General features: G+C 50.9%; 6 protein-coding genes across 11 annotated transcripts; 2 read left to right on the forward strand and 4 right to left on the reverse strand.

Moving 5' to 3' along the window:
- Window positions 1–1309: 1309 nt before the first annotated feature.
- Window positions 1310–30828, reverse strand: KAT6A (lysine acetyltransferase 6A). 2 transcript variants are annotated; one of them, XM_065651504.1, is made up of 18 exons: window positions 30740–30828; window positions 28847–28896; window positions 27963–28733; window positions 20885–20993; window positions 20287–20402; window positions 19958–20039; window positions 19038–19173; window positions 17037–17350; window positions 15718–15836; window positions 15182–15297; window positions 14461–14602; window positions 13862–14023; window positions 12903–12963; window positions 11667–11898; window positions 10788–10998; window positions 9020–9709; window positions 8318–8633; window positions 1310–6385 (listed from the first exon to the last, which is right to left on the reverse strand). In XM_065651504.1, exons 3-18 carry the CDS (start codon window positions 28563–28565, stop codon window positions 3804–3806), a joined length of 5991 nt encoding a protein of 1996 aa, XP_065507576.1. In that variant the 5' UTR covers window positions 28566–28733; window positions 28847–28896; window positions 30740–30828; the 3' UTR covers window positions 1310–3803. The 2 variants fall into 2 exon arrangements, with proteins under 2 accessions (XP_065507576.1, XP_065507575.1); XM_065651503.1 differs by having other exon boundaries at window positions 12870–12963.
- A 3973-nt stretch (window positions 30829–34801) lies between these two features.
- AP3M2 (adaptor related protein complex 3 subunit mu 2) lies at window positions 34802–41810 on the forward strand. The gene is made up of 8 exons (XM_065651695.1): window positions 34802–35096; window positions 36326–36497; window positions 37067–37204; window positions 37715–37800; window positions 38470–38603; window positions 38835–39042; window positions 39487–39631; window positions 40032–41810. Exons 1-8 carry the CDS (start codon window positions 34824–34826, stop codon window positions 40130–40132), a joined length of 1257 nt encoding a protein of 418 aa, XP_065507767.1. The 5' UTR covers window positions 34802–34823; the 3' UTR covers window positions 40133–41810.
- Window positions 41811–42110: 300 nt separating this feature from the next.
- PLAT (plasminogen activator, tissue type) lies at window positions 42111–52559 on the reverse strand. 2 transcript variants are annotated; one of them, XM_065651811.1, is made up of 14 exons: window positions 52472–52559; window positions 51008–51101; window positions 49956–49995; window positions 49408–49539; window positions 48886–48999; window positions 48346–48520; window positions 47692–47783; window positions 47268–47442; window positions 46858–46943; window positions 46273–46468; window positions 45647–45783; window positions 45418–45558; window positions 44533–44681; window positions 42111–43663 (listed from the first exon to the last, which is right to left on the reverse strand). In XM_065651811.1, exons 2-14 carry the CDS (start codon window positions 51083–51085, stop codon window positions 43505–43507), a joined length of 1674 nt encoding a protein of 557 aa, XP_065507883.1. In that variant the 5' UTR covers window positions 51086–51101; window positions 52472–52559; the 3' UTR covers window positions 42111–43504. The 2 variants fall into 2 exon arrangements, with proteins under 2 accessions (XP_065507883.1, XP_065507884.1); XM_065651812.1 differs by lacking the exon at window positions 49408–49539.
- A 1420-nt stretch (window positions 52560–53979) lies between these two features.
- IKBKB (inhibitor of nuclear factor kappa B kinase subunit beta) lies at window positions 53980–65564 on the forward strand. The gene is made up of 21 exons (XM_065651744.1): window positions 53980–54135; window positions 54210–54304; window positions 54857–54974; window positions 55720–55789; window positions 56420–56508; window positions 56966–57055; window positions 57420–57544; window positions 57863–57970; window positions 58260–58389; window positions 58847–59041; window positions 59289–59403; window positions 59760–59883; window positions 60130–60281; window positions 60396–60457; window positions 61600–61709; window positions 61954–62003; window positions 62302–62401; window positions 62623–62770; window positions 62980–63107; window positions 63793–63883; window positions 64420–65564. The coding sequence occupies exons 1-21, from the start codon at window positions 54031–54033 to the stop codon at window positions 64486–64488; spliced, it is 2274 nt and encodes a 757-aa protein (XP_065507816.1). The 5' UTR covers window positions 53980–54030; the 3' UTR covers window positions 64489–65564.
- Window positions 65247–75052, reverse strand: VDAC3 (voltage dependent anion channel 3). 3 transcript variants are annotated; one of them, XM_065651747.1, is made up of 9 exons: window positions 74954–75052; window positions 73413–73484; window positions 72679–72728; window positions 70553–70705; window positions 69410–69462; window positions 67621–67848; window positions 66601–66751; window positions 65961–66018; window positions 65247–65728 (listed from the first exon to the last, which is right to left on the reverse strand). In XM_065651747.1, exons 2-9 carry the CDS (start codon window positions 73477–73479, stop codon window positions 65637–65639), a joined length of 852 nt encoding a protein of 283 aa, XP_065507819.1. In that variant the 5' UTR covers window positions 73480–73484; window positions 74954–75052; the 3' UTR covers window positions 65247–65636. The 3 variants fall into 3 exon arrangements, with proteins under 3 accessions (XP_065507819.1, XP_065507821.1, XP_065507820.1); XM_065651749.1 differs by lacking the exon at window positions 74954–75052 and adding an exon at window positions 73559–73889; XM_065651748.1 differs by lacking the exon at window positions 74954–75052 and adding an exon at window positions 73583–73698.
- An 835-nt stretch (window positions 75053–75887) lies between these two features.
- On the reverse strand, window positions 75888–84421 carry POLB (DNA polymerase beta). Of its 2 annotated transcripts, none has more exons than XM_065651746.1 (14): window positions 84314–84421; window positions 84169–84226; window positions 84031–84097; window positions 83502–83576; window positions 82950–83008; window positions 81872–81921; window positions 81395–81446; window positions 79821–79875; window positions 79667–79739; window positions 79107–79177; window positions 78273–78359; window positions 77771–77835; window positions 77092–77231; window positions 75888–76510 (listed from the first exon to the last, which is right to left on the reverse strand). In XM_065651746.1, exons 1-14 carry the CDS (start codon window positions 84372–84374, stop codon window positions 76416–76418), a joined length of 1008 nt encoding a protein of 335 aa, XP_065507818.1. In that variant the 5' UTR covers window positions 84375–84421; the 3' UTR covers window positions 75888–76415. The 2 variants fall into 2 exon arrangements, with proteins under 2 accessions (XP_065507818.1, XP_065507817.1); XM_065651745.1 differs by having other exon boundaries at window positions 79821–79899.
- Window positions 84422–139182: the final 54761 nt, after the last annotated feature.

Here is a 139182-nt window from a genome sequence, read left to right on the forward strand (position 1 = left end):
GTCGAAAAGGACCTTAAAGATCATCTAGCTCCACAACAATTTTTTAAGTATGGAAAAAACAGAGCACACTGGAGCAACACCCACCACCTCATAACTCTGCCACTGGATAGTGCCAAAGCTTCCTTCAATGAACAACTTAAAAAAAATAAAAGAAAGCTGTAAGCACAGCTTTCTGGCACAGAACGGTTAGTTCAGTCTGAACTCCAGCACTGACTATGGGAGCATAACACACGTACGTGCACACGCGCAGGACGCGGATCTGCCGAGATCCTGGTGACTTGAACCTGTGACACTGCTGGTGCACCCACTGTAACGCGCAAGTGATTAAAGTAGTGAAAACCGTAATCACAGCTCACCCTGTCTCTCCCTCATGCTTGAATAACCTAAAAACTGTTGTGAGATTAATTTAATCACCCAGGAGCACCCCTGTGCAATTAACTTCTATCTGTATTTTGATGTGTTTGATCTGAAAATTCAGGTGCCTCAATAAAACGAGCCCAAGGAAAAATACATCAGCTCAAAGGAAGATGCAGCATCCTCCTCACCTTACATAAACTTAAGTTCCATCTTGGTGAGGACTGGAGACACCAAAAGCATGTCAAACAATTCTATTCGTTCTCAAGGTCCTTCTTGTCTGTTTACCACGAAACACAATCACAGTTCGCTTATTTGAAGACATACTCGTGACAGCACATCTGCAGAAAAGCCCATGGAAGGTTCCCGTCATGGGGAAACACTCGCTGAGCTCTGCTTCCATCTAGCGATCTGATGAATCTGTGGTGACACGGCAGTGGGAGCACTGCAGCTCGGCATGGACCCCGGCCTGCCTGGAAGCTGCAGGGTGAACTTTGCTGGGTAAAATTTCTAGTTCTACTACTAGATGCTAATTATAAAGAGGAGAGAGCAACAGGAAGTGGTGGTGGGGGGAAGCTTCAAATACACATTGCAATTTTTAAGTGCACAAGTCAAAACTCTCAAGCGACTATACAAACAGAACCTCACAAAACCAGCTAACATGCTTTGCTTAAGCTTTGGGCAGCCCTTGCAGAGAGAAATTTAAAAGTGATGATTTCTGGAGAAGCTTTCATGGTTTTTGTTTTTCTTCTTCTTTTTAATCTTCCTCTGATTAGCAGCTGTAGATAAAAAGTAACACGGACAGAGATCTTAGAAGTAAATTGCAAGTACCGTCGCTCTTCCAGATCAAAAAGCCAACAGGGAATCATTCCCAGGACCAGGGACAGAGGTCACTGCTCACATGGAAGAAAAAACTCCACATGCACAACTGACATCCAAAATGGCTCAACATAATTTATTTTTTATGTTAAAATGTACAGAGTTCTTTTGAAAGTACTTGCTAGAAAGGGGAAAAAAAAGTGATATTACATACAGGAGAGGAAGGGAGACCATCCAGCCGGGAGCGTATGACATGGAGAATTACAAAGGCATCTAGGCACCCCTTCCCCTTAGCTTACAAGTCACCATGAACGAAGTACAAAGAGGTTACAAAACAGGAAAAGCAAATATAAACAGACAGGAATAGACTCAGCTTCATTTGTACATGCGGCTTTTAGAGGCATCTGGAGCTCCTATTCACACACTCTAGAGATCTCTTTAAAGAGAATTTTTATCTTTCTTAAAATAGTTTTTAATATTCTACAACAAAGATAAAAAATTTTAAAGATGGAATGAAATGAAAAAGCTCTTATTTTTAAAAGGCATCAAAGTCACTAACAGTGAGATTTATTTTTTTAATTTCTTTTAGAAGATTACCCAAGTTATCTTGCTAAAAATACATTTTTTTTTTTTTTTTTTTTTTAACAGAAGTGAAAAAATGGTAGGTACCAATATTACTGCGCTGGATAATTTCTTTTTATATATAGAAAAGAACATTTTTTTTCTACAATAGTTCTACAGTCACAAAGGCTTGTGGAAAAGGGAGCTGCCCAATTGATTAAAAAAACCATACAAAACCAAACCAAACGTAACGGCAAACAAACTAAATTCACGGCCCTCGTTTCAACAGCTTCTCCTCCTGTCTCAGGCCCCCACCTGGCCCCCAGCAATCAGGAAGCAGTGACGCAGCTGCAGATCTGTGAAGGAGAGGGCAGCACAGTGCGCTTTCTACACGGGGTATTGGAACCGGAATAGTATATACAGAGAAATGGGGTCTTACACAGCCTTGTACATGCTCAAAACTAAACAGAAATAAAAGGTGGAAGTCCTTTGAATTCTGCCTTGTATGGTTAGCAGTTATTGGAGGAAAGTCCATTTTAGTGCATCTGAAGAAACCCCAACTTTCTTTTAGACTCTTTTGGTTTAAAAACAAAAGACATTAGTCTTATTAATGTGTCTGTATTTCTACTTGATATACAATAAAAAAAGAACTTTACATTAAAGGGTGTCCCTTTTTGTATTGGGTGACATGCCAGCAGTGTAGCCAAAAAGAATGTAGATTGGATTATGCGGTAATAAACAGCAAAATCCTGCCGCCTGCATCCTACTAGGGTGTTTGGTCTGTTTCACTCCAGGAAAACAGGCCGATTCCCTTCTTTTCCCACACTAGATCAAAAGTGTGGCTATTCCTATAAAATGGGCCTCAAACACAGTGGAAGAATCAGGGAAAACATCACTGACCGCCCCCCGCCTCGAGAGCGGCACATTCAGCAGCCTCCTACCCCATACCAGGAATGGACGAGTGACAAGGACACCACAGGGTTCTCGTCAAATTGCTTAAAACTTACACTTGATCTTCCAAGATGATCTAAGTCAAGAGATTAAGAGGCATACCACTGGAAACAGCTGCTGTTGAGCTCAGCCTGACCCAAAGGCTCAGAACCAAGGCTCTCAGCATTTCGCGGCACGTACTAAAGCAGAGTTCGAGATCTCCCAGTTGCGGTTCACCAGAAGAGCCGCAACCATTGCCCTGTCCTAACAGACCACTGACCACCCTGTCCTCCTCACGGCTGCACCAGGACACAAACAGTTCTCTCTCGAGATGCTTCCAGTAGTTCAGTGACAGAACACGTGTGCACGCATGCATCCACACGCATGTGCACATGCATGCCTGGGTGATGAATGGGATCGTTTTAAAGTTACATTGTATTTTAAGCATGAAACATACAATTTCAATTAACTCATCTACAAAAACACCAATGTGAATAGTTTATTGTCTACATGTAACTCCAAATTTTACTGAGGGCGAGGGAGTCAGGAAAAAATTAAAGATTAAAAATTTTTCCTGACTTGCAGAAATAAGCACCTTCATTTATCCTCTGCGTCCCCTTCCAAGTCTCCCAAAAAGTGCCTCCTGCTAGAAGTAGGAAATGCTAGGTAGGGTCTACAAGGTAGGGTTGTTCTTCTTTGAGATGTCAAACATTTCACATGACTGCAGCACTAGAAACTGCATACGGAGGGGCACAGGGGAGGCAGAAGGACACACATTTGAAAAAAAAATTTAGAAAGATGATTTCACTGTTACACACATTCTGTCCACATTGTCAGCAAAGTAAGGCTCTTTTTAAATTATGAAAAGATTTTGTGCATGTTTTCCCCTCTAAAAAACATCTGTAAATGATTTTAGCTGTAAAATGTTTCAAGATAGTGAAGAAAACAAAAACACACACACAAAAAAATCCCAAAAAATAAAGACCAGGCTTCCTAAAAAATAAAATAAACCAAAGAAAATCCCTCTAAATCTACAGCAATATTTTAAATGGAAAAAGGTCCATTTTCTCTGGTTTGTCAGTATAAAAGGTTCCTTTATTTATATATATTTCAGTTTTTAGGATGCAAGTTCATCTTGCTCATCTTCTCATGTACGGTCCATTGAGAGACTGCTTGGGCACCCCAGCAGCGTTCATGTAGCTGTGATGGGAGGGGCCAGTGTACATCATGTTTCCGTGAGGATTTGGCTGCATAGGCTGCTGGGTGTAGGCCTGGCTGCCCATCATTCCCATCTGCATCTGCATAGGATACTGTGCTGTCTGGTTCATGTAGGCAGGGTTGCTATGGTAACTGCTGTTCATCATTGGCTGGGTCATCCTGTAGCTGTTCATGGCGTTCAGGGTGTTCATATTCATGGAATTAACGTTGTACGGGGTGGTTGGCATCAGGTTAACTCCCATGTTCATGCCCCGTTGAACGGCGAGCGCGCGAGGACCAGCCTGCATGGCGACGGCGGGCGGGCTGCGGCCATAGAGCTGCTGCTGGTGCGCAGTGGCAGAGGGCAGCGGAGCTGACTTGGAGCGGATGGAAATGTGCCCCTTGACTGGCATCTGCCCCTGCAGCCTCTGCGTGTGGGGGATGCCAATGTTGGTAGCGGACATGTTACACTGGAGCAGAGGCGACGTGAGGTTCATGGTGGTGGACGCCAGGTTTGGTGGAGGTGTCATAGTGGCTTGTGCTTGTGGGGTGCCTGCTAAGGGATGAGAGGGAGCGAGCTGAGCCAGTCCCGTGTTGGACAGAGAAACGCTGGTTGCATAGGAAGTCACAGCAGGAGAATGGCTATAAGGCATGGCATGGGGGTCCATAATGGTGTTTGTCAGCTGCTGCAACTTGGCTAAACTGAACGTGGCTGATGGTTGTGAATAGCTCCCAGCACCAAAATCCCCTGGAATCCTCTCGTAGATACTTATGTTACCAGTGCTTCCTGACTCTGGTATTTCCATGATCATGGGTGCTGGTGTGAAGCTGTTGTTCATGCTACACTGAGACAGCGGAGGTTGCTGCTGGGGCGGAGGCGGGGGCTGCGGCTGCTGCGACTGAGGCTGTTGCTGTTGTGGCTGTGTTGTTGGTTGCTGGTTACTTGGAGGCCTTTCTACTACACAGCTCTGAGGTGACTTGATATTGCAGTTTGCTGCAGGCTGGACGGTGTTTTGCTGCATCATGCTGCAACTGCTGCCAATGTTTGCCATTTGCTGAGTGACAACACAACTGTTCTGAGTGAGACTGCTAGAAGAGGACAGTCCACCATACGAACAGCTGCTCTGGGAAGAGTTATTTCCACAAATGCTGCCTCCCATAGTGGAGTCATAGCTGCTGGGGTTTTCATAATTCTCTGTAGTGCTCTCAATGCTGCCAAGGTCACTGAAGCCACTATCCACCACCTGCTGAGAGTGGTCCGAAACTGAAGGCACATCCATCATGGGGCTGGTCTCCATGTTCTGCATAGAGGGTGCGGACAGGGATCCTTGTTCAGGACTGATCTGGGTGTAACTGCTCTCCAGAGCAGGCACATTTGGGCTGCTGACAGAACGTACAGACTGGCTGGGGTGCGACTGAACAGAGGATATTGGACTGTTGTGTTCTGAGGCCTGGCAATCTTCAACCATTGATATCTGAGGATCCTCCTCAGTCTGGGTGTAACTCTGCAAAGTCTGACAAGCTGCCAGAGTTTCTTCACAGTCCTGGTAAGCTACATCATGCTCATTGCTTTCCTCCTGTGTCAAGGACTGGACTGCTTGAACAGTTTCGAGATCTAGTTCACTATGAGGAATCTCTTCCTCTTCCTTTAATTCAATTAACCCTTCTTTATTACTTTGCTCTTCTTCGTGATCATCTTCAGACCCAGGGATGTGCTCTGAGCCCAACGACGTCTCATTGGAAGCCTGCTCTTCCTCAGAATCTGCCTCTGTTTCGTCTTTTTCTTTTGCATCTTCTCTACTGCTTGGTATGCTTGTTTCTAAAAAACATTCTTGCACCTGAGGCTCCTCCTTCACCCCTTCTCTAACAGGCTGTTCCTCCAATTCTTTTTTCTTCACAGACTCCAGATGGCCATCATCTTCGTCATCAGCATCATGATCTTCATTTTGATTTGTCATTACTGCAACTTCCTCTTCTTCCTCATGGTCATGCTCAGGTTCGTCTAGTTCTTGCTGTTCTTCTTCTAATTGCCTTTGCTCTTCTAAAACCTGTGGCTTCTCCTCTACCTCCTCTTCTATCTCAGGCTCTTTTATTTCTGGCACCGGACTGCTGTTGCTATCCACAGGAGAAACTGCTCTTACTTCACTGCTGGCTATGTCTTCTTCTCCCTCTCCTACCTCTTCTGCTTCCATATTCACATCTTCCTCTTTCCTTTCCTCAATAAGAGGCAGCTCTTCTTTCTGCTCAACACCTTCTTCATCTGAAATTTTGGGCTTACGCCCCGTTTTCGAATTAGCTACCACTGCATCAACTCCTTCATCCTGAACTGATGGTGGTACCTTTTCCCGGTTCAGTTTAAAACCTGGTTTTCGACCAGGTCTTTTCTTCCAGTGGACTGGTTTTCGGCTTTTCCCTTTTGGCCATCCCTTCTTCTTTTTCATGGGTGTAGAAGTATCTGGCTCAAGTGAAGAATCCTTTGCTTCACATTTTCTCAGCATAGATAATGGTTTCAAAGTTGGGTTACCTGAAAACACAAATTGAAAGATACTGTTCAAACGTTTTTGTTTGACCTGAGCACTCAGGGAAGCTTTCCCAAGCATTCCCATCATGTTTATAAACTTCACGTTATCAATGTTACCTTAGGGGTTTATTGTGAAGGGTAACAAGAAGGATCAAGGTCTGCTCATTAGGAATCAAGCTGCACATTACATTTTCAAAGAACAGCAATGCTTTCAAGATTTTGCATGGTCAAAGCTCTCAGCCTTTAATACACAATTCAGGTTAAACACTAGGCTATATGATAAAGTCCTAGAGAGACTCACCACCCTTTACATATTTTATTTATACAATATGTTCACAAATGAAAATGTCCCAGTGCAGGGGGGAACACATGAAGCTGCAATAAAAGCATGTTTCCATTTAGATCTCTATTTTGTGCATCTGCTGAAGAAAGGAAGTGTTTCCACTTTTTTCATGGCTTATGCTTTTAAATGCCAATAGAAATACACAGATGACTGAAATTGACTAGATTTTTTTAAAAATCTGAGAAATCATTAAAAGGAAGCTGAACTTCTCTCTCATCTGACTTTTATTTGATGAAGCAAGTTTTGCATTTTAGTGACTTTCCAAACACTAGAATAGGCTCAGAGCTTATACAGCCAGAAAGGAATGTGATCACTCGCTGAATTTACTGAATACTGTAAGGCATTCCCTGAATTAATTTCGTTTTGAACCTGCCAATTAGGACAGTCAGTGACATCTTACACAACTGTTGGTAAACTACTGCAACAGTTAATCGTACTTTACCACCTGAATATCTGTCTTCAGACAATGGATTTACTTAATTTGCTTTTGTATTAGTTTTCCTTTTATCTGCTAGGCAGAAAATCTCTCTTACCAAGTAACAGTTCTCATCCAAGTGATTAGTAAATTTAAATAGTAATTTTTTTTTTTTTAAATCGCTATTTCTCTTCCCCTTCTTTCACATTTCCTATCTGCTACAAAAGATTCGATTTATCACCTCTTAGGTAAAGACTCTTTGCTTTCATTATCTGTACTGTCATGGATTTAATATTTTTAGGAATTAAAAAAAAAATCTATTATTTTTACCACACGCACTTGTCATAATCTTCGCAAAAGAACATGGATTTGATGACCACTCAAGATTTCACGTGCATCGTTTTTTTAGGATACTGAGAAACACATGTATGTGCTTATTCAGTTGCACTTAATTAAACGACAGTGTGCAGGCAAACTTGAACAGAAGATTCTTAACAGTATTCGCGTTCGCAGTAGAACTTACAGGTAGAACCAGGAAAAGCAAAATAATAAAGCCGAGCCTATTACAGAGCTCCATCTTCCCTCACGCAATGCTAATCAAGTTGCACAGAATTGGTAGAATATAGAGAAACAAGCTTTATTTGTTTTCTACACCACAGAACACATTCTTGTCTTCCAGAATGCCTAATGCTTATTAAATACTGGCCTCGAATCACCACACCACATTATCCATTCTCACTGTAGCCCTGACAGCAATCAAGACCGACTCAAATTCTCATCAGACACCAAATTTAAGAGACTGCAAAGTTACATTTCAGGGGAATCATAAGACACTTTGTTACGGAAAACTGAGGGCTCTCCAATCAATTTCTGTTTTATTTCTGTAAGCAACCCTGCTGCATAAGTTTTTCCACAATCACAGATACCAATTCCACCAGAAAAGCTGAATCCAAAGGACACCCTACGATTGGTCACTGCTCAGCAGATAGTTAAAAGCATGCACCACATTTTCTTAAGACTTGGGAATGTTTGAGGCCGGTTTGACTGGTAGTTTATGCCTAACCCTACATTTTGGCTAGAAGTTACAAGGCAAGGTAAGCAGCTTGTTCCATCATGAGCTAGTATCACCTGCCACTCACTGACACACTATCTATATCAAACTTTCAACCAAACATACCATTAGTGTCATCAGACTCCTCCTCATCTTTGGACTTCCTCTTAGAAGAGGGCGTATGCCTGAGTGTGTCCGGTGGGGCTAAGTGCCGAAAGTATCCACTGGGCAAAAGTTCATTCTCCTCCTCTTCATCCTCCTCTTCCTCTTCCTCCTCCTCAATCTCGAATGTAGGCTCTAATCGGGGCATTGGTCGTTCAGAGTCTGAGTCCTCAAATGGTTCATCCAGCACTTCTGTGGTCTCTGAGATTGTTTCAGTGACAACGCTGCTGTTGTGGTGCTTACGCTTGCGGACTCGCCTCTTCCGATGAAGAATTGATTTCTGGAAGCGGAAGGTGGGAGAACACATTTTATCATGTGTAGTAGAAATAAACCACTGACAAATAGAAAACGTGAACAGCATAGTTCAACAGGCTAGGCAGGACCAGAGAGCTCCCTTCGGCAATCCAGTCTTCACTAGAAATACTGACCGGCACCTGCCTTTGATTAGATGTCAAATGCAAGATGACTGACTTCCCATGAAGATTGCTGACTTGACATTTGTGTAATAGCACAAACATTTAAATAACTGAAGCTAACAGCCCATCTGTAACAGCTGAAAGCTCAGAGACACTACAATGTAGATGTGAATAGTTTAGAATAAGCAATACATACTGCCAAAGTAGTCTGCAAGACAGAGTCAGAGACAAGAAGAAATAACGCACACACCTTTCGTTTTAATGTTGGCTTGGTGAGAACAGGTGGGGAGTTTGACCGAGGACTCACAGGCTCATCATCTTCCTCTTCACTGCTCTCACTGAAACACCTCAGCAGTGCCCTATCACTGTCACTGTAGCGGCGGGACAATCTGTCGCTGTCCTCCGGGAACCTGCACTTCAGTGGCTCCGTATTCTTCAGCTGCCCTCTCCACCTTTCCATACTTTCACTGTACCGCCGACAGGGAATTGCAGGTTTTTCACCTTTGCCATACTGTCCTTGGGAAACTGCAGATTTTTCCTCATCTTCGGCATACCGGCCTCTTGGGGCCGGAGACTTCTCCGCACATTCACCACATCTTCCTTGCAAGGCCACCGACTTCTCCTCACAGTCACTGCACCGACCTCGCGAGGCTGCTGATTTCTCCTCACATTCGCTGCATCGCCCACTGGGAGCTGCTGTTTTGTCCTCAATGGGCAATATTGGCTCCTCCTCACAAAAGGGTTCACGAAGTTTTTTGCCCTTACGGTTCCATCGACCTCTTCGTGACGGCTGACTGTTTGCAGGAAGACTATCCAGGGGAAAAATGTGCTTGTTTGGCCGTGCAGAATTGGCTGGAGCAACAATGTCTGGCTTTTTTTCACTCTCTGTAGGTGAGTAAGGCTCTTGCTCTTTCTTCTCCCATGACACAGATTTTACCATCTGATTTAAATAAAAACAGATTTCACACTTCATATTTAAGCATGCATATCTATCCTGAATTCGATTCCACAAAAGCTTTTGAGCAAGGAAGTCAGAAAAGTTTCACAAGAATGACATTTAAGAATCTGAGAATAACAAAAGAATGGGTGTTGTGACACTCTAATGGTGCTAACTGCTACTCCTTTCTACCCAGGTGACCATGTATCCCAATTAGCTTCCTGAACAATGACTTCAGTCAGCAGCAGCCATCCAGTGGCCTGCTGGGATGCAAACATCTTGCTACATTCAAACATAGTATTTGTGTAATTTTCAAGAAAAAAGGTGAGAAAAACTTGAAGCTATTTTTCCATTAAAATGCACAATTAGTTTAATGTAAATGCAGGAAGAGAGCATCACTCGCCTCTCAGCATTCCAGCTAGTGCTTATCGCCTGATGTGAGAGTGCTAACCTTCTAGGACAGCAGCCTAGATTTCAGAGAGCTTCACTGCTCTGTGGGCAGTAATTCCTAAGCTATTAGTGGTTTTGCAAAAGTACACAGCAAAAACCTTCGGTGAAAAATGTTAAAAGTTTTTGTTGATTCATTTCCATTTATGCTATTTGTCACTTACAGGAATATTGGGTCCTTCAAACCAAAATCCATTTCAAGTTTGATGAACGATCAGGTTGCTTGAGAGTGGAAAGCAAAGTGTGGCTGGTTGGTTTGTTTGCTTTTGGGGGGGTGTGTGTGTTTTGTTTGGTTTTTTTGTTTGCCTGGTTTTTGTTTTGTTTTAGGTGTGGTTTTGGCTTGGTTTGAACACCCTCTGCCCAACACATATGGCAAAAATCGTTACGGGTAGAAACAGCCTTTTCACTGTTTTCAGAGGTAGTCTTTAACCTCCCTCTTGACTATACCTCAGTGTTTGCCCTATTTTTAGTTTCTAATTTGAAACTAGAAAGCTACACAAACTAATCATGGCCACACTGCTTTTTACAATTATGCCAAATGCCCACGCTTGGCATTTGAAATCTCGTTAGCGTTGCCTACAAAAGCATCGAGTGTAAATTATATGCCATGCAGAAGTAACAGGTTCACTCTTACACTGGTCTCTGGATCCTTTTCTTTCTGCTGTTCTTGCTCTTCATTTTCTCCATCCTCGGTCTCATCTTCTTCATCTTCAGAGACAACTGAGTTGGAAACTATAACAGGTGTCCAACGCAGACATTCTGCGTCCACATCTATAGGTCGGACATTAGTTCTAAGCTTTGCCATATGTTCCTGGATAAGTTTCTCCCGACGAATGATCACAAATCTAAACGGTAATAATATTCTGATCAACAACAGGCTACATACTGTATGTGTTATCATGTGAAACAGATACAAGGTATTACAGAAAAATCTGTGTACTCTCAATCAGTGCTACCACGAATACCTTCAGAGAGGACACAGAGCTCATTAAAACTGTATAATTTGAAGTACTGTCAGACTACCAGTGAAAACACCTTAAAACTGAGAAAATGTTGTTAAATTATTTCAGCTTCTTGTTAATGGTGACACCATTATCCTTCCATGGGTAACACTGAGCTGCAGAGTACCACTTTTATTATGTGTTAAATGGACAAGGGGTATGCCATTTGGGGAACAGGCAATATAAGGCTCTTCTTTGCTGTTTTGCAAGTATGTTGAGACTGATTATGCTGAGGGACCCCAAAAGAACACGACCAAGGGTCCAACTTGCTTTCTCGCACGGCTGCAAATTACTCAGAAATTCCACAGCTGCAGAGCTACACAGCTAGAAATCTGATCTTTGGCACGGAACAATTCTTGCATCGCACACTAGCACCATAAATCTCTACAGCCAGTATTTAGATACTTAAGTCTTGAATAAAATCAAGCTTATTAGATGTCTCCAAGCATCATTAAATTTCATTCAAATATATGTGAAGCTATTTGGAAATACAACAGGACTCCTGTACTCACTGATCACTGCGGAAGTCAAGCATTCGTAGGTGATGTAGAGTGGAAGTGATATCTTGAGGGCAGATTCCAGTCAGCTTACTCAATTTTTTGATGCTTAATTGCTTGTCACGTTGATGATAAAGGCACTCCAATATTACACTTTTCCAATAAGCCATATATGAGAGGCGCCCCAGGTCTGACAGGGGCTTCTCTGGTGATCCTGCTTGACCCTCACGCTTTGAAAGCAAATAGCCTAAAGATATACAAGAAGAAAAATTCAAAAAATTAGCATATATAGCTTCTGTTTCCACCCCAACTTCTACAAAGGCATTTTCCCATAAAGTACCTGAATGCTGCCTACAAGATATAGATTACAATTTTGAATGATACACTGAGTAGTCTGGCCTTTTTTTTTTTTTTTTTTAAACTCGTGTTACTCAATGATAGAGTATAAGATTTCTGAACTACATTGCCATCAGACATTGGCTACGGGCAATGCCACGAGATGGCAGCAGTTGCCTACCTAGAAACTACACTAAGTCTGAAATAGAGTCTGCTGATTATCTTCCAATTGCAATAGTAATTTTGAAGGTGACAGGGGGAAACACATTTTAGCCATTTAAAAATAATATGGCAAACAATTTTCTTGAGAATTCTCCACTGTCAAACTTCAGGGCCATACTGGAGAGTACCAAGCTCTGTCTGCAGAGACTTAATTAAGACTGTGACACACTGCACAGGTTCACTGAGGACCAAGAGGCTGCACCTGCCTCAGTATGACAAGGAGGGGAGGGGGGAACCAGCTGACAAATGTGTCCCCTCACTGCTGCTCTAATATAGCCCACATTTTTTGATTTCTCAAGATGCATCCAACTGGTGAAGATTTCAAACCATGCGGTTTTAGGCTTGTCTTTCTGTGCGAAGAACTACATGCACAAGGTAAGCCTCTGCTAAAATCACTATAATGACATATGCCTACAGTTTCCACTGTAAATTGCTTACACAGGAAACATGAGAATTAGGGGAAAGATGATCAATTTGTCTCTAGAACTGAAGCATTCCTACAATGAGAGTAAATTGTGAAGTTCAGATGATTTTGTGAGCTACAGAATCCTTTGTCCTGAGATGATTTTTAATTTGAAAAAATATCCACTTCCACAGTCAAGCCTTTCTTTAAAATATGAAAACATAAAGACTAAAAAAAGTGATGAAAGAGTTCCTTACTGAAGTCAATTAGGAACCTGCCATAGCCCTTACGCTGGTATTGTGGAAGAATCATTATACAGGAAACATTGTACTTCTGTTGGCAGTGCTTCTCCTGTTGGGAAAAACGCAGCAAATTAAAAAAACAAAAAAAGACGACTAGAGAGAAATAGTAGAAGTTGTTCTGTACAAGTCCCTAGTTACTTCTACAGCAATATAGCAAAACCTGAGATAGAAAGCCACAGTCAAAGTTTCTTAGGAACAACAATGTACATGAGCCAAGGAAAGACTTTAAAAGAGACAATAATATTAAAACTCTATTACCATATTACTATCATTTCAGTTCAGAAAAACACGAATGAAACCTTGGCAGAACTACCACCTTCTGCTTAGATCCCACACAGTAAAGAACACAGGCTGCACAGCAGATAAAGTTCAAAACATAAACCCAAAAGACTGCAGTATGCCAGTGAATCTTTAAATGTTATAACCATAACATACTAAAATCCCGTCTCATATCTGCTGCTCTGAAGACATTTAAGTAAAACAATTACAGATAAAAATCTTAAGGCCTATCTGAAATCTTGACCCAGTTCTGTAAAAAAAATAAAAGGTTTGAAAAGAGGTGCAAAATTGACAAACTTGTTTGGAAAACAATGTATTTACAGAAGGAAAGATGAGATACAACTACTTGGTAAGAATGTTTATCTCACAAACAGTACTACCCATCACCACCAAGAGCAGGAAGTCATTTGAAGAGCTGTGTTTTCTTAGCAGTACAAGTTCCTTAGAGAATATATGCTATTCAACATAATGAGGAAACTTGGTTTTATTAGTTGCCAGTCTCCGAATGTAACATAAATAAAATCTGGTTGCAACAGATGTCTATACCCACATTACATAATGTATTATATAAAATGCAAAGGCCTAAATTACAATTACTTAAAGACTCCGAAGCAGCATTTCTCACCATAGCAAATACAGTTCCAAGTCTGAATTACTCAAATACTTGCCTTAGAAAAGTAGCCAACAACGTGACAGCCCTTGACATCATTCTGTGTCAGCACATAGAAAAGAAATGGCTCCACATCGTAATAGAGAGTCTTATGGTCCAGGAAGAGTTTGGCTAACAAGCACAAATTCTGGCAGTAGATAGTGCTGACATTGCCATCAACCTTACAGAAATAAGGAAAAGTTTTGTCACTCCATTTGCTGTCATGCAAGGACATGCTTCATCTGGGTATCCCTGTGTGTTTGGAAATGTCTAACATGAGAGGAAGACTTCTCTGTCACTTGCAGCATCTCAAAGGACTTAAGCTCCCATAGCATAAGGGCCATGGCCAAGTTACTGTTAATTCATTAGCTAAGAGAGAACTTAAATTCATTTTCCTAAAATGAAAAAGCGTTTTTACGAAGTGAGCCTTCTTATATGTTTTATGGATGAATAATCTATACGAGGTCAGCTCCCACTGCTTGCTTGTAGTTCTTCATTCTTAGCAACTGAATGCTTCAATGATGAAGATCTTTAGGGCTATGGAAAACTTATCACACAAGTGGGTGCTAAAGAGTCTACTTTATAGATAAAAGTGAGCGGCTTAGTTTTCTAACTTACCTCAAAGACTGAAATGTTGTTTTTTCTGTAAATTTCATTGGCTGGAGGATGAAACCAGCCACATTTTTTCATGTGCTGTTGGAGAATGGTTCTGCTTTTCATATACTTTAAACAGAATTCACAAAGGTACAACTTGGGTAGCCTGTGAACAAAGATAAAGAACGATCAAAGACTGAATAAATAGACTTTTGTATAAAATTCCTCACTCCCACAGAGAACTTCATGAAAACAAACCCAGTGTATACTGACCTTGTGTACCTGCTAATCAGGCCAAAACCACCTTACCATACTTAAAGTCATGGCACTTACTTATTCTGTAATTAAGTACATTTTTTAATATGCATTCATGTCCTGCATAGTTACTTTTACATTATTAGGTTATGTCAGAATAAATACATGCATTGATTAGATAAATAGTTCCTATTCTCTCCCCTCCTTGTAACAGACAGCTGTTACGTGACATGAACAATTTGAATGCAAGTGTCCCAACATTGTTGTGATTTAACTCCATTTACATACTCTAGCTTGGGCAGGGATGCTATTTTCAGTTTCCTTCAATGCCCTTAGCAGAGCTAAACTACCACAAAAAGTATCTGGATTATGTGTACTTTGCTTCTGTCCTACATGCAGATAGAATCTTCTTAATACTTCTACATCTGCTGGAGTACAGCTTTCCTATAAACACTGAAGCAGAACAAAAGAGAAGAATGTTCAGTCATACCTTGAGTATTCCTGTGGATATGGGGAAGAGTACCACGTCTGGATTTCATACTTGCCAAATTCGATGACAGAAGGACATCGGACTTGGGGATCAGGAGGCCCAGTTACCCCTACTTTCTATGCAAGGAAAAAAAAAAGTTTTCATGAATTTCCAAATGAAAGGCTTCTAAGCTGAAATAAATTGAAACATTCTTATCTACAGTCCTTCCTACTTGAACTCAGAGAACTAGTTTTACCAGCTATTTAACAGCCGTATGTTCTGACACAACTAAAGCCACAGCCCTCAAGGCTTTTTAGACACCCACCTTAACCTCTTCTTGTGCTCACTTTTGTATTATCCTTCAGCTCTCTTGAGGTCAGTGCCCCATTACTTTCAAGCAGAACACACCAAGCACATTAGCTTCTATGACAGACTGACTCATCTCGAGTCTGTATTTCTTGGTTTTTAGTGTCGCGTTGGGGTGGAGGTTTTGGGTTTGTTCAAATTTCTTTTATAGATTGGGTACTTACAGCCACACACTGAAAATTTAACTTTACCTGCAGTGCTTGTTCCTGAATATCTCTAAACAGCTCCATGTCTTTTTCAGTTAAGACATCCTGGCTCCCAAAAAAACGCTCCTCATGTTCCTGTTTTCCATCCCAGCCATCCTGATTGTCTGTAAATGAGAGAGAAAAATTGTCTTCACCTACATTTACAAAGGAGCACCTGTTTTTTGGTGCAGCGACAAACATCTTCCAGCTGTATTCAGACACTGTGTGAAGTTTTTTTGATGGGATTTTCTATTCAGATTTGGGACCACAAAGAAAGAACCAGTTCTGGATTTGTGATCATGTAAGTAGTATTGTCATATATTTAACCAGGTCCAAACCTCTAACACATTCATAGTATCACAAAGGCATTTGTAACAATAAGATAGTTTTGGGTAAATGGCTTACCACTATGTCCGTTTCTCACAAACAAGCATCACAACTATTTAAATGTTGTATCTGGTGTAACCAAAAAAAGGACATTTATGTTCATCACCCAGGAAACATCCCTTCCTCAATAAAAGCAAACAAAACCCACAAGACACTTCACCTCATCCCCAAAGCATTAAGATACATTACCGTTCTTCCAGCACCAGCCATGCCGATACACATGACTATTGTAAAGCTGTAAACTTTGTATGTTATTGCAGAATATTTTCCACTGCTTGCTTAGGAACAATTCGAGCTATGAAACTATTCAACAAGACTGTAACAATCTGAATACAGAGATTAAATCAAGGTCCAGTCACAGATTGATGCCTTCAGCCAGAAAAGAAAACAAGGAAAGCAGAACTGCATTCAAAAGAAGGGATGCTCTCCAGTAAGAAGGTGCCAAACTGAACAAAGCAGGCTCCTCTATGGCTGAGAAAATTAAGGAACATTTGCATACAAGCCTATATCACAGATCAGAAACGCATGGGTCTGTCAGACTGGTTTTAATTATCTGTCTCCCAGTTCACACTTCTACCTTCCTGTTCTTATTTTCATTAACCACTCCCTATGTTACTGCCTTCAAATGTGGCATTATTTAGCACACTTCCTAGACCTATCTGCAAGCCCCTCATTACCAAAGTGCATTTTACTTCACAGTAATAATTTAATTCCTCATCACACCTTGCCGTCACATATAAAGAAGCAAAGGTCTTTATCATTGCTTCCATTTTCCAACTGCTGTTCTACTTCAGTGCACCAAAGATAACTGTATTTGAGTGTTAACTTTCATCTGAAGGTTTCCAGCCTCTAACAATTCTAGTCACTTCAACATCCTAGCCTTTGAACATTTTCTTGGCGTACAGGATACTTACATTGGCAGGGTGAAAAATCTTTACCTGTGGGCCATTCTGAAGTGCTAGATTTCCTGGTGCCCTTTTTCCTGATCCTATACTGCTGAGAATAGTCTATCACTTCCCCTCGAGCTTTTCGTCCATCAGGGGAGGGAGTGAAGAATTTAGTAAGGCCATCTATAAGCCCTTTGGTTTTCTTGTTAAACTTCAAGGTGGTGCTGCCATCTCTGCAGAAGTCCAAGACATCTGTCTGCTCCAGGTATCCTCCTCCTGACGATGCTGACTGGCTGGAGAGAGCCATCTTACGCTTTCGACCCCGACCAGGGCCAGTTCTAACTTTGCTGAAAGGGCCTTTTGATCTACAGAATGAGAAGGGGAAAGAGACAGTCAGAAGATTTGGTAGGGTGGTTTGGTTTGGGTTGCACAGAAGACTACCATCTTCCCTACTTATTTATCAATCACGCAGAAGCTAAATGTGAACTGAAAAATTTAATAATAAACGAGTAGTCAAGAGCCTGTGTACTCCAGAGGAGCCAAGATTCTAAAGATCTCAGTAGAAGTACTGTACTATTTTTCTCCACACTGAACATTACGTGCAATCAATTTGAGTATAAACAATAGATTTTCATCAAATTTAAAACCACATTAAATTTTAAAATCAGTAGCCAGAATGAATACACTGCACAGGTTTCAACTTATGCCGTCATTAAACATTTACACTTGTCATTTGTCAAAGTTTTCAGACTGATGGGAAACGGTCATAAGAACTACACGGAAAGTTAACACACGGAGGACACGCACGTTAGCTAAGAACCTATACCACTGATGGTCATCTTTGCAGAAAACAGCGTCGATTTCCAACTAGCTTCTTTAAAACTCTATTGAGATAACTGAGTATTTAACACTTCTCAGAGGGATTGCCCTAAATTGACTGCTGTTTAAGGAAGCTGACTGTTTTTAGCTACAATCTTTGTAGCTATAGAGGATACAAATTGGCTGGTTTTTTCCTAAAAAGATAAACTAAGCATCTATGCATAATTCTGCGGAAATATTTTGCAAGTGAAATGATGGAACAAAGGCAAAAACACGGAATAAATCATGAAATAAAAACTAAGAGAGACAAAAGAGCAATAGTAGGTAGCTAGCTTTCCTTTTGCTCCTCCAAATTATGCCATGACTTTCTCTAAGCAAAGGTATCACACATACTGGAAAAAAATAGGCTGTTTAAGAGAGACATTCCCTCCACGTTTTTATAAGCATTAAACTTCGTAAGCTTTTTTTTCCAGAACTTCCTTCGGTGCTATTGGTTAGAATCAAGTGGTAGTTCAATTTTTTTTTTTTTTTTTAAAGCTGATGTGATGCCCAAAACAGAAGTTCTTGTGACATGCTCCTTCGTTGTTTTGTCCCCTGCACAGCCAATAGGGCTGCATCACAACAAGCGCCGCACAGCAATCTTAATTCAAGGAAATTGCTCTGGTTGAATTCCAAAGAATCCCCACCCACTCAAATCCAATTCCCTGACGACTGGCTGCTCCACCACAACCATGATAAAGTCACACAATCAGTCCCAACACAATAGAGCGCTCCATAAATGCAAAAACATGTGGAATAGAAGCAGAAAGGGGCCAAATATTTTCTGGCAGCAGTGTCAGATTAAATATATGTCCAAAAATAACCTCACATGTTTAATTGTAGATTACTTAGTTTCTCAAACATCGAGGGGTTCTTGAGAAATGCAGAGCAAAATAATTACGGTGGAAGAAGCAGCCATCCAGCAAAATAGACTTGACCTGAACACCAAAATCCAACTATAAGAAATAGTTCAAAACTAAATAGTAAGTTATTACAAAAAGGCAAAAATCTAGGCAAAAAGCAGCACCAAGATTACTTGTACTCTTTCACAGCACTCTTCAGAAATTTTGTATTAAAGATTAACGAAAAGCTCTTCATTGTAAAAGGTATCTTCCCACAGTGTAGACCAGACACCTGAGAAATACCCACTGCTCTGTAGGATCTCATACTCTACTCCTCCTCATAGACACTTACGTTGTATTTTGATTCTTTAACCTGTTTTTGGGACGTCCTATTGGGTTAGCATAGCGTCGTTTTATCTGTGCTGCCTTCTTTTGTAAAAGTTTTCTTCCTTTCTTCCGTGGCCGACATATCTGACATATCCACATACCTGTAAGACACAAGTACCCACTGCTGAATGCGAGGGACATCTATATAGGACAGAAAGGAGAATTACAGGCCCCAGGCCTTCTGACACAAAGGGCAGGAACAGTACCAAAGGCCCAAATTATCACATATACACATAAGAAAAATGATGTATATTTTCCAACAGTCTGAATTCAAGTCCAGTTAATTTCTCACATGCTATCCCCAGATATATTTCCCACAACCAGGCAGGACGTCTCTCTAATTTGTAGCACATTATCAGAAAACCATAAAAAAGTAACACATTGAACTATCTCATATTTTGCTTATGACTACACTACTTCCAACTATGTTCTACAGGAAAATTTTCTTCTAACTACCAAAGAAGAATCTTCCATAGATAACTTGCTTTCTGATGAAAAAGAGAAGTTTGCTTGTACTCCAGGATTCTCTACTGTCCAAATTGATATGACTTCAAAAACTGAGAGGCACATGTCTTTCTCTTATACAAGGCTATTCATTCAAATGGAAGCTGATAATTCTAATCTGCAAGGATCACTTCTATTCCCTCAAACCTCAAAGATTTTCTTTAAAACTCTTCACAGACAGTAATGTACAGGAAGCAGGTGACAGTGGAAAATCAAGATGCGAAGCTCTGACCCTTCTCTAGTTTCCAATACCTGAAAAGCGATGCTGTAAAGAGCAAGTTAAGCGTAGCTAAAAGAGGACCCAATACGTGGACATACTTTCTATCCACTGATCTCTTCCAACATCATCTCAAAATATCCTTTGCAGCACAAAGTCCTCACCTTTTGGCATCCTGGTAAGAGGAGGGTCACAGCACTCCATGTGAAAGCCACGGTCACATGAGTCACAGAATAGCATGTTATCCTGTTGAAGACAGATAAAGTGAATCTTTCTTTAGATGTGCATCAGCATCAAGCCTTCCATTAATCTGTCACCACTTTATAGTTTTCAACTACAGACATATCGTAGTATTTCACAGGTCTCAGAAAGACTACTAGACTCAAACAAAAGCTGGAAATATTTGACTCTAGAATGATTTTATTTTGTAGTTTAACAGAACATCCGCAAGACTGATTTCCTCCTCATTCAGTCCATATTCCACTGTACTCACAGCATTTTTGCCCTGATCTCGACAGGAACTGCATGTTTTGCACTCAATACACTGCCATCGCAAGGCTTTCACTCGAACTGTCAACTCTGGAGAGAACTTCAAACAGGACGGATGACCTACAGAAAAAGGAGAAAATTATGCCAGTAAAACCACTCCACTGCTGTTAATGCTCACAGATAGTTCACAGAGAGATTACTTTATCAATTACGTATTCCCATGCAGAATTTTGGTTACCCAGATACTCCTATTTTTAGGTGCTTCTATTCTTACCTACTTATGACACAAAACCAACACCATAGATAGCAAGTGGCAGGCCCACATACAAAGGAACACCAAGATAAATTTTCATAACTGAACTGAGAAACATGATGAAACTGGTCATCAGTACCACATTTTTAAAGAAACCTCCAGCAGCCAAATGAACTATTTGTGTTAGGTTAACTTAACTGCCTCCCTTCTGGGAGCATGAGATTCAACTGAACTAACTGTATTATGTGCCATAGATGCATACTCCTGACGTGTATGGGTCAAGAGCAGTTTATAGCGAGCTCTTCTGTCTCGAGTGTTATTACTAGCAGCACTGTAAACGACCACCTACCACTGTTGCCACAGTCAGCACAAGAGATGAGCTCTTCAGGTTTCTTCTCCCGATTTTGCTCTTTTGTACCAAGGCAGAAACTGCAGATTGGAATTGGTTCAGCAACCGGCTGCGAGGAAGACAGATCATCAATGCACTGAGTATATCAAGGGAGCAAATCATAATACATAAAAATCACACAGACATTTATATCACATGTAAACAGTATGCTGTTCAGCACTCAAAAGCAGATGAAAAGGTTTGCTCCATATTTGGTCATGTACTAGTTAAAGTAACAAACAAAAAATTACAAAGCTCTTTAGCCTCTTTTAAATAAAGCAAATTGTAACTTCCACAATATTACAAGTGCAGTTTTGTCAGAAGTGGTCTCGGTGAATAGAATTTCATATCCCAGAATCATGCATTTTCCTCTAATTTCAGTCTGAGGTTATGATAAAGTTTCATAGAGAATCTCAACTACATTGTAACAGTCTTTCAGACAGAAGGAAAAAAGGAATATTTATTCTTTCTAATAGCTAAACTTTAATGTGACTGAATATTTGACAGCAAAGAGAATTTTACAGAACCTCTGTATAGTCAACAGTCTAAAATAGTCTCTCTTATCTCTTCTAGCCGGTATGTGTGCACACCCTGTTCACCCCCATAGTCCTTCAAATTTGGATGTCCCCGTGTAAACACTGTCGAATGTTGGAAGAACCAGATCAAAGACTATCCTTCAAAGCTTCAATGTTTCCTGTATTGACCACCTCTGACAAACTGCTACACAAACCACACTAAAAAAACATTATCAGCTACAGTTTGGGGGAAGAATAAGATTCTATTGGAATTCAAAATGTTTTAGAATCATTTATTAAATTGGAATAACTTTGAATGCGAAGATCAAGCTAGTCCTCCAAAGCTTCTGTGTGAGACTGTGTTATGCCTAGTACGGAGAGATTTCACGGCCGCTTTGTTTGTTCAGCAAAGAACATCCTGGCAAATGAAAAATGCAAGCACACAATGAAAGATTCGTGAAAACAAGACTGGAAGCAGCCAGCTCAGTTTCATACTGCACATTTTTGGCAGACATTCAACTCCTTCTGCTGTTTTTCTCGCAGGCACATCTCTCTGTGTGATGTCACCGGATTCAGCGAGGGAGGGAGCCAGAACCAATTGGACTGACAGTGTCTTACAGACTGCCAGCCCCTCAGCACATGGTGTTACTATACAAAGGGTGTCTAGAAACCAAACGTGCTCTACAGATTCAGACTGTACTTCCTCCTAAAGGTGAATATGAGGAAGCGCCTATGGAAAAAGTGGTGGGGGAAAAAGAAATTAAAACCTCGGTTTTGGCCAATCCATCTGCTTTCTAGTCTTCTTAATTTAGGAAAAGTGAGGTAGGAAACTCCTCAAAACTCACACCTGACTCTGCAGCCCACACTGTCACAGTGCCCACTGTCAGTAATCTGAATGCACCTTATTTCCTGCTGACATTTTAATACCAGAGGCTCACTAGATCCCAGGACTGCCTTTGCCCTATCATCACACATCTGTTTGTAGTAGTCATTGTGGTTGGAATCACGTAGGTGCAAAATTAAAGCTAGTGTGAAAGAAAACACATACACTCACACCACCCTTGTTTTTTTGGTTTTTTTTTTTTTTTTTTGCTTTGCTCTTTAGGACAACTTGATTGTAAGCCCTCCAGACAGATAATCTACCACAACCAGTATTTACAGAACCATACCCACTACAGTACATTTGTTTCTTAGCTAGGAAGTTATCACTCAGGAGCACTGAGAATTCACGCTAGGTAATGTTTTTTTGTGTGTGTCTGTTTTTTAAGAAGTGACAAAATAACCCATGCTGTTGCAAAAGTCTGCCTCAAATGCTAAAGCTACTGGAAAGAGTAGATGAACCAGAAAAGCCAGAGGGGAAGTACAACCTACACCACGTGATGAAAATTATTTAAAACATGAGGAAACATGTTTCAGTGAGCAGGGCATCACAAAGCCTGGATTCCAAGCCTTTTGGATCAGTGGCTGGTGAAAAAGAAAAATCACTTGAGTTCCACACCTCAATAAAATCAGAACTCATTGATTTTATATTACCAAAGTAATTTTACAAATAATGTGGGGTTTTTTGTTGTATATAGGAAAACCAGCATAACTTGAGAAATACTATTCAGTAATATCAACTTGTGGCAGCAACAGGTTTATTTTTTTAACCCAGTGTTGAACTCACCCTTCTTTTTCCGAGTTACTAAATCACAATTCTTAATGCTCTCTCCAGACAGCACAATGAAGAAAACACATGAAGCAACTGAGAGGAAAAACAGAAATTCCTCAAAATACTCCTCGTGCTCCAGAAAGCAATGCTAAGTGTGTTTTAATAAACACAGGAAAAACTATCGCAATAACTCCTATGTATGTTGCCTGTGTCCATAGATATTTTGTCTCCAATTCAATTAGTTGACTCTTGACACTTGAAAGAAAGAACCGTACTTATATGACAGAATGATGGCCTAAAACAGGAGGCTACTTTTAAAACAAGTATAAGGGAGAAAAGATAAAAATGTATACAGAAGAAACAACATGCATGAAGCACATACCTCTTCCTAAGAGAAACATAAAAGGGTAATTTAAAAGGAAAAATCAAAGGACATTCAAAATAAGTGCTGCTGTTTGAGGAAGGACTTATACAATGGAGAGAACATCTGAAATGCTGCTACAAGAGTAAAGTGTGCAGGTTAACAGCTTAGACGTCAGCACAGGATATACAGGCTGAATTCTATGCAGCGGTTATGACATCTGGAAACCTACAAAAAACCAATGTGGATCCTATTTGGGGCTGACATTCAGAGTGAAGAAACTGTCTTACTATTAGAAATGCACATGACAAGAACTTTACAGAATGTCAACTGGAAGTATTTAGACAGTCAACCGTATAAATAACCTTCTCAGAGCTAAGAAGTTCAGTAATCAGAGGATTAAAACAATTCAAGATCCGTACATCACAATCAGAATCACATGCCAAGACTTCCTGCCCGCAAACTGGGGGGCAAGAGCGGCTCGAATTTCTTTATTTGCAGTATAAAGAAACTTCCTTCATTTGACACTGATTCAGAAACCTGGCAGTTCAAGGTACTGAAGTCTTCTTTACCCAAAGCTCTCCCCTATGCTTTGTCCCAGCTTCCTAATTTTCAAGAAAATAAAGGACGCTGTCTTAGTAGCAAGAGATGATTATATCACTCAACTTTAGATTAAATAATATTTCTAAGAATCATTCCGCACCATTTTACCCTAAATGCGTTGTCTCATAGCATCCATTCACAGCTGTCCATGACAGCAACCCCTCTGACATGCTTACAGTTGCTCTATAACTAAGAGCTACCTCACCTGTTCACTAATTGCGTGAACCAAGTTCAAAGGGATTTTTTTAGCACTTGAGTTTCCAGAGTTACACTGAGTACAGATGGAGACCATCTGTTATCAACTATAAGTTTTTTTAGAGAGAACGGGAGCCTTTTCTTCTAGAGAACCAGCTGGGAGCCAAAGCTTGAAGAGTGTTCTCGAGAGCAAGAGTGAGTTCTCAAAATGTAATTACAAATGCTTTGGTTGCAGATCATTTCTGCACTCCACCCAAAACGAACCAATGCACGAAAAACTTCTTTACCAGTAATGGGACAGTGCTTTGCTTTAAGACACAGAATTAACAGTTATTAACCTAAAACAGGCACAATATAGCAATAGCTATAATACGCTTAAAGGCCTTCAAAATAACTTTGATTCCCCAAAAGCATATGAACTTTCTAAAAAGATACGAGAAGGCTGGCGTCAAGTGATAAACACGAGTGCACACTGGGATCTAGAACTATTATTTGCAAGAGGGAAGGCCTAAAGGATGCTGCATGTATAATAACTGGCAGCTAAAGTGATTGATAAGTTCCAACAGATAAAAATAGCACCACAAAACTAGGAAAGAGGCATGCTGTAAGGAACACATGTGAGACAGCAGCACGGGGAATCTGCTTTAAATATTCCTCCTATTTTTCAGCCACAGAAATTTCCCTAGTTTTTTTTCGGGAAGCACTTCAGAATTTTGCTTTTATACTCTCAGCTGTACTGCAGGATAATATGAAGGTATTTACTTAGAGATTGCTACAACCATATCCAGTTTTAACTGACATAAAAGACGCTTTCAAGGAGAGTGCAAACGGAGATCAATTAATACCATCTGTATTCCTTTTAATTGTGGAAGAAACAGCCCTACTATTGTCCTGAGATCAAATTTCCAGTGCCCTGGAAAAATCCAAGATGGACATCAATTATTTCAGCTTCTCCTTCAGTTAGCTGATGTGTTAACATATTTTCTTAATAATAACAATTTTACAAAAATTCTTACAGCCTTTTAACCTGTGTTCTGTAATAAATGTCAACAAAACAAAAGCAGAACAAGCTGTCTTTATCTAGAGCTTCCAGCCTTAAGACATGCAGCTTGCTATAGCTTAGTTCCTCATGACAACATACCAGGAAAGAGCTCTTTGCTTTTTAACACTTTAATACTAAATATTTCTGTATTATAGTCATCTTGTATTAGTGCAGTAATTCTTGCCTTGTAGTAATATTATATTAAACAGTACTTGTTATTGTAGTCATACTGCAAAAAGATCATGCATAGAACACATAAATGGTAAATTTATTTCCTATTTGTTAAACACATTACTATTTCTGTTGAAAGTGAACGGATAAACAGAACATGCAGGGTAGTGAAACAATACACTTCAGCATTCTGGAGATTAACTGCTTTAGCACTTATCGAAACCTGCTGTGTTAATAAGGTAACACAGTTTGCCTGGACTTCTACACAAGTACTACATCCTGATCTCCCACATCTTCATTGCTTTTGACTAAAGCCAATATTCAAGCTGTGGCTGGGTCCCTCCTTATAGCTTGACCATCACACTACACAATTTTAAAATTATGCTTAATGATGCCAAAGGAAGCTATACCCTGCAGTAAATACTGCTGTAATACAGTCATAATTGTTTGTAATCTCAAAACCCTGCACGCATTTGTTTTGTAACGACTAAAAGACATGATTAAAATTCTCAGCATGCAGCTAATATACTATTACCTTTATTTGTTTTATAGTATTATCTTGTGCTCTCCATCTCACGACTATTGTTTTATTTCACACTAAACAGCAACTTTCTAAAACAAGATGCTTTCAGTTACACTCCTCTACAGCATCAGCGCAATAGGACTTGATCTCCTAGGTACCATCGCCCTACAAATAAAGGCTACTGTACCAATGAGAACTGTCCAGGAAGACAACCCAGGGCATTGCACACCAGCATAAGTTCAGCGAGCTGTTCTGTTTGAACAAAATAGAGGGGGGGAAGTTATCTATTTCAAAGACTCTGATCAAAAAAGACTCCTTAAGTATTGTAATCTGAAATCATTTCCCTCAGCATTCTAAAGATGCAGCACACAACTGCTTAAGAAGTTTCTCAATTTTCACAATTAAATTGCCTATTTGATAGACATACATAAGCCTCAGATACTCGTTACTTTTCTAACTTCGAACACACAAATGGAATATTTCAAACTAAGTGCCTGTAAGAGAGAGAAATCAGTCTTTCTTGTCTGGCAAATGCAACCCCCCCTTTTGTGCCAAAAAGTAAGCAAAGAAATAAAGGTATTAGTGGTACAGGTAACACGAAGGTACAGCAGGTTGCACGGCCAACTCCAGAGTGTGCAACCAAGGCCTCTGATGAGGTGTCAGTTCACAACAGAGATGATTACAGAGGCTGCTGCCCTGCGCGGCCCTCTCTGTCCCTCCAGCAGCAGCTGAATTTCACAGCACAGAACATTAACTTAAACCAACAATTTCATTTAATAGTAATAAACTGGGCTACAAACTGCAGCAGTCGAGGAGCAAAACGCCACTTGCTTTAGCTTTGCGATGGCTGTGGTAACCCCTGACAGACGTGTAAGGTGTCAATATGAATAACTTCCTAAATTACCTCCACAGCACCTGCCCCAATCATGAACAAAAACAACCAACCACAAAAAATCCAATCAGCTGGTGGCGAAATATTCCAGAAAATTTCATCAAGATGCTCTCTAAGTTTTTTCAGCGTGCTTGTGTCAAGCCTTTCTATTCCCAAAGACATCTCAGTAGCCAGTATATGTTAAAACAGTATCACTGTTTAGCTTTTACAAGGATGACCAAAGAATTCTGCCCTCAGACATCTAAAGATAAATGGCATTCATTTAACGATAAGTTATGGTCTTCAAACCAGAACAAAAGAATTTTTTCTTCCACCTCAGAAAGGCATTTTTAAAAATAATAATTAGTAGGAAGGTTCAAGAAATAAAACTGTTGCTCTGAACAAATACTAGCAATACAGCAATTTTTTTCTCAATTAAAAAAAAAGCAACTTAATTCCTGGTTTGGTCTGGAAGTATATTAATGACACATGAAACAGAAGTGACAGTTATACTTTAAAGAAATCTCTCATACATATTTAATCAGGGCTTTACTGTAGAAATTGCACTGCAACAGTGGGATTACTTATTTTAGAGTCTAGTGTGCATAGTATTGCTCATTCCCTGCATATCACTGATGGATGGTGGACTCGGCACTGAACGTTCTTTACTCCACGCTTATCACCTCTTTGGCTGACGTGATGAGGGAGGCCCAACATCTACGCTTCCTCACTCCAGCTGTGTCGAAGGGATAGTGCTCGCCTGATACCCAAGAGTCAGCAACTCAAGTCTTCTCCTTCATTACAATTTCCGTATGAACTCCCTTTATTTTTAGGTATTGCAACAATGGGCCACCACATCCTCCCCTTCTTTCTTTCCACAACAGGGGCAGGTATTGTGAGTCTTACCAGCCTGTTACCTACCATAGAAACAACACCAAAGTCAAGTACAGTGTTTAATCCAAAATGTCACAAGGAATGCCAAAAAAATTCCAATGCTGCTGAAAAGCACAGGAGAGTTACTGACTGAGATCGCTGACCTCAAATCGCGATTCAGTACTGACACATTTTATCGATCACAAGAAAACACCCACGCAAACTGCGTCTTACCTTATCCTTTTCGTGGGGAAGGAGACATACTGGAGGGAGACAGGAAAGAGACTCTGAACTCTCCTTCCCATCGGCATTAGTGGTTGCTTTAGTGTTGAGTTGGTACAGAGGTCCATCTTTAAGGAGCCTGCCATGGCCAACAGCACGTTTGACAGCTAATCGTAGTTGCTGGTGAAAAATGGAGGCAGCGCTACCTCCAAATAATGCAGACACATCTTTCTGACCTTTCAGAAAGCGCTCGATGTTCTTCAGGGATGAGCCACTAGACTCAGCCAAGCCCTCAATTGCCCGTTTGATAAGTTTATTCCAGTCCACGTTCGGTTTACCGTCCAACTTGCCATGGTTCCGAGGCTTTGGAAGTGCTATTCTCCCAGGATTATCAGGATCCTTATAGGAGTTGAGACCCTTGTTGGAGACTTTTAAAATAGTTCCATCTTTAACACTCAACTCTAACTGTTCCAGAACAGTTTTGCGGTCCAAACCGTGCGAAGATGACACTGCATTGCATATCCTTTCCTCTGAAGGACGCTGTTTTTGCTTCTTTACCTTTTTGATTGCCTCCAAAATCCACTCTGTATACAGCGGGTTGGCGAGTTTTACCATGGTGAAGAATTCTGTATATCCATAGAGTCGTTATCCTTTATCCTGATGCTGAACAAGTTTCACACGATGAGAAAACAGATTCTCGAATGACAGGAACCAGCTAACCATAGCATACACGTTTTCTGTTCTGAATTATTCCTCCTTTCTCAAACATTATTTGTTTTCGCACTGAAGAGAAGAAAGCAAAACAATCAGAAACTTCCTCATTCTTTTCAATAAATTCCATAACAGCTTCAGAGAAAGTTTTTCCACAAAGCCATAAAAATTTCAGCATATCTCACCTCAGCTTCAGGTATGCACACTCACGATCAGAAGAACTGCAACATTAGGCCTGAAAGAAAACAAGGAGAGAGACATTTCCAAAGAACAGTTAGAAAAGAAAAAATTAGGAGCCAACATTAATTCATTAAACACACAGCAGAATTTTAAACCACTACTACAGTTCTGGAATACTTAAGGTTTTATCTTCACTACTAATAAAAGCATGCTTTAACACTGAAATACCTTCATACAACCTAGTGAAAAAAAGTGTGCCCTTTTAATTTCAATCCATAAGTCAGTATAAATTCTACATGAAGTTTTATATAATTACTGAGCATAACCTTAATTAATGGGGGAGACAACGACAACACAACGAAGATTTTTTAAAACATTAAAAAACCAGCAGCTCTCTTCATTTTTGCACATGGAAGACGCTGCCTGAAACTTCAAAAGAAAGCAGTAGGAATAGCCAAGAGTCTTCGGCAAACAGCAAGAAACTTTCAGAGCTCTTCCAGGAGTGTAATCATAGGTCTGATTCCCTCCTGCTAAGAAAAGCTACGACAGTTGTTCCATCAAGGAAAAAAAGTGAAGAAACGCAGCTGGAGACTGTAATTAAATGTTCCACTTTCAGAGACCACAGAAAAGAAGAATACAACATTATAATCTTCAGCATAGATGAGGCACACCAAGAACACTTAAGGACAAAGTAAGAGGTGACCATACACAATGAAGAAGGAATGCTTATGACTTTGCTAATTAAAGATGCAGATGTAAGGATATGAGGCTCTACTTCACAGCCTTTAGTTGTCTTTAACAAAGACTTTCTCTAAGTGTGATAACAGTATGTTCTGCTGAAGTTCTACTGCAAGCATACACTAATTGAGAAGGATTTATAAACTGTTTATTATAAGGAATAACGATCTTCTGCAAGGGAAGTTTTAGTCACAAGGTAGTCCTCAACGTAATTCTCCCATTCTGCTTTCTTGCTAATACTGAAAGATTTATCAACACACAGAACACATTTGCATACAGACATCAGACACAATTGCGCAGCTCCATATAGCCAGTACGGGAAAGATTCGGAACTACTGTTGAGACCAGAAAGGATGCAGCACTTTCCCAGAGTTCTTTTACCCTGCAAACAACAGACATAAAGGCAAACACGGTCCCCAAGACCTGCCTGCCCGGCAATGAGCAGCTGTGCTCCCCGGGTGCCCCCGCACGCTCGGATCCCGAGGCCGAGCAGGACGCGGTGCTCGGTCCCCAGCAGAGCTCCGTGCGCAGGACGTTACGTAACCGCCCGGCCAGGCTGGGGCGACACCGGGACGCTCCCGACGCCGGGTCGCTCACCCGCTCGCGATCTGCGCGACAAGCGGCTCCTGCACCTGCTACCGCTCGTCCCCGTCCCCATCCCGGACAGCCCCGCACACGGCGCGCCGAGGAGCGCGGTGCCTCAGCCGAGGAACTCGCACCAGCGGAATCAGGAGGAACGGGGCGCAGGCCGCGGCCCCGGCAGCCCGCCGGGCCCCGCACCGTTCTTCGCCCCCGCGGAGACGGGCGGTGTAGCCCCGCTCCTCGCACCGGTTCGGCCGGGCCCGCGCCCGCCTCAGCCGCGCTCTCTGGCGCCAGAGGCAGAGGGGAGCTCAGCCCGCAGCCCCCCGGCCTGCACCGCTCGCCTCATCCGCGCCGCGCCGTGGCCGCCGCCTCCCCAGCGTGTAGGCCCGGCGGGCCCCAGCGGAACGGGCGGCCGTGTCCGGGCCTGGCGCAGAGCGGCGGGGCCGGAACAGGCCGCGAGCCTGGAGCGCTCAGCGGGCCTTCCCCTTCTCCAGGCCACGGAGCTCGCCAGTCCACCTGTCTCTGAGTTCCCCGGCACCGGGCACCCGAGCCGGGGTGGTCCCGCCAGCGCTACTCACCGAGGCCTGCGAGAGCCGGGAACCGAGAGGCAAAGGCCGGACGGCGGCGAAGCCCGAAACTGACACGGCGGCCATCTTGGGTCCGGAGCTCTGCGGCGGGGGGAGGGGGCGTGCGAGGGGAACAGCCCGCGGCGGGCGGGGGCGCGCGCGGGGAACAGCGCGGTGGGGCGGGAGCGGCCGCCGCCGGGGAGCGCCGCGGAGCCGGGACTGCGGCAGCGCGGGAGGTGGGGCCGCTGCTGGGCCGGCCGGAGCGCCCGGGCCGCCGCCCCGGGGCCGGCTGCGAGCGCGGCCCGCGGCGCCATGTGCGCGGAGTGCGCGGGGCCGGGCCGGGGCGGGAGGGCGGCGGCGCTCGGTGAGGGCGGTGGGGAGACCCCGCGGCCCGAAACCGCGCGACTGCGACCGAGGGTCCGGCCAGCGGCTGCTCCCACCGCCGAGGGCCCGGCGGGAACGGCCGGGCGGCGGGAGGGCTCTGGCAGCGGGTGCTATAACGCGCGAGGTGGGAAGCCCGTCTCTTAGCCTTAGTGAAGCTTAACCCTTGGAACAGCGGCTCTGGGTTTTTTTGACGTAAAACGACTGAAGTGATGTAGAATTCTGAAATAACGGCACCGTTTACCTCGGAGACCGGGTGCACTTTGCGCGTACCTCAGTTGTGCACATTTAAAGGCCACTCTGTCCTTAGGCATCTTTGTGAGGTAATTCGTGTAACTTTCTGACATCTTTCATATGTTTTAGTTTGTAGATTAAAAACGCGCTGCTAAAACATCACCTGTTCTACAGGGAGAGAGCTTGAGAGCTCTCTGGGCGCTGCGGTCCCGGCTCGCGGAGCTGTGTGTCGCTGGGAGCGGCGGTCCGGCCACGGCCCATGGACGTGGTTCTGTTCTGCGCTGCAGAGGAACAGCGCTGCACCGGCATTGATGAAAGAAACATGCACATTCTCATTTTACAGCACTGTCTCCTAGGTTATATTTGGTCGACAGAATCTCATTTTGTTACCTGTCCTGAATGGCTCTGTGCTGTGTGTAATTACCTGACTTTTTCTGACCTCTGGCTCGGTTTACCAGTTGTGTATGCACATTATAAAGTTGGCATTCTTCACCATCGCCTTAAAGGACAACTATTCTGTTAAGTTTCATGTGAGCTTCCCTTTCTGGAAAATAAAAAAATCTTAGGAAACGTTGTGGAGACAGTGTTGATAAACCAAACTTGAGATGTTTTCTGAATGGCTTTGTAAGAGGAACTCTTTTGATGTTTTAACAGAATGGGTTTTTCAATGCGAAGGTAAATGTTTTCGGTGAGTGACTTATTACTTGAAGCCAATGGAGTCTGAGATGCTATTGTACGAGGTACCGTACAAACTGTTCTGTTTCTGCCATGTAGACTACAGAGGTCTGGCCTTGTCAGAGTTGGATTCTCCCTACAAATTAATCTCTTCTCCCACCTCTTCCTGAGTCTTCAAAATGCAAGTGGTTCTATGCTGCATGGCTTCCAGTGCCTTAAATTGCAAGGCTGTGGTGCTACATTCAGAAAAGCTAATGGATATAAATGTAATTTCCAGATAAGAAAATAAAGCAAGACTAAGAGGATTCAGTACATAACAGCAAAACCCAATTGTGTTCCTACAACATGGAGTATCAGTCTGTAGACTCTCCTCTGTTTCAAAATTGGCACCATTGCAAAATTAATTGCTTTTGTTTACTATTATAAATTTTAAAATGGCCTGTTTTCTTCTTCTCTCTGTTTTATTTTCACAGCACAGGCTAACAGTGAAATCATCAGAATTCCTGCATATGGCAAACTACAGATGGTAAGGAATTCTTTTATCATAAAGACAGTGCACAGTTTGGCAACATCATTTTGTAGCACTGCTCTTTGACTGTGCTCGGGTTTCTCTGGGGGTTCAGGTACTGTATCTGAAGTACAGTACCCTTCAATGAGCGGTTTTCAGGCTGTCAGTAAATAACCAGCAAAATGAAATTCTCTTCTGGCAGCATCTCCTGCCATGTTCTCCTTTTAGGTTCCAGTTTATATAAACTCCCAAGCCACTGTGAAGACTGACTTTCAGAACAAAACATGATCTTTATGCTAACAGTTTGGAAACAGCCAGGAAGCATTTCTGCAGCAGTGAGCAGTGGTGTAACTGCAAATTGTTCTCTGCAGGTGCCAGCAAGATACTTGAATAAACCTGTCTGATTTTAAATCCCCTTTTTCCTCAACAACCTTTTCCTTTGGTGTGCTGAAATAATTATCAGCCCTATGGTTGCTTTTGTTTTGGCACCAACATTCTTGATGGCTAAAGAAACTGAAGTAATCCTAGGAAAAATACAGAAGTGACAACATCATGAACTGGGTAAAATACTAACAATTTTGATGATGGGTGCAAGCAGTCAGAGGGAAATAGCAGTTTTTTAAACAATGTGTAATACAGTCAAAACTGATTTGCATTTCATGAGACAAAAAAGAAATGCTTATATTGAAAAGACATGTCCCATGACTGTTGATTTTTAAGGTCTAGGTTAAAAACAGACAGGTTTGAGTTTCTCAGAGAACCAAATGTATAAAGGCTTGATGTCGTTGTTGTTCAATTTAACTGTGTGCTGCTTTCTGTCTGTGGTACCTATGTGATTCCCATTGATACAGTCCCCAAGACCCTCATAGACTGGTACAAGAATCTTTACAATACCTTTGTGTTAAAATTAAAGTGATTATATTAAAATCATAAATAATTATTTTAAATTTAGAAGTGCTGCAATTAAATGACAAAGTATTACCCCTTTGCTCTCAAATGTCTAATTCATTACGGTAATTTGAATTAGATATTTAAAAAGCATTATCTGATGTTTTAAAAATGCATTTGATAGAAATGATGACTGTAAAAGATAAATTAATGGAAGCATAATTTCTCCTTCATTATTTTCTGCTATAGCAAAAAGCTTGTCTAGTGCATGTTGAATTATCTAATACTTTGAATAAGGATGTAAGCATACAGTGATATCAAAAGGTGATGTCAGAGTAAATAAACTGACCTCCACCTGATTTTTGGGGAAAAATAGCTACAGCGTATCCATGGAAAATAAGATCTCATATGAACTCTGAACTGTGCCGTGTTTTGCACAGTTTTTGCATTTAATCCGTCCATTCAGCTTATTCCTCTTCCACACTTGGTGATACCGCTGCTGAAAAGCTCGTTCCACAGTCCTGACGCGCAGTCGGGTTCGAGGGCTCGGGCCCGTTCAGCGCCTGTGCAGCAGCCCCGACCGGTCCCGTCCTCCCGTGTAACAGAGGTTGCATGCCTGGGCAGCTTATTTAATGGGACAGAAAGGACTTATTTTTCATTGTTCTTGTATGTTTGTTCCCAACAGAGCAGTAAGATTGGGAAATTATTTGTAACAGCACCTGCCTGACTCAGAAAGTCCAAAGATCTGCTGTACAAACATCTGCTCCAATTATGCAAAGTAATCACTTGGCATAGAGTTTAGATGCATTTTGTATGACAAGTGTCACTCCCGTGCCAGCTGGGTTGTTTTCAGCAGTGCCGCTGCTCTGTGGTGAACAAACCAGCAAAACAATTCAGCGGAAAGCACTTGCCTGGCTGCTCCGCGCTGTAGAAATGGGGTTACCGAACACATTTTATAGACTATACCAAGACGCCCACCCTAAAAAAGGATAGTCTTTAAAAAAAAAAAAAAAATCAGAATTAAGCACCGTCTCTAGGCCGCGCCGTGCTGTCCCAGTTCCGATCGCGGCTCCGCCCGCCCGGGCCGCTCGGCTCCGCCCCTTCCGGCGGCCTCAGCGGGAGGGGTGTTGCCGGGCGTGTGCTTGTCCGGAACCCGGGCAGGCCGCTGGCCCAATCGGAGCTGAGCGCAGCGCGCCGGTCTGTTGTGTCATCACCCGCACGCCTCTCCTCGGCCTATTGGGCGTAGCTGGTAGCGAGGTACCCAATCAGAGCGCTCGCTGCCAACTCCCCCCCGCAAGCTTTTCGCGCTGCCAATCCGCGCGCCGAGGGGCGGGGCTTGTTGCCGCGGGGACGCGGGCGCGAGGCCGGTGAGGGGGCGCGCGGAGGCGTCGCTGCCGTGCCGTCGCCGCCATGATCCACAGCCTGTTCCTGATCAACGCCGCCGGGGACATCTTCCTGGAGAAGCACTGGAAGAGCGTCGTCAGCCGCTCCGTCTGCGACTACTTCTTCGAGGCGCAGGAGCGGGCCTCGGAGGCGGAGAACGTGCCGCCGGTGATCCCCACTCCGCACCACTACCTCCTGAGCGTCTACCGCCACAAGATCTTCTTCGTGGCTGTCATCCAGAGCGAGGTGCCGCCGCTCTTCGTCATCGAGTTCCTGCACCGCGTGGTCGACACCTTCCAGGTGCGGCGGGGCGGGGGCCGGTCGGCGCGTGCCGGGGTTTGCGGGAGCCAGAGCCCTCGGTCACCGCCGTGGGGAGAAGGGGAGCGGGGCGGAGGACGAACAGGGAGCCCTTCCAGTCAGCAGCCGTTAGTTTTCTCTTTTTCCTGCCTCGTAATTCTTATCCCGCACCTGTGAGGATCTGGAGGCCTTGCGGTGATGAGGGATGTACCTTGGGATGGCGAGGGATTCAAGATCAGCCTGTGCATACAGGAGGGACCTCTCAGCAACCAAGATTTACATCTCTGCTTTGCAGCCTCGTCTCTTCAAGGACCTGTGAACTAAGACCTTGTTCTCACAAGGAGTTTTGGCGATTCACGGCCATGTGTTTTAGTCAATTAGTGACAACCTACCTATGTGCTTACATCTAGTGATATTTCTTGGAAGCGTATTTGCTTCCTGTAGAAGTGAGTCGCAGGAGTTGCCCCAGAGCAGCCACGTTCCCTCTGTGCTATGACTGATATGACTGCTGGTCAGTTTAGAGAAATAATGACGATTTCTGTCTCATGCCTGCCAACAACAGGATTGCGTTCTCTGGATTTGCAACGTCTTGTGACCAGCGACTTGCCAGAGTACAGGAGATGTGGGTGCTTGGTCAAATGAGCATCATGTGAGTTTTTGCTTCCAGGTGCCAATCAGAACACGAGTGTAGGCTGAGTTACATATCACTGAGTTCAGGGAGTGGATTCGCTCGCTGTTCAGGCCAAAAATGTGCCATGTCAGTCACGTAGGTCTTGTTTTTTATGAGGGGATGAGGTGTGAGTGTCTTCACTGTCCCGGCCCTGTGTTAAAATATGACACGTCTGAAAAAGAAGTAGTGTTTGTAGTGCAGAACTAGGAATTCTCTGGCATCACAGTTTATGTATATTCTTGTTTAATCAATTGCAGTTGAGCCACTTCAAGTGCTAATTAAAAAAATCTCAGCTATCAAAGGGAATTTTGTTATATAGAAAGGAAATAAGATCTTGTGATGATGTGATTTTCCAGCTTGCTGGGCCAGCGGCAGCGCTGTGCTCAGAGTTGTGTGTGTCTGTTGGAGTGGTCAGTCTGTGCTTGTACCAATACATTGAGTTTTAGTGTTGTTTCACCTCCTCCGAGAAAAGCCTTGATTTATTTCTGTGTGAGAGGACACTGAACTGAGTGATCACTAAGACTCTTTCAGAGATTGTTGAGTAATTATTTCTTTTGCACAGGATTACTTTGGTGTCTGTTCAGAGGTGATGATCAAGGATAATGTTGTGGTGGTTTATGAGGTGCTGGAAGAGATGCTGGACAATGGTTTTCCATTGGCAACAGAGTCTAATATTCTTAAGGAACTGATAAAACCTCCCACTATCCTGCGAACAGTTGTCAACACCATCACAGGTACAGGGAAATAAAAATTAGATAAACTGGGGAGGCCATGTGACAGTATTCCTGCATAAATAAATTAGGACATGGGCAAAGAAAATTTATGTTGTCCCATATAACTCTAAACCTCAATTTAGGTGTATTTAGAGAGTTCTGTGTTAGTGCTTTGCTTTGAGGTTACTTTCAGTTCCAGAACCAGCTGCACTTTTTTTTTTCTTTTTTTTCTTTTTTTAAACAAAACCAGACAGATTACATTTTCAGATTTCCAGTTACAGCCATGACATGACTGTAGTCATGGTGTTTGGTGTGGGTTTGTTGTTGGGGTGGCTTTTTGTTTTGTTTTGGGGGGGGGGGGGGGTTTGTATTTTTTTTAAAAACTTTCCCATGCCTTGTGGTATGTTTTAGAGCTGGATGTAAGAGAGATGTAAATTGTAGAATACGAACAGTGAGTCTGGAAAAGCAACTTCTCTCCTACAAAGAAACAGAGATTCTCAGGGATTAATTACAAGTTATATGAGGCCAAGGACTTGTTCTGTAGCATTATCTAACTTATGTGGTTGCCGTGATTGCCTTTCTTTTTCCAGGAAGCACTAATGTGGGTGACCAGCTTCCTACTGGACAGCTATCAGTGGTGCCTTGGAGACGTACTGGTGTAAAATATACCAACAATGAGGCGTATTTTGATGTAACTGAGGAGATAGATGCAATCATTGACAAATCAGGTATGGAAGTTGCTTCTGGCTAAGACAAGGGTAACTTGTTCTGGTAGGTTTTCAAAGAGGAGCTCCCTCATCTAAGTGTGGAAAGCCGTATTCCTATTCTTACACCAGAATGCTGCCAACTTTGAGGTGCTATTCACTCAGAAATTTGAGCGACATACAAAAGTTTTCACTCGTCCCTGTTGCGTCTTGTAAGCAACTCTCTATTGGGAAAATAAGAAGTGAGTGAAAATTGCGCCTAGCACTGTCTCCTTCGTTTTTGTGCATGTTATTCCTGTTAGAGTTGGGAGCTATTGTCATTGGCCATTAAAATCGACATTGCTGGTGTCAATGGTTCTTATTTATATGCATCTCTGTAAAAGTTGTTGAGAATGAGAAAAATGTTGAGTGGGCAACATAATGAGCCATGATACTTCATAAAGACAATAAATTTCCTTCTTTCCCATTGATAGTTTTTCTACATTGGGATTTTTTTGATCAGGTTCACATAACCTCCCATGTTTATTGTTGCAGGTTCCACAATTACTGCTGAAATCCAAGGGGTGATTGATGCTTGTGTTAAGCTGACTGGGATGCCAGACCTTACCCTGTCCTTTATGGTAAAGCTCAAAGATGTATCTTAAGTATTCTGAAAAGGGTTTCCCAGCCCTGCTACTAGGATTTCAGTCTCATGCTGATGGATTCCAGTAGATCAGAATGTGGGTATGCCAAACCAAAAGAGAAAGAACAGAAAATGGAAACTCACAGTGAACATCAGCAACTTTGAGCCTAAAGGTTTTATTTTCAGATCCTTTGCTGAAAGTACTGTTAGTGTGTGCTGTGACTAAGTTTCTGAGATACAGTGGTGCTTTAGGCAGATATCCTAAAGGGCTATCTTTTTTATGAGTATGCATCAATGTAATTATTTGATATGACTAAATTTTCTAAAAGAGGATAGAGGTTATTGAGCACTGCTATCACACAGATGTAACAGCGTCAAAGAGCTTAACATGTGTGAATGTAGATACCTTCAAGTGGGCAGAGTGCATTGGATGGTAGGCCCTTCATGGATAGAAGATTGAGAGGAAGAACACGTTATTTGTGGAGTCTCCTTCTCTGGAGACACACACAACCTCCCTGGACACGATCCTGTGCTACCTGCTCTAGGTGTACCTGCTTTAGCAGGGGGATTAGACTAGATCATCTCCAGAGGTCCCTTTCAACCCCAACCATTCTGCGATTCTGTGACTTTAAGTAGTACTGCCTTCACTAACTCTCTTTCATTTCAGAACCCTCGGTTATTGGATGATGTCAGCTTTCATCCGTGTGTGCGTTTTAAGCGCTGGGAGTCAGAGAGAATACTCTCCTTCATTCCACCCGATGGAAATTTTCGCTTGCTCTCCTACCATGTCAGTGCTCAGAAGTAGGTGATGAATGTAGTGCTGTGAATTACAAAATTTGGATCTTCCCGGCTAGTTAAAAAAAAAAAAAAAAGAGTAAAGTAATTGCTTTTAAAGATGGGGTGGCATGTTGTGCCCAATGAATTAGAGGTGCAAGGTAACTTGCATTTTTCCTTTTTTTAAAACACTCTGTGTTTGGAGCAGTGATTCTGTCATTGATTGACAAGGATTTTCTGTTCATGTCTTTACTCTAGTCTTGTGGCAATTCCTGTCTACGTTAAACACAACATCAGTTTCCGCGATAGCAGCTCACTGGGACGTTTTGAAATCACAGTGGGACCGAAGCAGACTATGGGGAAGACTGTAGAGGGAGTGATGGTAACTAGCCAGATGCCAAAAGGTGTCTTAAATATGACCCTCACAGCCTCTCAGGGAACACATATCTTTGATCCAGTTACAAAGGTGAGAGGAAAGAGAGGAATTAGATATTATTTTCTTAATCTGTTTTACCTTCCAGCAAATGAAGTTGAGCTGTTCATGCTTACTTAAACGTTTACTTGAACGTCACTTTTCTGAAGGCAGTATCTGTGCTTCAGCCACTTGGAAAGGAGGTGATTCTGCATTTTTGTCACTGTTACACATAGGGAATGGGGCCTGTAGCACAAGTAGTGGAAATATCATTCATGGTAGGCTTTTGGGGAACCTCGCGGAAAGAGAGAGGGAGAACAAAGGTCTGAGGCAGCTGCTCCTTAAACCTGTACTGTGTCTGTCCAATATGAAAGGCAAGATACTAAAGCAAAGACCTTTTCCATAGAGAAACATTAAAAGCTGTCATTGGAAGAGGACTCTTCTTTAGAGGGTGTTACAGCATCTCTGTTTCACTGCTGCATTTTCTGTTCCTTGAAGTTGCTGTCATGGGATGTGGGGAAAATAAACCCCCAGAAGCTGCCAAGCCTGAAGGGGAGCATGAGCCTGCAAGCTGGGACATCAAAACCAGATGAAAACCCCACCATTAACCTGCAGTTTAAAATTCAGCAGCTGGCTATATCTGGTAAGTGACCATCGGGTAAAGAAGCTGAATATTCTCTGCTGTGTCAGTGCTCGCTCTGCACGTAGCTGAAGCAGCTCTGCAGACCTTCTGAAGTACATTCTATCTGGAACATGTTCTTCGGGTAAAAAAAATCATGTGCATTGACTACAGATACAGATGTTCTCTCTGACGCTATGTGAAACAGTCTATCTGCATGTCCTTGCATTCCATGCTTACAGACCTATAAAGCATTTTAGGGTATGGATGTGTTTGTAAAGTATGATTCTGACAATTAGCAGTTGTCAGCTTTTCTCTATTCTGTTTACTGCTTGTTAAAACTTTCCCTGGTCTTTTATCCTGAATGCCTGTCTGCTTTGCTTGTGGCAGCACTCAGTTTTACGCTGTGTTTGTTTGCCTTTAGGACTGAAGGTGAATCGCTTGGACATGTATGGGGAGAAGTACAAGCCCTTCAAAGGGATAAAATACATGACTAAGGCTGGCAAGTTTCAAGTCCGAACCTAGAGGATCCCGATAGTGAGGAAGAGCACTTTCCTGTTTCTCCTGTCCCTGGCTGCTGGATACAGCCTCTTACCCCATCCATCTGTTTAGTGTTGCTCCTTTGCCTGTAGTAGCATGAGCAGGAGAGCCAGTGCTTAGGGTGCTGGGGAGCAGGGAGAAGTAAGGTTGATCTGAAACCATCTCATCCCTAGCGGAGTCTGAAGTATTTGGAACAATGGCAGGTGGGAGAGGTGTTCAGGTCCCTTGGGATTAGTGAGTCAGCTGTGTAAGCTTGTATCACCTTCATTTTGCTGTCTTAAAGGAAATTTTAGGGATTTATTGTCTTTTGTAACTGCTCTTACGTTTTGGTTGGCCTTTATCCCCTTGTAGATGATACAAAGTTGAATTTCCACAAACTTCAACTCCAGCATGACGTTCCAGCATCTGCTCTTCTCCATCACTGGGCATTAGGGTGGAGAGCTGTGTAGTTCTTGGCAGCAGAGAGATCATCTGTCTCAAAGAGATTGGAAGAAGTGGAAAGGTAGATTGTCCCACCCAGGGTGGGAAATTAAGAAGCCTGATATTGGGGATGGTGCCACAGAGGGAGGAAGAAGTGGATGTTTTTTCTAGATATTTCGTAAGCCATCTTGGTCATCAAGTATCTTGAATCTTTGAAGACAGTCTGGAAACCCATCCAAATCTTAGTATAGTATCCTGTGAAGGGCTGACTGTAGCACACGTGATCTTGTAACTGAAGGGTGGTGACATCTGAATGTAATTCTGCTTCTCTTATCTAGTCAGTATTTGAAGGTAGGGATTCTCCTAGCTTCTTTTGGGAGTCAGGAAAGAGACCGAGTGGCAGGAGAATTTTTGTGGATGCATAGCACTCTGGAAACTGGAGCTGTGGCTAAATGAAGACAATCACTATCCTTCTAACTTGTTGGAACCTCTTTTTGTCCCTGCCTGCCTGTTACAAATGAAGGTGGTACTGCTGTTCTGCTCACTGATGTCTTTGAGATAATTGTGTCCTCGTACCTTTGTAGTGTTTCTGGCTATCCTACCTCATTCCAGTTCCTGTACCAGTCAGCTGCTGTGCAGGTGGATTCAAGCCCACCCTGGATTTTTCACTGGGACCATCTCTTCTGCAGGAGCTGTTGCTGCATCTGCCCATTCCAGTCTGTGCTGCATCTCTCTGTACAGCATAAATACGAAATGAGAGGAATCTGCACTATTCCATATTGTCTGTAATGTGATCTTTGGCCTCTAGATATCAATGTGTTTTCTCTGTGGTAGCAGAACTTGTCCCTAAGCTTCTGTACAAATGACTACAGCATCTGTCAGGTGGCTGTGGAGTCCAGCATGTAGAGTTCATGCTTGTGAACAGAACAAGGTGACCCTAACCAAAGGATAATATACATTCCAGTTTGCATGTGATGGATACTTACAGTGGATGAGTGGCATCTTGCTTGTAGAATTGCAAGTTCTATTGCAACTGATAAACGCCATAGCGGGTGGCCCTACTGCTGAGCATGTTCAGTGCAAATATAACCTTCAGCAAGGGCATCAATAAAATTCATTTTTACATCGTCTGTGTCATTTCAGAGTGGTCTGTGTGGGCTTTACAAGAAATAGGTGGTATTAGAGGCGGAAGGTAAATTACACCAACTGGACTGTGCATAGTGGGTGACTTAGGGAGATAAATGTCTTTATGCAATTGGGATTGTAAGTTTGGGACTAAATCTCTGTCCAAAAAGCTAAAATGAATTACTTCATTGCTAATTTTCCTTTGTGTTTCCCAAAAGGAGTGCTGAGCTCTTAGAATTGTAGAACATTTAGGGTTGAAGGGACCTTCCCAGCTCCCCCAGTGCCACCCCTGCCATGCGCAGGGACATCTTCACCAGCTGAGGTTGCTCAGAGCCCCGTCCAGCCTGGCCTGGGATGTCTCCAGGGATGGTTCATCCACCACCTCTCTGGGCAACCTGGGCCAGGCTCTCACCACCCTCAGGGGCAAAAATTTCTTCCTCCTGTCTAGCTAAAATCGCCGCTCTTTTAGTTTAAAAGCATTACCCCTTGTCCTTCTTCTCCTAGAACATCAGCGAAACTGTCTTTAGGAATGCAGCTGAACCATTTTTGTTTATGAGATAGGGGTTTTGGTATCAGGCTAAGAGCTTTGCTTTAATTAGGAAGACAATGAAATAACCTCTTCACCTTCCTGCTCCTCAAGTACTGATATTGTCCTTTGGCTTTGTAGCTTTGTTTTTTAAAGTATCTTTTCTTTCCTGTTGAAGTGATTCATGTTACTTGAGATCTTGAAAGGCTTCTTATATGCATAAGGGTGTCTGGCCCTTACGACAAGTTTTCTTTGTCAGTCTGAGATGGCTGCAAGTTCCTATGGAGTGAAAGATGAAACCGGGCAGAAGGGGGCAGCAGAGAGCAGTATGAGCGAGGTGGTAGATGATGTGAGGCATAGCTGTGTACTTCCGTTACAATAAATGCTGATGTTGACTCAGGTCCTGAAAGATCTTGAATATGGCAAATCTAGCAGGCATCTAAAGCTGCTACCATTACACTTGCCCTTTGTTCTGCCCTGCTGTGCTCAAGGGAGAGCCTTCGCTTTCGTATCAGATGATAATACATAGAAATTTAATAATGAAAAAGTAATGTGTTGATTCCGTGTCAGATAAGGTTGGTGTTTAAATATGGAATAGGTAAAAATTTTAATATTTAGTTCCTACCTGGAGGAAGAGCAAATGGAAGAATAGAATGTCCTAACAAGCATGCCATCCTGGATTTGCTCAGAGAGTTTAAGCTGAGACTCACTTAATGAATCAGTTCCAAACTGAAAAAGCAAGCAGCATATTGATACGGAAAGAAGCAGCCCATGGCTACAGCTTTGCTCTTTCTGTCGGAATCAAGCTGAAACCAGCTTAAATAACCAAAGTAAAATGGTATAAGGACAGAGCTTAAGCCTGACTGGAATGGCTTCCAAATTTACAGCCAAACGAGGAGGAAAGGGATGAAGTTTCCAGGAAATCAAATCTGTCCCATTTGCCTTCAGTTCACACCCATTCTCAAAACAACATAGCTGCTCATGGGATGTATGGTGGTCTCTCTTGGTTTATTCTCTTGGGCCAAAATTTATTTTTGATTGTACTCATGTGATTTGGTGCCAGGAGAAAGCTTGGGGATGTGGGGGGAAAGGGGTGTTATCTCCCAAAAACCTGTAATAAGGAAAGGAGAGTAATTTGAGAATGTGCCCTTCCCATACGCTGCAGTTTGTCTTCCTCTTGTACTGAAAGTCGCATCTGAACAAACAGGAAGCCCTGTCTGCATCCTTAAAGCATCCAGAAGGAAGCTGTGAAGGCCACAAGATTGTGGACAGTTCGTTTTTCTTTCTCAGGGTTTCATATTGTCCTGAATCCAGTCAAGATAACGATTCACGTTTGTATAAACACCAGGTATGTCTTTGCGGCCACAGCCTATTCCCCAGCTGATGATTCCAATTAGATACATACGATCATCCTTCATACAGACCAGAGGCCCTCCAGAGTCACCCTACAGAGAAGCAGCAGGTTAGTAACAATCTCCTTTTTTGTTCATTTGTTTTTGTGTTGTTTTCTCCCCCGCTGGCTTTAGTGGTACACTAGCATCTACGGAAATATCTTATGGAGTTTGCAGGCAAAACAAGAGCTCTTAGTAACACCACTTTCAAATAAGCCACGTTTGCGTTCCAGACACTTTCGATGCTCCCCTCATGGGTAGAGACACAAAAAAAATCTAACGGACACTAAAGCGTCTCACTTTGCGTGGCGCTTTCTTATGAAATGTAGGTGAGATGTTGATAAGATCAAAAAGAGGAATGCTCTTATTCAAGCTGCAAAGATCCAAGGCGTTTTATACTGCCGTGTGTAACAGTAAAGCAAAATTATTAATGAGCTGTTTAAACAGAAAGGATGTGGACCGAATGCATACCCTCCTTTTTCCTCATGTTACAGCTGTTTATTCTCCATCATCTTTTGGCCTTTATTCTTCCTTTCTCCATTTTTCAGTAGAGCGGCACCCCCTTCCTCGTACAGAACCTCCTGCTGAGTGTTTTGTATGCTCACATAAGAGAAAATATTAGGAAATGCTGCAGAGGTGGAGCTTCCTGCTCAGTTTTATGGTATTTCCTATATTTGGGATTTTCAGTCTGTATTGTTCTGGTTTTCTTGGTTAAGTGTGTCCTGCTTTCCCAGCTATGAGGGGCAGGGGAATAAAAATGAAAGGGGAGCCAGAAATTCTGTTCCGTTCAACAAAAGTTGACTAGAACTTTCACGTAACCAAGTCCAGAACTTGTTTAAGCTATTATCTGAAGCTTTTTGTTTGGTTAGCTCAGACTGTCGAGGACAGACCTAAAAAGAAAAGAGAAACAGAACTGGGTTTACCTTGCAGGCATCGTCAAGATGCCTGGTGTCTCCTGCACATAACATATTGTCTGTAACTGTCCGGTTGTCTAGATGCTGTGTTGTGCACCGACTGGCTGGAAACAGTCTGACGTGGCCTTCCTTCAGGTGCTCTGAATAGAATGGAGAGACTGGACGAAAAATGACAATATAAATAGGTATATATGTCTCTGTATGTGTGTATATATATACACACACTTTTTTAAAAAATCACAGTTCAGTTTCTGTAGCTTAGGGAAGAGTAAACAGGAGTAGCTGGGGGCAGGGGGGTGGCTAAAATAATATTTCCTTGCCAAAGGGTTGGTTTTAATTCATGGGAGTTCTGGTTTACTAGTAAGAAGAGCTTAAATCTAGCTGAGAGAGAACGTTGCTTCTTTAGCAAGCTTAAATGCTAAAGAGGTTTTTGTAGGCTCCAAATTAAAGACTGCGACGTTTCTTGGATAAGTCGTCTTTGCACAGTTACATCAATCAAAACGAAGTCACACAAGTGCCTATGAAAATCACTAACTGTACGAAACAGGATCCTGACTTGTAGTATTAGAGTTGCACTAACGAAAATCAGATGCCTTCTCATGTGCTGTACTGAATAACTGCATAGGAATGTACACTTGTGTTATGTTGGAATGGAGGGGATTCGTTTGTTTGTTTTGGGTGTTGGTTTTATTCTCCTGCATATCTGCAATTTCACAAAGCTGAAAGTTGGCAGGATTGTTATTTTTCAGTCTAGTTTTGAATTACAGCTGCAGCATCCTTTCCCTCTCAGAGAGTTTATCCTGTACTCCCTGTGAGCCATGCTGAAGACTAGCTTTAAAAGCACTTTAAAAACACTTTATGACCCAAACTTTGGACATAGTATCTTCTACTTACATTCTTCATTTCTGCCATAACCAGAGATCTCGCATTCAGTCCAGTCGGGCAGCTGCAGTTCTGGTGTTGGGAGGCAGGCGGCACGGACAGTGGCTGTTTCAACAGCACAGTCTTCTGCATCCGAGTTCAACTGCAACAGAGCTGAAGAGGGAAAAAAATCCCCATTTTGTTAATCACAAACTTGAGCCAACTGTGACTTTTGAAGTCACGAAGTCAGAAAAGTTCTTACCAATATCATTGTTGAAATTTTCTGAGTCAAATCTCTGATGCACGGTGTAGTTCTTCACTTGGAACTTTTGTTCATTGTCCTCAGGAGTTGCTCGGGAAGTCCTGCCCAGCACAATCTTCAGCTGATTTGTACTAAAGCTGAAGAATGAGACAGCCTTACTTTCTTCCCATGTTAACGGCAGGGAACCCTTCCCTTGAAGATGTGCTGTTGGAGCTTCTGCTTTTCTTTTTATAGCATTATTACTACTTCATTATCCAGGCGGTTTGACCTTCAAGTGTCCTATTTGCCTTTGGTTTTGTGCTAACTGCTTACAGCCGTCATGGCAAAGCTCCTCTGCCAGCCCCTTCCTGTTCTCAAGTTTCAGAACGCTCTGCATCTGTATTGACAACTTTGTTCTTCAGCTATTTGATATTCTGCTGTGGTAGCTTAATGCGATGCTGCTAGTTTGCCCAATAAATGCCTGCCTGTAATGCTCAGCCCAATTAACTTGATAATCTTTAGTGTACAACGACCTACGAGGATAAAGAGCTTTTTTCCAATCTTTTACCCTTCCAGTAAGGCTGTACTGGATGCTTCCTTCTTCCAGATTTTTTTTTTTCCCAGACAGTACTGAATCCTCAACTTACCCTTCCTCAAAACAGTGAGCAGCTGACAAAACCCAGCAGGAGCTGACCAGAATTCCTCCACAGAGGAAGTGCTCTCCAGGCACTCGGCGATACTTCACAAAGATGGCAGCTTGCCATGGGTGAGCTGCAATGTCTGCGTAGGAGCCACCTTTAATCCTGTGCTGCTGTACCCTGCGCTGCCGTAAGCCACAGGTGGCTGTGGATGACAAACCCAGAAACAGGCTTTTTATTCAGGCACTCTGGCTTTGAGTTTGGGTCAAGAGCCTGTTAGTTGCCAGTGCACGTTGAGGCAGCCTGGCATGAACTGCTTAGTATCTGACTCATTCCTGTTTCCTAGGAAACTCGTATTCCGATTTGAAAAATACAGTAAGGAAACCCCGCCTTTTCTGTCCTCCCTTTCTGCAGTCTTTAGAGAAAAAGGCACTTCTGTGAGAGTGGAGCCACAGCATCTCTTTCTACTCCAAAAAGCTTGCTTTGTTCCCCCAGCTCATATTTTACTGTGAGAGGCTTGAGTTTAATACAAATGACATGCAGAACAGTAATGCCTCAAAGAAAGAGAAGAATCAGGAGTGCTAGGATCCTTACAGCAAGTAGGCACATTGCAGTACTCCCATGTGAGCTGATTTCCTTTCAGTACGTGGCACCAGGGCTTGCTGTCATTGTCAGGATTCCTGCAGCACAAGAAAGAGTTATTTGTATTATCAGATCTGCAGGGAGTTTGGGGAAACCTAAAGGTGGCAGACTGTGACCTGAGTGTACTCTCTTTGATTTTTTTTCTGGAGATAGAGAGGGCCCTCGGGGCACAGGGAATTTGCATTTATGGAGTTTGATATTAGAGAAGCACAGACAGGTCAGGTGGAATAAAATTATTGTGGTCAGTGAGCTTCATTCCCAGCAGTGAAGTATTTCCTGACGTGATGGAGAAAACTAGGGTCCTGCCTCAAGAGTACCACAAAGAATGTTGGGATTTTTTCATTCTACAACTGACTACGTACCGGCAGAAATTGTGACTACCAAGGCCCAGCTGGTAAGCATCTTTTCTCCAAGCAGTATATAACTTGTTGACAAGGATTCGAGAATTCCACCTCAAACAAGTAGCTCCAGAACTGGTAACACTGTGGCTGCCTCGGTAATCTGTGCCTCTTCCAGATTTGCAGTTGATATTCCCAACTTCAATAAGAAAGCCGCACGTTAACTCATGCACGTGAACCTGTCAGCTGTTCCTAACTGTGATTTCTGTCAAGGCATCTATATATTAGCTATACTATCTCAGTCTCTCAGTGTCATAAATATTAAAAGCTTAAACATGATTTAACATGAGAGTCTCAACTTTTCAGGCCACAGAAATAGCACAAGTCCACAAAGAACCTTTATATATGCAGTGAATCTAAAGTCCATTCCCTGTCCCCCGGCATGTACCTTTTGAACAGGACGGCACACCACAGTGTTCCCAGGTGTACTTTCCCCCTTTATAGATATAGCACCAAGGTCTGGAATCCTTATCTGGGTTTCTGAAAGAGTTACAATATTATGCATCGTTATAAAGCTATTGTTATTGATCCCATGTCTGCCATCTAGTTTGGTAACTTAATCATGCTCTGCAGCGAAGACATGGACTGAACCAGCAGAAGTTGTTTAGATTCCTATTTTATTCATAAAATCGTGGAGTACATGGCGGTGAGCATGAGACAGCCAGTAGCTAGCAGGAGCGAACAGCTTGTTTGTGCAATTTGGTTCATGTGGAGGAAGCACTATATTTTTAGAGTTTTAAGCAAGATCTGGAGCTGCAGGGAACTAGCTTACAAAGGGAGTTTTAGGCACTGAGAAGGGACAAGGGAAAGACTACGGGGTGAGAGATGTGTGCGTTTTCTAGTATAAGCGTCCAGTCTAGGTAGATCTGAAGTTCAGATATGTCCGCGGAAGTTGCAATTGCTGCTCGTGGGCTGTGCTGTATTTGCACCTGAGCAGAGTGTTCTGTGCTTGGTATGAGGCTGCTGCAGACAGTTCCTGTGCTCCAGGCTCTAAGAATGTGCTGATTGCTGTGGCTCTGACCTGTGACCATCAGCCCCTCACCTGCAATAGTTGTGATTGCCCAGTCCCAGCTCAGCAGCATCCTCTCTTCGGCCGCTGTATGTTCGGTCCATCAAGCCATTGCTATTCCAATTTAAACATTGGGTTCCGCTCTCTGTCATGCTCCAGGTACCCCTGTATGTTACTCCGGCATCTTTGTAGCACTGAACTTCAGTATCTGAACAAAAGGGAACAAAATGTTACTATAAGGACAGCATCCCAAACTCTGCTTCCTCAGTGTCTATTCTATTTAAATTTGGCTCCCAGATGTCTTGTCTAGTAAGTTGGTGAAAATGCCTTGCCAGGCAGACTGTAAGTGTACACTAAGGTCTTCAGCTCCAAAATGTAGAGTTTTATTAAGAGACACTGAGAAGAGCCCAGGTGTCCTTCCTCAAATTTTTTTGTAATATTAGCTTTAGAATAAAAAGAGGCAACTTAACAGAGAGCCTCGTATACAGCAGCAGCTTCTGGGTACCTCATCCTTCTGCACTGCACAGCTAAAACCAGCAGCATTCTTCACAGTAAGTGACACGATACACTCACCTATTTCACACTGCTTCCCAGAGAAACCTTGGTGGCACTGGCAGATGAAGAGCTGTTGGGAATAATACGCCTGTGAACACTGGCCCCCGTTGTAGCATTTATTTCTAGCGCAGGCTGTGGAATAAGCAGAAGCCAGGAAATACTGTTAGATTTCACAGAAGTAAGAAGCTGGCAACGTATACCCGCCTTTCCTCTCCTGTTAGTCTCCTTCAGCCTGTTCTATTTTTCCCTGCCTACCTGTTATTGTTGTGTGCTCACAGTCTTTTCATGTAGTGCTTACGTTCTTCTTTTGCTCCATTCTCTCCACATAGACTATTAGGGAGCCTTCCTCAGCCCCTCGCCCAGTCCTGCTTAGTCCTGCCTGAGTCAGTATATATTAGTATTTTCATTTCTATGCTATTCCAAGCCAAATTTTCTGTGTGATAACTCTTTTCCTGACCGTGGAGTTCTTCTTTAGGATGATTACATGGACAGTCTCTCATCCCCCACCGTTTCCTTTCTCTTTTTCTTCTCCATACTCACCTCTGACAGGCACAGTGTGGCAGCGACTCCGACCACTGTCGCACCTACAGTATTCTATTCTGCTCCCTGAGAGCCTCAGCCAGGTCCCCCTGTGGTGGTAAATTTCTGCAGATGAATTGTCTGTGCAAATGGCTGTAATTGGAGAAAGGAAATCCTCTTTTAGAGATTCAGGGAAAAGACCTGGCTGAGCAAAAGAATTCCCTTCTCTTTCCAGGAGAAAAGAATCCATGATGGGAGCATCTGTCTAATGGGCTGACCCTTTTTCCTTCTCAGACCACCACTGTCCCATCTCTCTCACTGCTTTGTCACTGGATGTACCGTTCCACTATTGACTGGCTTTTTTATTTTTTGAAGAAAAACAGAGGGAGGGGGAAACTTTGTTCTTTGAGTTGTGGATGGTATTAGCAGTCTGGTATTTTGCCTTCTGAATCTCTCATGCCGATAAGCATGACAAACAGCTTTCAGACTCCGTTCCCTCAGCACCATCTGCTTTCCCCTCCTGCGTCCATAAAGCTCCAGGTAACACGGTTGTAGTTTGCCTGGCTTACCTCTAGATCTGGCTCCCCGTCTGAAACGCATGTGTAAGTCCTGCAAGCAAAGAAGGTTAATTCTATAAGTAACTGCTCTCTTAAGAAAACTGAGAGAACAAATGCCTCCAAAGAGCCAGTCCTCTTCTTGAGGTCTTGTAAATCAGGGAGCTCTGAGTAACTGTCTGCCCTCCTTGTCAGATAGTAAAGTGACAAGTGCCTTTAGTACCTCGGCATGGGTACCAAGAATTATAAATCGTTGAGTTGCCACAGATTACCAGGTGATTGCTTGTCATCTGTGTGACATGAACTTGGGATGTGCTGTACTCATCTCACACGTGAAGTGACTATGTGCTCTTGAGGTGTCGCAAGTGCTAACTGAAGCTTGTCAGCTGTCCGCTATTTGAAGGAGGTTCAAACAAATAATTTCCAAAGAAATAAATGTGAACAAGCAGTTATTTTTGCTCATTGACATGCATTTTCCCCATAAGCCTTTGTAGCTTGTTTACATTTGCGAGATATGTCTCCTGCAGTCAATTAAATAAAATATTTTTTATAAAGTTTTAAGGAAGAAACCAATTTAGAAAGCTGCTTTGATGAGGCCACAAGAGAAAGAATAACATAAAGAGGGTGGGTGAAATAGCAATTTTTTGAGAAAGAGACTGAACATTTTAGAATTGTGTAGGGTTTACCCTAGTAAAAGGACAGCTGTGCAATGTGAGGCTTAAAGTGAGGGGACATGAAACCATCAGTGTCCAGTTGTGAGAGTAATGATGAAGGTGATGACAATAGAAAGAAAATTAAAGGGTGATCACAATGGAACTCTTATTAACAGTGAAAGGTGACAGTGAACAGACACACCAGGGAGATTTGGAGAATACTTGCTTACTGAAATGAAAACCAGCCAAGATAACACACTGGAAATCCCAGCTTAGAGGTAGACTACGTTGTAAAGTTTTCCTCCCTCTGATCTCTGATGATATATAACCAGATTCTCCTTCTGTCTGATGCAGACAGCTGGAGTCAACGGTAAGGAGGTGCTGCTGGCATTATTTGATGCATTAGCCTCTTACCTGGCACTGAGCAGTCACGAGTGCTCCCATCAGCAGGAGACAGGGGAGTTTGCCTTCCATTCCAAGTGTTTTCCACATCGCCTCCTCAAGTTATCTATAGAGACAAAAGAAAAAATAAGATGTTGAACAAAGGCATTTTACAGCGTGAATAGAGTTCAAGGTTGTAAGTTTAAATAAAGGTTTTAAATGATGAAAATTATTTTTACATTAAAACACACTTTCTACTCTGCAATTCTCAGCCATACGGTCTGGCTGTCTTGCTGTCCCTGCCAGGCTAGACTCAGATGTGCTTTTACTTGATAAACTTAGAAACCCCACAAGCTAAAGCGCGTCCTTTTAGGTCTGGAGGAAACTCAGAGCGTGTTTTCTGGGGAATAACACTGGCAGGAGTAAATACCAAGTTCTTTTTCCCACAGCTGCTGGAAGCCAACAGTATCGTGTGCGTTATCGGAGAGACGGATTTGTCTAATGACGAGCGTAATGCTGACTGGAAAGCGTTAACTGAGATTCAGGTCACTGAGGCCGACCTAAGAGATCTCATGCAGCGGCACAAAAATCTGCTGAAGGGTCAGTCCATGACAATAGTAGTTTAAGAGGATTTTCATTTTCTGCACAGACTGTTTCTTTGGGTGGGAGTGAGGGCTGCTGTCTTGCGTAGAGGATGCATCAGCTGATGAACAACTATCTTGATCTAGTTCAGGCAAAAGACTGCAGATCCTTGCTGCGTTTTCCTGCCTTCTGGAAAAAGTGCTTCTGTATCCCTTTTCTAAACTGAGCAGATGAGTATCAGCCTTGCACTGTTTCTCTCTAAAACATAGCAGTGGACAGACCTATGCTTTTGGGGAAAAGAATTAACAAAACAAAAAAGTAAGATCGTGTAGTCTTTCAAGGCACTGGAGAAAATGGATATTTCAAACTCTGGCTTTATTTTGGGAATCGTTCTCAGTATTTCCTGCAGTTTTGGCCGCATTTGAAAATAAGCGTGTTTAGGGAGAACGGAAGCAGACCTGCCCTTCTCTTTGCCCCTCCATTATCCTGGTTGGGAGCCTGGGATCAAAGGCATAGTCTGATCTCCTCCCGGGGAGGTGATAAATTATCCTTTCACAGCCAGCTCTCTGGGTCTCTCCTTGCCATCAAGACATTGGTCCATACCTCTTCCTTTGTTTTAAGCTATTTTGCTAATGTTCTTAGTGCAGGAGACTCCTCCCTGCAAACCCGTCCGAGCCTGAGGTTGTCAGCCCTTTCCCCGGAATAGCTGGAGCTTTCTGCAAACAACTGAAAGTGAGCAGCTTTAGCCAGCATTATGAATCTGCTCAAAAGCTGCAAGGCAGTAGCTCAGTTAGTTAACTACCATGGTGCTTCAGTGGGATCTATTAATTAATAATAATATTTAATAGTATTCAATGCCATCAATGCTGAAAATGGGAAGGGCACTTTTGCAAACAGGTGCAGAGTAGTACCTACCTTTTTGCTTTTTCTCTTCTGTATTCTGCTGATGATTTCCTTCCCAGACCAGCCTGGTGTTGTGTTTTCTGCGTCTCCGATGTCTCTGAGCAGCTCCGGTCCTACTTAACCATTCACTCAGGGGGTGGAGACTCCAGCGGGCAGTGGGACGAGCCTCCCGCTCCCGAGGATCTGGGGATCCAGGACAGAAAGACTTGTGTCCGAGCGATCGGAGTGACTCTGAGCAGGACAGCAGGAAAGCTTGCTGGCTGAAGAGAGCGGGGCACGCTGGGTTTTACAGCCAGTTTATTCTGTTCTTTGTTCTAGTCAGAGAGCAGATTCAGGCTTCAAAACAATTTTTTCCCGTTGAACGCTAAGTTTCAGCGGCAGTGAGAATAGTATGTGTCAGCTGCAATGAACTGTCCCATCCTAGAAATCAGGTTTCTGATAAAATTTACTGTAAACACAGATGTAAGAAATGGTGTGTGAGAGACCTCCACTTTCAGGAAGTGGCTGCGCAGCATCCTCAGTTGAGAAGCATGGCAACGGTTATTTTGCATATTGGAAAAGGTGAAACACTGGTTACTCCGAATGTTTATCTCCTCTCTGTGTGGAAATCTATGTCAAGATTGTCACATGTATTTCTCTGAGAGTCACAATGCTGGTGATAACATTACTGCTATAAATATGATTTAAGGGCAGCTACATTTGACCGTTTCCAGAAGGGACTCCCAGTTGTTGAGAAAAAGATGACTGGACACTACTGAGTAGGCAGGGGCTAATTTATATTATTTTTAAAGATAACAGCTATTCGTGACTGGCCTTCTAGATTAAAGATGCTAACAAACTAACAGCCATTGGGGAAGGTTTCATAAGATATTATTTCCTGGCTTTTCACAGCTTAAGGACAACTCTAGCTGTCTCGAGTGTGGTGTGGGTGCCATTTGCAGCGCTTGACATGTTTTAGGGAAGTGAGCAACAACTGTGTCTGCTCTCTTGAGCACTGTCCACTGGCTTATTTCTAAGCTGATCCTGTCTAGGGATAGTTTTGTCAAGACTGTTGAGCCTCAGCGATGCTGTGTGAAGTGGCGTCCTGCAGCTGGTCCACGTCCCCAGGGGACACCTCTGTGCATGGTGGCCTTGGCCGGTTCAGCACGTGCGACTGGCCATGCTGCAGCTCTGGCTGTGCACCTCCCTTTGCAGTGGCACCGAAGTGCTTAATGCCAGCAAACCTGGGAGAAAGCAACATCTAAACCCGATGGAATGGTCAGAGCAGTTTTGGCTTGGGTGCTGAGGTGGAGAACGGACACAAATAGTTAATTTCAGCGCGTTTAGCAGGTTTTAAAGAGCTCTGCTATTTCATTTACACAGCCCACGAGCTCTACGCGCCTTTTAGCCCGAGTCCTGACCCCGGGAGCCGATGGCGACGCCGCCGCTCCTCGGACGCGGGGCCTCTCGTTCCTGCCGCGCGGCTCCTTTAAGGGCGGGCGCGCGCCCGCGCCACGTGCCGCTCGCGCCGGAGCCGGAAACGCCGTCGGCCGCGGCCCAGGCCCCGCAGAGCCGAGCGCTGCGGCCCAGCCATGAGTCGCCCGCCGGCCCTGCAGGCGCAGACCTGCGGCCCCTGGGAGATGAAGGAGCGCCTGGGCACCGGCGGCTTCGGGAACGTCATTCGTTGGCACAACAAGGTAGGCGGCGGGCGGCCCGTCGGCGCGGCCTGGTCCAGGGCCGGCGCTCAGGCGAGCCCGCGCTGTGTCCGCAGGAGACCGGCGAGCAGCTGGCCATCAAGCAGTGCCGGCAGGAGCTGAGCCCGCGCAACCGCGACCGCTGGGCGCTGGAGATACAGATCATGAAGAGGTGAGGCGGGCCTGGCCCGCGACGGCCGCGGGGCGCGGTTGCGTCAGCGCCGCCCGGGCCCGGGGCGGGAGCGGCTCGAGCCGGTGTAACGGCCGCGCTGAGGGCCGGGCGCGAGGCGCCGGCGGGCGCTCCCCGTGCGCTCCAGAGGCGCCCGCCCCGCCGCGGGGGCGGGGGAGCTCGCGCCGGAGAAGCCCCGCGTCGCGTTTCCGCAGCCCTGGGTGCCAGGCTGCTGCTCGGGCGCTGCTGCCGCTGCCCTCGGCGCTGGCGGTTCCGCTGCCCGGTGCGGTGTCCACGCTCGGTTGACCTTTGGGGCGTTGCGTTCATCTTGGAGCGCAAGGAATTGGGCTGAGGCCAGGTCCTTGAAGGATGGATGAATTGCAGACCTTTAGAATTCACCAGTTCAGTTTCTAAAGGAATTAATATCCTTGTAGGACTTTGCGTGCTGACCTTGAGCATGTGAAACAGCATGGCTGTTGCAGAGCAGTCATCTCTCGGGTGCCATCGTGGTTCCACTCATCATGTTTATTTATTTGCCTCATTTCCACTGCTCAGGCTGAACCATCCCAATGTGGTGGCTGCCCGTGACGTCCCTGAAGGGATGCAGAAGCTTGCACCAAATGACTTGCCACTGCTGGCCATGGAGTACTGCCAAGGCGGAGACCTCCGCAAGGTGATGTCCCTGCGATGGCGACCAAGGCCTTCTCAGCTCATCCTTGGGTTTCTATTGAAGTTTCCCTGTAAAACCTCTGTTTTCACATCCTGGTGGTTCCTAATTTTTGTCTTGGCACCAAGAGGTTTTGATCAGTTGGTTGTTGATATTACATTCAGCTTTTGAAGACCTAAGTGCTTTCTGAAACATTTTGTATTTGTTTGGCTGCAAGTGACACCGTGAGGAGTTTGTGCGTAGAGGGTGAGGGATGTGCGACAGGATGTGAGTGTGGCCAAGACCATCGTAGGGCAGGGTATGTCTATGGGCTATACCCTTCCTGGGAGTGAGTAACTCCTGTCTGTTATAGGAAAAAATAACACACGTTAATTCTAGTCTTGCTGTTTTTCTAACCTTTGCTGTAATCTGCCTATAGATAAACCCCAGACCTTAGAGTTGAGATTTGAGCTGGTACTGCCAGGCACAGAGGAAGTGGCTATGAAGGATGGAACAAGTAGAAGGAAGAGAATGAGGATGACACTGACTTATTTCACCCACTCCTTTGTCCTCTCATATGGTTAGACCAAGGCCTGAAGTTGTAATTGCTGCTGCTGGAGGTTACAGTCCCATAGCGTTTTGTACCTCTAGAGAATTTCATTGCTGTTACTGGAACGTCATGCATCTGTGAGAGCTTGTGGGACTGTGAGCTTGTATCCTGTCACTCAGGATACAAGAGGGGAAGGCTATATTCTGTGTTGTTTTCTTGCAGTACCTGAATCAGCTGGAGAATTGCTGTGGCTTACGGGAAGAAGCTATTCTCATCTTGTTATCTGATATTGGTAAGTGGTAGCGGTACCTTTAGTTGTCTGAACTATGGAAGCCCTTTCAGTGCTGAAGTCCACTTCAAGGATATGCAGCAGTGACCTTAATGACTCCATCTTAGACTGACCTTCGAAGGGTATACTTGTTTCTTGTCTTGCTCTGCCAGCCCTCCCTGTAGGAGAGCCAACCTTTGATTATTATTCTTGAAAACGTAGAGATGTATTTTCTTGCCCAGCAAAAACGCTGCTCAGGATTTTCTGGAAGGTTCTGGATAGCTGAACACTTGCCAAGTGGCTCTGGTGTATGTTGCACATCAGTCTCCACCCTCAGCTTAACAGCTGATCGTCAGGACTTCAGAGTGTGTGCGGTCAGTGGGTTTCCATTAGCATTTGGGCCACCACTCCCTGGAATTACTGACAGCTCTGGTGCAAAGATTGCCAGGTGCTGTTTAGAGACTTTGGAGGTGGAGTTTTCTGGTCAAGCTATGTTGTGATCTTACCGAGTTGCAGCTGAGGCAAAATTGGTTAGGTACTAAGGCTTTAGAAGGTATTTAAGAAGCACGTTTGGGGCAGACGTATGCGTAGAAAGTGGGCTCGTGCTATGTACAGTTAGTTACACTTTTACGAGTGGCGCTTTCTGTGTGTCAGCCTCTGCTCTCAGGTACCTTCATGAGAACAGGATTATCCACAGAGACTTGAAACCGGAGAACATTGTGCTGCAGCAAGGAGAGCAAAGGGTAAGCAGGAACCAGGTGTCTCTGCCTGCACAGACAAGTAAGTCTAAAAGGAACATGCATGTGCTTCATGCGGTTACAGTGGTCCCTCTGCAAGAGCACTCAACCCAGGATAACAGCCAGCTTAGATCTGTGTGTCAGATGAACAGTATTCTGCATGCAGCTGAGGTGAAAGGTTATATTAGACTTCTGCTAACACCTGATATTTTGACTTTCAAAAGAGCAAGGCTGTACTGATTGACCCAAGATCTGAATTAGCAAAAATGTCTCCAGCTCTGTGTGTGTCAAGCCAATGACAACTTTACATACTTTGTAGTTTCAGGAACCTACAGGAGCCTCCCATTTCCATCTCTTCATTGGCACCTTTCCTGCATGCCTTTGAAGAGCTGAACCTTTTCTCTCTCTGCTGTATGGTGTATGTGAGTTTAACAGTGTTCTTATTTTCTGTTCTGTGTTTCAGTTAATACACAAAATCATTGACCTCGGATATGCTAAGGAGTTGGATCAGGGTAGCCTATGCACATCCTTTGTTGGGACTCTGCAGTACTTGGTAAGGAAGGAGTTCGACTAGAAGAGCAGCCACTGCTTTGCAGTGGGGTAGGGTTAACTGTTATCAGGCTTTGGGCTGGGAGGAAGTACTTGTTCTGGTATGGGGTACATTTGAGGTGCTGCAGCTAGCAAAGGTAACTGTTTTTTCCGACACTGGGTTTTCACAGTGTCTGCTAGCTATGCCTGTTATCAATAAGAAGCAAGAGTGCCAACTGCTGTTCACTCTGAGAGGATCTCAAAATTCATGAGAAGCAGAGCATTCAGCACCATCTTTAATCTGTTGTACAAATATTAATGAGCTCTTAAGAGACAGAGCTAAGAGATGAGTCGCTTTGTCTCATGTGTGTGCGTGTAAACTGTCTCAGGCTCCAGAGCTGCTGGAGCAGCAGAAGTACACGGTGACAGTGGATTACTGGAGCTTTGGCACACTGGCCTTTGAGTGCATTACGGGCTTCCGACCGTTCCTACCCAACTGGCAGCCAGTGCAATGGTGAGTGAGCTGGGGCCAGGTGATAAGGAGAGTGCGTGCAATGTGACAGGTGTGGTCCCTTGAGTCTTAGGGTGATATCCCTATGTTCCTTGCCCTTACGGATACCGACTCCCTTCACAGGAGTTTGACATACCTGAGCAAGTTCAGCATTCCTGATACTTGCTCTTTGGGATCAGGACTGACTCCTGCAGGGCAGGTAGCAGAAACCAAAGCGGTGTCTGTGTTACATCCCTCAAGTGTAGCTTTAAGAGCCTGCTAACATGCAGGCTAGGAAAGGCAGGTCATTATTTCACCATTGTACTTGCTTGAATTCACTAGGCATACAAAAGTGCGACAGAAGAGTGAGCTGGATATTGTTGTTTCAGAAGATTTATCTGGAGAAGTCAAATTTTCTAGCAGTTTACCCTACCCAAACAATCTAAACAGGTGAGGACTAGAAACCTGTTATCACACGCTGGGATAAACTGTTTCTTCTGCAAAAAGACCAGGCTTAGATTATGTGCCTTACTATGTTAGTCTGCGAATAAATTGAGGATGACACAAACAACACTTGTGTCGTTTTTCAGACTTGTGAATCTGCTTCTGCCTTCTAAACAGTGCATTTGTGATTGGGATGGGGAGGTTGTTCATCAGTCCTCCTGCAGAGACCAGGCCGTATGGTGACTGCAGAGGCACTTTTTCATCTTCTGATCCTCTTCTTAATTTGGTCCTTCAGTGTTTTGGCTGGGAGGCTGGAGAAATGGCTTCAACTCATGTTAATGTGGCACCCACGACAGAGAGGTACAGATCCTACATATGGACCCAATGGGTGTTTTAAAGCTTTGGATGACATTTTGAACTTGAAGGTGAGCAATGGCTCTGTATTGCCCTGAAGAGTTTTCCAGAGAGCAGTTGCCTGTACCCCATGAGAGAAGAGTCTCAAGTCATAGACCTAGGAGGAGAGCAGCAGCAGAGAATCTCATTTAGCTGTCTCTGCACAGTAACAGGTGCTTTCTTGCTTATTTGAGGACAAATACTCCCTGACCTTGTTGGGAGTAGCAAAAAGCTGCTGTGTGTGATTGGTTTCATATTCTGGTAGAGGATTCTGCAGTTGAAGCTGTTTAATTGCCATGTGGCCTCTCTTCCACTTGAGGGAGAGCAAGGACTTTGGCATAATGTTATGAAGTAGCTGCAAAGTGACTTCTCGAGCCCCACAAATTCTTTGGCAGTTTATGAGTAGCCAGTGTCTCGGTCTTGGTATCTCTGCTCAGACACGACCAATGTATCCGTAGCCCTTCTCATGTCACACTACTCTTCTTGTAGTTGCTTCGTGTTTTGAACATGGTCACGGGAACCGTACACACCTACCCTGTGACAGAGGAGGAGACTCTGCAGACTGTGAAGGCCAGGATCCAGTCAGATACGGGAATCCCCGAACAGGACCAGGAGCTACTGCAGGAAGCTGGCCTTGCATTGTTTTCTCAGAAGTTGGCCACTAAACATATAGCTGATAGCAAGGTGAGTCTGGCTACTCCCTTCCTTGCTGTTGAGTGAATCAACAGGCACTCTCACTTTGGGAGCACAGCACTGCCTGCTGTTCTGGCAGGCATTTGTCATAGAACCACAAAGACCTAACAGCCCTTGCAGATTAGGCACCTAATATGGTGCCTTTAGGGTTCAGTCTTTGGCTGAGGAGGAACTTTCTGTTTATGGCGTTACTGAGGCTTTTACAGAGAGAACCTGGTGGGTCTTTTGTCTTTTGCAGGTGAATGATACGGCGGCTGCAGACACAGACCTCCTCTTCCTCTTCGATAACCAGAAAGTTGCCTATGAGGCTCAGGTTGCCTTGCGTCCTCATCCAGAAAGTGTCGACTGCATCCGTAAGGACTTTCTCTAGCATGAATGTGAGAGGTTGTCTGTGTTGAGAGGGCTGCCTGTGTTCTGTATCATGTGAAAAGAGTGGACAGAGCTTTTGCATATTTGGACTGAAGAAGCAGTAAAATGGACTGGCATAGCATTCGTTCAGTTTGTCAAAATAACTGAGGAAAGGAATCATTTGATTTTGATACATTGGGGAAGCTGCATAGGGGTTAGCCAACTATAGGCTTTGCAAGAGGTAACATGCCCCTCAAAGAAGTGATGCTTTGGTCTCTTTCGCAGTGTGATAACACTACTTGTATGCTTCATGCTCATATGTATGTTTCCCTCCTCCTCCCCTGCCCCGCTCTGTTTCCAGTTCAGGATCCAAAGAAGAATCTCCACTTTTTCCAGTTGCGGAAAGTATGGGGTCAGATCTGGCACACAATCCGGATGCTGAAAGAGGACTGTAACCGGCTTCAGCAGGGGCAGCGAGCAGCCATGTACGGTGGCAGTTTCTCTAGAACGCTTATCTCTCTCTGCCTTTGCTCCCCGGTGAAAGGGAAAGGACGGGAATGGGGAAGCCCATGAGTGGAGCTGTTAACAGTTAATGAAAAGCTGAGAGTTCCATCCCCTGACACAACTGCTTTTGTGCTCACTGCTACACTCTGAAATACCTATTTTGATATAAGTGGAAGCCTGCATTTTTAGTTTAGGAGGGTAATAGGACCTCCTTCTTGTCCACGCAGGATGAATCTGTTACGTTACAATAGTACCCTCTCAAAGATGAAGAATTCCATGGCCTCCCTTTCCCAGCAGCTGAAAGCAAAGCTAGACTTCTTTAAAACAAGCATCCAAATTGATCTGGAGAAGTATAAAGAGCAGATCGAGTTTGGAATTAGTGAGTATAGCATCTGGGAAGCAGAGGTCTTTTTATGCCTCTTATCCCCCGAGTATCTCCCTTTTCATGTATGAACCTGAGAAAAGCAATCACTCTTCTTTCATTCCTTCATAGCTTCTGAGAAGTTGCTGTTTGCCTGGAAAGAAATGGAGCAAGCTGTGGAACTTTGTGGGCGGGTATGTTTCTAAATCTAACTGCTTCTCCTAAAGAAAAAGAAGTTAAGAAGTTTGGTGGTTTTGTTTTGTTGGGGTTTTTTTTGTTTGGTTGGGTTTTTTTGGTTTGGTTTGGTTTTTTTGTCTGTGTTTTTTTTTAATGTTGTTGTTGTTTTGGTTTTGTTTTGTTTGTGATTTGTTTTGTTTTTATTCATTGACCTCCTTTAAATAGTGTCTGGATTGATTCTAGATGTCACATTGGTTTGGGTGGCACCATTTTTGTCCATTGCCAGTACCTCATGAAGCTCATTGTGTTTGTAAGGCTTAGGGGGAAAAGGGAGATCTTCGTGAATGTGATAGGAGATTTTGCAGCGGTTGCACCCGGGTGTCCTGCTAACCCAATCCTGGAGCCAGGAGAGCTGAAAAGAGGATATAGGACCTAGGTTGAAGTGAATGGGAAAGCAAATGATTAGATAATTGAACACAAGCATTTCAAGCATCAATCTTGAATTTTCGAAAGTCAACGGTTTTCCGTTCTTGGTGCACGTGTACCTGCTCCCAGTAAGGCATTCAGCCTTTTCACACAAGACTAGCCCTGTAAGTAGGGCCAAGGACCGTTGCTCCCAGACAAGGCGTGAAAGGTGACTAACTAGTTGATATCTTACTCTTTTGCAACCTTTTCTGCTCCTCTGCTGCGAGGAGGCAGAGAGCAGAATGGCTGTCTAACAAGCAGCAGCGTCTCCATGTGAACCAGTTCAAGTGAAAAGCAGAATTTGGGGTGCCAGGAGTGGATGTGGTTGTGTGTTGAGGAAAAAGGCGAAAAACGGCGATGGATAGGATGAGAGAAGAGATCTGGAATAGCTGAGGAAAAGGAAGCGTGATGGCCTGGGAACCAACAGCACGTTTCCTACAAAGTCTGACCCTTCAGTGGCTCTTTGCAGGCTGAATTTTTTATCACAAAATTCTCAGAAGTTGTTTCACCCCGGAGCACCACGCTGATTTCCTTCAATTGAAGTTACTCATATTTTCATTTGTCTTTTTTCAAGGCTGCTGTTTGCATCTTGCCAATGTATTTAGAAATGTGAATGAGAAAAGACGAGCCAGTTTGAGTGGTAATGTCTCTTAGTACGAGACTGTTTGTTGCTTACGTTCTGCCCCGCTTTCAGGAGGATGATGTGGATCAGCTAGTGAAGAGGATGATGGCCCTGCAGACAGACATCGTGGACCTGCAGAGAAGCCCACTAGGTCGTAAACAAGGAGGAACACTGGAGGATTTGTGAGTTGAGCTACCTTGAACTTGAGATGCAGGAGTATTGCTAGCTAAGCTTATTCACTGCAGGACAAGGAAAGTGCCATCTATTCAGCCCAGATTGTGGGGAACTGGGAGGACTTTGACTCCTTTCCTGTCATTGGTCTGATATGGCAGACTGGTATACACAAAAGATTTGAGTTCTTGAACTACTCGTTCATAATTTAGGTTCTAGAGAAGTCCTTTGTGTTCTGTGCTTTTTTTCTTCTAGAGAAGAACAAGCCAGAGAGCTGTACCGGAGACTGAGAGAGAAGCCAAGAGGTAAAAGACATTTTAGCTCAAGGTCAGCTTGCTTTGTGTGGATAGTAACTTTGGAGATGCAATAATGAGCATTGAGAAAACTCTCTGCATTCTGGGCCTGCCGCTACACTAGCTGCACATGGACTCTACTGAACCCACATTTTTTTGGAGCGGGGAGTCAGTTTTAAACAAGGCCAACCTTGCTTTCTTGGTGCTTTTTGAGCTCTTTGCAGAGCAAGCTGCTGCTACGATATATGCTGCTGCTTCTGTCTGTCCTGTAAGTCAGCCCTTCCGTGTAAGACTCTGACTCTCATTCCAGATCAGAGGACAAGTGGTGACAGCCAAGAAATAGTACGACTGCTCCTACAGGCAATCCAGACCTTTGAAAAAAAAGTCCGAGTCATTTACGCTCAGCTCAGGTGAGCTTTGTAGAGTCAGCTTTTATTGAGGGTTAAGAGAAAGCGTTTTCTCTTTCAGCAAGAGGTTTTTTTCTCGAGTTTTAAAAACCGGTGTGTACAGCTAATGAGATCTCAGAGTGTTACAGGAAATAAGAAACTTCAGAAATGTTCCCCTAGTGCAGTTGCCCATGTGTGATGATTTGTTTTGTTTTGGTTTGTTTGGTGTTTTTTTTGTCAAATAGTAAAACTGTAGTTTGCAAGCAGAAGGCCCTGGAATTATTCCCCAGAGTGGAGAAAGTGATGAATCTGATGAATGAAGATGAGGAAACAGTTGTTAGGCTTCAGGAGAAACGACAGAAAGAACTGTGGAACTTGCTAAAAATCGCTTGTGTAAGTAAAATAAAACTCCAGTGTAACTTGAAAATATGGTTTGTAGCACAGGTTACTGAAATAATTAACAGTAAATTTAGTATGTCCTATGGTTCTTTTCTCTGTTATTTTGAATTAGTATGAAAGCCAGGTTCCACGCTGTCTCATGCTCCCGGCTGCTGTGAATTAGTGGAAGTAATCGCAATCTGAATCTTCTGCGTTTTTTTCAGAGTAAAGTACGTGGTCCTGTCACTGGCAGTCCAGAGAGCGTGAACACGTCACGTCTTGGTAGCCCTGGTCAGCTGCTGCTGCAGGTCCCCTCTGGAACGTACGGTTTATCAGAATCGGTCAGGAAAAGGTGAGGCAAAGTCTGGAGTTCTGTAACTGCCAATGCCAGCACTACAAGACCGGGGCTCCGGCTTTGTGAAATAATTACACACGGGCTTTGTCACATTTTACACTTCGTGTTCAGCTTCTGTTGTCAGCAGCCTTTTCTGTGTAGTAGCTGGACTTCCTGGGGCTTGTTAGTCTTCCTTAAGAAAAACGGGATAAGGTATAGCACTTACCCTGCCTCAATAATAAGGGGCTTGTTTTATCTGGAATTGTTGGAGCATTGTCAGGTGAGGTGATGGTAGCTGAGCTGTATCAGAAAGAAGGGACTGCTGTTACCAAGCACATGTAGTTCTGGCTTGCTTAAATGAACTGGGTCACCAGCTGGAATGCCAGACCTTGGGTTGTTTTTTTGTATGTTGCTCAATCCTTTAGTTCACTGGCTGTTCTGCAACTTTAGCAACAGTGACTCCACATAAGAACCTAACTCCAACCTGGAACGTGCTTCCTTTCCCCATCCCAGTAAATCTAGGGATGCCACCGACTTCCCCAGTTGCAATATGAATTACTAGCTTATGAGCTGACTGATAAAAGGTTAATATTCTTCAGCGCTCTGCAGCACACCTGCCAGAAATATTTCCTAAAGATAGAGGCAGCACCTCTTTTAACAAAACTGCCATGGAAAATAATTGTGTAATAACTGTCTCTTTCAGTGAGGAGCTACTGCTGGAATCACAGAAACTCTGTAGCCAACTAGAAAATGTGATACATGACACAATGAAGGATCAGGAGCAGAGCTTCATGGTAACGTACTTGATATTCTTCTATAAATGGACTGGGGAAGCTCATGGCTTTCTACTTCTGCTTGGGTAACTTTGCCACCAATAAGTATTATGGCTAATAGAAATCTGCATATTACTCTTTTGGACAAGTTGAGAGTAGGAGTTGTGGGAGATAAAGCACCTACTCCCTGACTTGAAATGCTGATGGACACGTTCCCTGCTTGCCGAGAATGGGAGCTGTGCGCTGGGACTTAGGCTGTGCTGAACAATAAAAGATGAGGGAAGGCACTCGCTGTCGTACAAAAATACTGCAAAATTACACTCTTAAAATTAGGAAGTGCTTGTAGTGGCAATACAGTGGTGGGCAGGGATGCTTATTTAATGAAACCGAATATTGGAAAGAAAGGGAAATGTCAGAGAAAATAAGTAGATTCAGGGTTTCCTTCACAGCAGTTGCATGGTTCATCACAAAACTATAAATTGCTTCCCTTTTATTCTGGAGAAATATCAACTGTAAGCTAGTGCTGAACTCTGTAGTTCTAACTATTTATTTTTTAGGCTCTAGATTGGAGCTGGCTACAGCTTCAGGTAGAAGAAGCAAGCAGTCCAGAACAAACCCAGATGTAAAATCACTTCAGTTGCCTCTGAAGATGTGCTATTTCAGGAAGCCGACTGTGAAAAGCTGCTGCCTCTGAGAAGGGAAGTTCAAGTGCCTCTTTCTACTGACACCTACTGCTTATGTGATACACATGACCTGGCTTTTAGTATCCACTTCTGAAGACACTTTTTTTCACAAAGATACAGTAGGAAACGCCTGTTCTAACTCCTTGGAAAAAGTTCTTAATCGTGCCTTCGGACAGGAGATGTTCTTAATCTCTATCCTGATGCTTAGGATCCCTTAGGCATCACATGGGGTTATTTTGCTGCCTTTTAGGCTTTCTAATGAACGTGTGCAATCAGCTTGCACAGTCACTGATAGGATATCACCTTCCTAATATACTTGAACTGTGAACTTAATTTCTTAACTTTGCCGATTTGCACTTTTTTCCTTAAGTGTCATGGTTGTACTTACCTAATACTTGTTTCCTATGTGGGAACGAAATTATCTAAAACATGTAAACTTTTGGTTTGCTCTTTTTGATACCCTCAATAACATTTTAATGAAAAAGCTGCTTTTACTGTGCAGGTCTCTAAAATGTGAGGTGTAAGGATGTTTTCCTAGAGACCACAGAGAAGGAAATCTTCAGTGTACACATACAGTTTAAAAAAGCATCTGCAGATTATTAACTATGCTTGAAGCTGCACCCAAAAAAAAGGCAAAGCACAGATGGATGGAGCACAGCTTTTCTGAACCTGACTGAGAAAAAAGACACAACAACACTATGTTCCAACTGTGACCAATTTATTTAATTCTGATGTAAACCGAAATTCCACTACAGCACAGACACCACCTTTTATAAAAGGTTGCAAAGTACAGGACATGCAGGATGAAATACAGTAATGGGGGAGAGGTGGGATTTTCTTCTGTTTTTAGGAACAGATTTAAAATACGGGAAACTGAAGTGAAACGTGGCACAGATACCACAACTTCCATGCATACCTTCAAGTATCTTCCTTTGATGTGCTGGCACTCTCTAGACTTCAGTGTTGGGTTAAAATGCTTCTTTGGAAAGTTCACACTTCTTTAAATTTCAGGGTAATATTAAGGCCAAAACCACACTGGGTACACTTTTCCTTCATCTTCCAGAGCACCACCTGTTGTACCTAGAGCTGCACTAAGCTTCCAGCTCAAATGCCAGCCCAACTTTGTGACCTCCAGCACTGAAATTCTTGCCATCAAGCAAGCCTGAGAGGGTCAGCTTCACACCTAGGAAAGCAAGTAGCGAGACCCTTCATAGACCGACATCCTGTACGCTGCCTTCCCTCAACTATTTGAGTCTCACTAATGTGTACTATGTGCTATAGGCACCTTTGTATGTGCACATCCTTTACTTCTATGAGCCTACACAAGATTTCTAGCTAGCTGTTCTGTTCCAGAGATAACAGTAAAATAACCTGTAGTGTAGTATTATTTGCTGCTACCAGTTGGACTTACGTACCGGGTCGGAGGGTGTGAGCGTAACCAATTCCAATCAGGCTGGCATTATTCACTTTAGCCTACAGGAAAAAAGAAATCACAGTATTTATACACAGTATAAATACTCGGACAGAATTACCCCAACGCCCTGAGAAGGTGGCTTAGGCATTAACTATTTCAGCCAGTTGTAGACAACCTCTAGTGGAGGCATATTGCAGGCTTTTCCCCTCAAGAATTCCCAGCTTAAGCTGTAACAGGCTTCAGTAATAGTTCCAATCTCTCCCTCAAATTGTAACCTGTTGCGCCTATGTAAAATGCCACCCTGTCCTTCCCTGGCCCCAGCATTGTCTCTCTATATCCTTTAAAGGGCTGGTTACTACAGTCCCTTAGTAGCCCATGAAGCCTCTCTTGTTCACAGACCCCTCTTCATAAATTGCTTAGTAGTTTGGTTGGTTTTGGTTTTTTTTTTAATGAACAATAAATATATTAATATGCAAACCCATTTTTGCATTACTAAGTTTTCAGCTGTTCACAATGGTATTTCCCACCTTTAATTTTGGCTGAATTGTCCTGAACTAATTCTTGTTTTGAACTACTTCATAACACAAATTTTCAGTATTTACGGGAGCTCGAAATACTCATTCCTGTAACAAAATTCTTACCACAATGGAAGTCTTCTCATTCATCTGGTACTTTGCAGCAATACCAAAACGTGTGTTGTTACTGCCAGCAGTCCATGCAAGATTGATGGATGTCTCAACCTTATTATTAACCTTCTGATAAATAGACCCACCGAACTCGGTGCCATCATTCCTGTTTGTAATAGATGCAAGTGTGTCAAGCCTTGCCTCGTTCAGTAAATCATGACTCTTTAGAGTAACCCTTTCCCACAATCATTTGGTCATTACCTCTTAAAAAGAAACGAGCTCCAATACTCCCCTGTACCCATGCTCACTTACTTCCCAGCCGGAGCTGGCAGACTCCTGCTCAGAGTTTTTACCCAAACATAAGCTTTGTTTGCAGAAGGAAATCACTTTCCAACAGTTGAGACCCATGGCTTGACCTTGCTTGCTTAAGAAAGCAAGCCTGCGATAACGTATCAAGTGACAAATCCAGAAGAAGCCTTAAGTCAGTAACGGGAATGATGAGACTGAAAACAATGTCATTGCATTGCAGTTGTTTAAATAAACCATCTTGAAAGACTCTTGGAGCATCTGAATGCTAGAGCTCCTCTGCAATGACAGCCGGAAACGCTCAGGCACAATGCAACACGCCTCTCTCCCGCGCCTCAGGCATTTCTGAGCCAGCAGCTTTCTGTCTGGTGGGAGGAGGGGAAGGTACAGTAGCTTAATTGAGGGCTCTTTTATCTAGCAGCAAAATAGAAGCTGAAGGTTACAGATTTAAATTCCAAACCAACAGAATAAAGTGCTTTTACGCCACTGTCTTATGTACACAAAAAACCCAAAAAAATCACCCTGAAACAAGGTCTCGAAAGACAGCAAAGAGTTGGAAAGTTGCTCCTGCTTTAGTTGTACTGAAGATGAAAACATCAAATACAAATTATTTTGAAAGAAATCAGCATCTCCTTCCACCCACCCACCTTTCAACCTAACTGTTAATGCTCACTACCCATCTCATTTGGCTCCTTTGATAAAGTTTCTCTAGACTCAGATAATACTTACACATTAGTGTGCAGCTGAAAGTCTCCTGCCTTATATCCCAAGGCAAAGTTATTTTGCGAAAGCTTATACTTGGCTGTATCAAAAGCCATCTGGTAGCCAGCAAGCCAGCCTTCATAGCCCAGCACCGCCCAGCCATGGACGGTTGGTCCGGAGAGATCAATGTCTACATCGCAGCCTAGATTTACATATTCTCTTTTGTAGGAGGTCTTTAACTTTCCACTCTTCTTTCTGCAGAGAGAAACATGCCATTCTATCCCTTGCAATTTACAAGTATGTATTATATGTAGTTTTATTCACGTGCATGTCCCTTAAGACCAGTCAATTAATACTCAAAAGTTAACAGCTGCTGAAGAGGGCAGGGGATGAGAGTAATATTTGACACCGTCTCCCACAGCATCCTCACGGCAAAACTGAGGAAGTGTGGACTGGATGATCGGGTAGTGAGGTGGACTGCAAACTGGCTGAAGGAGAGAAGCCAGAGAGTTGTGATCAATGGGGCGGAGTCTGGTTGGAGGCCTGTATCTAGTGGAGTGCCTCAAGGGTCAGTTCTGGGACCAATACTGTTCAATATATTCATCAATGACTTGGATGAGGGAATTGAGTGTACTATCAGTAAGTTTGCTGATGACACCAAGCTGGGAGGAGTGGCTGACACGCCAGAAGGCTGTGCTGCCATCCAGCGAGATCTGGACAGGCTAGAGAGTTGGGCGGGGAAAAATTTAATGAAATATAACAAGGGGAAATGTAGAGTCTTGCATCTGGGCAGGAACAACCCCAGGTTCCAGTACAGGTTGGGGAATGACCTATTAGAGAGCAGTGTAGGGGAAAGAGACCTGGGGGTCCTGGTGGACAGCAGGATGACCATGAGCCAGCACTGTGCCCTTGTGGCCAAGAAGGCCAATGGCATCCTGGGGTGTATTAGAAGGGGGGTGGTTAGTAGGTCCAGAGAGGTTCTCCTTCCCCTCTACTCTGCCCTGGTGAGACCTCATCTGGAATATTGTGTCCAGTTCTGGGCCCCTCAGTTCAAGAAGGACAGGGAACTGCTGGAGAGAGTCCAGCGCAGGGCCACAAAGATGATTAAGGGAGTGGAGCATCTCCCTTATGAGGAAAGGCTGAGGGAGCTGGGTCTCTTTAGCTTGCAGAAGAGGAGACTGAGGGGTGACCTCATTAATGTTTATAAATATATAAAGGGTGGGTGTCACGAGGATGGAGCTAGGCTCTTCTCAGTGACAACCAACAGTAAGACAAGGGGTAATGGGTTCAAGCTGGAACACAAGAGGTTCCACTTAAATGTGAGAAGAAACTTCTTCTCAGTGAGGGTGACAGAGCACTGGAACAGGCTGCCCAGGGGGGTTGTGGATTCTCCTTCTCTGGAGACATTCAAAACCCGCCTGGACGCCTTCCTGTGTAACCTCACCTAAGTTTTCCTGCTCTGGCAGGGGGATTGGACTAGATGATCTTTTGAGGTCCCTTCCAATCCCTAACATTCTGTGATTCTGTGATTCTGTGATTCTGTAATATTGGTATTATATATATTTACATGGTGCCACTTTTTCCTCCACCATCTCAAACTCCTTAAAATCCTCAAGAAACTAATTTGCCAATGGCCAAAAAGCTGAAAAATAATTTTCAGCAGACCTTGTCCTTCTGAGCCAGGTATTATCCACTGCCTTCAAACTATTCTACAGTGCCTGCAGAACATTCTACAATGAATTCTGAGCGTTTACACAACAACAAGCGTAAGCACTTGTAATGAAAAGTTATGGGAAACTTAACAGAAAAGACTTACCCTGTGTTTGGTACAAATGTAGTGTCAAGAGCCACCTTAAATCCTTGAGCCAACTGCAAAGAAAAACAGACATCTGCTCAGAAATCTGCTGATACGCAATTTGTTATATTCCACTACTATAGCTCTACCTCCTGTCTAAAGAGAAGGTGCAACATGACAGTAATGTCTCCCACATTTTACAATGAAGTCTGAAGATGCTCTATGATGAAGGATTAAAATTTGGACTTTTTCTCCCCACAATGAGGCCTTGTAACAGCGCAAATTATTAAAGGAAGATTGCAAATCTAGTATTGACAAGAAAATTGAGAAACTACGTTAAAGAAATAAAACTGTTCAGTTCATGTTTGCTTATCCCCTATAGTTCAAACAATTAATACGGTAGCTCAAGAATCTCTCTCAGAATCCACGGGAGAATTCTAAGACACACTATGACTTCACAGGCCAAGCCGGGTACCTTCCTCAGCTTTCCCACCCTTGTTTGGAGCTGGACAGCATTGTCCATTTTAAAGCACAGGTAAAAGTGCAAAACCATAACTACAAAAAATTATGTCCATATGTGGCCGAGGGCACCACAGAACTTTTACTACTTTTGGCACCGCTACCTTACACTTCAGGCATTAAGTGAAAAGCGTAAAGCTATTACTTGCAAAAAGAACTGTGTGTTTTGAGAGTGCTGTATGCTAGCAACCCTTTGTGTAAGCAGTGCCAAGCTGCAAACACTAACCTTTCTCTCCAGCCTCACAAATTATATTCAATCTTAACGCAGCCAAACCTAAATCCTTATGTATTAGAGCATTTAGAACTACGAGACCTCTCTTTTGTTTTCTCTGCATGACTGCAGCAGTGACAGTTGTACATAGATAAAGTGCATCTTTAAACAAAACCTCCTATTTGGAGTGGATAATAGTGACACTCATTCATCCAGCTAGCTAATTTCACATGCCCATAACTGCAGTAACTCTGTACCTTTGGATCATTACGTAGCAGCACACTGCTGTGGGAATGCTCGTACCCCCACCCCCAAGATTCAGGATGCTCTCTCTCAATCTGTGCATTCTGCAAATATATTTGTCAATGTTTTCCGCTCAACTCTGCTTTCTCATACGCAAAACCTTTTTGCAGCTGGTATCTACTTCCTCTTACCTGATCCTCCACGGAAATTTCTGTTCCCAGTGTGTTGTCTGTGTTCCACTTCTGGGTGAATGTAAGTCCATAGGCTTTGACATTATATTTGGTCTCTAGACTGCCTGAAGCCTTGCCTGTGTCTGTGTTGGAAGAACCAGATGCAGTGAATTCCTGCCAAGAGCATAATATGAGTTTCAGCACTCTGATATTTAATTCCATTCCGTTTTTCCACTAGTCAAGTGCCAGCACTCACACTTGCTACCTTTAGGCCTTTTGACAGAATCCTTGAAATCCTCCTCCTCTTCCCTATCCCCATCAAAAATAAATATTTTTTCATCACAAAATGCTACTCCTTTTGCTGTCTCTATTCCGAATATTTCTTTTATGGAGTGTGCCGATGGAGCCCTGGAACTTGCTTAGGTTGGAGAAAGCACTATTACTATTTACTCACTTTTCATCTGCATCGTGATTTGATTACCTGCTCCCCCACCTTTCATTTTAACCACAGTTTTTTCCTAACTTATCCATCAACCCCGCCCCCACCAAAAATACCTTTTTCCACCATCATTTTCTGCTCCAAACTGGCAAATTTCAACATTCCATAACTTGCTCTGTACCTTCAAGGCCTTCAAACACCCAAATATTTCTGTATCATAACAATCAGAGGTACTATTAGTACCCAAGTACGAATTGGATCTCACGCTTAGTTCCTAACCCTATCTCCATCCCCAAAACCCCAGTTTATTGCAGAATAGTCATTAGAAACACTAACGCGCACAAAGCCTGCAGCAACAGACAACTGTATCAATACCGTATCTATCTCGTTTTCCCTCCTGCTGTTTTTACAGTGTTCTTACAGTGGATTGTTTGACAAAGACTGGAAATGGCTTTACATACATAATCACACAGCAGATCAAGAGCTTTGGACATAGTCAGACTTCATGATGTGGATGATAACACGACTGAAAACAATGGAACAGTTTATGAACGACAGCATGCACCACAGAAAACCTCACTGGACAAAGCAATAAAGAGCCAACATGCCAAAAGTCACTATTCTTACCAGCTGGATAAGCATCCAACATGAAAGTTGCATGGAAAAGAAGAAGCCCATTTTAGAACTTATTATGATTCTTCGTGTTCAGTTACATTCAGAAAACAGCATAATTAACCATTAGCATATTATTTGAGAATCAAAACTTCCAGCCAGGAAAACTATGCATATCATGAGATGTCACCAACTGGCAGCAGTCACAGCACAGAAGCCACACAGTTCCTGGTGCACAACGCAAGCAATCCATCAAAAGCTCGACAGAGACAGAACTCAGTAATACAAAAGGAATTACACCATTAGCATGGGAAGAACGCAAGAGGAGGAGTGAGCTAAGGCAAATATGGTTATGAAGGAGGCTGAAAAGCAGCACAACTTATCAACCAGAACAGCATCAGGTGGCACCACACAGAACTGAGACTCAGCGCCAGAATAAGCTTATCTAGTAAACAATACATGCTTGTGGTTAAAGACCAAATCCTTTCCTGGTTTTGCCTGCACTCCTGTGAAATCATGAGGAAGCTGCACTTCTCAATCATTGAAGTGGGGATCATAGTATTTCCTAGTTATCTGAAGTGCTAAAGCCTAATTAATGTCTATAAAATGCTCCACATAAGGGATACTGCAACCATTTCATTTTAATCAAATCTTGCATTGGAAGCATGGTGGAAATGAGCGAAAATGAAGTTAAATTGTGGCTCTTACTGCCCCTTGGCCTTTTGGATAAAAGGTCAGTCAGGACTCTAAATCCTATAAAAACCAAAAACAGCAGAGGAACTCAGATGCATTTGTAAGCAGAAGTGAGAGCTCTTTAGGGTGAAGAAACTCTTACGTTTAGATGTGGCAATGGAAATGGGGAGGAAAGCCACACGTACACAACAAAATATGTGAAAATTCTTGCATGCCGCAAGAACAGAAGTACTGCTACGTCAGTTCCACACATCGTTATAGAAATACCTCTGTCAGCTACAGGTTTTACTATGAGAACTGAAAGGGAGAAGCAACACCTGCTAGCAAATTATTACCACCGACCAATTCAGGAACTTGTCCTTCCCTTGCAGTGCTGGTGATGTCAAACGCACCCAATACTTACCACTCCACTGGAAGACTTGGTCTTCAACTCTAACTTGACAATTCCAAATCCTGAAAATAGAAGAGCACACAGTGTCTGTTTCACCACAATACAGAAGCAAGGCTTATTTCCAGCACACCCGAAGTACAGCAAATAGACCAGACTGACATGAAACAGCCTATTTTCATATTTCAACAGTTGTTGATCTTATTGAGGAATGATCGGAGCAATTTTCACAATTCAAAGTGGGTGGCCTCATAATTTATAGTCATAACAGTCACCCATCATCAAGTACCTCCACTTTCTGTAGCTACCTGCAGTCTGGGACCAATCGATACAGTTACCATTTCTTCTGATTTATTCAATCTACCTTTATATTTCTGGTTGCAGGGCAGGAATTTTTTTTCTTTCCTTCTCCAAAAAAACCATGTTTCAACTTACTTCAACCAGTGCATATGCAGAGATACTATCGCTTTCTTCCTTTTCTTTTTAATCTGCTACGGCTCTAGGGGAATACCCGGCCCTTGTGCAGAGTAGAAGAGCCTGAAACAACTGACGCTAAAGCAGGGAACTTGAGTTGAATCTTAGTAGAGACCAGGCCAGAGTGCTTTTTAATTTCATGTAGCACATGAATTTGGGATGCAAATGCAATCTTTATTACACACTCACAAAAATAGATGAAAAATATCAATGCTTTTCAAGACACCTAAGGAAAAAAGTACGAAAGGTTCTCAAACCACAGCCACGTTACTTACCATATCCCTTGTTGAACATATCCCGGGCAGACTTTCCCAAGTCACCGTATGACGGTGGAACAGCCATTGGATCTGAAACATATTGGAAGCTGTAAGAATCTTGGGTTCAACAGCATAAATGTCTCTGACCAGTACTCGCTGCGTACCTCACCAGTATGGAACTACAAGACCTTTGAAGAACGTTCACGGAAGCAATCCTTGCGTCACCGTTGCTTCGTCAGAAACACTATTAAGAGCTTCTGGACACTTCCACCATTTTAGTTGCTTACCAGTGTACTTGATCCCTCTGTCACAAATGCAACAGCATCTGTATTAAGCAATTGAGTCCTGTTTTCAGACAGTCAGCTCCTTCCTAAAATGAAGCACTTTGGCAATTTACATCCCATAGTAGACAAACGCTCTATGTTCAGTGACTGAATAACTAATCTGCACTATGTAACTATCAATACATGGACTCGATGATCCTTATGGGTCCCTTCCAACTTGAGATAGTCTATGATTCTATAAATTTATACCTGTGGGTTTAGAGGATCTAAAATAGCTGGACATGACTGCAGGTTCCTTATCTGAAGATTAGTACGTAAAACCGGTACTTCTCAAAATTACTATGTAAAAAGGCCTTTTGACCTGTCAAACATGGAGGGAAAAATTACAGTCAGTAAATAATTAAACTGGCGAAAGAGAAACAGAATGCGCACTTTTGTAACAGCATAGTTCAAAACATTATAATAGTTTTAACAACACAGCTACGGAGCAGAGCATATCTGGTCTCCATCAACCAGACGCAATGACGACAGCTGACAAAACACAATGTAAAGCCAGAAAAGAAACATTAAGCCCGAGATCCAGAACTAAGCAAAGCCTCCTCACTCTTGTGCTTTGACCTTCCCTCCCACAACAATAAAATTAGCACAAGAACCACAGCAGAAAACCTATCAAGAAATAAAAGGCTGGGGACAACTGATGCTCCACACTGCCATCTCCAGATATAGTGCACAGCACGGCAACGCCTCTACATAAACTGCAGAAAGATAACACCGAAACCGTACGCAAGAGAGAGAACGAGAACGACCCTCGGCGCCGCCGCCGCCCTCCGGCTGCGCCCCGGCCCCGCGCGCGGCCCTGTCGGTTACCGACCCGCGTTACGCAACGGATAACGGAGCGCGGCCGCCGGCCCCCAGCGGAACGCTCGCTCCCCGGCGACCCCGGCGGCTCGTGCTTTCCAGCCGAGCGCTGGCAAGACCCCTGGCCGCCCGCGGCGCGAGAGCCGGCCCGCAGCCCGGGGCCGCGGCCCCGGTGCCCGCGGGCGCCTGGCCGGGCCCGAGGCCGCGGAAGCGCCGGCCGAGGCGAGCCCCCGGCGTCCTCTCGGGGCTCCGGCCCAGCCCCACCGCGGCAAGGTGACTCGAGGGACGCCCGCGTCGGCCCCGACGAGGCCCGGAGGGCGCCGCCGGGCTCCGCCCAGGCAGCACCGCGGGCGCCGGTGGGGGCAGCCCCGCGCCCCGCCCGGGACCCCAGCGCCCCGCCCGGAGCCCCGCCGCTACCTGCCGGCCGCGCCGCCTGCGACTAGGAGCGTCTCGCCGCCCCCCACCCCGCGTGCGCGGCCCCGCACGCAGGCGCACCCGCACGGCGGCCGTTGCTCGGAGCCGACCTGCCGGGGCCCGCCGCGCGGCCCCGCCCTGGGCGCGGCGGGGCCACCACGGGAGCGGCCCAGGACGCCGGCCCCGCTGCCGGGATCCGCGCTGCCCCTCGAAACGGCGGCGAAGCGGCCAGAGCCGGCTCTGGGCTCGGCGGAAGGGTGGAACGCCCGCTCGGGAGGGAGGACGCCGGTCCCGGCAGTAACGGCCTCGGTGCGCGAGGCCCCAGCGCGTGCTACGGCCCCTCCCGAAGCCCGCAGTCCCGTCCCCCCGCCCTGACCTCCCGCTCCACAGCGCCCAGCAAGGCAGCGAACACCGACAGAGCCCACGCGGCCCAGCTGCACGGCTACGGATGCGCCAACGGCAGCCCCGCACCCGCGCCTGGCACTGATGCCCTGCGATGAGCACAAGGCTTGCAGCGAGTGCCTCCCCGAGTGCCAGATGCCTCGCAGTCCAGTGCTGCAGGAGGACGGAAACAACTGTAAGTAACCCAAAGCAGCTCAGAATAATGACCAGTTAACCGGGGGGGGACGAGAGGTGGGAAGAAGAAGGAAAGACAGATTGTATATTTATATAGTTCAAGAAACACAAACACGCTGAACAAGCCCTTTTTCTTCCACCTAGAAGAATTCAGTGTTATGGAGAGAAACTGCAAGGCCGGCAAATTCTGCTGCAAGTCCCGAGGCAAAGTAAAATAGTCTCTGGGCTACCTGTTGGTGATAGAGAATGCACCAGTGTAGTGCTGTGTGTTCGGAAACATGGTGAGCTTGTGTTACTGGTTTTTGATGCTCTTAAAATTACAGCTAAAAAAAAATAACCAAACAAGATTATACATACATGATGGTATTCTCACTTTGTTTATTCCCACTGATTATTGAAGAAAACACTGAATACATCGGCTATATACATATTTACTATGAGGCATCAGAAGACTTCACATAGTTCCAGGTTAACTTCTAGTCACCTTACAAACCACTGCATGCATAAGACTAGGGAGCAGTCTGAGAAAATAATTGAATTCCCAATAGGAGAAACGGATTAAAATAAAAGGATAAGCAAGAATATCAGTCTATAGTCTCCATTACTAAGACTGATCAACACTAATTATATAAGAACAAGTAAAAATGTAGTTGGTCTGCAGACTTAAGTCAGATAAAAATAAGAAACAGTATTGCATCCATCTTTGTTTTATGATTCAAGTTAGGCTAAGTAGTCTGACAATACAGAAGCCCCCATAAAGACAGCTAGAGGACCTAATAATTAATATATCAGTTCAACACAGTGTTTTCATCAGCTTTAAGAAGGTGGTGGGAGGGAGGGAGAGAGATCAAAATGCAATCTTACAGGATTTAATCTTCACTACGCACTGTTATTCACTCCGGTCCTTTGGCTCTCGGTATTTCCACTGGATATAATCAAAGATGTCTTCCTCGCATTCTACTGGTAGGGCCTCCCCAGCAACTCCTGCAAGCAAATTACAGATGCTATTTGAAAGGTGGAATGTCTGTACAATCCTGAAATGCCAAATGCATTGCAAGATCAAGATAGAACTGCTGTAAGTAAAACAGACTTAAAATACAAAAACAAAACGCCCCCACAAACCTCTTCATACAGTGTTTAGGTACTAATTCTCATTAATAAGGAAATGAATTAACTTTGGGGCCATGTGGTTATGCAGTTAAATATATTTATATTCATATATATATATATAGTCAGTACCCCTCCAAAACAAAACAACTGAGGAACATATCTTGTTAGAAGAGCGAGAAACCACATATGTGCTGTGCACGACACTAAAAAAGCAACCTTTAGGTCAGTAAGACTTGAAGCAAATGAGGACACTTTGTGCCACAGCCCTGCCCATACGTACGCAGGCTGCCTCTCCTGCTGTAATGGCGTCCGATACCAAAAACGACACTGTGAAAAGTTTCATGAACTACGGTATTTATCAGAAATATTTCCAGTACACAGAGAAACCAATTTGAGGAGAAGATCATGCAAATATGTAACTACAAAGAATACTCTGCGCAAAGGCCCAGACTGACCGGTGACACCCAAGGGACGGATTGTGTACTCATTGATCGTGAAGCCCATTTCCAGTGCATGAGCTCTCATGTTCTTATTGAATATGTCACTTCCTGTGAAATACAGTACACCACAGTAATACTGATCTTTGGGGACAAGCCTAGAATAAAAGTGGAAGAAAAGTACAGATTTAGAACAAATACATAACAAAAAAGTTACAGGTCATTCAGAATTCAGCCAGACACCATTCTAGGTTTATTTTGTATTTATGTGCACACATTCTGTCACTCTGTGAATTTGATTTTGTCAGAAGCCAGATGCAAGAATGAAATGAATTGTGCATCAAAGAAAGGTTCAGCACATTTACCCTGACCCAGCAGTTACTGGTGCTCAGCCACTACACGGTTATGGTGCTTGCACTCCTTCCAAGAATTAATGTCAAAGCAGTATGATAAAGTAGGTCACAATCCTGAAACTGGATACAAAGTCATAATTTAAAATACAGCATCCTTGCTAATAACCGGTTGCAGATACCGGCAGTTGTACAGTGGCTTCCATACTGCAAAGTATTTGGAAACCTGGTAAATGCAATGTTCTGAACGTGGAGGTAGAGATTTGAAAGCAGAACCTGATGCAAATGCCTACTGGGTAGCAGACAGCTAAAGCAGGGGGTGCGGGGGGTTTATTTGGTGTGTGTACCGGATATCAATTCTCCTGTGTGGATAGGCTGTTCCATCTTCTTTATCTGGCAGCTGACAGACACCCTGTCAGAAAGTAAGGAAAGGAAGAAATTAAAAATGAAATTAAACAGATTTGAGGTCAATCTTCACCTCCTCACCCCTAAACAACCTCTAAACTATCCTCGGTCATGCTAGAGAGCAAAGTTAAATTCCCACTGAACCAATTCAGTATTTTACAAGAACAGCTGGATGTCATAGTACTGTGAATCACTATTTTACACTGCTAAGAGGACCTTAGTTCAATGTAGTATGTAACTGCTTCTGAAGTTTTTATTGCAGCAGGATCACAGAGCTTCTCGTTTCCCGTTCCTCTGTCCTAATTATTATCAGGCTCTTCAGTAGGCACAACCATCAGCAGGTTAAGGAAAATGCAGACAGAGCTCTAACTGATAGAAATTTTAAAAAATAATAAAGTTTTTTCTTTAGAAATCCTCTGCCACTTTTCATTTCACAAGCCTTACCATGAATTTGGTGTCACCTTTAGACAGCGTATCTGTGACAAAGTGGACTTTTTCCAGTTGTTCTACAACTTGGTGCAGAAGTCTTGACTGGAACAGTGACAACACACAAGAAGAAATTATTTCACAAATTACAAGAATATCTTACCAATTTACCAGACAATGGCCCACATACGTACAAGACATCACTATATGTATTATTGTACAGTAAATCAGACCCAGAGGGGAAAAAAGTAACAATAATACTGAAAAAAAGCTAAAAACATTATAGTTGTGCAACATAAAAAAAATCCACTGAAATCCCCATATCAGATTGCTTTCCCTGCAAGTGACAAAACTAGTTTCTTGGTTTAAGTCTTCAATGATAAAAGCAACACAAGATATACAAACTGTCTTTAAGACTTCTGCAAAGTTAGTTCCAAAAGATTATAAGGGCAGCAGGAATTTGCTTCTTGTCCAAAAGATTATGGCTACATAAAGAGATACTTACTCTACCTTTAACCCCTGCTTTATCCAGCTAGCTCTTACAGTTCTACGTTGTAAAAGCACATAAATTCGAGGGGGTGGGAGGAGTGTGTATGAAGGGAAGAAGGACAGCAGGGTAAGAGTAAGTACACTGAATAGTTCTGCAAGAGGAACAAACATAATACACGGACCTGAGAAGTGATTATAACTCCTCCAAATAAACATGGTGATTCAAGAGAAGAGTTTACTATTACAATAGCAAAAAGATGCAAGAAGCTGCAATACAAGTCTGACGATACATATCGTCTGAATTTAAACACACCCTTGTGGAAGTAATGCACAGTACTGATCCACAGTAGCAAAGCAACATACCTGTTTGGATGAGTCAGATGTGAAACTCGGATGGGTTAGGAGAACATCCATATCACCGCTTGACTCTGCACCTAGACAAGTGAGAAGCAAAGAAAAATCCCTCTGCATATGACAAACTATACCAACAGCGGTGAACATCCGTCCAACCTCTTCCTATAAACGTGTTTTGCTGGTAGAAAATAGTCACTATTCGAGATGGTTGCGAAAAAAGGATCTTTTAGTCAGAGAGCCTTGTTCTTCCATCCAAAAGTTTATATCCCTGCATATCTCAGAAAATACTCAATAATTTCTTGCTGTACTCTATAGCAATAAAGCACAAGTGGTGTTAATGTAGAAACAAAGCAAACCATTCACGTTACAATATATTGCTCTTTACGGGGGCACGGTGGAGACGCAAGGATTTATGCAGGTGTTTAGTCACTGAAATAACCAGTAAAGACAATACTAACAGGAAAAAGCCAGGTTCCAGCATAGGCTTTCTCTCTAGAAGAACAACATATATAGTAATGAGTCTTACTTATTAGCCCAAAATACACATAGCAAGATCACAGAGTACCAACCTCGTCTAAAACTGCCACAGACTGTAGCAATATAGTTTGGGTCCAGCTTCTCTACCTCTTTCAACACAATTTCCTATGTAAAAAGGAAAGGTGTGTTTAGAGGTGTCATTTATTGGCCATCGGTGCCTCACATCCTCAATAAAGACATTCTCACCTGCATTTGCAGCATTTCTTCCCTTGGGATTCTTTTCTCAAAATCTTCAAAATATCTGCATATATAAAAATAGAAGTGTCTGAAAGAGCAGCAAGGATATCATCTTAAAATTTTAGTCAATTGAATCTGTATCAGAGGAAACAATACAACGTATTACTGTCACATCACAAAAAGTTCCCCATTCTCACCAAACATCTTAGAAAACATCTTGCCAAGCGACAGTAAAAACACACAATTGCAAGTTTGACAATGCTCAGAAGATCGTTTCATTGTGTATTATCTTCCCACTGTATATGAAGAGCCACGATGAGCTGAGAGCACCATATAACCAATGGCGCTATATTTACGTAGCCCTCTGAAAATACCAAAGGTTCCCGACAAAACTCAGTCCACCAGCGAGCAGGAGGAACAGGTCCCTCACACCCACATCAGAGGGGATCTATGTTGGAAAGAGCTAAATGGAAGCACGCAAGTCAAATACCACTCCCCATATATTTGCAAGCAGCTGTAAAAACCAGACTGCTGCTGGCTGTGGAGAAGGAGGCCACGTGGAACAGGGAGGCACCTGAGCAGCAGGCACATCCTCACCCCACCCCACCAGAACCTGACAGCGGGCACCGCGGCCTCAGAGCCACGCGTCCCCCACGCTCGTCACCCAACCGTCCCCATCCCAAGCTCTGCAGACGGAGCTTCCGGATACGGGACGTCCCCACCGCCTCTCAGACCTGTAGGGGAGCTGGGGACAAACAGACCGCCACGGGGCACTGAGACGGTTCCTTTAGCACCCACCGGAGGTCCTGAAACTACATCTGGGCACAGTGCTGGAGGCAGACCCAAGGCGATGTGTGCACTAGCAACGTGACTAGGTGAGGTTTGTTTTCTTATAATCACTCAACAGTGAAAGATTTTCCCTTGAATGCTCACATGTATAAAAGCAGGGATGCATGCTGGTTATGGGGCTCAGATGAGCAGTGGGAAGGTGACGATCGTTGTGTAACGTTATTCAGCGGCAAGCAGTTGGTCCAGATCATATATTCGACATCTCTGCCACTGATGTGGAAGTGCTAGAGCTGGCTCCACACAGATCTAATTCAGATACAGGGCTTTATTTAGTTCACTTGCAGCTTCCTACAAACTCAGCTATAGTTCTTCCAGAACGAATGCACTGGAACAGACACTCAGTGAGCAGCATTCGAACTGGTAAGTACTGAGGGATGGACACATTCTGTGTGGCGTTCCCAAGTTCAGACACGCAAAGGTCTTACCTTGCTTACGGCACGTAACAAAAAATAGCCTGGGCCACTTCTACAGATTCCCAAGAATCACAATTGCAACCTTGCTGAAGTGATTCTCCACGACCTAACTGAAAAAGTCATTTGAAATTAATTTCCTTATGGATGGAGACTAAGCCTACTGAATTTCAACCCAAATGAAACAAAAGCTCTGAATGACTGCTGAAAAGCATGTGGAGCACTCAGAACAGAACCTTACTTGGCCTGTGTAACCTTACATTACACTCTGGTGTCTGAAGGCGTCACTAGAAAAGCCACGCACTTCCACCCAGGAAAGCTTACTTCAACCCGATTCGCTGGTGATGGGTCAGCTTGTGCTCATTTTTTCTTAGATCTAGAAGAATTAGGAAAAACAAAACATTACTCGAGGACTAAAAATCTTACAGTAAGTTTCTACCAATGCAGAGATGATGCATTCAAAGAATATGTAACAGGCAAAAAGCAACCTCAAACAAAAAGGAAGAGATTTTAAACTGATTACTCAACAGCTGATAGGATGAGTACAAATGCACAGAGCACTTCCTGATAAAGATCTCAATAGACCATTAGCCTCAAAGCCAAAATCCTTATTATTTTCCATGTAATTTGTAAGTATTTTACTTTAGATATGTATGTAATGCCTTTAGCCTGTGCACTAACTTTAGCATTTTACACACTTTCCTGAAAGCCTAGGGCATATCTACTATCACAGTACCATAGGTAGCTTGACAGAAAAAAACATTATTGGAACATGAAGTGAGGACCCAAAGTTACATTTACCTTCTAAAGTCTTAATTCCTTCCTCGACAAACTTCCTAGCAGCAGCAGGACTGCAAAGAAAAAAAGGCAATCTGCCATCAGGAACAGCAAGAATCTTACAAGACTGAAAAGGACATTAGAATTCACTATAACCACCTAAGTTTTTCAAGGCCAAGACTGAAATTGCTTCTGATACTTGCCCTCTTTTCAGCATCTGCATTTTCAGCTTGAACATTAAATCGGCAGAGATGCCTATCCCAGGCTTGGCCTGCACATTATTTAGTATTGATATAACTATATAGTGATGTATAATTGAAAAAACCAAACAAACGAGTTCTCACCAAATAGGCAATATTACTTTAGATAATGATACTGAATGCATGATAAGAGCTAGTTTAACTGCAGTCAGTCTCTAAGCCAGCTTAAAGCAACAGCAACACAAGAGTGTCTTTGGACTAGCACTTAAAAAAAAACCCTACAAGGCTCCGGTTTGCAACCTACAGTACAGCAAAGCAGTCCCAGCTCCACTTTGGCTGCAGTTTGCCTTAAGCACAACACTCAAGAGAACGGCTGAACCTTTTTCCCCTTAAAGGGTTTGTCAGTAGATTAATCTGCATGACTCTGCAGGGAAAGAATGACGTTTCAACTGTGATATGGGCATTCAAATAATGTTATACTCAGATACCTGTCCAGTATCTCAAGTTACTCTCAAATTGCTGAGAACCAGCAGCCTGGAAGCATAGTTGCCCCCTGGGGAACTACTCTCGAATTTCATGGTTGCAGCTCAACCACCCTTAAAGACTTTAAATCCACTTCCTCAATAAAACTGTTACAATAGAATGGTCAGATCTTGACCTGCCATTTACTTCCTTTCTTACCCTACCCTGCACCTGTTGCTAGATTCCAGACCAAGAGAGGCAACTTCCACTGTCCTGAGACAGGACAGCACCCAGACCTCTCCTTCTGCATCCCTCCCCAGTTTCTCAAAGGCATTCTCAAATTCCAGTATATCCTCAAACATTGAGCACATTTTCCCCTCAGAATTATGCAAGAATGATTGCATTCCCAACAACTGAAAAAAAAACAAACAACCCGTTACCCAATGCCAGTAACTCGTGTCAGGAAATTGATAGATGCACTTGTATCATCTTGTCGAATCTGCAAAAACACAACACAAACCAAACTCTTCTTTACTCCATTTGCAATAAACAAATCGTAAGGTAAAACAGCTTAGTCAGACTCCGCTGTGGAGGCTCACTATAAATCAGTGCAAAACAGTACCAAGCATAGTATTGTGTATCGCAATAGCACCACACGTGCCAAGGCTGAAAACTGCCCAACTACCCACACTACGGTGACCAGCAGAGTTAAACCACAAAACTCTGCAGCTTTCCAGAGTCAGAATTCCACTTCTCACAGAAGACATTCACGTGCTGATCGTATAACCTAAAATATTTTCATAAATAGACAGTTTTGAGGCTTTGGCTGAGCTTCTCGTTCCCTGCTTTCTACTCACCGTAGACTCCGTGTCCACCATTCTTAAGGTTGACACCAGTCTCTCCAGGGACTACAACAGAAATTGCACAAAGCAAGCCGAGTACTTGTACTTTGCAAGTTACAAAGAAAAGCAGCACAAGGGAAAGAAACCCACCTTTTCCAATTTGCGTAGTTTTCCAGTGGATAAGAACTCGTCTATCTTCTCAGCTATTTTAGCACCTACTCCATCCTAAGTATTGGGGAGGAACACAAGTTAACTTCAAAATTCCTTAAAGCCATTATATCTATAAAAAAAGGAAAGCTTCCCAGAATTTAGTCCACTTAGACCATGATAAAATACTGGACCATAAGGGGGCACAAGAATTCAAAGGAACACAAGCAGCATAAACACTGTAATTCAAGGGCTATATTAAAAATTGCCCCAAAGCAGTAATTTTGAACAAAGCTTTGACTGCTACCGCTCAAGTTCCCCAGATTTAGTGACGCTGTCACAGAGCGAAGGACAAACCTGCCACAACGGCATCCCTTTACAGACACAGTGCTCGGCTGGGGTCCCCCGTTCCAGCCACGAACCCCCCCCAGCAGCCGCCGGGCCCCGATCCGGCCACCGCCGGGAGGAGCCGGCGCGGGCGGAGCCGGCCCCGCGCTGCCCCCGCTCCGGGAGCGCGGCCGCGGGCACCTACCAGCTTCTTGGCTTCAGCCCCGCTCCGTATCTTGCTCGGGTACCGGGAAATAACCGAGGCGGCTTTCCTGCGGAACGGCGCCGGTCAGCACCGACCGCGGCTCGCGCGGCGGCGGGACGGGGAAGAGGGAGGGGGTACCTGTACGCGTTGTACTTGTGAATGGCCCGGTTCACGTTGCGCTCGTAATTGGCCAGCTCTGCGGGGAGAACCGCGGTCAGCGCGGAGAACCGCGGGCAGCGCCGCGCCCCCCCGCCGCGCCCCCGCCGCGCCCCCCCGCGCGCACCAGTGAGGAAGTCGGTGATGCCCTCGTTGGGGCTCTCCTGCGGAGCCTTCCGCTTGCTCATGGCCGGCACGGAGCGGCGGCGGAGCCCCGGGACAGAGACGGCAGCGCGGCGCTTCCGGCGGTGACGTAACAGAGCACGGCCGGCGTCATTGAGCATGCGCTCCGCAGTCCCGCACGCGCGCCCCCGCGGCCGGGCGCCCACGTCACGAGTCACAGCATGTCATGGGGGGGAAGGGACCTCAAAAGCTCATCCAGTCCGATCCCCCCGCCGGAGCAGGAACACCCAGGCGAGGTTACACAGGAAGGTGTCCAGGCGGGGTGGAATGTCTGCGGAGGAGGAGACTCCACAACCCCCCTGGGCAGCCTGGGCCAGGTTCTGTTACCATCGCTGAGAAGAAGTTTCTTCTCAAATTTAAGTGGAACCTCTTGTGTTCCAGCTTGAACCCATTAACTCTTGTCTTACTGTTGGCTGTCACTGAGAAGAGCCTGGCTCCATCCTCGTGACACTCACCCTTTATATATTTATAAACTTTAGTGAGGTCGCCCCTCAGTCTCCTCCAAGCTCAAGAGCCCCAGCTCCTCAGCCTTTCCTCACACGGGAGATGCTCCACTCCCTTCAGCATCTTCGTGGCTGCGCTGGGCTCCCTCCAGCAGTTCCCTGTCCTTCTGGAACTAAGGGGCCCGGAACTGGACACGATATTCCAGATGAGGTCTCCCCAGGGCAGAGCAGAGGGGCAGGAGAACCTCTCTGACCTACTGACCACCCCCCTTCTAATCCACCCCAGGTACCATTGGCCTTCTTGGCCACAAGGGCACAGTGCTGGCTCATGGTCACCCTGCTGTCACCAGGACCCCCAGCTCCCTTTCTCCTACACTGCTCACTAATAGGTCATTCCCCAACCTATACTGGAACCTGGGGTTGTTCCTGCCCAGATGTAAGACTACCCCTCTGCGGAGCCCCTCTCGCCCCGCGTCGTTTTGCAACGGAGCTATATTTTAAGGAAAAAAAATGCCCAAATTGGTGTCTTTTCGGTATGAAATGAATGCCCAAAGGCACATGTGCGATTGCCACCAATGACACTGTGGCACGTGGCTGTGCAACGAACGCTCCTGCAGGCTCGAACTGGCCACCGGAATGACGTGCGGAAACAACTTTACAACCTATAAAGTCATAAAACTTTACAACTCGCAAGGTTATAAAGTAGGCATATTTATTCGACGACGCTGGGCACATGAAGGATTGTTCCTTTAATCTTGCGTGCACTTTCTAACAATAGGAGGTGTGTTTAAATAAAGCAAGGTGTTACATATTCACGATAACCCCAGGAACGCCTATACATATTCACAACCTTTCCGCGAGCAGGTGGTTCTTATTGAAATGAGTTCCAGGACCTTGGCCCCTCCCTGTTGCACCTGCGCGGTGCTACCTGGTGATCACGAACTTTTTATGTTTGGCCTAGTATGCTGAATTGGCTGGGACCCCAACTGCTGAGGTGGTTAAAGTATCCTCCCTTTGCTGAAAATCTTCGTTATCTCGTCTCCTCAAGGATACAGCTGGATGCTGTAAAACTTCTTATCTTTGCATTTAATGAGGCTCTGTTTCTTAACATCATACACAAAGCTCTAGGCCCTTGCTATGTGGTTAACCCTTTAATTGTTAGTTCCCTCTAACAGGGAGGTTCCACCGCGGAGGTCTCTGGGGTGCGGCGGGTGTCGGTGCCCGCGGAGCACGGCGGGAGGGTGAGAGAGAGCGAGGGGAACGGAGCGGCGAAACAGGCGGCAGGTCGGTGCAGGCGTGGCAAGGGTGAACTTGTTAACTTCTTAAACCACGTGGAAAACAAAACCTGACCCTGAGTCAGACTTTATAGCTGCTGGAGTGCGGTGAGCTGACATTTGGCTTTGTAGAAGTTCAGGGAGGTAGGTGTTCATTTTCAGGACTTGTGGCCATCCCCGCGGGAGGGGCGTTTTCCTGCCGTGGCTCTCTCTCTGTGGGTTTTTTTGTGGTGTTTTTTTTTTTTTTTTTTTTTTTGGGGGGTGGGGGTGGATTCCCGCAGAACGCGGCACGACTGCTCGCCCGGGGCTGCCGCGCCAGGTCTCAGTGCTGCCGTCCTGTGGGAAAAGCGCGGTACTGCATGCAGGTTAGGGTTAGAGTTAGGGCTAGGGTTAGGGTTAGGGTCAGGGTCAGGTCAGGGTAAGGGTTAGGGTCAGGGTTAGGGTTTAGGGTTAGGCTTAGGGTTAGGGTTACGGTTAGGGTCATTAGGGTTAGGGTTAGGGTCAGGGTTAGGGTTGGGGATAAGGGTTGGGGTTAGGGTCAAGCCAGATTCCACTTAAAAATGAATGTTTCCTCACAAATATGCAAGTCCGTTGGCGTAACACAAACAAAACCCCACCCTAGTCAAGTTATAAGCGTGTGTCTGGGAGACGGATGATTTAATTTTATCAGTTCACACCTGTGCAATTTTAGTGGCAGAGGAAAATGAAAGATAAGGTTTTTTTCTGGTGTAGGTAACCATCCGCACACCTTTTTAGTATAAAGTAAATCACCGCGGTGTGTTCTTTACTTCGTAGTTCCCCTCTTTGAAACTGCACGCCCAAATGAGCTCCGGGTCCCGGCAGGGCCGCGAGAAGGCGACTGAGGATGCAGAGCGGGCCAATCAGACGGCGCGAGCAAGGTTAGAGGGGCGGAGCGCTGATAGGCGGAGAGGATGGCAATTGACGTGCGTAGACAGCCAATCAGGTTGGCGAAGGGGCGGGGCTTGTGAGCTCCCTACCGCGCATGCCCAAATGGCGCAGTCCTCAGTCAGGTCCGGCACAGGCGCGGGCTTGTGGGGGCGGAGCGCGGGAAGGAACATCCAATAGAACGACAGCGCGGTGGGGTGGAAAGTAGCCAATCAGAGCGCGCCGACTCAATCCAGTTGGAATAGCTAGCTCCCTGGCAAGCGTGTCCGTGGTGTCTCGGGGGGGTGCCGGGAATTAACGGGGCGGGTATCGGGGCTGCGGAGTGCTCGCTGCGGCCGGCTCCCGGGGATCTGGAGGCAGCCGCTTCAGGGCAGCCCTTCGTGAGGTCCCCAGAGCCGGCAGAGGGGAAGGAGGCGACAGCCGGGAACCTCCCGCCGGGTGTCGGTGCCCGCTGAGCCTGGTGGGACGGTGGGAGGGAGCGAGGGGAACGGAGCAGCAAAATAGGCGGCAGGTGAGTGCAGGCGTGGCGAGGGTGACCGTGATGTTGAAACACGAGGAACGGGGTGGGTCAGTGTGTTGAGGACGTGTTTAGTTACGTTTCCCCCCTGCCCTCATGGCTGAGCTCGCAAAGCTTGTGAGAGGCGTGTGACTCTTAGGGCAGGCGGGCTAAAAGTCTGTGGCCTGGAGCCGTGTCTCCGGTGCAGCGCCTATTCCCGGTATTGCAGTCTCTCCGTGAGTGGCGCAGCCCCCTTTTGTCAGGGGGATGTTTAAAAACAGAGCTAAGGTGCGGTAGCAGGCTCAGTGGTGTGGCGAGTGAGGTGCTGCTTTGGCGGAAGTGCGGAAGCTCAGGGCGAGGCCCGGCGGGTTCTGTGTCTGTACGTGCGATGGGGTGTGTCCACCCACGCCAGGCTCAGGGTCCTTCCCGGCCCGAGCGCCCTCCCCGTGGAGAGGAGCCCCGTGGAGCTGTGGCACCCACGCGCTCAGCTTCCCCTTTCTGGACAACGCGGCACAAGAGAAAGAAAAAGAAAACACGCGCAAAAAGACAGCGCAAGAACTCGTGCCCAATATGCACATTGCTTCGTGCTTCGGGCGGGGAGGCGATGGGCGGAAAGAATGGCAATTCAGATGCAGAGCGGGCTGATCGCGTGCTTGCGTGTTGCCTGGCTGGCTATGCCGCCATGGGCAGGCAAAAGCTGGGGCCAGGGCGAGGAGACTGGCGTCACCACGGCGTTGGGACTTGGCCGGCAGAGCAAGCCAGCAGTGTTAGCTTTCCAGCACCAGGATGGCGGGCGGCGGTGTTCATTTTCAGGACTTGCGGCCATCCCCGCGGCAGGGGCGCTTTCATGCCGTGGCTCTCTGTGGTTTGTTTTGTCTTGTTTTGTTTGTTGTTTGGTTGTTTTTTTGCGGGATTCCCGCGGAACGCGGCACGCCTGCTCGCCCGGGGCTGCCGCGCCGGGTCTCAGTGCTGCCGTCCTGTGGGCAAAGCGCGGTACTGCAGGCGGCCGCCCCAATGCGGTGCCGCGGCGCGCCTCGGTGCTGCCACCGTGTGGCGAAAGTCGGGTACTGCAGCGCACGGCCAGCAAGCGCTGCCGCTGGGCGATCCCTTATTCTGACTAATTCCTCTGCTTTGTTCTGCGCTATTTTTTTAAGATGCTGAACTCTAATTTGGAATTTTTGTTTTTCATAGGGGGAGCTATGAACACCTGATGCTCAGGAGATCCCGCAGCCCAGGCGGGGAACAGAACGTGGGAGAGCAGAGCCCAAGCGGGAGACGTGGCAACATCTTCCCTCCCCACCGTGCCGTGGGGCAGCTGCCGGCCTGTGGGACGGGGGCTGCGACTGTTTGGGGCACTGCCCCCCTGGTTTTGGGGGTTGTGGTACGTACATATGTAAATGGCGTTATGAGAGTAAGGAGCTGCCCGTTGGGGCTGTTTCCCTTTTCTACCTTTTTTTGGAGAGAAAAGAAGGGGGGATTTGGGGGGGTGATGATGATGTTACTGGGGGGTGTGCTGATGGTACTGGAGGAGCAGGCCAGTGAGAGATGGGGGGGTTACAGCCCCAAAATGCCTGAAGGATCATGGCTGGGGTGTTTAATGGTACTGTGGGGAGGAGAAATTTCTCCCTGTGCTCTGCAGGGAAAACAAAATAAAACAATCCTACATCAAAGCTCTGCTGGAGAAATACTTGCTGTTTGTCATTCAGGTTCTAGAACTGCCCGATGTCCTGTTAAAGGTTGTGGTGGTGCAGGTCAGGGATCCCCAGGCTGTGCCGAGACCACAGGACGGCTGCTGGTGGAACAAAAGTCAAGGACAACTTCTCAGAGGTAAGAACCTTTCGATTTGCTCTCCTCAGGACACATCCATTTGCCTCTGGGCGTCTCACAGGCTTACTCGCCACCTTGTTCCCTCAGAAACCCATTTCCTTCCAGTTCCTCTGTGATTGCCCCGCCTGCCTTTGCGTGCCCGCAGGCTCTTTGGTGGCATCGAGGTGCCTGTTTGACCTTTTGCCCCATTAAATTCCCCTCTTTTTCTCTCTTCCCCTCTAAATTTCCCCATTTGCTTTTGGCACATCCCAGAGGCCTCATTTTTCCCTCTTGTACCCTCTCAAGACCAAGCTGCATCCCATGTTCTTGTTGCCTGGGGACCTGTTTGTGTATTTTGCAGCCCAGAGGCCTCTGTTTGCCTTTCTTCTGACCCAGAGCCCTTCACGTGGCCTCCAGTTGCTGCAGGACCTCTCCTTTGGGCAGCGTGCCCTGGAGCCATCGCAGGCACCTCGATCAGCTCCCCACATCCCTCCGTACCCTTCGTGTGTCTCTTGTCCCCTCATGTCCCCTCCATTGTCCTTCCAGGCACCAGAATCAATGTGTGTGGCAAGTGGCCTCGTCAAACCACGTTCCTTCCAAGTGCCTCTGTCCCCCACATGGTCCTCTCGGGAGGAGGGCTTTAGTATCGCTCTCTGTGGACTCGTTCGTCTCTCTTTAGACCTCTCCCGAGGGGTTTTGTCATTTATTTTCGTTTGAGATGCTTAAGTGTTACTTAAGGTGCTTGGTACTGTTTCTGCCATGTGGGGTTTGTTGTTGTTTCCAGCCTATCCTGGTGTTTTCTGTCCTTTGGGATTTATTTATTACTGTTGTGAGAGTCAGAGAGAAAACGAGGAGTCTCTGCAACTTACAACTATTGTTGATCTGCAGCGTTTTAGAGCAGGATTCTTACAGGATGTATTTCTCCTCAGAATGCAGTGCTGGTACAAGTTCACCAGGACACGTGTGCCCAGCAGGTCTGTCGGGCTGGGCAGGCGGTGAATGGACGCGCTGGCAGCGGCTGCTGAACCAGCCGGGGTTTGTTTGACCGTGTCCAGCCTCGTACGTGTGGTTTGTTTTCACTTGCGGGTTGAAACAGCAGTTTCCTTAATTAAAAATACCCCAACATGTCCCCTGGCTGTTTATAAATGGAGGTATTAAAAAACCTCCCAGGTAGTAATGATTCCCAACATAACATTAAAAGATTTAGATGCAAAATAAAATTAGAAAACAGTGAGTCATGACTGTCTATACTTAACCACAGCTTTTTTGGGAGGTGTGTGAAAACATCACAGGTATGAATTACCTCTAAGTAGAGTCAAAATAAAAAGACAGCAAACTACATCTGATTAACAACAGTTAATTTTAATTTTTCACTGTGATATCCAGTCTGGGCTTCTCCTGCAGGGGCGTGTCCTCGAGAGGTCACGCCCCAACTCCATCCCCCTCAAAGCTCCGCCCCTGCCAGTGTGTGCCCTCCCCCAAGGGGCGTGTCCCATGCAGGCCCCTCCCCCTTCACCGCATCACCCGAGGAGCATGAAGCAGTGAGGCCCCGCCCTCAACTCCTCCCAACCACCTCCCCTAAGCCACGCCCCCTCAGAGCATGTCCTGTAAGGGCTCCACCCCCTCCAAAGCCCCTCCCTTGCTAAGCCACGCCCCCTTGGGGCACATCCCTTGCTGACCCCACCCCCGAGTGGGCTGTCCAAGGGGTGACGCCTGCACAGGCTCCACCCCCGGGCTCCTCCCACAGGGCGTGACACACGGAGGCTCCACCCCCTTCCCCAGGCGGGGCTCCCCGTGGGCGCATCCTCTCATAGTCCCCGCCCCTCCGCACTGACCCCACCCCCTGCGTGCAGTGCCACCCCCAGCTGTCCCCCCATCCTGTGCCACCCCGATCTGTGCCCCATAAGCAACCCCATAGCAGCCCCACAGGTACCGCTATAGCAGCCCTGTACCTGCCCATAAGTGCTCCAGACACGCCTCTGAAGAGCCCCTATAGCAGCCCCATAGGTGCCCCACAGGTACCGCCACAGCCGCCCCATCCCGCCCCGCGGCCGCCGCTGCGGAACCGCCGGAGCCTCCGGCCCCACACCCGCCCCGCAGCCCCACAGCGCGCGGTGCCGGTGAAGCCACGTCCTGGCTGCGGCCGGAGAAGCCGCCGCTTTTCCCCCCCCACATCCCCCCGATCGCCGTTGCCGCTGCGGCCGGAGGAGCCGCCGCTTTTCCCCCCCCACATCCCCCGATCGCCGTTGCTGCTGCAGCCGGAGGAGCCGCCGCTTTTCGCCCCCACATCCCCCCGGATCGCCGTTGCCGCTGCGGCCGGAGGAGCCGCCGCTTTTCGCCCCCCACATCTCCCGATCGCCGTTGCTGCTGCGGCCGGAGGAGCCGCCGCTTTTCGCCCCCCACATCCCCCCGATCGCCGTTGCCGCTGCGGCCGGAGGAGCCGCCGCTTTTCGCCCCCCACATCCCCCCGATCGCCGTTGCCGCTGCGGCCGGAGGAGCCGCCGCTTTTCCCCCCCCACATCCCCCGATCGCCGTTGCCGCTGCGGCCCGAGGAGCCGCCGCTTCTCGCCCCCCCACATCCCCCCGATCGCCGTGGCCGCTGCGGCCGCAGGAGCCGCCGCTTTTCGCCCCCCCACATCCCCCCGATCGCCGTTGCTGCTGCTGCTGCCGCTGCTGTCTCAGGAGCTGCCGCTTTTCCGCCCAGCCCCGACTCCCCCCCCCCCCGCCTCAATCGCCGCCGCCGGACGAGCCACCGCTTCCTGCCTCTTCCGCCATCCTGTCTCCCCCCTCCTTTTCGCCGTCGCTATTTTATAGTGAGGTAGGAGGGGGCGCCCGCTGATTGGCTGCCGGCGACCGGCGCTAAAGTCGCCCATTGGCTCATCCCCGCGCGGGCTTCTCCGAGGGGGTGGGAGAAAGGTGCTGATAGGTGATCGTATCGCTGAGGGGAGAAAGGCGCTGATTGGTCACTGCCTTCCCGCCGACGTTCACCCAGCCCGTGCCAGGCGCTGATTCGCTAGTGCCTCTGAGGTAAAAAAGGCGCTGATTGGTCGCCGTCTTCCCGCCGACGTTCTCCCACAGTAACGAGGCGCTGATTGGCCAGCGCGGCTGAGGCGGGCGTCTCGTCCATTGGCCGGAGGGCGGGCGGAGGGCGGGACCGGGCGGGACAGCGAGGTGATAAAGGACGTGGCGCGGAGCGCGCCGCGTGCAGGACGTGGCGGCGGCGGCTGCGCGTGGTGCTCGGCGCTGCCGAACCGGCTGATCCGCCCCCCCACCGCGGGACCCGAGGGACCGAGAGCAGCGGGAGCGGCGGCTGGAGCCGATTAACGGGCGAGTCAGGGCGTTAATTATCGTGCGGGAGTTAACTGGGGCTCGGCGGGGTGACGAGTGCCCGGCGGGCTTGGGTGTATTTGGGGCTTTGATCGAAACTGGGGGTTTAAAAGCCGCGGGTTTGTGGCTGTTGGGGTGGGGGCTGAGGCTCCCGCAGCCGCTTTAACTGTTCGAATCGTTGTGTTCAAAGCGGGAGGAGCCGGTTTGGGGCTTTTCTCGGGAGTCCGGGGAGGTTTGGGTCCAGTTCGGCTTCTAGAAGTTTTTTAAAAATATTTTAGGGGGGTTTTGGGTGCCGATTTGTGCTAAACGCACCTTTAAAATCTCTGTATTGTAATTTTATCAGGAGAATTAATGTTTAAAGCTCGGGGCAGGTTTGGGGCTTTTTCCCAGGAGTTTGAGTCCAGATTAGGGTTTTTTTTTTTAATGTTATTTTTTTTAATATGGTTAAAAGGTTTATTTGAGGTTTTATTTGGAACATTTTGGGCGGGTTTGAGGCTCCTAAAATTTAATTGTTCGGTTTATTAAAGTTAATGTCAAAATGATTGTATTTAAAGTCGGGAGGGGCCATTAGGGTCGAATTCGCATTTTAAACGTATTTAAAGTTGTGGATCCCATTTTGGGGCTGATTCGTGACTTTAAAGCTTTTAAAACGGGGAGGAGCCGTTTTGGGGCTGTTTGGGTCTAAATCGGCTTTTTAAAGGTTTATTTAACGCTTTTAAAGCTCGAGGGGCAGATTTGGGGCTTTAAAGCTTTTAGAATCTATTTACTGATAACGAATTTATTCAATAGATTAATATTTAAAGCACAGGGGGAGATTTGGGGCTGTTTCCCAGGATTACGAGTCTGAATTCGGCTTTTAATTTTAACTGCTTATTAGGTTAAATTATTATATTTAAACGGGGCTTTATGAGGTTTTTTTTTTGAGGTTTTTGGGGGTTTTTTTTAGCTTTTTGGGCGGTTGTGAGGCTCCTAAAGCCGCTTAATTGTTGAAATAATTTAAATGTTTAAATAATTGTGTAAATTATTGTATTTAAAGTCGGGAGGGGCATTTTGTTGCTTTTTGAGGCGATTTGGGGGCTGAATTCACTTTACCGAACATATCTAAAGTTCGGGGTCCCAGATCTGGTGCTTTTAAAATCTATTTATCGATAATTTACTAAATTAATATTTAAGCGGGAACAAACTCGGCTTTTTTAACCTGCCGCCATTTTGTCTCCCCCGTCACCCTGAGCGGGGTGAGGGGACGCCCGCTGATTGGCCGGTGCCGTCTGGCGGGAAAGCCTCCCATTGGCTCAGCCCCGCGCGGCTGTCTCCCAGGGGAGGAAGGCGCTGATTGGTCGCCGCGTCCCTAAACCCACTTAATTCTTTAAATTGTATTATTTCAATATTACTATATTATTTAATATGGTAATATATGAATATAAATAATACAGATCTATAAAATTAACATGTTAGTGTATTAACAATATAATATAAATTATATAATAATATGATGAATAATAAAAATGTATATTATATGCTAACAATGAATTCCTATTATTAATTAATTAATATATAATAACATAATATAATAATGTGATGTATAATGTATTATAACAACATTTATGATATGTTAATATTCATTAATATTAATATATGTATTGATGTAGAAATATATAATTACTATATAATATATCTAATACATTAATATATATCTTATTCTATTATATAAAGCTGGGAGGGACCATATTTGGGTGGGGTTTTGATATTTTTGGGCTGTTTTTAGGATAATTTGTGCTCCAAGAAGCTTTTAAGATCTATTTTTTTTTGGCAATCAATTTGCTCACTAAGTTAATATTTAAGCAGGGGGGGTTGGGGCTATTTCCCAGGATTTTGAAGCAAATAACGCCTTTTTTTGGTTGCTTGTTTGTTTGTTTGTTTGTTTACAACTGCAGCTCCTGCTCAGAGAACACTGAAGGCAGCCGGGCCACGCCCCCCATCTGCTCCACCCTGGCCACGCCCCCATCTGCTCCCGCCTGGCCACGCCCCCATCTGCTCCCGCCTGGCCACGCCCCCATCTGCTCCCGCCTGGCCACGCCCCCATCTGCTCCCGCCTGGCCACGCCCCCATCTGCTCCCGCCTGGCCACGCCCCCATCTGCTCCCGCCTGGCCACGCCCCCATCTGCTCCACCCTGGCCACGCCCCCATCTGCTCCACCCTGGCCACGCCCCCATCTGCTCCACCCTGGCCACGCCCCCCTCTCCAGCCGGCCACGCCCCCACTGCCCACTATGGGGGGAGTCACAAGGGTCTATGGGGCGGTTGTGGGGGGTCACAGGGGTGTGGGGTCAATGGGGCTGTTGTGGGGTGAAACACCCCACAAGAGGCTGAACCCCCTGCAGGTGAGTGACCAACACACTGACCCACACCCTGTAGTTCTTCCACTCTGCCCCATAGATTCACAGCACCTCATAGCTCCTCTACTCTGCCCCATAGACCCACAGCACCCCATAGCTCTTCCACTCTCCCCCATAGATGCACACCAGTGCCCCACAGTAACTCATACCTCTCCCACTCTGCCCCATAGACCCACAGTGCTGCCCCACAGCACCCTAGAGCTCCTGCACTCTAATCCATAGACCCACAGCGCCCTGTAGTTCCCCCCCTCTGCCCCATAGATCCACAGCACTGCCCCACAGCACCCCATGGCTCCTGCACTCTGACCCATAGACCCACAGTGCAGCTCCACAGCATCCCATATCTTGTTCACTCTGCCCCATAGACCCAGAGCATGTCATTGCTCCTCCAGTCTGCCCCATAGATCCACAGTGCTGCCCCACAGCACCCTATAGCTCCTGCACTCTGCCCCTGCTGCACCCTGCCCTATACATACATAGCACCTCATGGCTTCTACATTTTCCCCCACAGATCCACGTTTCTGCCCCACAGCACCCCACACCTCTGTCCACATCACCACCCTTCCCTCCTGGCCACCCCTCCCCTGCCCACTATCGGGGGGGGGCACAAGGGTCTATGAGGTGGGTGTGGGGAGTCATGGGGGCTGTGGGGTCAATGGGGCTGTTGTGGGGTGAAACACCCCAGAAGAAGCTGAACCCCCAGCAGGTGAGTGACCTACACACTGACCCACAGTGACCCATAGCACCCCATAGCCCCTCTACTCTGCCCCATAGTTCAACAGCACCCTGTAGCTGCTCTCACTCTGCCCCATAGATGGACAGCACTGCCTCACAGCACCCCATATCTTGTTCCCTCTGCCCCATAGATGGACAGCACTGCCACACAGCACCCCATAGAATCTTCACTCTGCCCCATAGATGGCAAAGCACTGCCCCACAGCACCCCATGGCTCCTGCACTCTGACCCATAGACCCACAGCAGTGCTGCACAGCACCCCATAGCTCATCCACTCTGCCCCATAGACCCACAGTGCTGACCCACAGCACCCTAGAGCTCCACTCTGCCCCATAGACCCACAGCGCCCTGTATTTCCCCCCCTCCGCCCTATAGATCCACAGCACTGCCCCACAGCACCCCATGGCTCCTGCACTCTGACCCATAGACCCACAGTGCTGCTCCACAGCACCCCGTATCTTGTTCACTCTTGCCTCATAGAACTGCAGCACCCCATAGCTTCTCCACTATGCCCCCTAGATCCAAAGCACCCCATAGCCCCTCTACTAGATCCACTGCAGTGCCCCGCAGCACCCTGCTTCCTCCACTCTGCCCCATACATACATAGCACTGCCCCACAATGTCATGGCTCCTCCGCTCTGCCTCATACATTCACACCAGTGCCCTCAGTAGCTCATACATCTTCCACTCTGCCCCATAGATGCACAGTGCTGCCCCATAACACCCTAGAGCAGCTCCACTCTGGCCTCGAGACCCACAGTGTGGCCCCACAACACCCCATACCTCCTCCAATCTGCCCCATAGATCCACAGCACTGCTCTACAGCACCCCATGGCTCCTGCACGCTGCCCCACAGCAGCCCATAGCTCCTCTACTCTGCCCCATAGTCCCACAGCACCCCTAGCCCCACAGCACCCCATAGCTCTTCCTCTCTGCCCCATAGATCCACACCAGTGCCCCACAGTACCTCATACCTCTTCCACTCTGGCCCATAGCCCCACAGTGTTGACCCACAGCATCCTAGAGCTCCTCCACTCTGCCCCATAGACCCACAGCACCCTGTAGTTCCCCCCCCTCTGCCCCATAGATCCACAGGACTGCCCCACAGCACCCCATAGCTCTTCCGCTCTGCCCCATAGACCCACAGTGCTGACCCACAGCACCCTAGAGCTTCTCCACTCTGCCCCATAGACCCACAGCGCCCTGTATTTCCCCCCCTCCGCCCTATAGATCCACAGCACTGCCCCACAGCACCCCATGGCTCCTGCACTCTGACCCATAGACCCACAGTGCTGCTCCACAGCACCCCGTATCTTGTTCACTCTTGCCTCATAGAACTGCAGCACCCCATAGCTTCTCCACTATGCCCCCTAGATCCAAAGCACCCCATAGCCCCTCTACTCTGCCCCATAGGTCAGCAGCACTCTGTACTTGCTCTCACTCTGCCTCATAGATGGACAGCACTGCTGTGCAGCACCCCACAGAATCTTCACTCTGCCCCATAGATGGCACAGCACTGCCCCACAGCACCCCCTTGCTCCTGCACTCTGACCCATAGACCCACACTGTTGCCCCACAGCACCCCATATCTCGTTCCCTCTGCCTCACAGACCCACAGCACTGCTGCACAGCACCCCATAGCTCATCCACTCTGCCCCACAGATCCACTGCAGTGCCCCGCAGCACCCGTGCTTCCTCCACTCTGCCCCATAAATACATAGCACTGCCCCATACCCTCATAGCTCCTCCGCTCTGCCCCATACATTCACACCAGTGCCCCCAGTACCTCATACGTCTTCCACTCTGCGCCATAGATACACAGTGCTGCCCCATAACACCCTAGAGCTCCTCCACTCTGCCCTCAAGACCCACAGTGCTGCCCCACAGCATCCCAGAGCTCCTCCACTCTGCCCCATAGTCCCACAGTGCTGCCCCACAGCACCCCAGAGCTCCTCCACTCTGCCCCATAGTCCCACAGTGCTGCCCCACAGCACCCCAGAGCTCCTCCACTCTGCCCCATAGTCCCACAGTGCTGCCCCACAGCACCCCAGAGCTCTTCTGCTCTGCCCAATAGATGCACAGCGCTGCCCCACAGCACCCCATACATCCTCCACTGCCCCGTACATCTACAGCAGTGGCCTACTGCACCCCATGGCTGCTGCGCTCTGCCCCATAGTCCCACAGTGCTGCCCCACAGCACCACATGGCTCCTCTACTCTGCCCCTTATAGCCACAGTGCTGCCCTACAACACCCTTTAGCTGCTGCACTCTACCCTAGAGATGCGTACCACCCCATAGCTTCTGCATTCTGCCCCATAGATTCAGGTTTCTGCCCCACAGCACCCCACACCTCTGTCCACATCACCACCCTTCCCTCCTGACCACGCCTCCACTGCCCGCTATGGGGCGGTCACAAGGGTCTATGGGGCGGTTGTGGGGGGTCCCGGGGTCTGCGGAGTCAATGGGGCTGTTGCTGGGTTAGGGGGTAGGGTCATGAGGGTTAGGGAACGTGGGGACACAGAGACGCCCATGGGGTGAGTGTGGACATGGGGACACGGAGACCCCTGTGGAGGGAGTGGGGACACTGGAGAACCTCCTGCAGTGAGGGGGGCGGGGGGGCATGTGGGACCCCCGACCCCCGTTCCCCCCCGGGTGTCAGCTCTGCAGGTTCTGCCACCAACGTGCGTCCCTGAAGTGGCACGTGCTGCGCCATGGGGGGGGGCAGGGGCCATCCCTGCCCTGCCCCCGTTGCTTCTGGACCCCCCAGCGCCTCAAGTTCCAGGCAATCAAGAGCCTCCATGAGCTCCCCTGAACCACCCCTGTGGCACCTTGGGGACCCCTGACCCCCCCGGCACCCTGTGCTTGGTGACCCCCAACCCCCCGCGCCCCTTTGCCCTTGGGCCCCTCCTCTGTTATTTATTTCCTGTCGGCCCCCCGGGGTGTGTGGGACTGGGGGGACCGTGGGGCCCACGGTTTTATCTTGGGGGAGGGGTCAACCTTGGGCCCCCCATTCCATTAAAGTGATGGATTTTGCTGCTGTCGTTGCTCTCTGGGGGGGGGGGTGGGGCGGGGCGGGGCGCCATTTGGGGACACAGCTCCACCCCCAGTGCTGAATGCGGGGGATCGGGGGGGCTATGGGAAGAGTCTATAGGGGCAGCGGGACACCCCGAGGGTGTCGTGGGTACCCCCCTCCATGGGAGCCAAGGACACAGCGGGGACCCCCACGGGGACACTGAGGGGACCCCCAGGGATCTTCCCCCAGGATGCTGAGGGGACCCCCCTGGGAATCATGAAGGCGCCTGGGTCCCAGTGGGGGTGTCACCTCCAGAGCCCCCCAAATGCCGTGGGCACCCCTGTGGCCCCTTCCCCAGTACCCAGGAGCTGCCTTGCCCCCCGCAAGGAGCCCCAACGCCCCCCGGCTGGTGTCAGACCATCACCTGCCCCCCCTTTTTGTGCACCCCCAAATGGGAGTAAGTGGGTTCCCCCTTCCCATCCCCCGGGGGTTGTCCTGGTCCCTGGAGCTGGGGGGGCGCTAGGACCCACGGGGGAACCCGGACCGAGCCCCAGCTTGGAGGCCACGGCCCCGGGCCCGACAGAAACCGGCAGAGCACGACAGAGCCCGATAAGGGCCGACGGAGCCTGACAGGGCCCGACAAAACTTGAAAGAGCACGATAGAGCCCCACAGAACCTGACCAAAGTCAACAGACCCTGACAGCGCCCGATAAAGCCCGACAGAGCCCAACAAAGTCCGATAGAGCTTGACAGAGTCTGTCAAATCCCGACAAAATCTGACAGAGCCCGAGAAAGTCCAACAGAGCCTGACAGAGCCCGTCAAAGCCCGATAAAGACCTACAGAGGTCGAGCCTGGCAGGGCCTGACAGATCCCAACAAGGCGCGACAGGGCCTGACCAAGCCCGACAAAGAGTGACGGAGCCTGCCAAGGCCTCACACAGCCCGACGGAGCCTTAAAGGGCCTGACAGCGCCCGACCGAATCTGACAGAGTCTGACGGAGGCCTGTAGGGGAGCCCTGGGGAGGAATGGGGAGCTCTGGGGAGTCGAGACACGTTTTGGGGAGCTCTGGGGAGGAATGTGGAGCCCTGAGGAACCAAGACACGTTTTGGGGAGCTCTGGGGAGGAATGTGGAGCCCTGAGGAACCAAGACATGTTTTGGGGAGCTCTGGGGAGGAATGTGGAGCCCTGAGGAACCAAGACACGTTTTGGGGAGCCCTGAGGAACCAAGACGAGCCCTGGGGAGAACTTGGCAGCCTCGGGGAATCGATGCGAACCCTGGGGAGGACGGTGGATCTCAGGGGAGCCCGAGGGAGACGAGGCGATAGCTGGGGAGGGTCCGGGGAGCCCTGGAAGATGAGGGGGGTCCTGGGGAGACCTTTGGAGTCCTAGGGAGGCAAAGAAAGCCCTGGGTTACTTTTTAGAAGAGATTCTCGTAGAATCTATTTATTACCATATTAATTATTGACCCTGCCCCTTCCCCAGGTGGTTTGGTCAGGGTGGTGGGCGGGGCCTGGGCCGATTGACCCCGCCCCTTCCCCAGGGGATTGTGGGAGGGGGGTGGGCGGGGCCCGGGGTATTTGAGCCCCAGCCCCTGGGCAGGAGCTCATTCTGCTCCAGGGCTGCTTTGGTGCTGGTTCTCTGCTGCTCCTTCAGCAGTGGGCAGCTTTTGAGCTGTTTAGTCAGCATGGACAGACCTGTTTGGAGAAGTGGAGGTGTCTGCTGGAGGTAAGAGCTCCAGGAGCAGCAAAGGTTCAACAGCAGCTGTAGCAGAAAGTATGTTTGTAACTATGTGTAATTTACTAAATCAATTTCAGGTGCTTCACGTTTTCCCAGAACCCCTGACTGCAATGAAAATGGAGCATTGTTTTTTTTGGTTTTTACTGCTGTATACCAAGCTGCTGGTATAATCTTTTCTCCTAGGACTGACGCTCAGGTGATCTAGCAGGGGTTAGAGTGAGCGTCTTGTATCTGTAGATGGAGTTCTAGCATTTCTGCAGGAAGCAGCGGGGCCATAAGGCAGAGTGTCTTTCTGGCTCTGGGGTGGCTCATCGCCTCCCTGATCACCCACAGAACACGGTGTTGTCCCCAGAACCCTTGCAGCGGGCGGTGGCCCCTGGTGGATAGATCATTCAAATGTCCTTCCCAGAGCTCAGCCAAGGTGAGCAGTGGCTGTTAGACTAGTACTGGTAAATATTACCCTGGTGCTCAATAGTGTGTATCTGTTTTCTTATTGCAGGTGATGAAGGGGAAACTGGCAACTGCAGGAAGATCCCCGTGAGCCCATGTGGTGTTTTCCTCCCCGGATGGATCCAGTCCCTCGGCCCTCTGAAAGCTAAGTGGAGGCACGGGGGCTGGGGAGGGGCTGGGAACTGCAGGGGCGGGGGGGCTAAAGGTCTCAGAGGGGAAAGGGCTGTCCAGGAACAGTTCCCTTTGGGTGGGTAAAGGGCGCAGGGAACCTTACAGTGCGATGCCAGCTTGGGCAGGGCAGCTCCAGCCTGTGTCTGCGTTGTTGTGTACTTCGGGAAGCCTGCCTTGCGCCGTTCAGACGATCCTGGGGGTCTCGTCGTGCCTGAGGGGCACGACAGGCATCTCAGGTGCCATCCCGGGGTCTGGAATGCCGGTGCCGATTGGCCTAGTGCCAATTGGGTGCCAGTTTTCTTGTATCAGCAGCCGAAAGCGTGGATGGTTCTTGCGCCTTGGACGTTTCTGGTCAGTTGTTTTATGGTGGTGTTCAGGGCTGCGTGGGCAGCTCTCCTCTCTACCCATCCAGTCTAAGGGACTGGCACTTCAGGATGCTGGGAAGAAGTTTTTAGGTCTTGCGGGAGCGTTTTGCCAGTGCCGCCGTCTCGGTCGGTTGGTTGGTTTGTGCCAGTGCCGCCGTCTCGGTTGGTTGGTTGGTTTGTGCCAGTGCTGCCGTCTCGTAAGGGGCCGTGACATTCGGCTCCTTTTTGTTTTGGGGTTGCAGTAGAGGCTTCTTGCCTCTCTTCTGCCTCCCCACAGGTTCTTTTGATTGATGCAGTCTCTGGTCTTGGAGTCATTCTCATTGTTGAGAGTTTTTGGTGCTGTTGCAGTCGTGCTGTTTGTAGCGTTCTGTGGAGTGTCAGTCTTCGCATGTGCGCGTTTGGCTTGGAGCTGCTCTGCCTGGAGGCGTAGAGTCATGGGTGGGTGGACTGAGCCCTAGGAGTCCATGGTTAATCTCTTGATGTATCTAATAGTGTGGGCAAAGGTTGTACAGTCATCTAGGATGGAGCAGCTGTGGGCAGGGGCAGTGGGCAGTCCCTTCACCAGTAATTTAGGGGCTCGATTAGAGCTTCTGGTGTTGTTTATGAATAGAAAGCAGACCTGTGGAATGGTCAAGGTGTTGATCAGCATCTGGGTGACCTGTTGAATACCTTGATTTCAGATGCAGAGGGAAAACTTGGCCTAAAAGAGCGACGGAAGAGGCAAGCGGGGCGCCGTGAGCAGGTGGGCCGGTGCGAGGTCTCAGAGGGAAGGTGTGCCGTGTGCCTCTACGTAAGTTTGGTTGTTTCTCTATTTTATAGGTGTGAAGCCAAGAGGAAAGCCGGGTATCAGCACCGCAGCTCCTCGGGCAAGGTGAGCAAGGAGCGCAGGCCTGAAGCAGCGTCTCATTTCAGGTCTTGTGTTTCTGGTGCAGGTCTCAGCATCCTTTGCTTGTGTTTTACAGGTGGTAGCTGGGCCTCAACGTGGTCAACAGCGTGGCAGGTGAAGGTGACGGAGGCCGGGTGGGCGAGCAGCCAAGGTAAAGGAGCGGGAGATGGGACCGTCTGCGGGCGGGCTGTGCTTTTGGGCAGCATCTGAGCACGCGCCTTTGTTTTAGCAGGCGCTACAGGCAAGCTCGGAGGGGCGAAGCCGCACACCGACCAGCAGCCAAGAAGGTGAGGAGGTGGCTGGTGTTCAGGAGCACAGTATTGCCTGGTGACTCGGTTCAGCGTTTCCTTTTTGTTTTGCAGGGGCTTTGTGGACCCCTTTGGACTCAGAGGACCGTTTGCGGTGAGCAGGGGTAGGGGTGAGGAGGAGTGTGGGGCTGGGGACTTGTCCCAAGCACTAGAGCTGTTTTGTTTCCTGCTGTCCTAGGTGCCACGAGTGATGAGGGTTTCTGCCTGCGCCCATGGCACGAGAGGCTGAATGGAACGCCTGGGAACTTCGGGGGAGGTGGGTGCTGTGGATGTCGTCGGTGTTGATGCACATGATATTTAGTGCTGGCACTGCTTAGTGAGCGTGTGTTAACTTGTGTTATTGCAGATGTTGAAGAGGAAGCCGGCAATGGACGAAGATCCCTGTGAGCCCATGTGGTGTTTTCCTCCCTGGATGGATTCAGTCCCTCGGCCCTCTGAAAGCTAAGTGGAGGCACGGGGGCTGGGGAGGGGCTGGGAATTGCGGGGTGGGGGGGGCTAAAGGTCTCAGAGGGGAAAGAGCCATCCAGGAACAGTCCCCTTTGGGTGGGTAAAGGGCGCAGGGAACCTTACAGTGCGAAGCCAGCTTGGGCAGGGCAGCTCCAGCCTGTGTCTGCGTTGTCATGTGCTTCGGGAAGCCTGCCTTGCGCCGTTCAGATGATCCCGGGGTCTCGTGGTGCCCGAGGGGCACGACAGGCATCTCAGGTGCCATCCCGGGGTCTGGAATGCCGGTGCCGATTGGCCTAGTGCCAATTTGGTGCCAGTTTTCTTGTATCAGCAGCCGAAAGCGTGGATGGTTCTTGTGCCTCGGATGTTTCTGGTCAGTTGTTTTATGGTGGTGTTCAGGGCTGCGTGGGCAGCTCTGCTCTCTACCCATCCAGTCTAAGGGACTGGCACTTCAGGATGCTGGGAAGAAGTTTTTTAGGTCTTGCAGGACCTTCTTGTGCCAGTGCCGCCGTCTCTGTTTGCCGTGCCACTGCCGCCGTCTCGTAAGGGGCCGTGATGTTCGGCTCCTTTTGTTTTGGGGTTGCAGTACAGGCTCCTCGCCTCATCACTGCCTCCCCACAGGTTCTTTTGATCGATGCAGTCTCTGTTGGAGTCGTTTTCATTGTTGAGCGTTTTTGGTGCTGTTGCAGGCGTGCTGTTTGTAGCGTTCTGTGGAACATCAGTGTGCGTGTTTGGCCTGGAGCTGCTCTGCCCGCAGGCGTAGAGTCAGGGGTGGGTGGACTGAGCTCTAGGAATCCACGGTTAATATGTTGAGATGTTAAATAGTGTAGGCAAAGGTTGTACAGTCATCTGGGACTGAGTAGCTGTGGGCAGGGGAACGGACAGTCCCTCCACCAGTGTTTTAGGGATTCGATTAGAGCTTCTGGTGTTCTTTATGAATAGAAAGCAGACCTGTGGAATGGTCAAGCTGTTGATCAGCATCTGGGTGACTTGTTGAATAACTTAATTTCAGATGCAGAGGGACAACTTGGCCCACAAGAGCGACGGAAGAGGCAAGCGGGGCGCCGTGAGCAGGTGGGCCGGTGCGTGGTCTCGGAGGGATGGTGTGCTGTGTGCCTCTATGTAAGTTTGGTTGTTTCTCTATTTTATAGGTGTGAAGCCAAGAGGAAAGCCGGGTATCAGCACCGCAGCTCCTCGGGCAAGGTGAGCAAGGAGCGCTGGGCCGAAGCAGCATCTCATTTCAGGTCTTGTGTTTCTGGTGCAGGTATGAGCATCCTTTGCTTGTGTTTTACAGGTGGTAGCTGGGCCTCAACGCGGTCAACAGCGTGGCAGGTGAAGGTGACGGAGGCCGGGTGGGCGAGCAGCCAAGGTAAAGGAGCGGGAGATGGGACCGTCTGCGGGCAGGCTGTGCTTTTGGGCAGCATCTGAGCGCGCGCCTTTGTTTTAGCAGGCGCTACAGGCAAGCTTGGAGGGGCGAAGCCGCATGCTGACCAGCAGCCAAGCAGTTGAGGCGGTGGTTGGTGTTCAGGAGCGCAGTATTGCCTGGTGTCCCGGTTCAGCGTTTCCTTCTTGTTTTGCAGGTGTTTTGTGGACCCCATGGCACAAGCAGCTGAATGGAATGTCTGGGAACTTAAGAGGAGGTGGGTGTTGTGGAAGGGGTCAGCGTTGACCTCACAATACTTCGTGCTGGCACTGCTTAGTGAGCGTGTGTTTACTTGTGTTATTGCAGATGTTGAAGAGGAAGCCGGCAATGGAGGAAGATCCCCGTGAGCCCATGTGGTGTTTTCCTCCCTGGATGGATCCAGTCCCTTGGCCCTTTGAAAGCTAAGTGGAGGCACGGGGGCTGGGGAGGGGCTGGGAACTGCAGGGGCGGGGGGCTAAAGGTCTCAGAGGGGAAAGTACCATCCAGGAACAGTCCCCTTTGGGTGGGTAAAGGGTGCAGGGAACCTTAAAGTGTGATGCCAGCTTGGGCAGGGCAGCTCCAGCCTGTGTCTGCGTTGTTGTGTACTTCGGGAAGCCTGCCTTGCGCCGTTCAGAGGATCCTGGGGTCTCGTCGTACCCGAGGGGCACGACAGGCATCTCAGGCGCCGTCCCGGGGTCTGGAATGCCAGTGCCGATTGGCCTAGTGCCAATTGGGTGCTGCTTTTCTTGTATCAGCAGCCGAAAGCGTGGATGGTTCTTGCGCCTCGGACGTTTCTGGTCAGTTGTTCTATGGTGGTGTTCAGGGCTGCGTGGGCAGCTCTGCTCTCTACCCATCCAGTCTAAGGGACTGGCACTTCTTCCCAGCATCCTGAAGTCTTTAGGTTTTGCAGGAGTTACTTGCACTTGCGCCGTCTCTGTTTGTTTGTGCCAGTGCCGCCGTCTCTGTTTGTTTGTGTCAGTGCCGCCGTCTTGTAAGGAGCCGTGATGTTTGGCTCCTTTTTGTTTTGGGGTTGCAGTAGAGGCTCCTCGCCTCACCACTGCCTCCCTGTAGTTTGTTTTGGTGCCGTCTCTGTTGTTGGAGTTGTTCGCATTGTTGAAGGTTTTTGATGCTGTTGGAGTGGAGGTGTTTGTAGCGTTCTGTGCAGCGTCAGTCTGCACATGTGCGTGTTTGTCTTGGAGCTGCTCTGCCCGGAGGCACGGGGAGTCAGGTGTGGGTGGACCGAGCCCCAGGCGTCCATGGTTAATCTATTGACATATTCAAGTCTGTAGGCAAAATTTGTACCATCATCCAGGATAGAGTATCCATGGGCAGGGGGAGCGGACAGTCTCTTCACTTGTGTTTTACAGTCGATACCAAAGATCATTGTTGATTAGCGTGCTGTTATTTCACACACAGTGTCTTAACTATTTTTTTTTCTTTGTAGGTGACCACATTGTCATTATGAGTCTTTTTTGCCTAAGAAAATGCCTCTTAAGAGTATATCACTTGTCATTACAACCTTTCCTTCACGGCAACAAAAGCAGCTACAGACTACGATCGCCACCTGTGAGATCAGGCCCGCATTGCACTTCTTTGAACAAATAGGATTCATTCAGAGAAAACACTACACTCAAGGCTGGCATGAAGTGCTCGTGGACTGTAAACTGTATCTACAGCTGCACAAAGCAAAGGCCTGTCTGAGGTCAGTGCAAAGGATCCACTAAGAAGCAAGAAGACTCCAGACTCAACTGTTGCTATTGGATTGAATCATGGTGTGAGGGGTGGGTAAATAGTCTGTAAGGGTAAAAATACCCAGGAATTTCCACACTCGGGTGGGACCTCAGCAAAGGCAGCAGTTTGAGTCAGCCCTCGTGCCGTAACACTCTGTTCGGTTACTTATTTTCATGGACTTTGCCTGAGAGTTTGCCTCAAGAGACCAAGGATCCGGACCGCAATCCACCAGACCCCAGGCCCCTGGAGGGGAGGTCAGGACGTCGAGTTGCAGAATGATGAAACTCTGAAATCCCAGCTAAGTGATATAAGGGATCGAGTGAGCACATGCAATCCTTTGGCCATATATAAATATAATCCCCTAGGTGTTTCCCCTATGCTCTGTGTCTCTTAGACAAGAGCCATAGATGCATCCGGGGCTAAGTTTGGATCCAGCCGCACCTAGACTCTTCTCCGAGGAAGAGTTTAGAAAGCAAGGGAGTCCATTCCGAACCTCACAACAGACACAAACCGTAGATCCAGCCTGGGGCTAAGTTTGGACCCTGCCGCACTTAGACTCCTCTATGAGCAGGAGTTAAGTAAACGAGGGGGTCCATTCCGAACTTTGACTCGACAGGAGGGCCTCCCTTTAGCCTTTGGCATTTCCCGTCCAGGTAGAGATCACTCTGAATCGTGTCTCACCTGAATATGCCTGGCATATTTTGTCAAAGCAGTAATAGTCCCCCTTGCCATCACTCTAACGTCGCACGGTAAGCGATCTAAAACAGCTCTCGGCCAGCGGCGCCCCGAGTCACTCACCCGACACCGACCGATGTCAGCAGGATGGCGGGCGCCGTCGCCGATTACTTATGGAGGCACAGAGTGAGTTAGAGTTCCAGATTCTCAGAGGAATGAGCCTGTGGTAATTGCCACGATTGGAAAGCTGTGGAAGAACAGCTCACCACGCTCAAGAGCCATAGGAAGGATGGAAAGAATTAATAGCAAACTGTTAAGTACCTGACCACAACCCACCTGTCAGGAGAGGAAAAGCCTCAACGGAGGAAAGCAAAATAGAAGGGAGGAGATAGGCACAAAACCGGCTGCACTATTGTTATTGTCAATGAAAACTGAGCTGCTGCAGAAACCTTTACAGGAAGAAAAGAAGAAACAAAAGTTAGAGGAAAGCACGAAGTAATACTTATGCAGACTTGTAGTCTTCCTGCCATGCTACCCATTAGGAAACCAATCGCATCCCCCGAAGGATGGGACAGAAATATATGGGGTCACCTCGCGAGAGCGAACCAGGGAAGGACAAGTTGTCGTATTTATCAGAATATCTCGAACACGCAGCCAGACCCATCGTTAAAACAGAACAGTCTCGAGGACCTCCGCGTGATGCCACCACGCGATACCGTAAGGGCATCGCTTTCGGGGATCTCCCAGAACGGGAGAATTTATCTGGAAAATACAGCAGAAAACCATGCAAAACTGAAAAATTTGCAAGAATGATACAGGAGAAGACCAGGTGAAATGGAATCGAAGTATTTGCAGCCAGTCTCTCTAAGCAGTAGCAATCAAGTACCGCTCACCGGAAGGGAAGCAAATGGCTTTTGGGGCGCGGGAGTTCTTAAACTTAGGACTCGGCCCAGCCGATGACCGCCAGTCTATCACAGGCCAAGTAGTTTATAGGTTCTGCGGAGTAGCAGCTGTGGAACAGAGCGAACCCTCAAGGATCCCCTTAAGATCTATTGAAGAGCTTCATCCAGCTGTTGGAAAAGCTGCCGGCATTAAAGCAACACATCAAAGAGCACACACTGATAATCTGACACACTTGAATCAATGTTGCAGCACCAAAGCCACCGAGAAGAGGAGCGAGGTTCGTCGGAGCGCAAAAACCGAGGGAAAGGAGCGGCACTTGTAGCGAAGCATCCTCCTTTTATTTTTTGTCGGCGCGAAGCCCAAGGTTTTCAAAGGGGACGGAGCGGCGACGTCACGAGGCGCGCGGTCGGGCAGTTCCAGGGGCGGCCGTGGAATAGGGGTGATCTCTGTCCAGGCGGTTGGGTGGTTAAATAACAGTGGTGTAAGTGAGGGTTGGAGTAGAGTGGATGGTGAATGAGCGGTAGTCTCAGAATGTGCCAGAACTTGAGTAGGAGCCGCTTGTTTTTATCCACAGTTTGTATGTAATGCCGACATAGTAGAAAATTTTTTTTAAAGGTAGAGTAACAAAAAGCTCAGCCAGGGAAAGGTTTATTTCAGCACAGCCGGTGGTTTTTATTCCCCGGTCCCAGCCACTCTGCCGGACAACATTCATCACTGTTTGTTTGGTGGTCAGCGTCTGGCAGGGTTTTTGCAGACAGAGTGATGTTTGTCAACCTCAGGAGCAGCAATTCCACGAGCGCCCGGGGACCCATCGCGGGGGCGGGCGACGGAGCGGCCGTGCCGGGAGCGCGGCGGGGGTCCGAACGGGAGCAGACGAGCGGCGTGTTTGGACAGTGTGAAGCGTGGAGTGAATGTGGTTTGGGGTTGTGTGTATTTGTCTTTGCAGGTTAATGTGGTAGGTAGTTTGAAATATTAAAAAGAACTTTTTAAAAGCCAGCTGGGGATTTTTTTCTCTATTTTCCCCCAGTTCGGTGTTGTGGGTGTTTTTGTTGTTTTTTCCCCAGTCCCAGCTGCTCTGCAAGGTGACGTTTGTCACCCATGTTGGGACAGAGGAAGGGCCGGGACTGGGGTTTCTGCCGGCGGGGTGAGTTTAGAGGCTCCTGAGAACAGCATCCCCAAGGGGCGATGCCTGAACGGGGAGGCGGCACGGGGGGAAGAGCGGCAGCAGCGTGAGGGTGCGGTGGTTTAGGTACAGGAGCAGTGGTATGTTTTTAGCTGTGTGATGTGGTATGAATGTGGTTTGGGGTTGTAGGTATTTGTCCTTGCAATTTAATAGCTTCTCCTTTTTTCAGGTACATTTCAAATTTGAAACAGAAAAAAAAAAAAAACCCCAGCCAGGGGATTTTTTTTTTCCCTTCCCCCGGCTGGGTTTTTTTTTCCCTGGTCCCGGCCGCTCTGCGAGGCGACGTTCATCGCCATTGTTGGGATGCAGGCTGTGCTCGGGCCGGGGTTTTCGCAGGCAGGGTCTATTTTAATTTATTTTTGGAGGCTCCCGGGAGCAGCGTTCCCGAGGGGCGGCAGTGCAGGGGGGAGGATGGCAGCAGCGTGAGGGTGTGGTGGTTTAGGTAGGTGAAGGAGTGGTGTGTTTTAGCTGTGTGATGTGGTATGAACGTGGTTTGGGGTTGTGGGTATTTGTCCTTGCAATTTAATAGTTTTTCCTTTTTCAGGTACATTTCAAATTTGAAACAGAAAAAAAAAAAACCCCAGCTGGGGGATTTTTTTTTCCCTTCCCCCGGCTGGGTTTTTTTTTTCCCCGGTCCCGGCCGCTCTGCGAGGCGACTTTCATCGCCATTGTTGGGACACAGGTCGTGCTCGGGCCGGGGTTTTTGCAGGCAGGGTCATTTTTAGAGGCCACGGGGAACAGGTTCTGGCGAAAGCTATTTTTTATTGTGGCAATGTGAGTCCTTGTGAGGAGGTCCGTTTAGTGAATAGTCCTGGGAAGATAAATCTGAATGTTGTTGTTGAAGGGTAGGAGTAGTTTGACTAAATGGCTTGTGAGTAGGACAGGGTTGTGATAGGAGTGAGTTATCCTCTCTAATGTGATGCTGTGATAGCTGTAATAAAGATGAGGTGGTTCTGTGTTTTGTGATGTAATAAAGGAGAGTGTTAGTTAGGCCTGCTGTTTATAAAGAAATGATATAAAGGAGCTGCAGTGAAGTAGGAATTTGTTCTGTAGTGCAGTGAAGGCAATGGTGAAAATAAAGAATGAGTCAAATGTCAGCTGTCATGTAAGAAATGCTGTAATAAAAATGTAGTAAAGGTGATGTAGTTCTAATCAGCCTGACGCACTGCCACAAACTAAATAGAAAAGCTGTAATAAAGAGGAGATTGTGATAAGGGAACATTGTGGGCAGAAAAGGAACTGCTTTTTATCACAGAGATGAAATAAAAGCAGTTGAAGTTTCTAAAACTTTTCATTTGCCGGTTGCACTAAAGTCAGAGCTGTAATGAAGCTAGTAAAGCAGACTACCATTATGTCGTCTAGTGTCATTTTTGGTTTGAGAGGCCTGTAGTCTGACACCAGGAGGCAGTGTTTGTGCGTTGGACTCATCTTGGGCTGTGAGAGCCGAACTCGTCTTTGACATTTGTGTGTTAGAGTTTGTCTGGAAGTGTGTTGGTGAACCCTAAGAGCACTGTCCAAGTTTGTTTGGATTTTGAGTGGTCTGTGGGTCTTGAGTGTTGGAGTTGTGTGAGACTTCAGACTGAGTTTGCAGTTATAGTAGGGTTTGTGTTGAATGGTATGCAGACATATTGGTTTAAATTAAAAATCAGTTTTAGAGGAATTTCAGCAGTAGAAAAGGACATGCTCTAGGGGAGTAATTAAAAAAACAAAATTTAAAATAAAAACCCTAATGACTCCCCTAGAGCATCCAAATCCCTGCTGCTGCACCAGACATAGTTTTTATTATTTTTTTATGTATAGAAAAACAGGCCTCACCCCCTCTGGAATCCACCATGCTTACAGCCACTACAGTGACAGCTGGTTAGGGGTGTGGCAATAACACTTAGGGAGGAAGGGTCATTAGGACAACAGTCATCAGGGTCGGTTTAGGGGTTGGGGTGTGGGGTAGGGGGAGGGTTGAGGGTCATTAGGGTGACAGTCAGGGGTTGGGGTTAGGGCCGTTGGGGTTGGGGTTATCGGTTGGGGTTAGGGTGAGTCATTAGGGTGAGTCATTAGGGTTAGAGCCTGACAGAGCCCAGTAGAGCCCGACAGAGTCCAGTAGATCCCAACAGAGCCCAGCACAGCCCGACAGGGCCCGACAGAGCCCGACAGGGAACAGTAGAGCCCAGTAGAGCCCGACAGAGCCCAGTAGAGCCCGACAGGGCCCGAGAGGGCCCGACACGGCCCGACAGAGGCCGACAGAGCCCGACAGGGCCCAGTAGAGCCCAGTAGAGCCCGACAGAGCCGGACAGAGCCCGACAGAACCAGACAGGGCCCAGTAGAGCCCAGTAGAGCCCGACAGAGCCCAGTAGACCCCGACAGAGCCCGACAGAGCCCGACAGGGCCCGACAGGGCCCGACAGGGAACAGTAGAGCCCAGTAGAGCCCGACAGGGCCCGACAGGGCCCAACAGAGCCCGACAGGGCCCAGTAGAGCCCGACAGGGCCCGACAGGGAACAGTAGAGCCCGACAGAGCCCGACAGGGCGCGACAGGGCGCGACAGGGAACAGTAGAGCCCAGTAGAGCCCGACAGAGCCCGAGAGGGCCCGACAGAGCACGACAGAGCCCGACAGGGCCCAGCACAGCCCAATAGAGCCCGACAGGGCCCGACAGAGCCCGACAGAGCCCGACAGGGACCGACAGGGCCCAGTAGAGCCCGACAGAGCCCGACAGAGCCCGACAGAGCCCAGTAGAGCCCGACAGAGCCCGACAGGGCCCAGTAGAGCCTGACAGAGCCCGACAGAGCCCGACAGAGCCCAGTAGAGCCCGACAGAGCCCAGCACAGCCCAATAGAGCCCGACAGGGCCGGACAGGGCCCGACAGGGCCCAGTAGAGCCCAGTAGAGCCCGACAGAGCCCGACAGAGCCCGACAGAGCCCGAGAGGGCCCGACAGGGCCCGACAGAGCCCGACAGAACCCGACAGAGCCCGACAGGGCCCAGTAGAGCCCAATAGAGCCCGACAGAGCCCGACAGAGCCCGACAGAGCCCGACAGGGCCCAGTAGAGCCCGACAGAGCCCAGTAGAGCCCGACAGAGCCCGACAGAGCCCGACAGGGCCCGACAGGGCCCGAAAGGGAACAGTAGAGCCCAGTAGACCCCGACAGAGCCCGACAGGGCCCAGTAGAGCCCGACAGAGCCCGACAGAGCCCGACAGAGCCCAGTAGAGCCCGACAGAGCCCGACAGAGCCCAGTAGAGCCGGACAGAGCCCGACAGAGCCCGACAGAGCCCGACAGAGCCCGACAGGGCCCAGTAGAGCCCAGTAGAGCCCGGCAGAGCCCAGTAGACCCCGACAGAGCCCGACAGAGCCCGACAGGGCCCGACAGGGCCCGACAGGGCCCGACAGGGAACAGTAGAGCCCAGTAGAGCCCGACAGAGCCCGACAGAGCCCGACACAGCCCGACAGGGCCCGACAGAGCCCGACAGGGCCCGACAGGGCCCGACAGGGAACAGTAGAGCCCAGTAGAGCCCGACAGAGCCCGACAGGGCCCAGTAGAGCCCGACAGAGCCCAGTAGAGCCCGACAGAGCCCGACAGAGCCCGACAGAGCCCGAAAGAGCCCGACAGGGCCCAGTAGAGCCCAGTAGAGCCCGACAGAGCCCAGTAGAGCCCGACAGGGCCCGACAGGGCCCGACAGGGCCCAGTAGAGCCCGACAGAGCCCGATAGGGCCCGACAGGGAACAGTAGAGCCCGACAGAGCCCGACAGAGCCCGACAGAGCCCGACAGAGCCCAGTAGAGCCCGACAGAGCCCAGTAGAGCCCGACAGAGCCCGACAGGGCCCGACAGAGCCCAACAGCGCGCGACAGAGCCCGACAGAGCCCGACAGAGCCCAGTAGAGCCCAGTAGATCCCGACAGGGCCCGACAGAGCCCAGTAGGGCCCGACAGGGCCCGATAGGGCCCAGTAGAGCCCGACAGAGCCCAGTAGAGCCCGACAGAGCCCAGTAGAGCCCAGTAGAGCCCGACAGAGCCCGACAGAGCCCGACAGAGCCCAACAGGGCCCGACAGGGCCCGACAGAGCTTGACAGAGCCCAGTAGAGCCCAGTAGAGCCCGACAGGGCCCGACAGAGCCCGACAGAGCCCGACAGAGCTTGACAGAGCCCGACAGGGCCCAGTAGAGCCCGACAGAGCCCAGTAGAGCCCGACATAGCCCGACAGAGCCCGACAGAGCCCAGTAGAGCCCAGTAGAGCCCGACAGAGCACGACAGAGCCCGACAGGGCCCAGTAGAGCCCGACAGAGCCCGACAGAGCCCGACAGAGCCCAATAGAGCCCGACAGGGCCCGACAGGGCCCGACAGAGCCCGACAGAGCCCGACAGAGCCCGACAGGGACCGACAGGGCCCAGTAGAGCCCGACAGAGTCCGACAGAGCCCGACAGAGCCCAGTAGAGCCCGACAGAGCCCGACAGAGCCCGACAGAGCCCGACAGAGCCCGACAGGGCCCAGTAGAGCCTGACAGAGCCCGACAGAGCCCGACAGAGCCCAGCACAGCCCAATAGAGCCCGACAGGGCCCGACAGGGCCCAGTAGAGCCCAGTAGAGCCCGACAGAGCCCGACAGGGCCCAGTAGAGCCCGACAGAGCCCGACAGAGCCCGACAGAGCCCGACAGAGCCCGAGAGGGCCCGAGAGGGCCCGACAGAGCCCGACAGAACCCGACAGAGCCCGACAGGGCCCAGTAGAGCCCAATAGAGCCCGACAGAGCCCGACAGAGCCCGACAGGGCCCGACAGGGCCCAGTAGAGCCCGACAGAGCCCAGTAGAGCCCGACAGAGCCCGACAGAGCCCGACAGGGCCCGACAGGGCCCGACAGGGCCCGAAAGGGAACAGTAGAGCCCAGTAGACCCCGACAGAGCCCGACAGGGCCCAGTAGAGCCCGACAGAGCCCGACAGAGCCCGACAGAGCCCGACAGAGCCCAGTAGAGCCCGACAGAGCCCGACAGAGCCCGACAGAGCCCAGTAGAGCCCGACAGAGCCCGACAGAGCCCGACAGAGCCCGACAGAGCCCGACAGAGCCCAGTAGAGCCCGACAGAGCCCGACAGAGCCCGACAGAGCCCGACAGAGCCCGACAGGGCCCAGTAGAGCCCAGTAGAGCCCGACAGAGCCCAGTAGAGCCCGACAGAGCCCAGTAGAGCCCGACAGAGCCCGACAGGGCCCGACAGGGCCCAGTAGAGCCCGACAGAGCCCGACAGAGCCCGACAGGGAACAGTAGAGCCCGACAGAGCCCGACAGAGCCCGACAGAGCCCTACAGGGAACAGTAGAGCCCGACAGAGCCCGACAGAGCGCGACAGGGCCCGACAGGGCCCGACAGGGCCCAGTAGAGCCCAGTAGAGCCCGACAGAGCCCGACAGAGCCCGACAGAGCCCGACAGAGCCCGACAGAGCCCGACAGAGCCCAGTAGAGCCCGACAGAGCCCGACAGAGCCCGACAGGGCCCAGTAGAGCCCGACAGAGCCCAGTAGAGCCCGACAGAGCCCGACAGGGCCCGACAGGGCCCGACAGGGCCCAGTAGAGCCCGACAGAGCCCGACAGAGCCCGACAGAGCCCGACAGAGCCCTACAGGGAACAGTAGAGCCCGACAGAGCCCGACAGAGCCCGACAGGGCCCGACAGGGCCCAGTAGAGCCCGACAGAGCCCAGTAGAGCCCGACAGGGCCCGACAGGGCCCGACAGGGAACAGTAGAGCCCAGTAGAGCGCGACAGAGCCCGACAGAGCCCGACAGAGCCCGACAGAGCCCGACAGAGCCCGACAGAGCCCGACAGGGCCCGACAGGGCCCGACAGGGCCCAACAGAGCCCGACAGGGCCCGACAGGGCCCAGTAGAGCTTGACAGAGCCCGACAGAGCCCGACAGAGCCCGACAGAGCCCGACAGGGCCCAGTAGAGCCCGACAGAGCCCGACAGAGCCCGACAGGGCCCGACAGGGCCCGACAGGGAACAGTAGAGCCCAGTAGAGCCCGACAGAGCCCGACAGAGCCCGACACAGCCCGACAGGGCCCGACAGAGCCCGACAGGGCCCGACAGGGCCCGACAGGGAACAGTAGAGCCCAGTAGAGCCCGACAGAGCCCGACAGAGCCCGACAGAGCCCGACAGGGCCCAGTAGAGCCCGACAGAGCCCAGTAGAGCCCGACAGAGCCCGACAGAGCCCGACAGAGCCCGACAGAGCCCGACAGAGCCCGACAGGGCCCAGTAGAGCCCAGTAGAGCCCGACAGAGCCCGACAGAGCCCAGTAGAGCCCGACAGAGCCCAGTAGAGCCCGACAGGGCCCGACAGGGCCCGACAGAGCCCGATAGGGCCCGACAGGGAACAGTAGAGCCCGACAGAGGCCGACAGAGCCCGACAGAGCCCAGTAGAGCCCGACAGAGCCCAGTAGAGCCCGACAGAGCCCGACAGGGCCCGACAGAGCCCAACAGCGCGCGACAGAGCCCGACCGAGCCCGACAGAGCCCAGTAGAGCCCAGTAGATCCCGACAGGGCCCGACAGAGCCCAGTAGGGCCCGACAGGGCCCGATAGGGCCCAGTAGAGCCCAGTAGAGCCCGACAGAGCCCAGTAGAGCCCGACCGAGCCCGACAGAGCCCAGTAGAGCCCGACAGAGCCCGACAGGGCCCGACAGGGCCCGACAGAGCCCAGTAGAGCCCAGTAGAGCCCGACAGAGCCCGACAGAGCCCGACAGAGCCCGACAGGGCCCAGTAGAGCCCGACAGAGCCCAGTAGAGCCCGACAGAGCCCGACAGAGCCCGACAGAGCCCAGTAGAGCCCGACAGAGCCCGACAGAGCCCGACAGAGCCCGACAGGGCCCAGTAGAGCCCGACAGAGCCCGACAGAGCCCGACAGAGCACGACAGAGCCCGACAGGGCCCAGCACAGCCCAATAGAGCCCGACAGGGCCCGACAGGGCCCGACAGAGCCCGACAGAGCCCGACAGAGCCCGACAGGGACCGACAGGGCCCAGTAGAGCCCGACAGAGCCCGACAGAGCCCGACAGAGCCCGACAGAGCCCAGTAGAGCCCGACAGAGCCCGACAGAGCCCGACAGGTCCCAGTAGAGCCTGACAGAGCCCGACAGAGCCCAGTAGAGCCCGACAGAGCCCAGCACAGCCCAATAGAGCCCGACAGGGCCCGACAGGGCCCGACAGGGCCCAGTAGAGCCCAGTAGAGCCCGACAGAGCCCGACAGAGCCCGACAGGACCCGACAGGGCCCGACAGGGCACAGTAGAGCCCGACAGAGCCTGACAGAGCCCGACAGAGCACGACAGAGCCCGACAGGGCCCAGTAGAGCCCGACAGAGCCCGACAGAGCACGACAGAGCACGACAGAGCCCGACAGGGCCCAGCACAGCCCAATAGAGCCCGACAGGGCCCGACAGGGCCCGATAGGGCCCGACAGAGTCCAGTAGAGCCCAGTAGAGCCCTACACAGCCCGACAGAGCCCGACAGAGCCCGACAGAGCCCGACAGGGCCCGACAGGGCCCAGTAGAGCCCGACAGAGCCCGACAGAGCCCGACAGAGCCCGACAGAGCCCGACAGAGCCCAGTAGAGCCCGACAGAGCCCGACAGAGCCCGACAGAGCCCGACAGAGCCCGACAGGGCCCAGTAGAGCCCAGTAGAGCCCGACAGAGCCCGACAGAGCCCGACAGAGCCCAGTAGAGCCCGACAGAGCCCGACAGAGCCCGACAGAGCCCGACAGAGCCCAGTAGAGCCCGACAGAGCCCGACAGAGCCCGACAGAGCCCGACAGGGCCCAGTAGAGCCCAGTAGAGCCCGACAGAGCCCAGTAGAGCCCGACAGAGCCCGACAGGGCCCCACAGGGCCCGACAGGGCCCGACAGGGCCCAGTAGAGCCCGACAGAGCCCTACAGGGAACAGTAGAGCCCGACAGAGCCCGACAGAGCCCGACAGAGCCCGACAGAGCCCGACAGAGCCCGACAGGGAACAGTAGAGCCCGACAGGGCCCGACAGGGCCCAGTAGAGCCCAGTAGAGCCCGACAGAGACCGACAGAGCCCGACAGAGCCCGACAGAGCCCAGTAGAGCCCAGTAGAGCCCGACAGAGCCCGACAGAGCCCGACAGAGCCCGACAGAGCCCAGTAGAGCCCGACATAGCCCGACAGAGCCCGACAGAGCCCGACAGAGCCCGACAGGGCCCAGTAGAGCCCAGTAGAGCCCGACAGAGCCCAGTAGAGCCCGACAGAGCCCAGTAGAGCCCGACAGGGCCCGACAGGGCCCGACAGGGCCCAGTAGAGCCCGACAGAGCCCGACAGAGCCCGACAGAGCCCGACAGAGCCCTACAGGAAACAGTAGACCCCGACAGAGCCCGACAGAGCCCGACAGAGCCCGACAGAGCCCAGTAGAGCCCGACAGAGCCCGACAGAGCCCAGTAGAGCCCAGTAGAGCCCGACAGAGCCCAGTAGTGCCCGACAGAGCCCAGTAGAGCCCGACAGAGCCCGACAGAGCCCGACAGAGCCCGACAGGGCCCGACAGGGCCCAGTAGAGCCCGACAGGGCCCGACAGGGAACAGTAGAGCCCGACAGAGCCCGACAGGGCGCGACAGGGCGCGACAGGGAACAGTAGAGCCCAGTAGAGCCCGACAGAGCCCGAGAGGGCCCGACAGGGCCCGACAGGGCCCAGTTTAGCCCAGTAGAGCCCGACAGAGCCCGACAGAGCCCGACAGGGCCCAGTAGAGCCCAGTAGAGCCCGACAGAGCCCAGTAGAGCCCGACAGAGCCCGACAGAGCCCAGGAGAGCCCGACAGAGCCCGACAGAGCCCGACAGAGCCCGACAGGGCCCGACAGGGCCCGACAGGGCCCAGTTTAGCCCAGTAGAGCCCGACAGAGCCCGACAGAGCCCGACAGGGCCCAGTAGAGCCCAGTAGAGCCCGACAGAGCCCAGTAGAGCCCGACAGAGCCCGACAGAGCCCGACAGGGCCCGACAGAACCCGACAGGGCACGACAGGGAACAGTAGAGCCCAGTAGAGCCCGACAGAGCCCGACAGAGCTCAACAGAGCCCGACAGAGCCCGACAGGGCCCAGTAGAGCCCGAAAGAGCCCGACAGAGCCCGACAGGGCCCGACAGTGCCCGACAGGGAACAGTAGAGCCCAGTAGAGCCCGACAGAGCCCGACAGAGCCCGACAGAGCCCGACAGAGCCCGACAGGGCCCGACAGGGCCCGACATGGCCCGACAGAGCCCGACAGGGCCCGACAGGGCCCAACAGAGCCCGACAGGGCCCGACAGGGCCCGACAGGGCCCAGTAGAGCCCGACAGAGCCCGACAGAGCCCAGTAGAGCCCGACAGAGCCCGACAGAGCCCAGTAGAGCCCGACAGAGCCGGACAGAGCCCGACAGAGCCCGACACAGCCCGACAGAGCCCGACAGGGCCCAGTAGAACCCAGTAGAGCCCGACAGAGCCCAGTAGACCCCGACAGAGCCCGACAGAGCCCGACAGGGCCCGACAGAGCCCGACAGGGAACAGTAGAGCCCAGTAGAGCCTGACAGAGCCCGACACAGCCCGACAGGGCCCGACAGGGCCCACTAGAGCCCGACAGAGCCCGACAGAGCCCGACAGGGACCGACAGGGCCCGACAGAGCCCGACAGAGCCCAGTAGAGCCCGACAGAGCCCGACAGAGCCCGACAGGGCCCGACAGGGCCCGACAGGGAACAGTAGAGCCCAGTAGAGCCCGACAGAGCCCGACAGAGCCCGACAGGGCGCGACAGGGAACAGTAGAGCCCAGTAGAGCCCGACAGAGCCCGACAGAGCCCGACAGGGCCCAGTAGAGCCCGACAGAGCCCGACAGAGCCCGAGAGGGCCCGAGAGGGCCCGACAGGGCCCGACAGAACCCGACAGAGCCCGACAGGGCCCAGTAGAGCCCGACAGAGCCCGACAGAGCCTGACAGAGCCCGACAGGGCCCGACAGGGCCCAGTAGAGCCCGACAGAGCCCAGTAGAGCCCGACAGAGCCCGACAGAGCCCGACAGGGCCCGACAGGGCCCGAAAGGGAACAGTAGAGCCCAGTAGACCCCGACAGAGCCCGACAGGGCCCAGTAGAGCCCGACAGAGCCCGACAGAGCCCAGTAGAGCCCGACAGAGCCCGACAGAGCCCAGTAGAGCCCAGTAGAGCCCGACAGAGCCCGACAGAGCCCAGTAGAGCCCGACAGAGCCCGACAGAGCCCGACAGGGCCCGACAGGGCCCAGTAGAGCCCGACAGAGCCCGACAGAGCCTGACAGAGTGCGACAGAGCCCGACAGGGCCCGACAGGGAACAGTAGAGCCCAGTAGAGCCCGACAGAGTCCGACAGAGCCCGACAGAGCCCGACAGGGCCCGACAGGGCCCACTAGAGCCCGACAGAGCCCGACAGGGCCCGACAGAGCCCGACAGAGCCCGACAGGGCCCAGTAGAGCCCGACAGAGCCCGACAGAGCCCGACAGGGCCCGACAGGGCCCGACAGGGAACAGTAGAGCCCGACAGAGCCCGACAGAGCCCGACAGAGCCCGACAGAGCCCGACAGAGCGCGACAGGGCGCGACAGGGCGCAACAGGGAACAGTAGAGCCCGACAGAGCCCGACAGAGCCCGACAGGGCCCAGTAGAGCCCGACAGAGCCCGACAGAGCCCGAGAGGGCCCGACAGGGCCCGACAGGGCCCGACAGAGCCCGACAGAGCCCAACAGGGCCCAGTAGAGCCCGACAGAGCCCGACAGGGCCCGACAGGGAACAGTAGAGCCCGACAGAGCCCGACAGAGCCCGACAGAGCCCGACAGGGCCCGACAGGGCCCGACAGAGCCCGACAGAGCCCGACAGAGCCCGACAGGGCCCGACAGGGCCCAGTAGAGCCCGACAGAGCCCGACAGAGCCCGACAGGGCCCGACAGGGCCCGACAGGGAACAGTAGAGCCCAGTAGAGCCCGACAGAGCCCGACAGAGCCCAGCACAGCCCGACAGAGCCCGACAGAGCCCGACAGAGCCCGACAGAGCCCGACAGAGCCCAGCACAGCCCAATAGAGCCCGACAGAGCCCGACAGAGCCCGACAGAGCCCGACAGAGCCCAGTAGAGCCCGACAGAGCCCGACAGAGCCCGAGAGAGCCCGACAGAGCCCAGTAGAGCCCGACAGAGCCTGACAGAGCCCGACAGGGCCCGAGAGGGCCCAGTAGAGCCCGACAGAGCCCGACAGAGCCCGACAGAGCCCGACAGGGCCCAGGAGAGCCCGACAGAGCCTGACAGAGCCCGACAGAGCCCGACAGGGCCCGACAGGGCCCGACAGAGCCCAGTAGAGCCCAACAGAGCCCGACAGAGCCCAGTAGAGCCCGACAGAGCCTGACAGAGCCCGACAGGGCCCAGTAGAGCCCGACAGAGCCCGACAGGGCCCGACAGGGCCCGAGAGGGCCCAGGAGAGCCCGACAGAGCCCGACAGAGCCCGACAGAGCCCGACAGAGCCCGACAGAGCCCAGTAGAGCCCAACAGAGCCCGACAGAGCCCAGTAGAGCCCGACAGAGCCCGACAGAGCCCAGTAGAGCCCAACAGAGCCCGACAGAGCCCAGTAGAGCCCAGTAGATCCCGACAGGGCCCGACAGAGCCCAGTAGGGCCCGACAGGGCCCGATAGGGCCCAGTAGAGCCCAGTAGAGCCTGACAGAGCCCAGTAGAGCCCGACAGAGCCCGACAGAGCCCAGTAGAGCCCAGTAGAGCCCGACAGAGCCCGACAGAGCCCGACAGGGCCCGACAGGGCCCGACAGAGCTTGTCAGAGCCCAGTAGAGCCCAGTAGAGCCCGACAGGGCCCGACAGAGCCCGGCAGAGCCCGACAGAGCTTGACAGAGCCCGACAGGGCCCAGTAGAGCCCGACAGAGCCCAGTAGAGCCCGACAGAGCCCGACAGAGCCCGACAGAGCCCAGTAGAGCCCAGTAGAGCCCGACAGAGCCTGACAGAGCACGACAGAGCACGACAGGGCCCAGTAGAGCCCGACAGAGCCCGACAGAGCCCGACAGAGCACGACAGAGCCCGACAGGGCCCAGCACAGCCCAATAGAGCCCGACAGGGCCCGACAGGGCCCGACAGAGCCCGACAGAGCCCGACAGAGCCCGACAGGGACCGACAGGGCCCAGTAGAGCCCGACAGAGCCCGACAGAGCCCAGTAGAGCCCGACAGAGCCCGACAGAGCCCAGTAGAGCCCGACAGAGCCCGACAGAGCCCGACAGAGCCCGACAGGGCCCAGTAGAGCCTGACAGAGCCCGACAGAGCCCGACAGAGCCCAGTAGAGCCCGACAGAGCCCAGCACAGCCCAATAGAGCCCGACAGGGCCCGACAGGGCCCGACAGGGCCCAGTAGAGCCCAGTAGAGCCCGACAGAGCCCGACAGGGCCCAGTAGAGCCCGACAGAGCCCGACAGAGCCCGACAGAGCCCGAGAGGGCCCGACAGGGCCCGACAGAGCCCGACAGAACCCGACAGAGCCCGACAGGGCCCAGTAGAGCCCAATAGAGCCCGACAGAGCCCGACAGAGCCCGACAGAGCCCGACAGGGCCCGACAGGGCCCAGTAGAGCCCGACAGAGCCCAGTAGAGCCCGACAGAGCCCGACAGAGCCCGACAGGGCCCGACAGGGCCCGAAAGGGAACAGTAGAGCCCAGTAGACCCCGACAGAGCCCGACAGGGCCCAGTAGAGCCCGACAGAGCCCGACAGAGCCCGACAGAGCCCGACAGAGCCCAGTAGAGCCCGACAGAGTCCGACAGAGCCCAGTAGAGCCCGACAGAGCCGGACAGAGCCGGACAGAGCCCGACAGAGCCCGACAGAGCCCGACAGGGCCCAGTAGAGCCCAGTAGAGCCCGGCAGAGCCCGGCAGAGCCCAGTAGACCCCGACAGAGCCCGACAGAGCCCGACAGAGCCCGACAGAGCCCGACAGGGCCCGACAGGGCCCGACAGGGCCCGACAGGGAACAGTAGAGCCCAGTAGAGCCCGACAGAGCCCGACAGAGCCCGACACAGCCCGACAGGGCCCGACAGAGCCCGACAGGGCCCGACAGGGCCCGACAGGGAACAGTAGAGCCCAGTAGAGCCCGACAGAGCCCGACAGAGCCCGACAGGGCCCAGTAGAGCCCGACAGAGCCCAGTAGAGCCCGACAGAGCCCGACAGAGCCCGACAGAGCCCGACAGAGCCCGAAAGAGCCCGACAGGGCCCAGTAGAGCCCAGTAGAGCCCGACAGAGCCCAGTAGAGCCCGACAGGGCCCAGTAGAGCCCGACAGAGCCCGACAGGGCCCGACAGGGCCCGACAGGGCCCAGTAGAGCCCGACAGAGCCCGACAGAGCCCGATAGGGCCCGACAGGGAACAGTAGAGCCCGACAGAGCCCGACAGAGCCCGACAGAGCCCAGTAGAGCCCGACAGAGCCCAGTAGAGCCCGACAGAGCCCGACAGGGCCCGACAGAGCCCAACAGCGCGCGACAGAGCCCGACAGAGCCCGACAGAGCCCAGTAGAGCCCAGTAGATCCCGACAGGGCCCGACAGAGCCCAGTAGGGCCCGACAGGGCCCGATAGGGCCCAGTAGAGCCCGACAGAGCCCAGTAGAGCCCGACAGAGCCCGACAGAGCCCAGTAGAGCCCAGTAGAGCCCGACAGAGCCCGACAGAGCCCAACAGGGCCCGACAGGGCCCGACAGAGCTTGACAGAGCCCAGTAGAGCCCAGTAGAGCCCGACAGGGCCCGACAGAGCCCGACAGAGCCCGACAGAGCTTGACAGAGCCCGACAGGGCCCAGTAGAGCCCGACAGAGCCCAGTAGAGCCCGACATAGCCCGACAGAGCCCGACAGAGCCCAGTAGAGCCCAGTAGAGCCCGACAGAGCCCGACAGAGCACGACAGAGCCCGACAGGGCCCAGTAGAGCCCGACAGAGCCCGACAGAGCCCGACAGAGCCCGACAGAGCCCAATAGAGCCCGACAGGGCCCGACAGGGCCCGACAGAGCCCGACAGAGCCCGACAGAGCCCGACAGGGACCGACAGGGCCCAGTAGAGCCCGACAGAGTCCGACAGAGCCCGACAGAGCCCAGTAGAGCCCGACAGAGCCCGACAGAGCCCGACAGAGCCCGACAGAGCCCGACAGAGCCCGACAGAGCCCGACAGAGCCCGACAGGGCCCAGTAGAGCCTGACAGAGCCCGACAGAGCCCGACAGAGCCCAGCACAGCCCAATAGAGCCCGACAGGGCCCGACAGGGCCCGACAGGGCCCAGTAGAGCCCAGTAGAGCCCGACAGAGCCCGACAGGGCCCAGTAGAGCCCGACAGAGCCCGACAGAGCCCGACAGAGCCCGACAGAGCCCGAGAGGGCCCGAGAGGGCCCGACAGAGCCCGACAGAACCCGACAGAGCCCGACAGGGCCCAGTAGAGCCCAATAGAGCCCGACAGAGCCCGACAGAGCCCGACAGAGCCCGACAGGGCCCGACAGGGCCCAGTAGAGCCCGACAGAGCCCGACAGAGCCCGACAGGGCCCGACAGGGCCCGACAGGGCCCGAAAGGGAACAGTAGAGCCCAGTAGACCCCGACAGAGCCCGACAGGGCCCAGTAGAGCCCGACAGAGCCCGACAGAGCCCGACAGAGCCCAGTAGAGCCCGACAGAGCCCGACAGAGCCCGACAGAGCCCAGTAGAGCCCGACAGAGCCGGACAGAGCCGGACAGAGCCCGACAGAGCCCGACAGAGCCCGACAGAGCCCGACAGGGCCCAGTAGAGCCCAGTAGAGCCCGGCAGAGCCCAGTAGACCCCGACAGAGCCCGACAGAGCCCGACAGAGCCCGACAGAGCCCGACAGGGCCCGACAGGGCCCGACAGGGCCCGACAGGGAACAGTAGAGCCCAGTAGAGCCCGACAGAGCCCGACAGAGCCCGACACAGCCCGACAGGGCCCGACAGAGCCCGACAGGGCCCGACAGGGCCCGACAGGGAACAGTAGAGCCCAGTAGAGCCCGACAGAGCCCGACAGAGCCCGACAGGGCCCAGTAGAGCCCGACAGAGCCCAGTAGAGCCCGACAGAGCCCGACAGAGCCCGACAGAGCCCGACAGAGCCCGACAGAGCCCGAAAGAGCCCGACAGGGCCCAGTAGAGCCCAGTAGAGCCCGACAGAGCCCAGTAGAGCCCGACAGGGCCCAGTAGAGCCCGACAGAGCCCGACAGGGCCCGACAGGGCCCGACAGGGCCCAGTAGAGCCCGACAGAGCCCGACAGAGCCCGATAGGGCCCGACAGGGAACAGTAGAGCCCGACAGAGCCCGACAGAGCCCGACACAGCCCAGTAGAGCCCGACAGAGCCCAGTAGAGCCCGACAGAGCCCGACAGGGCCCGACAGAGCCCAACAGCGCGCGACAGAGCCCGACAGAGCCCGACAGAGCCCAGTAGAGCCCAGTAGATCCCGACAGGGCCCGACAGAGCCCAGTAGGGCCCGACAGGGCCCGATAGGGCCCAGTAGAGCCCGACAGAGCCCAGTAGAGCCCGACAGAGCCCGACAGAGCCCAGTAGAGCCCAGTAGAGCCCGACAGAGCCCGACAGAGCCCGACAGGGCCCGACAGGGCCCGACAGAGCTTGACAGAGCCCAGTAGAGCCCAGTAGAGCCCGACAGGGCCCGACAGAGCCCGACAGAGCCCGACAGAGCTTGACAGAGCCCGACAGGGCCCAGTAGAGCCCGACAGAGCCCAGTAGAGCCCGACATAGCCCGACAGAGCCCGACAGAGCCCAGTAGAGCCCAGTAGAGCCCGACAGAGCCCGACAGAGCACGACAGAGCCCGACAGGGCCCAGTAGAGCCCGACAGAGCCCGACAGAGCCCGACAGAGCCCAATAGAGCCCGACAGGGCCCGACAGGGCCCGACAGAGCCCGACAGAGCCCGACAGAGCCCGACAGAGCCCAGTAGAGCCCGACAGAGCCCGACAGAGCCCGACAGAGCCCAGTAGAGCCCAGTAGAGCCCGACAGAGCCCGACAGAGCCCGACAGAGCCCGACAGAGCCCGACAGAGCCCGACAGAGCCCGACAGAGCCCAGTGGAGCCCGACAGAGCCCGACAGAGCCCGACAGAGCCCGACAGAGCCCGACAGGGCCCAGTAGAGCCCAGTAGAGCCCGACAGAGCCCAGTAGAGCCCGACAGAGCCCAGTAGAGCCCGACAGAGCCCGACAGGGCCCGACAGGGCCCAGTAGAGCCCGACAGAGCCCGACAGAGCCCGACAGGGAACAGTAGAGCCCGACAGAGCCCGACAGAGCCCGACAGAGCCCTACAGGGAACAGTAGAGCCCGACAGAGCCCGACAGAGCGCGACAGGGCCCGACAGGGCCCGACAGGGCCCAGTAGAGCCCAGTAGAGCCCGACAGAGCCCGACAGAGCCCGACAGAGCCCGACAGAGCCCGACAGAGCCCAGTAGAGCCCGACAGAGCCCGACAGAGCCCGACAGGGCCCAGTAGAGCCCGACAGAGCCCAGTAGAGCCCGACAGAGCCCGACAGGGCCCGACAGGGCCCGACAGGGCCCAGTAGAGCCCGACAGAGCCCGACAGAGCCCGACAGAGCCCGACAGAGCCCTACAGGGAACAGTAGAGCCCGACAGAGCCCGACAGAGCCCGACAGGGCCCGACAGGGCCCAGTAGAGCCCGACAGAGCCCAGTAGAGCCCGACAGGGCCCGACAGGGCCCGACAGGGCCCGACAGGGCCCGACAGGGAACAGTAGAGCCCAGTAGAGCGCGACAGAGCCCGACAGAGCCCGACAGAGCCCGACAGAGCCCGACAGAGCCCGACAGAGCCCGACAGAGCCCGACAGAGCCCGACAGGGCCCGACAGGGCCCGACAGGGCCCAACAGAGCCCGACAGGGCCCGACAGGGCCCGACAGGGCCCGACAGGGCCCAGTAGAGCCGGACAGAGCCCGACAGAGCCCGACAGAGCCCGACAGAGCCCGACAGGGCCCAGTAGAGCCCGACAGAGCCCGACAGAGCCCGACAGAGCCCGACAGGGCCCGACAGGGCCCGACAGGGAACAGTAGAGCCCAGTAGAGCCCGACAGAGCCCGACACAGCCCGACAGGGCCCGACAGAGCCCGACAGGGCCCGACAGGGCCCGACAGGGAACAGTAGAGCCCAGTAGAGCCCGACAGAGCCCGACAGAGCCCGACAGAGCCCGACAGGGCCCAGTAGAGCCCGACAGAGCCCAGTAGAGCCCGACAGAGCCCGACAGAGCCCAGTAGAGCCCAGTAGAGCCCGACAGAGCCCGACAGAGCCCAACAGGGCCCGACAGGGCCCGACAGAGCTTGACAGAGCCCAGTAGAGCCCAGTAGAGCCCGACAGGGCCCGACAGAGCCCGACAGAGCCCGACAGAGCTTGACAGAGCCCGACAGAGCCCAGTAGAGCCCGACAGAGCCCAGCACAGCCCAATAGAGCCCGACAGGGCCCGACAGGGCCCGACAGGGCCCAGTAGAGCCCAGTAGAGCCCGACAGAGCCCGACAGGGCCCAGTAGAGCCCGACAGAGCCCGACAGAGCCCGACAGAGCCCGAGAGGGCCCGACAGGGCCCGACAGAGCCCGACAGAACCCGACAGAGCCCGACAGGGCCCAGTAGAGCCCAATAGAGCCCGACAGAGCCCGACAGAGCCCGACAGAGCCCGACAGGGCCCGACAGGGCCCAGTAGAGCCCGACAGAGCCCAGTAGAGCCCGACAGAGCCCGACAGAGCCCGACAGGGCCCGACAGGGCCCGAAAGGGAACAGTAGAGCCCAGTAGACCCCGACAGAGCCCGACAGGGCCCAGTAGAGCCCGACAGAGCCCGACAGAGCCCGACAGAGCCCGACAGAGCCCAGTAGAGCCCGACAGAGCCCGACAGAGCCCAGTAGAGCCCGACAGAGCCGGACAGAGCCGGACAGAGCCCGACAGAGCCCGACAGAGCCCGACAGAGCCCGACAGGGCCCAGTAGAGCCCAGTAGAGCCCGGCAGAGCCCAGTAGACCCCGACAGAGCCCGACAGAGCCCGACAGAGCCCGACAGAGCCCGACAGGGCCCGACAGGGCCCGACAGGGCCCGACAGGGAACACTAGAGCCCAGTAGAGCCCGACAGAGCCCGACAGAGCCCGACACAGCCCGACAGGGCCCGACAGAGCCCGACAGGGCCCGACAGGGCCCGACAGGGAACAGTAGAGCCCAGTAGAGCCCGACAGAGCCCGACAGAGCCCGACAGGGCCCAGTAGAGCCCGACAGAGCCCAGTAGAGCCCGACAGAGCCCGACAGAGCCCGACAGAGCCCGACAGAGCCCGAAAGAGCCCGACAGGGCCCAGTAGAGCCCAGTAGAGCCCGACAGAGCCCAGTAGAGCCCGACAGGGCCCAGTAGAGCCCGACAGAGCCCGACAGGGCCCGACAGGGCCCGACAGGGCCCAGTAGAGCCCGACAGAGCCCGACAGAGCCCGATAGGGCCCGACAGGGAACAGTAGAGCCCGACAGAGCCCGACAGAGCCCGACAGAGCCCAGTAGAGCCCGACAGAGCCCAGTAGAGCCCGACAGAGCCCGACAGGGCCCGACAGAGCCCAACAGCGCGCGACAGAGCCCGACAGAGCCCGACAGAGCCCAGTAGAGCCCAGTAGATCCCGACAGGGCCCGACAGAGCCCAGTAGGGCCCGACAGGGCCCGATAGGGCCCAGTAGAGCCCGACAGAGCCCAGTAGAGCCCGACAGAGCCCGACAGAGCCCAGTAGAGCCCAGTAGAGCCCGACAGAGCCCGACAGAGCCCAACAGGGCCCGACAGGGCCCGACAGAGCTTGACAGAGCCCAGTAGAGCCCAGTAGAGCCCGACAGGGCCCGACAGAGCCCGACAGAGCCCGACAGAGCTTGACAGAGCCCGACAGGGCCCAGTAGAGCCCGACAGAGCCCAGTAGAGCCCGACATAGCCCGACAGAGCCCGACAGAGCCCAGTAGAGCCCAGTAGAGCCCGACAGAGCCCGACAGAGCACGACAGAGCCCGACAGGGCCCAGTAGAGCCCGACAGAGCCCGACAGAGCCCGACAGAGCCCGACAGAGCCCAATAGAGCCCGACAGGGCCCGACAGGGCCCGACAGAGCCCGACAGAGCCCGACAGAGCCCGACAGGGACCGACAGGGCCCAGTAGAGCCCGACAGAGTCCGACAGAGCCCGACAGAGCCCAGTAGAGCCCGACAGAGCCCGACAGAGCCCGACAGAGCCCGACAGAGCCCGACAGAGCCCGACAGAGCCCGACAGGGCCCAGTAGAGCCTGACAGAGCCCGACAGAGCCCGACAGAGCCCAGCACAGCCCAATAGAGCCCGACAGGGCCCGACAGGGCCCGACAGGGCCCAGTAGAGCCCAGTAGAGCCCGACAGAGCCCGACAGGGCCCAGTAGAGCCCGACAGAGCCCGACAGAGCCCGACAGAGCCCGACAGAGCCCGAGAGGGCCCGAGAGGGCCCGACAGAGCCCGACAGAACCCGACAGAGCCCGACAGGGCCCAGTAGAGCCCAATAGAGCCCGACAGAGCCCGACAGAGCCCGACAGAGCCCGACAGGGCCCGACAGGGCCCAGTAGAGCCCGACAGAGCCCAGTAGAGCCCGACAGAGCCCGACAGAGCCCGACAGGGCCCGACAGGGCCCGACAGGGCCCGAAAGGGAACAGTAGAGCCCAGTAGACCCCGACAGAGCCCGACAGGGCCCAGTAGAGCCCGACAGAGCCCGACAGAGCCCGACAGAGCCCGACAGAGCCCAGTAGAGCCCGACAGAGCCCGACAGAGCCCGACAGAGCCCAGTAGAGCCCAGTAGAGCCCGACAGAGCCCGACAGAGCCCGACAGAGCCCGACAGAGCCCGACAGAGCCCGACAGAGCCCGACAGAGCCCAGTAGAGCCCGACAGAGCCCGACAGAGCCCGACAGAGCCCGACAGAGCCCGACAGGGCCCAGTAGAGCCCAGTAGAGCCCGACAGAGCCCAGTAGAGCCCGACAGAGCCCAGTAGAGCCCGACAGAGCCCGACAGGGCCCGACAGGGCCCAGTAGAGCCCGACAGAGCCCAACAGAGCCCGACAGGGAACAGTAGAGCCCGACAGAGCCCGACAGAGCCCGACAGAGCCCTACAGGGAACAGTAGAGCCCGACAGAGCCCGACAGAGCGCGACAGGGCCCGACAGGGCCCGACAGGGCCCAGTAGAGCCCAGTAGAGACCGACAGAGCCCGACAGAGCCCGACAGAGCCCGACAGAGCCCGACAGAGCCCGACAGAGCCCAGTAGAGCCCGACAGAGCCCGACAGAGCCCGACAGGGCCCAGTAGAGCCCAACAGAGCCCAGTAGAGCCCGACAGAGCCCGACAGGGCCCGACAGGGCCCGACAGGGCCCAGTAGAGCCCGACAGAGCCCGACAGAGCCCGACAGAGCCCGACAGAGCCCTACAGGGAACAGTAGAGCCCGACAGAGCCCGACAGAGCCCGACAGGGCCCGACAGGGCCCAGTAGAGCCCGACAGAGCCCAGTAGAGCCCGACAGGGCCCGACAGGGCCCGACAGGGCCCGACAGGGCCCGACAGGGAACAGTAGAGCCCAGTAGAGCGCGACAGAGCCCGACAGAGCCCGACAGAGCCCGACAGAGCCCGACAGAGCCCGACAGAGCCCGACAGAGCCCGACAGGGCCCGACAGGGCCCGACAGGGCCCAACAGAGCCCGACAGGGCCCGACAGGGCCCGACAGGGCCCAGTAGAGCCCGACAGAGCCCGACAGAGCCCGACAGAGCCCGACAGAGCCCGACAGGGCCCAGTAGAGCCCGACAGAGCCCGACAGAGCCCGACAGAGCCCGACAGGGCCCGACAGGGCCCGACAGGGAACAGTAGAGCCCAGTAGAGCCCGACAGAGCCCGACACAGCCCGACAGGGCCCGACAGAGCCCGACAGGGCCCGACAGGGCCCGACAGGGAACAGTAGAGCCCAGTAGAGCCCGACAGAGCCCGACAGAGCCCGACAGAGCCCGACAGGGCCCAGTAGAGCCCGACAGAGCCCAGTAGAGCCCGACAGAGCCCGACAGAGCCCGACAGAGCCCGACAGAGCCCGACAGAGCCCGACAGGGCCCAGTAGAGCCCAGTAGAGCCCGACAGAGCCCGACAGAGCCCAGTAGAGCCCGACAGAGCCCAGTAGAGCCCGACAGGGCCCGACAGGGCCCAGTAGAGCCCGACAGGGCCCGACAGAGCCCGATAGGGCCCGACAGGGAACAGTAGAGCCCGACAGAGGCCGACAGAGCCCGACAGAGCCCAGTAGAGCCCGACAGAGCCCAGTAGAGCCCGACAGAGCCCGACAGGGCCCGACAGAGCCCAACAGCGCGCGACAGAGCCCGACCGAGCCCGACAGAGCCCAGTAGAGCCCAGTAGATCCCGACAGGGCCCGACAGAGCCCAGTAGGGCCCGACAGGGCCCGATAGGGCCCAGTAGAGCCCAGTAGAGCCCGACAGAGCCCAGTAGAGCCCGACCGAGCCCGACAGAGCCCAGTAGAGCCCGACAGAGCCCGACAGAGCCCGACAGAGCCCGACAGGGCCCGACAGGGCCCGACAGAGCCCAGTAGAGCCCAGTAGAGCCCGACAGGGCCCGACAGAGCCCGACAGAGCCCGACAGAGCCCGACAGAGCCCGACAGGGCCCAGTAGAGCCCGACAGAGCCCAGTAGAGCCCGACAGAGCCCGACAGAGCCCGACAGAGCCCAGTAGAGCCCGACAGAGCCCGACAGAGCCCGACAGAGCACGACAGAGCCCGACAGGGCCCAGTAGAGCCCGACAGAGCCCGACAGAGCCCGACAGAGCACGACAGAGCCCGACAGGGCCCAGCACAGCCCAATAGAGCCCGACAGGGCCCGACAGGGCCCGACAGAGCCCGACAGAGCCCGACAGAGCCCGACAGGGACCGACAGGGCCCAGTAGAGCCCGACAGAGCCCGACAGAGCCCGACAGAGCCCGACAGAGCCCAGTAGAGCCCGACAGAGCCCGACAGAGCCCGACAGAGCCCGACAGGTCCCAGTAGAGCCTGACAGAGCCCGACAGAGCCCAGTAGAGCCCGACAGAGCCCAGCACAGCCCAATAGAGCCCGACAGGGCCCGACAGGGCCCGACAGGGCCCAGTAGAGCCCAGTAGAGCCCGACAGAGCCCGACAGAGCCCGACAGGACCCGACAGGGCCCGACAGGGCACAGTAGAGCCCGACAGAGCCTGACAGAGCCCGACAGAGCACGACAGAGCCCGACAGGGCCCAGTAGAGCCCGACAGAGCCCGACAGAGCACGACAGAGCACGACAGAGCCCGACAGGGCCCAGCACAGCCCAATAGAGCCCGACAGGGCCCGACAGGGCCCGATAGGGCCCGACAGAGTCCAGTAGAGCCCAGTAGAGCCCTACACAGCCCGACAGAGCCCGACAGAGCCCGACAGAGCCCGACAGGGCCCGACAGGGCCCAGTAGAGCCCGACAGAGCCCGACAGAGCCCGACAGAGCCCGACAGAGCCCGACAGAGCCCAGTAGAGCCCGACAGAGCCCGACAGAGCCCGACAGAGCCCGACAGAGCCCGACAGGGCCCAGTAGAGCCCAGTAGAGCCCGACAGAGCCCGACAGAGCCCGACAGAGCCCAGTAGAGCCCGACAGAGCCCGACAGAGCCCGACAGAGCCCGACAGAGCCCGACAGAGCCCAGTAGAGCCCGACAGAGCCCGACAGAGCCCGACAGAGCCCGACAGGGCCCAGTAGAGCCCAGTAGAGCCCGACAGAGCCCAGTAGAGCCCGACAGAGCCCGACAGGGCCCCACAGGGCCCGACAGGGCCCGACAGGGCCCAGTAGAGCCCGACAGAGCCCTACAGGGAACAGTAGAGCCCGACAGAGCCCGACAGAGCCCGACAGAGCCCGACAGAGCCCGACAGAGCCCGACAGGGAACAGTAGAGCCCGACAGAGCCCAACAGAGCCCGACAGGGCCCGACAGGGCCCGACAGGGCCCAGTAGAGCCCAGTAGAGCCCGACAGAGACCGACAGAGCCCGACAGAGCCCGACAGAGCCCAGTAGAGCCCAGTAGAGCCCGACAGAGCCCGACAGAGCCCGACAGAGCCCGACAGAGCCCAGTAGAGCCCGACAGAGCCCGACAGAGCCCGACAGAGCCCGACAGAGCCCGACAGGGCCCAGTAGAGCCCAGTAGAGCCCGACAGAGCCCAGTAGAGCCCGACAGAGCCCAGTAGAGCCCGACAGGGCCCGACAGGGCCCGACAGGGCCCAGTAGAGCCCGACAGAGCCCGACAGAGCCCGACAGAGCCCGACAGAGCCCTACAGGAAACAGTAGACCCCGACAGAGCCCGACAGAGCCCGACAGAGCCCGACAGAGCCCAGTAGAGCCCGACAGAGCCCGACAGAGCCCAGTAGAGCCCAGTAGAGCCCGACAGAGCCCAGTAGTGCCCGACAGAGCCCAGTAGAGCCCGACAGAGCCCGACAGAGCCCGACAGAGCCCGACAGGGCCCGACAGGGCCCAGTAGAGCCCGACAGAGCGCGACAGAGCCCGACAGAGCCCAGTAGAGCCTGACAGAGCCCAGCACAGTCCAATAGAGCCCGACAGGGCCCGACAGGGCCCAGTAGAGCCCGACAGAGCCCGACAGAGCCCGACAGAGCCCGACAGAGCCCAGTAGAGCCCGACAGAGCCCGACAGAGCCCGACAGAGCCCAGTAGAGCCCAGTAGAGCCCGACAGAGCCCGACAGAGCCCGACAGAGCCCGACAGAGCCCGACAGAGCCCAGTAGAGCCCGACAGAGCCCGACAGAGCCCGACAGAGCCCGACAGAGCCCGACAGGGCCCAGTAGAGCCCAGTAGAGCCCGACAGAGCCCAGTAGAGCCCGACAGAGCCCAGTAGAGCCCGACAGAGCCCGACAGGGCCCGACAGGGCCCAGTAGAGCCCGACAGAGCCCGACAGAGCCCGACAGGGAACAGTAGAGCCCGACAGAGCCCGACAGAGCCCGACAGAGCCCTACAGGGAACAGTAGAGCCCGACAGAGCCCGACAGAGCGCGACAGGGCCCGACAGGGCCCGACAGGGCCCAGTAGAGCCCAGTAGAGCCCGACAGAGCCCGACAGAGCCCGACAGAGCCCGACAGAGCCCGACAGAGCCCGACAGAGCCCAGTAGAGCCCGACAGAGCCCGACAGAGCCCGACAGGGCCCAGTAGAGCCCGACAGAGCCCAGTAGAGCCCGACAGAGCCCGACAGGGCCCGACAGGGCCCGACAGGGCCCAGTAGAGCCCGACAGAGCCCGACAGAGCCCGACAGAGCCCGACAGAGCCCTACAGGGAACAGTAGAGCCCGACAGAGCCCGACAGAGCCCGACAGGGCCCGACAGGGCCCAGTAGAGCCCGACAGAGCCCAGTAGAGCCCGACAGGGCCCGACAGGGCCCGACAGGGAACAGTAGAGCCCAGTAGAGCGCGACAGAGCCCGACAGAGCCCGACAGAGCCCGACAGAGCCCGACAGAGCCCGACAGAGCCCGACAGGGCCCGACAGGGCCCGACAGGGCCCAACAGAGCCCGACAGGGCCCGACAGGGCCCAGTAGAGCTTGACAGAGCCCGACAGAGCCCGACAGAGCCCGACAGAGCCCGACAGGGCCCAGTAGAGCCCGACAGAGCCCGACAGAGCCCGACAGAGCCCGACAGGGCCCGACAGGGCCCGACAGGGAACAGTAGAGCCCAGTAGAGCCCGACAGAGCCCGACAGAGCCCGACAGAGCCCGACACAGCCCGACAGGGCCCGACAGAGCCCGACAGGGCCCGACAGGGCCCGACAGGGAACAGTAGAGCCCAGTAGAGCCCGACAGAGCCCGACAGAGCCCGACAGAGCCCGACAGGGCCCAGTAGAGCCCGACAGAGCCCAGTAGAGCCCGACAGAGCCCGACAGAGCCCGACAGAGCCCGACAGAGCCCGACAGAGCCCGACAGGGCCCAGTAGAGCCCAGTAGAGCCCGACAGAGCCCGACAGAGCCCAGTAGAGCCCGACAGAGCCCAGTAGAGCCCGACAGGGCCCGACAGGGCCCAGTAGAGCCCGACAGGGCCCGACAGAGCCCGATAGGGCCCGACAGGGAACAGTAGAGCCCGACAGAGGCCGACAGAGCCCGACAGAGCCCAGTAGAGCCCGACAGAGCCCAGTAGAGCCCGACAGAGCCCGACAGGGCCCGACAGAGCCCAACAGCGCGCGACAGAGCCCGACCGAGCCCGACAGAGCCCAGTAGAGCCCAGTAGATCCCGACAGGGCCCGACAGAGCCCAGTAGGGCCCGACAGGGCCCGATAGGGCCCAGTAGAGCCCAGTAGAGCCCGACAGAGCCCAGTAGAGCCCGACCGAGCCCGACAGAGCCCAGTAGAGCCCGACAGAGCCCGACAGGGCCCGACAGGGCCCGACAGAGCCCAGTAGAGCCCAGTAGAGCCCGACAGAGCCCGACAGAGCCCGACAGAGCCCGACAGAGCCCGACAGGGCCCAGTAGAGCCCGACAGAGCCCAGTAGAGCCCGACAGAGCCCGACAGAGCCCGACAGAGCCCAGTAGAGCCCGACAGAGCCCGACAGAGCCCGACAGAGCACGACAGAGCCCGACAGGGCCCAGTAGAGCCCGACAGAGCCCGACAGAGCCCGACAGAGCACGACAGAGCCCGACAGGGCCCAGCACAGCCCAATAGAGCCCGACAGGGCCCGACAGGGCCCGACAGAGCCCGACAGAGCCCGACAGAGCCCGACAGGGACCGACAGGGCCCAGTAGAGCCCGACAGAGCCCGACAGAGCCCGACAGAGCCCGACAGAGCCCAGTAGAGCCCGACAGAGCCCGACAGAGCCCGACAGAGCCCGACAGGTCCCAGTAGAGCCTGACAGAGCCCGACAGAGCCCAGTAGAGCCCGACAGAGCCCAGCACAGCCCAATAGAGCCCGACAGGGCCCGACAGGGCCCGACAGGGCCCAGTAGAGCCCAGTAGAGCCCGACAGAGCCCGACAGAGCCCGACAGGACCCGACAGGGCCCGACAGGGCACAGTAGAGCCCGACAGAGCCTGACAGAGCCCGACAGAGCACGACAGAGCCCGACAGGGCCCAGTAGAGCCCGACAGAGCCCGACAGAGCACGACAGAGCACGACAGAGCCCGACAGGGCCCAGCACAGCCCAATAGAGCCCGACAGGGCCCGACAGGGCCCGATAGGGCCCGACAGAGTCCAGTAGAGCCCAGTAGAGCCCTACACAGCCCGACAGAGCCCGACAGAGCCCGACAGAGCCCGACAGGGCCCGACAGGGCCCAGTAGAGCCCGACAGAGCCCGACAGAGCCCGACAGAGCCCGACAGAGCCCGACAGAGCCCAGTAGAGCCCGACAGAGCCCGACAGAGCCCGACAGAGCCCGACAGAGCCCGACAGGGCCCAGTAGAGCCCAGTAGAGCCCGACAGAGCCCGACAGAGCCCGACAGAGCCCAGTAGAGCCCGACAGAGCCCGACAGAGCCCGACAGAGCCCGACAGAGCCCAGTAGAGCCCGACAGAGCCCGACAGAGCCCGACAGAGCCCGACAGGGCCCAGTAGAGCCCAGTAGAGCCCGACAGAGCCCAGTAGAGCCCGACAGAGCCCGACAGGGCCCCACAGGGCCCGACAGGGCCCGACAGGGCCCAGTAGAGCCCGACAGAGCCCTACAGGGAACAGTAGAGCCCGACAGAGCCCGACAGAGCCCGACAGAGCCCGACAGAGCCCGACAGAGCCCGACAGGGAACAGTAGAGCCCGACAGGGCCCGACAGGGCCCAGTAGAGCCCAGTAGAGCCCGACAGAGACCGACAGAGCCCGACAGAGCCCGACAGAGCCCAGTAGAGCCCAGTAGAGCCCGACAGAGCCCGACAGAGCCCGACAGAGCCCGACAGAGCCCAGTAGAGCCCGACATAGCCCGACAGAGCCCGACAGAGCCCGACAGAGCCCGACAGGGCCCAGTAGAGCCCAGTAGAGCCCGACAGAGCCCAGTAGAGCCCGACAGAGCCCAGTAGAGCCCGACAGGGCCCGACAGGGCCCGACAGGGCCCAGTAGAGCCCGACAGAGCCCGACAGAGCCCGACAGAGCCCGACAGAGCCCTACAGGAAACAGTAGACCCCGACAGAGCCCGACAGAGCCCGACAGAGCCCGACAGAGCCCAGTAGAGCCCGACAGAGCCCGACAGAGCCCAGTAGAGCCCAGTAGAGCCCGACAGAGCCCAGTAGTGCCCGACAGAGCCCAGTAGAGCCCGACAGAGCCCGACAGAGCCCGACAGAGCCCGACAGGGCCCGACAGGGCCCAGTAGAGCCCGACAGGGCCCGACAGGGAACAGTAGAGCCCGACAGAGCCCGACAGGGCGCGACAGGGCGCGACAGGGAACAGTAGAGCCCAGTAGAGCCCGACAGAGCCCGAGAGGGCCCGACAGGGCCCGACAGGGCCCAGTTTAGCCCAGTAGAGCCCGACAGAGCCCGACAGAGCCCGACAGGGCCCAGTAGAGCCCAGTAGAGCCCGACAGAGCCCAGTAGAGCCCGACAGAGCCCGACAGAGCCCAGGAGAGCCCGACAGAGCCCGACAGAGCCCGACAGAGCCCGACAGGGCCCGACAGGGCCCGACAGGGCCCAGTTTAGCCCAGTAGAGCCCGACAGAGCCCGACAGAGCCCGACAGGGCCCAGTAGAGCCCAGTAGAGCCCGACAGAGCCCAGTAGAGCCCGACAGAGCCCGACAGAGCCCGACAGGGCCCGACAGAACCCGACAGGGCACGACAGGGAACAGTAGAGCCCAGTAGAGCCCGACAGAGCCCGACAGAGCTCAACAGAGCCCGACAGAGCCCGACAGGGCCCAGTAGAGCCCGAAAGAGCCCGACAGAGCCCGACAGGGCCCGACAGTGCCCGACAGGGAACAGTAGAGCCCAGTAGAGCCCGACAGAGCCCGACAGAGCCCGACAGAGCCCGACAGAGCCCGACAGGGCCCGACAGGGCCCGACATGGCCCGACAGAGCCCGACAGGGCCCGACAGGGCCCAACAGAGCCCGACAGGGCCCGACAGGGCCCGACAGGGCCCAGTAGAGCCCGACAGAGCCCGACAGAGCCCAGTAGAGCCCGACAGAGCCCGACAGAGCCCAGTAGAGCCCGACAGAGCCGGACAGAGCCCGACAGAGCCCGACACAGCCCGACAGAGCCCGACAGGGCCCAGTAGAACCCAGTAGAGCCCGACAGAGCCCAGTAGACCCCGACAGAGCCCGACAGAGCCCGACAGGGCCCGACAGAGCCCGACAGGGAACAGTAGAGCCCAGTAGAGCCTGACAGAGCCCGACACAGCCCGACAGGGCCCGACAGGGCCCGACAGGGCCCACTAGAGCCCGACAGAGCCCGACAGAGCCCGACAGGGACCGACAGGGCCCGACAGAGCCCGACAGAGCCCAGTAGAGCCCGACAGAGCCCGACAGAGCCCGACAGGGCCCGACAGGGCCCGACAGGGAACAGTAGAGCCCAGTAGAGCCCGACAGAGCCCGACAGAGCCCGACAGGGCGCGACAGGGAACAGTAGAGCCCAGTAGAGCCCGACAGAGCCCGACAGAGCCCGACAGGGCCCAGTAGAGCCCGACAGAGCCCGACAGAGCCCGAGAGGGCCCGAGAGGGCCCGACAGGGCCCGACAGAACCCGACAGAGCCCGACAGGGCCCAGTAGAGCCCGACAGAGCCCGACAGAGCCTGACAGAGCCCGACAGGGCCCGACAGGGCCCAGTAGAGCCCGACAGAGCCCAGTAGAGCCCGACAGAGCCCGACAGAGCCCGACAGGGCCCGACAGGGCCCGAAAGGGAACAGTAGAGCCCAGTAGACCCCGACAGAGCCCGACAGGGCCCAGTAGAGCCCGACAGAGCCCGACAGAGCCCAGTAGAGCCCGACAGAGCCCGACAGAGCCCAGTAGAGCCCAGTAGAGCCCGACAGAGCCCGACAGAGCCCAGTAGAGCCCGACAGAGCCCGACAGAGCCCGACAGGGCCCGACAGGGCCCAGTAGAGCCCGACAGAGCCCGACAGAGCCTGACAGAGTGCGACAGAGCCCGACAGGGCCCGACAGGGAACAGTAGAGCCCAGTAGAGCCCGACAGAGTCCGACAGAGCCCGACAGAGCCCGACAGGGCCCGACAGGGCCCACTAGAGCCCGACAGAGCCCGACAGGGCCCGACAGAGCCCGACAGAGCCCGACAGGGCCCAGTAGAGCCCGACAGAGCCCGACAGAGCCCGACAGGGCCCGACAGGGCCCGACAGGGAACAGTAGAGCCCGACAGAGCCCGACAGAGCCCGACAGAGCCCGACAGAGCCCGACAGAGCGCGACAGGGCGCGACAGGGCGCGACAGGGAACAGTAGAGCCCGACAGAGCCCGACAGAGCCCGACAGGGCCCAGTAGAGCCCGACAGAGCCCGACAGAGCCCGAGAGGGCCCGACAGGGCCCGACAGGGCCCGACAGAGCCCGACAGAGCCCAACAGGGCCCAGTAGAGCCCGACAGAGCCCGACAGGGCCCGACAGGGAACAGTAGAGCCCGACAGAGCCCGACAGAGCCCGACAGAGCCCGACAGGGCCCGACAGGGCCCGACAGAGCCCGACAGAGCCCGACAGAGCCCGACAGGGCCCGACAGGGCCCAGTAGAGCCCGACAGAGCCCGACAGAGCCCGACAGGGCCCGACAGGGCCCGACAGGGAACAGTAGAGCCCAGTAGAGCCCGACAGAGCCCGACAGAGCCCAGCACAGCCCGACAGAGCCCGACAGAGCCCGACAGAGCCCGACAGAGCCCGACAGAGCCCAGCACAGCCCAATAGAGCCCGACAGAGCCCGACAGAGCCCGACAGAGCCCGACAGAGCCCGACAGAGCCCAGTAGAGCCCGACAGAGCCCGACAGAGCCCGAGAGAGCCCGACAGAGCCCAGTAGAGCCCGACAGAGCCTGACAGAGCCCGACAGGGCCCAAGAGGGCCCAGTAGAGCCCGACAGAGCCCGACAGAGCCCGACAGAGCCCGACAGGGCCCAGGAGAGCCCGACAGAGCCTGACAGAGCCCGACAGAGCCCGACAGGGCCCGACAGGGCCCGACAGAGCCCAGTAGAGCCCAACAGAGCCCGACAGAGCCCAGTAGAGCCCGACAGAGCCTGACAGAGCCCGACAGGGCCCAGTAGAGCCCGACAGAGCCCGACAGGGCCCGACAGGGCCCGAGAGGGCCCAGGAGAGCCCGACAG

This window comes from Caloenas nicobarica, chromosome 25 (assembly GCF_036013445.1).
Source record: "Caloenas nicobarica isolate bCalNic1 chromosome 25, bCalNic1.hap1, whole genome shotgun sequence".
Lineage (NCBI taxonomy): Eukaryota > Metazoa > Chordata > Aves > Columbiformes > Columbidae > Caloenas > Caloenas nicobarica.

What these genes read in the sequence shown, in the direction of transcription:
- KAT6A (XM_065651503.1), bottom strand. Translation starts at nt 28,565, where the DNA reads ATGGTAAAACTCGCCAACCCGCTGTATACAGAGTGGATTTTGGAGGCA. An exon ending in TCTTACCAGGATGCCAAAAG is followed by an intron (nt 19,174 to 19,957) that starts GTGAGGACTTTG and finishes TGTGTCTTACAG; the next exon opens with GTATGTGGATATGTCAGATA. An exon ending in TTAAAGAATCAAAATACAAC is followed by an intron (nt 17,351 to 19,037) that starts GTAAGTGTCTAT and finishes CTCATTCTGTAG; the next exon opens with ATCAAAAGGCCCTTTCAGCA.
- AP3M2 (XM_065651695.1), top strand. Translation starts at nt 34,824, where the DNA reads ATGATCCACAGCCTGTTCCTGATCAACGCCGCCGGGGACATCTTCCTG. An exon ending in ACCTTACCCTGTCCTTTATG is followed by an intron (nt 37,801 to 38,469) that starts GTAAAGCTCAAA and finishes CTTTCATTTCAG; the next exon opens with AACCCTCGGTTATTGGATGA. An exon ending in TACCATGTCAGTGCTCAGAA is followed by an intron (nt 38,604 to 38,834) that starts GTAGGTGATGAA and finishes TCTTTACTCTAG; the next exon opens with TCTTGTGGCAATTCCTGTCT.
- PLAT (XM_065651811.1), bottom strand. Translation starts at nt 51,085, where the DNA reads ATGTGGAAAACACTTGGAATGGAAGGCAAACTCCCCTGTCTCCTGCTG. An exon ending in ACGGGGAGCCAGATCTAGAG is followed by an intron (nt 49,540 to 49,955) that starts GTAAGCCAGGCA and finishes CTCCAATTACAG; the next exon opens with CCATTTGCACAGACAATTCA. An exon ending in GGCAATCACAACTATTGCAG is followed by an intron (nt 47,784 to 48,345) that starts GTGAGGGGCTGA and finishes TAACTCTTTCAG; the next exon opens with AAACCCAGATAAGGATTCCA.
- IKBKB (XM_065651744.1), top strand. Translation starts at nt 54,031, where the DNA reads ATGAGTCGCCCGCCGGCCCTGCAGGCGCAGACCTGCGGCCCCTGGGAG. An exon ending in TTGGGACTCTGCAGTACTTG is followed by an intron (nt 57,056 to 57,419) that starts GTAAGGAAGGAG and finishes AAACTGTCTCAG; the next exon opens with GCTCCAGAGCTGCTGGAGCA. An exon ending in AACATATAGCTGATAGCAAG is followed by an intron (nt 59,042 to 59,288) that starts GTGAGTCTGGCT and finishes TGTCTTTTGCAG; the next exon opens with GTGAATGATACGGCGGCTGC.
- VDAC3 (XM_065651747.1), bottom strand. Translation starts at nt 73,479, where the DNA reads ATGGCTGTTCCACCGTCATACGGTGACTTGGGAAAGTCTGCCCGGGAT. An exon ending in ACATTTGTACCAAACACAGG is followed by an intron (nt 67,849 to 69,409) that starts GTAAGTCTTTTC and finishes TTCTCTCTGCAG; the next exon opens with AAAGAAGAGTGGAAAGTTAA. An exon ending in TTTCAGCTGCACACTAATGT is followed by an intron (nt 66,752 to 67,620) that starts GTAAGTATTATC and finishes TATTACAAACAG; the next exon opens with GAATGATGGCACCGAGTTCG.
- POLB (XM_065651745.1), bottom strand. Translation starts at nt 84,374, where the DNA reads ATGAGCAAGCGGAAGGCTCCGCAGGAGAGCCCCAACGAGGGCATCACC. An exon ending in AAGAAATGCTGCAAATGCAG is followed by an intron (nt 79,740 to 79,820) that starts GTGAGAATGTCT and finishes CTTTTTACATAG; the next exon opens with GAAATTGTGTTGAAAGAGGT. An exon ending in CTGTGGCAGTTTTAGACGAG is followed by an intron (nt 79,178 to 79,666) that starts GTTGGTACTCTG and finishes TCACTTGTCTAG; the next exon opens with GTGCAGAGTCAAGCGGTGAT.